This window comes from Phyllobates terribilis, unplaced genomic scaffold (assembly GCF_046119375.1).
Source record: "Phyllobates terribilis strain yellow unplaced genomic scaffold, ASM4611937v1 Scaffold_321__1_contigs__length_2177432, whole genome shotgun sequence".
In the NCBI taxonomy this organism is placed as follows: domain Eukaryota; kingdom Metazoa; phylum Chordata; class Amphibia; order Anura; family Dendrobatidae; genus Phyllobates; species Phyllobates terribilis.
Window position 1 is genome coordinate 1,969,303 of NW_027363081.1, and position 144,179 is coordinate 2,113,481.

The 144,179-nt window shown below is 47.8% G+C and overlaps 1 protein-coding gene across 2 annotated transcripts; it reads right to left on the reverse strand.

Moving 5' to 3' along the window:
• Positions 1–44,306: 44,306 nt before the first annotated feature.
• LOC141221135 (uncharacterized) lies at positions 44,307–94,314 on the reverse strand. 2 transcript variants are annotated; one of them, XM_073666484.1, is made up of 7 exons: positions 94,223–94,314; positions 51,501–51,640; positions 51,192–51,371; positions 50,988–51,108; positions 50,816–50,904; positions 50,529–50,619; positions 44,307–48,234 (listed from the first exon to the last, which is right to left on the reverse strand). In XM_073666484.1, exons 2-7 carry the CDS (start codon positions 51,567–51,569, stop codon positions 46,145–46,147), a joined length of 2,640 nt encoding a protein of 879 aa, XP_073522585.1. In that variant the 5' UTR covers positions 51,570–51,640; positions 94,223–94,314; the 3' UTR covers positions 44,307–46,144. The 2 variants fall into 2 exon arrangements, with proteins under 2 accessions (XP_073522585.1, XP_073522586.1); XM_073666485.1 differs by lacking the exon at positions 94,223–94,314 and adding an exon at positions 56,687–56,727.
• Positions 94,315–144,179: the final 49,865 nt, after the last annotated feature.

Sequence of the window (144,179 nt, forward strand, 5' to 3'; positions counted from 1 at the left end):
AAATGAGTCGAAGTTTTGGTAATCATGGTGTAACAGACTGGGCAGACTGACTGGGCAGGAGAGAATTTTATGTTCTTTTGATTATAGAATCATTCGGAGAATTCCTGCTCCTTAATATTTAAAGGGGTTGTCCGGGACTATTTTTTTTTTTTTACCGTGGACCTAAGAACTTACAGGCCGATTTTTGCCTGCTAACAGTGGTCACAGCCCGCTCCTGCTGGTGATTCTCCAGCTCCCGCTCTGCTCTGTTGATGGGGCATGACTGCTGGTGTCATGCTGACTGTCAGCTGGCTCCCCGCTGCCTAACAGCAGGGAGCCGGCTGCCAATCAGCATGAAGTTGGCAGTCATGCCTCCATGACAGAGCAGATAGGAAAAGGAAGAGCTGTCCTGTTGACGTGAAACACCAGAATTGCTGTTAGGAGCAGTTCAGGAGCGATCTGAGTCGCCACCGGCTAAAACAGGCAGGTAGTTAGCAATTACCTGCCTGTTAGTTCTTAGTAATAACTCATAGGAAATAGTAGCATGTTAAACCCAGTATAAAAAAATCAAAGGTTATATAATGGCATAATACACATGCAGGTATTGAAGGACTCAGGTGGACAACTCGTCATGAAATACATATATACGGAGACAAAAAATGACGAGCAATAGTCCAGGGTAATGTACAAAAGTAGGAAAAAACAAGGAGTGATCCAGCATCCAAAAGTCTTCTTTAAAATCAATAATCCTATATTGGAAAACTATTTTAAAAATCATATGCAGAAAAGTCACATCATACAATGATTAAGGACCATAAGGTCTGAAACTCGTCTGTACATCACCTCCTCCTGTGGGGGCTGTGACTTCCCTGCATATGATTTTTAAAACAGTTTTCTAATATAGGATTATTGATTTTAAAGAAGACTTTTGGATGCCGGATCACTCCTTGTTTTTTCCTGCTAATCTCCCGGGGCACTGCCGGCTGTTCCGTGCACCTGATGTCTGAGTAAGTTGAGCTGACTTTTTTTTCCTCTTTTGTTTCAATGTTCAAAAGTAGAAAATTTATTGATGGATAAAAATATACATGAACAGGGCAGGGGGGAATAGGACACACATCCACGTGTGAAGACAAACTGTGGAAAAAAGGGGCACGCAATATAGGAACATTAATAATAGTATATATCAAATATCATATACATTATCATATGTACTATCAGAACAGATATAAAGGAATACTATGTCATAAAAAAGAAATCCTGCCGTTATACCAATAAATAGCGTTATCAAGGTATATGTGACAAATTATCCCACTAGAACTATGCTAATGCACCAAACAAGAAGCATTATGAAATACTTTGGACACCAATGATGCAGGAGCTCTAACTATTAGTGCGTCCGCCCCTGACGCACATTTCGAACCAGCCTTATTCAGGTGGCACGGTCTCCACTTATTCCCTGACTTATACACTACGCCAGATGAAGAAAAAAGGCGATGTAGTGCAGCCCTGCACAGTAACAGGACCTCCCTTTTGTTTCCCCCGTGGAACACCAATACATTTCAATTGAATGTGTGTCCTCGGATGTACATTCAGTTGAAACCAGTGGGCCCACTCTATGTCCTGCTCGGAGACACGCCAAAGATCTGGGCCCACCGAAGAGTTGTCCGATGTCCCATTGCTCCAGTCCGGCCCTGGTTACAGTTCATGCTAGTCCAGACAACAGATATCACGTCCATCGCACATGTATCCAGTCAGCAACTACAGTCCTCACATACATAGTTCATCACATACAGACGATGGATACCATGACCGTAGAACATCTATCTAACTCCAGCAACATATAGTACAGTCTCAACTGGGGTTCTCCAAACTTATTTGTGGGTTCAGTGTTGGGCAGAGGAGCAGACCTGTATTCCACCAGATGGAGCCATGGTGTTTTGGACTGTTATTGAAGAGACCCTCTGGAGTGGGAGTCAGAGACTTTATACCCACAGTTCCCATTCAGGACATTCCTCCACAGGATTGGAGAAGTTGGGGGGAGGTGATACTTCACTGTTCAACTAACCAGCATATTTGTCCTAAATTGTGTAATTAGTAAACTGCAGTGGGCTGATGCAATATATACTCAGCAGGCATTTACAAATGAACATACCTCAAGAGTGAACGTACAGTCTCATATGAAACAATGACTCAATTGAGGCCTCTGAGAGACTAACAAGAGTAATGGAATGATTGATTTACCTGATTACCAATTTTGTGTCTGGCCTTATGGATACATAAGATCCAGCTTGCATGTCTTTCTCTGCTTACTATTACTGAATGGAAACAGTGATTCCCGATGCTCAACGCTCTCCAGGAGAGACCCGTGCACCTCAATCTCATGAGCAAGCAAATCTCCAATAAAACACAACAATAAGACCGACATAACCAGTGCTCCGTGCTGGAAAAAGTCTGTATCCCTTAGAGACGTGCACTCTGCTCTACGTCCATTGGTCCAATAGTCTTTAGTCCGTGGCCAGCTCCTCACACTGATGAAACTGGTGTAACGCCTGTACAAGAGATAGCAGCCACAACACTTATTACTCACATCTTCATCTGTTTTACATAGAGGCAGAATCATTTTATATCCTGGTGGTGGTGCTTCACTTGTAAATGACTTTAAAGCAGTACAGTTGCTGGGCCTGAAAACTCCATTCCTTTTTTTCTGCCCTTCACTGACCACTGCTCTTCCAGTAATTCCCTTGCCCCAGCCTGGAAAGTCCAGTATTTACTCACTATGACTCCCAGGTGTAGCCTACACGTTACCTTCTCCTCAGTCGTACTGTCCATTGACAATATGGAAAGGAGTCTGCTGCTCACTGAGCAGCTGCTCACTGGGGTAGATGTGGGGGAGGGTGGTAGTAGGGAGCTGCAGGACAGTGAGGGGGGGTAGAGGGAAGAATACCAGGGAGGCTAGTCCTGATCTGGCACACCCCAATAAGTTTGCAAAGTTGGCATATGAGGGGGGTGACAGTACAGGGGTAGCACTGCTGCAGCAAGACATGTCCCCTGAAAGCCACAGGAGTGTCAGCTCCAGTAAGGAGGGAAATAGGAGAGCAGGGCAGGCCAGGCAGGTGCTGGTAGTGGGGGACTCAATTATTAGGGAAACAGATAGGGCAATCTGTCACAAAGACAGGGATCGTCGAACAGTGTGCTGCCTACCTGGCGCTCGAGTCCGGCACATCGCTGATCGGGTTGACAGATTACTGGGAGGGGCTGGTGAGGACCCAGCGGTCATGGTGCACATTGGAACAAATGACAAAGTTAGAGGTAGGTGGAAGGTCCTTGAAGATGATTTCAGGGAATTAGGCTGAAAGCTGAAAGCAAGGACCTCCAAGGTGGTATTCTCTGAAATACTACCGGTACCACGTGCCACGCCAGAGAGGCAACCGGAGATTAGGAAGATAAATAAGTGGCTCAAGAACTGGTGTAGGAAGAAGGGATTTGGGTTCCTGGAGAACTGGGCTGACTTCTCAGTTGGCTACAGACTCTACGCTAGGGACCGGCTGCACCTCAATGGGTGCTGGGGGAGAAAATGGCTAGAAGGTTGGAGGAGTGTTTAAACTAGGGATTGGGGGGAGGGTATTCATTTTATAGGTGGGGAAGATAGTGCAGATAGTGACCTGGGCACAAATAAAGAAATTAGGGGTGGGGTTAGAACAGTCAATAAAGTAAGAAGGAATAGAGGTACAGAGAGATACATAAAATGCATGTACACTAATGCCAGAAGCCTCACCAACAAAATGGAGGAATTATAATTAATTTTGTTGGAAAATAATTATGACATGGTGGGGATATCTGAGACGTGGCTGGACGAGAACCATGGCTGGGCAGTTAATTTACAGGGCTATAGTCTGTTCAGAAATAACCGTACAAACAAGCGAGGGTGTTTATATGTAAAATCATCCTTAAAACCCATCTTGCGGGAGGATATATGTGAATCTAATGGAAATGTAGAGTCCCTGTGGGTGGAGATAAGGGGAGGGGGAAAAATAATAAATTACTGATAGGGGTTTGTTATAAGTCTCCAAAAATAATGGAAGCAGCGGAGAATATCCTCGTAAAGCAAATAGATGAAGCAGCGACTCAAGGAGAAGTCATTATTATGGGGGACTTCAACTACCCTGAAATACATTGGGGGACAGAAAACTGTAGTTCAAGCAAAGGTAATAGGTTTTTGACAACTATGAGAGACAATTACCTTTCATAACTGGTTCAGGACCCAGCAAGAAGGGGGGCACTGCAAGACCTAATATTAACCAACAAGCCAGACCGCATATCAAATATACGAGTTGGGGGTCACTTGGGTAATAGTGATCACAAAATAATACATTTTCATGTAACCTTTAATAAGATGTGTAGTAGAGAGGTTTCAAGGACACTAAACTTCAGGAAGGCAAATTTCCAACGGTTGAGAGATGATCTTAGTGCAATAAACTGGGACGATATCCTGAGACATAAAGCTACACAAAGCAAATGGGAGACATTTATTAGAATCCTGAATAGGACCTGTGCACAATATATACCCTATGGGAATAAACATGCTAGAAATAGGAGGAAACTACTATGGCTAAATAGAGCTGTAAGGGGCGCAATAATTGACAAAAAGAAAGCATTTAGAGAACTAAAGCAAGTAGGTAGTGATGAGGCATTAAATAAATATAGAAAATTAAATAAATTCTGTAAAAACCAAATCAAGGCAGCAAAGATTGAGGCAGAGAGAATCATTGCCAGAGAAATTAAAAATAACCCCAAAATATTCTTTAGCTACATAAATAGTAAAAAACTAAAAAATGATAGTGTTGGCCCCCTTAAAAATAGTCTGGGGGAAATGGTAGATGAGGATGAGGAAAAAGCCAATATGCTAAATGATTTTTTTTCAACCGTATTTACACAAGAAAATCGCATGACAGAAAACATGATCAGTGATAACAAAAATTCTCCATTAAATGTCACTTGCTTAACCCAGCAGGAAGTACGGCGGCGTCTAAAAATCACTAAAGTTGACAAATCCCCGGGCCCCAATGGGATACACCCGCGAGTACTGCAGGAATTAAGTAACGTCATAGATAGACCATTATTTTTAATCTTTAAAGATTCCATAATAACAGGGTCTGTACCATAGGACTGGCGTATAGCAAATGTGGTGCCAATATTCAAAAAGGGGACAAAAACTGAACTTGGAAATTATAGGCCAGTAAGCTTAACCTCTACTGTGGGTAAAATCCTGGAGGGTTTCCTAAGAGATGCTACACTAGAGTATCTGAAGAAGAATAACCTCATGACCCAATATCAACATGGGTTTACGAGGGACCGTTTCTGTCAAACTAATCTGATCAGCTTTTATGAGGAGGCAAGTTCCGGACTGGACCGAGGAAATGTAGTGGATGTTGTGTATATGGACTTTTCAAAAGCTTTTGATACGGTTCCACACAAAAGGTTGATACATAAAATGAGAACAATGGGGATAGGGGAAAATATATGTATGTGGGTTAAGAATTGGCTCAGTGATAGGAAACAAAGGATGGTTATTAATGGAAAACACTCAGACTGGGTCTCAGTTAACAGTGGGGTACCACAGGGGTCAGTATTGGGCCCCCTTCTTTTTAACATATTTATTAATGACCTTGTAGGGGGCATACAGAGTAATATTTCAATATTTGCAGATGACACTAAACTCTGCAGGGTAATCAATACAGAGGAGGACAATTTTATATTACAGGAGGATCTATGTAAACTAGAAGCTTGGGCTGATAAATGGCAAATGAACTTTAATGGCGATAAATGTAAGGTAATGCACTTGGGCAGAGGAAATAAAATGTATAATTATATGCTTAATTGTAAAACACTGGGCAAAACTGTAACTGAAAAAGACCTGGGTGTATTGGTGGATGACAAGCTCACGTTTAGTGGCCAGTGTCAGGCAGCTGCTGCAAAGGCAAATAAAATAATGGGATGCATTAACCACTTCGCACCAGAGCCTGTTTTTGCCTTCGTGACCAGGCCAATTTTTTCAATTCTGACCACTGTCAATTTATGAAGTAATTACTCTGGAACGCTTCAACGGATCCCCCTGATTCTGAGATTGTTTTTTCGTGACATATTGTACTTCATGATAGTGGTAAAATTTCTTCGATATAACTTGCGTTTATTTGTGAAAAAATCAGAAATTTGGCGAAAATTTTGAAAATTTAGCAATTTTCAAACTTTGAATTTTCATGACCTTAAATCAGAGAGATATGTCACACAAAATAGTTAATAAATAACATTTCCCACATGTCTACTTTACATCAGCACAATTTTGGAACCAAAATTTTTTTTTTTAGGAAGCTATAAGGGTTAAAAGTTGACCAGCGATTTCTCATTTTTCCAACAAAATTTACAAAAACATTTTTTTAGGGACCACATCATATTTGAAGTCACTTTGAGGGGTCTTTATGAAAGAAAATACCCAAAAGTGACACCATTCTAAAAACTGCACCCCTCAAGGTGCTCAAAACCACATTCAAGAACTTTATTAACCCTTCAGGTGCTTCACAGGAATTTTTGGAATGTGGAAGAAAAAAATTAACATTTAACTTTTTTCACAAAAATGTTACTTTAGACCCAATTTTTTTATTTTCACAGGGGTAACAGGAAAAAATGGACCCCAAATTTTTTTGTGCAATTTCTCTTGAGCGTGCTGATACCCCATATGTGAGGGAAAACCACTGTTTGGGCGCACTGCAGGGTTCGGAAGGGAAGGAGCGCCATTAGACTTTTTGAATGTAAAATTTGTCAGAATAATTAGCAGACGCCATGTTGCGTTTGGAGAGCTCCTGATGTGCCTAAACAGTGGAAACCCCCCACAAGTGACACCATTTTGGAAACTAGACCCCTTAGGGAACTTATCTAGATGTGTGGTGAGCACCTTGAACCCCAAGGTGCTTCATAGAAGTTTATAATATTGAGCTGTAAAAATAAAATTTTCACATTTTTCCCACAAAAATGTTTTTCATCCCTTAATTTTCCATTATCATAAGGGTAATAGGAAAAATTGCACCATGAAGTTTGTTGTGCAATGTCTCCTGAACACGCTGATACCCCATATGTGGAGGCAAACCACTGTTTGGGCGCACGGCAGCGTTTGAAAGGGAAGGAGCGCCATTTGACTTTTTGAATGTAAAATTTGTTTTAATAATTAGCGGACGCCATGTTGCATTTGGGGAGCTCCTGATGTGCCTAAACAGTGGAAACCCCCCACAAGTGACACCATTTTGGAAACTAGACCCCTTAGGGAACTTATCTAGATGTGTGGTGAGCACCTTGAACCCCAAGGTGCTTCACAGAAGATTATAATATTGAGCTGTAAAAATAAAATTTTCACATTTTTCCCACAAAACTGTTTTTCATCCCTTAATTTTGCATTATCATAAGGGTAATAGGATAAATTGCACCATGAAATTTGTTGTGCAATTTCTCCTGAACACGCCGATACCCCATATGTGGAGGCAAATTACTGTTTGGGCGCATGGCAGGGTTAGAAAGGAAAGGAGCGCCATTTGACTTTTTGAATGTAAAATTTGTTTGAATAATTAGCAGACGCCATGTTTCATTTGGGGACCCCTAATGTGCCTAAACAGTGGAAACCCCCCACAAGTGCCACCATTTTGGAAACTAGACCCCTTAGGGAACTTATCTAGATGTGTGGTGAGCACCTTGCACCCCCAGCTGCTTCACAGAAGTTTATAATATTGAGCCGTAAAAATAACATTTTCACATTTTTCCCACAAAAAATGTTTTTCATTCCCTAATTTTGTATTATCATAAGGGTAACAGGATAAATTGCACCATGAAATTTGTTGTGCAATTTCTCCTGAGTACGCCGATACCCCATAGGTGGGGGAAAACCACTGCTTTTGTGTACGGCAGGGTTCAGAAGAGAAAGGAGCGCTATGTTGTCTGGGATAGGTTGCAGACACCATGTCACATTTGAAGAGTCGCTGACATGCCGAAACAGCAGAAACCCCCACAAGTGACCCCATTTTGTAAACTACACCTCTCAAGGAATTCATCTAGGGAAGTAGTGAGTATTTTTTTATTTTTAAATTTATACCATTGGGCAGTGAAAAAAGCATAATTATATTTTTACCACAAAAAAAATGTTTTACCCTCAGATTTTACATTTTCACACAGGGCAATGGGTAAAAATGGTGCCGAAATGTGTCACACAATTTCTTCTAAAAGTGGCAATACCCCATATGTGGCTGTATCGTACCGCTCAGCCATAAGGCGAGATCTGGGAGGGACGGAGTGCTATTTGACAATTGGAGAACAAATTATTGTAGAATAGGCATTTGGATTTGGGAGCACAAAATTTTCTGAATTTCTTTTGGGGGGCAAGGGCCATTTCGCTTTTCCAGAGCCTTTCTGCTACCAGTAACTTGGAAGTCCCTTATATTTTTAACAGATGACGGACCTGAGTGGGGTCTAGCTTTTTTTGAGGACTGAGTTGAAGCTTTTATTGGGAACATTTTACGTAAAATTTATCCGCCGCTCTAGGCTGAGCACTTACATCGGGGTTTCCATCTAAATTTCCAAGTGATGTAATTCAGATGAAACACCTGCGGGATCCATTCACTGTAATGAGGCAGCAGAGTTACTCTGGACTCCGTCTGGCCTCTGTTTAGCGGTGTCCTTTTTTTTCAGAAGTGCACAAAACTGTGGCCAACCGCACTTTTATGCACGCCTAAAACAAATGACACCGTGGGATCCCAGGCTAGACGGCATCCACAGTGCTTATATCTGCCTCATTACAGGGAATCTTCCGTCATGGGTTCCGTCTGAATCAAGTATTTCAGAGATTTACACGGAAACTCTGGTGTAAGTGCTCAGCGCAGAGCGCAGGATAAATGTGAGCAGAGCCTTACTGCCATCTTTGGGAGACATAATAAACAAATCAGTAGCAGGTGAAGAATTGGTTTTATTTATTTTTTACGCCATTCCTTGTGCAGTATAAGTGATGAGATTACTTTATTCTTCGGGTCGGAGCGATTACAGAGATACCAGATTTATATCGGGTTTTTATGACTGACAGCTGTCACACACTAAGAGACGCTTTTTTTTGCAAAATCTAGTTTTTGCATCGCCATATTTTGAGAGCTATAATTTTTCCATATTTCGGCCGACAGAGTCATGTGACGGCTTGTTTTTTGTGGGACGAGTTGACATTTTTATTGGTACCATTTTTGGGTACGTGACATTTTTTGATCGCTTTCTATTCCGCTTTTTGGGAGGTAAAATTAACAAAAACCAACAATTCAGGAATTGTTTTTTGAGGGTTTTTTTTATGCCGTTCTGCGTGTGGTAAAAGTGATCAGGCAGCGTTATTCTTCGGGTCAGTACGTTTACAGCGATACTAAATTTACTGTATATTTTTTTTATGTTTTGGCGCTTTTACACAATAAAACAATTTTATAGAAAAAATATTTTTTTTGCATTGCTTTATTCTGAGCGCTATAACTTTTTTATTTTTCGGCTGATGGAGCTGTATGGCGACTTTTTTTTGCGGAACAAGATGACGTTTTCAGCCGTACCATTTTTGTTTCAATTTTGCTTTTTGATCGCATTTTTTTCCACTTTTTGTTTGGCGATATGATGAAAAAACATATTTTTTTGCTCCGTTTTTTATTTATTTTTATTACGATGTGCATAGAAGGAGTTAATTAGTGTGACAGTTTTATAGGTCGGGTTGTTTCGGACGCGGCGATACCAAATATGAGTACTTTTTTTGTTTTTGCATAAATATACGGATTTATTGGTTTAATATTTTATTTATTTATTTTTATTTATTTTGAGATCTTTTTAACAGTTTATAAACATTTTTTTTTACTTTTTTTTTCCATTTTTATTTAGTCCCTGTATGGGACATTAATTTTTATTTTTCTGATCACTGATCTCATGTAATGTAATAGACATGTATTACATTACATGAGATCTTCGCAGACTGTTTCACAGTCAGAGTTTCCTTCCTGGCTTCAGCTGCAGGCTGAGCCAGGAAGGACACCATATATGGCAGATCTGGAGGCGGTCATGTGACCTCCAGCTGCCATAGCAACGCCAGGTCCTGGAAGGTATCAGGGTTCGTCGAAGAGGTAAGTAAGACGACCCCCTCTCCTCTGTCTATCTTCTATATGCCGCGATCACTATAGATCGCGGCATATAGAACATAGCAAAGGGTTAACATCATTGGGACCTGATCCAATCAGGTCCCGATGATGTCCCCTGTCAGAGCTATCGCTCTGCACCACAAACGCAGCGCTTGCAGTACCCTGGGGGTCCTGAGCGCTGCGAGACCACCCACCGTTTTTAAACGTCAGCGCTGCACAGAGCTCAGCAAGCGCCGACGTTTATCTACAGTGGACCGTCGCGAAGCGGTTAAGAAATGAAGGTCAGTCAATGCAAAAAATTGGGCAAACTTTGAAAGTGTCCCCAAGTGCAGTTGCAAACCATCAAGCGCTACAAATAAACTGGCTCACATGAGGACTAGTGTTGAGCCACCCCCGTAGTGTTCGAGTTCGGTTCGGTTCGTCGAACACCCGTGTGTTCGCCGAACTGTTCGTCGAACTGTTCGTCGAACACCTTCGAACACCGTTAAAACCAATGGCAGGCAAACAAAAACACATAGAAACACATAGAAAACACCTTCAAAGGTGTCCAAAAGCTGACAAACTGCTCAGAAGACACAACTAACACATGGAAAAGTGACAAGTACATATAGTCATGCGAAAAGAAAAGAGGTGGAGGAGTAAAAGGAGGGGGAGACACAGATATAGGCATGTCATGCCCTTCTAAAATCCAAAAAGTGAGAAGCCGACACGGCCAGTTCGTTCCTGCCCGTGCCACCTCCGTGTCGCCGGGTTTGTGCCAGAGCCGCGGTGGACCCTGACGGCCAGCCCCCCTCTCCCAATACTGGTACCTGTCCGCTGGTGGTTCGAGCCCCCCCGCAGTGGGGAGGGGGGTAACATCTGCAGAAGAAAGACCATCTTCCAGCCAAGCTAAGATGTCGACTTCTTTTCGTGGACAATGTGATACGATCCCTTTCTTACGGACACGCCCATCGCTACAAATTCCAGATGAGGCACAAAAACAGCAGGTGCTTCAGCGGATATCAAGTGCTCCTTCAAGTGGGCTCTCCTCCACCTCAATTTCAACATCACAAATATTCCAGTCCTCAGAGGTGTCACCCCAATCGCACTTGCTTCTTCACAGCTCCCAAGTCTCCAGCTGCCCGTCTGAGTATGGGGTAACACAGATGGTTGAGTCTGCAGAGCTGCTTACTCATACTATAGCCTGGGAAACGTAAGTCTGCTCCAGAGCTTCTGTTAATCCAGACGAGGAAATGATCTGCACTGATGCCCAGAATCTTTATAAGTCGGATCCAGGACCAGATGAAGAAGGTTCTGAGCATAATGTAGACCCTCGTTCCCAAACTGTCACTCCTGTTGGTGGAGACAATGATGAAGACGATGATGAGACTCAAATACCTGATTGGAGCGACAACTTGACTTTTCGGTCAGGGCAGGAAGAGGTTGGCTTTGAGGACGACGGGTGTGATAACACACAGGGTGATGATGACGAGGTTGGAGATCCCACTTACTGTCAACCCACAGTCAGCCAGTCGATGAGGTCAACGGAGGAGGTGGAGGAGGATGTGACTAGCCCAGGGGATGGGGATGACTCGGTACCCGGGCCTTTGCCTGGCCTTGGGGATGTCGCGGTGGTCGGCTCCCTGGCCCGTACCCTGGGGTCACTCTTTAAAAGAGTAGATAATTGTTAATTTTATAAGAGTTTGTGACGCCACCTGTGGTATCTGGTGAGAAGCACCAGCGCTGCAGCAGTCCACTGAGACCCGTGATAAGGCTGCTCGATGGTATAGCTCCCCACAGGTGGAGCTAGGTCTCAGGGCAGCGTATGCAGGGGGAATGCAGGACAGGCGAGACCCAGCTGGGTCAGAGCAAGAACGGGAACGGACACGGTAGTCACTTCAGTACCTTTTACTGGAGGAAATTCAGGCACATCCCGGAGCACTGTAGGGTGAAGGGTGAATATCAGGATCCTCCCCAATGAGCGGGTGTAGGGCCTCCTGTTTCTTGCCTCTGCGTAGTAAGTTTCTGACCTGCCTGGAGCTAGGCCTAACTTTGTCTCTGTCCTGCGCTGGCTGACCTTGTGGTAGGGCCTTCTCTTGGAGTTCACGCTCCCACTATGCAGGGCCTAAGCGTCTCCTGGCTCTGTTACGTATCAGCACCTTAGCCATCCTGGGACTTGTAGTTCTCCAGGGATTCCGGTTATGCCTTACTGAATCTAGTTAGCAGGAGCCTCGTGCTCCACTGCTGAACTATTAACTGAGTTCTCTAGACTAGACTGAGCTCCACTGCAGACTGACCTTTCTTAGGCTTCTCTACTGCAGGAACTCTTCAGAGGAACTGAACTGCCTAGCTCCACCTTCCCTATTTATATCCCTAACGGGCTCCCTCTGCTGGTCTGAGGTGGAAGGTGGAGATGTGTGAATGTTTATGGGGGCCTCTTGTGGAGGATTCCATCAATACACTCTTCTAGGATATGTGATACCAAGCACAGCGTGGCGTCACAGATGCTATTGACGACGAGGTTAGGTTGCGCCTTCCTGGACACAGATGGAGTACTGGAAGCACGTCAACAATTGCATCCTCAACCACAACTCTGCCTCTGACCACAAGTCGTAGTGGCTCTTCAGGTCGCATGGGCTCTAAGCCTTGCATAGCCTGGGCATTTATTCAGAATGATAAGGATGACCCAACTCGTGTTATCTGTAATATTTGTAACCAAAACATAAGTAGAGGCCAAAAAATCCATAGTTTGAGTACTTCATGCATGAATCGGCACATGGATATGAAGCATAAGTTGCAGTGGGAAGCTCACTGTGCTACAATGCGGCCTAGCAGGCTGGGCCAACCACCATCTGCCCCATCTTGTGCATCCGCGGCCTCTTCATCCTCTGTGACTGGGGGGACAGCAGTCACACATGTTTTTGGACGCAGACCTGCCACCTCTTTACCTGCAACAGCCAGTGTGATTGGCAGGTCATCAGTTCATTGGGAAGTGGAAACACCTGCTGGTGTTGAGCGCTCTCTGACATCGAGAGCACCAGCTTTGGATCAAGGCAATCTAACATGTCCGCCTGCATCTTCCTCACAGACCGGCAGTTTGCCGGGGACATCCTACTCAACCCCGTCTAAGCACAACAGCCAGCCCTCGGTCCCTCAGATGTGGAAAAGTAAAAGACCATTTCCTCCTAGCCATGAGAAAGCTAAGAGGTTGAATTTCACCATCTGCAAGCTCTTGGCTACAGAAATGCTGCCTTTCCACCTGGAGGACACAGTGGATTTTCGAGACCTTATGTCCGTCTCAGTACCCCAGTACCAGATGCTCAGTCGGCACTACTTCTCAAAGAAAGGTGTGCCTGCGCTCCACCAGCATGTCGCACACAACATCACCGCTTCTTTGAGAAACTCTGTGTGTGACAGGGTGCATTTCACCACAGACACTTGGACGAGTAGGCATGGACAGGGGCGTTACATGTCGCTGACTGGGCACTGGGTAACTATGGTGACAGCAGGACAAGGGGCTGCTGTCCAAGTCTTACCGTCCCCACGAGTTGTGCGTCAATCCTCTTTATCTCGAAGTTCCTCCACTGCTTCTGCCTCCTCAACCTCCTCTCGGTCCTCCACCTGCACCCAAAGCCTGTCTGGTAATGCCACCTGCATTCTAACTGCGCAGAAGGAATCCTGCACACCTCCTTACTATGCTGGCAGCAGGGCTCAAGGCATCAGTGTTTACTTTGAAATGTCTGGGAAATGTGAGTCACACAGCTGAGGAGTTGTGGTCAGCTCTGGAGACCCAGTTTCATGAATGGTTGTCTCCACTGGACCTGCAACCAGGGAAGGCCGTGTGCGACAATGCTGCATCGCCGGGGCAATGTCACACACGTGCCTTGTATGGCTCACGTGTTGAACCTGGTTGTCCATAAATTGTTAGCCCACTATCCCGGACTAGATGGCCTTCTGCAGGGGGCACGGTCGCTGTGTGCTCACTTCCGCCGTTCGCATCCCGCAGCTCAATGACTTACATCTCTACAGAAGTCGTTGGGCCTGCCAGTTCACCGGCTGAAATGCGATGTGCCGACACGGTGGAATTCAACTCTGACCATGTTGCAGCGACTGTGGCAGCACCGACAAGCCCTGGTGCAATACGTTCTGACGTATAGCCTGGGCCAACGAGATCCAGAGGTGGGGCAAATCACGCTGCAGGAGTGGTCTCAGATCAGGGACCTATGAAGTTGACGCGCCCCCTGGGCCGTGGGGTACCCTGAGCCGGGCCGGTAGACGCTGGGGGTTGTAGTCACTGTGGCGGTGACCCGGTCCGTGATCCAGGGCGGTCAATCCAAGGGTAATTTGTATATATGGGTTTTATAATGTCCGACTACGCCACCTCTGGAGTGGGACAAAAGGGGCCGCCGCTGCGGAACAGTCCTCTGAAGCTGGTGGTTTTGCAGCAATGGTATTATTACTCACCACAGGAAGAGTGTAGCTTGAGGGCAGTGTGGGTGGATGATGGTGGTTGTAGTGCAGGGAGTCAGTAATGAACACAGAGTCCGTGTGATGCAGTCCCAAGATCTTTACTCACAGTTGTTGCAGTCCAGATTACAGGTACCAGAGCAATCTCACCCGTAGTGCTGTGCGTACTCAGTGAGGGGCTCAGTCCACCCCCAGATAGCTCCGGAGTACTTAGCAGGACCCCCTTCTGTGTGTCCTTTCTCTGGCCTTCTACCTGCACCTCACACCCAGTGACACTTCTATCCGGTATCCTCGGGCCTTGGCGGGCGACTTGTGTTCCGTCCCCTGGGTCCTATGTGGCTACCTTCTTAGTGAGACTGGTGTGGACTTTTACCTGCAGTACATGAAATGCTGCAGCCTCCGGTTTCTAGTTGAGCCTTGCTGTTTCTCCGCTAGTTGAGGGACCGGTTCCCCTTATCTGGTCTGACCCCTCTACCTCCTGGTAGCAGCAGGAGTACGGGTGGCCTTCTGCACGGCCCATAGTCCTAGGGTCCCTTCGGTTCCTGGAGCCTTCCTGCTCCCACTCCTCTCTTCTCTCCTTCAGTCCTGGGCCTCCCAGGCTAGGCCCGCCTCTGGAGCAGAGCTCATGCCGAGCCTCTTCTCCTGTCACTTTTCCTCCTCTGACTGGCTTGCTCTTTCTAAGATAGCTTCCTATTTATACTCTCCCTGTCATGTGCTCCGCTAAGCTGCTCCCCTAAGCACCCACTACATAGGACCCTTCCACCAGCTAGGGACCTGGGACTGTGCTCTCCCTTAGGAGCAATCTTGCCCTACCCCCACTGCGGGTATGTGTTGGATGCAGGTGTTAGGGTCCCGAGCCATATGCCTTCCTTACCTGAGGGTGAGATACCACACCTCTGGGTGAGATGCAGTAACTCTGTGGCGACTGAACCCTCAGGGACGCCACACACCCTTCTGCACAGTTTTGAAATGGCGACGAAGATGTTTAGTGCTGACGACGATGCCATTATCAGCATGACTATTCCGGTGATTTACATGCTGGAGCACACACTAAACAGAATTCAGAGTCAGGTGGTGGGACAAGAGGAGGTGGAGGAAGTAGAGGAGGAGTCGTATGCGGAAGGGATAACATCTCCAAGGTCCAGACGGTTGGCAGCACCAAGGCGGCAGGCATGGGAGGGTGGGGGAGAGGGATTAACCAGGGCGCATGGTAGCAGCCAAACTGTTGAGGAAGGTGCAGGAGCCGAGGAAGAAGTGGAGGACGAACTGGCGATGGGCATGGAAGACTCATCAGATGAGGGAGACCTTGATCACATTTCTGTTGTGCGAGGTTGAGGGGAGAGGGCAGAGGAAGGAAGCATGATTCTTACCTCGCTACCAACACAACAAGGACTTGGTCCTCCTGGATGCGCAAGACTCATGAGTGCCTTCTTGCTGCACTACCTGCAACATGACCCTCAGATTGTCAGAATTCGAAGTAATCCCGACTACTGGGTTGCCACACTCTTAGATCCCCGGTACAAAAGTAAATTTGCCAAAATAATTCCTGCCATAAAAAGGGATTGACGCATGCAGGAGTATCTGCAGACGCTGTTGCAGAATCTTACATGTGCTTTTCCACAAAACACCAGTGGTGCACGTAGTGAATCTCACAGTTCTAACTTGCCAACCGTGGGACTGTCGAGTCTTCATCACTCAAACCGTAACAGTAACACAGTATCTGCTGGTAACAGCAATTTTGTGGAATCGTTTCACCACTTTTTTAGACCATCCTTTGCAAGGCCACAGGAGACAAGAAGTCTGACACATAGTCAACGCCTAGAGAGGATGGTGCAGGAGTATCTCCAAGTGAACATCGAAGCCATGACTGTGTCACTGGACCCTTGCTCATTTTGGTATTCCAATCTGGAAAAATGGCCGGAGCTCGCCACTCACGCCTTGGAGATCTTGTCATGCCCTGCAGCCAGTGTTCTCTCTGAATGTGTGTTCAGCGCTGCTGGTGGTGTGCTGACAGATAAGCGCACGCGTCTGTCCACTGAGAATGTAGACAGACTCACGTTCATAAAGATGAACAAATCATGGATTCGCAAGGACTTTTCTACCCCTGTGTTATCCTTGGGAGACTAAAACCTTGAGGATTTGGTAAAATCACCTCACCAACCGTTTTAAGCAACTGTGGGGCAATTGATGCCACTTAACCCTAGAACTCATGACCATAAAAATCTACACTTTCATATACCTGGGGCCTTTTAGGCTCGTGTGCAAATAACATGGAATAACTCAAACTCAAATGACAAACAACTATATACATGAAGAATACCTAGAGTTTCAAAATTCTAACTAAAGTAATCTTGCAGAAAATAGAAAACAATTAACAGGGCGGGCCTGCGAGGCCCCAGGTATGCGTTCTAGGGTTAAGTGGTGTCTGTGCCACAATTTTGGGAAAAAATGGAGACTCTTTTTGGAGTCCCCTTGCTGTGTCTTACGTGACATTGGCATCGTCAATTCCAGGTGGGTTGGGTCGCTCCCCCCCCTTTTTAACTGTAAGAAACTAGATACACTATGGCTTGGGGTAACACAGATGGTTGAGTCTGAAGAGCTCAGAGGTCTGCTCCAAATCTTCAGTGTCTGCTAGTCAGCGTAGAATTTTTAACTGCATCTAGCCTAGGCAATACTTTGGGCGTAGTAGCCCAGCTGCGAAGCAAGCTGCACCCCCTGTGTATCTAATAAGAATTTTTAAATGCATCTAGCCTAGGCAGACTGTGGGGACCCCCAACCAAACCCAGACGCTCAGCCCCCCTACCGCCCCCCTTTCATGGACAATACAATAATGTAACTCTTACAACTGGATGGGTGAGGATCGGTCACAGCTTTATTAACTCTTTATACTCATTCCATTAGAAAGGCATTTTATTTCTAAAATAATTCAGCTTGTTGCAGCATGCCCTGAGTCTCCACTCCGGCAAGTTGGCCAACAAGTGTAACTCTCCAACATGTCCTTTCTATTTCCAGGCCACGGAGGATCCTGCGTACTCGTATGCAGGACTCTGACCCCCACCCATCACTCCTAACGCTTGTTCCACTCCGTCCTGGAGTCCTGACAGGAATATGTCCAGTTCAATATTCATTAAGTGAACAACGTCAGGCCATATGAGGCCTGCTTTATCTCCTTCCAGTTGTCGGTGTCGTACCACTACACCGCCTCTGTCTCTTCTAAATTTTGCCATCCGAATATTTATTACCCGCCTTGTCCGTTCGATGGCCGTGATGTCTCGCGCACCTTGCCATACCGCTATCGGCACAATCTCTGACCATACTATCGCTAGTTTTGTGAAAAATTCTCTGAAGCGCTCAGTGTCTAGTTTCATTATTGCCATTAGTTATGCGCTGTTATGATGACCTAGGTTGTTTCCCCCGGCCTGTATAACTAAGATGACCGGACATCTTGCCTCTCTCCCTACCTTGATTACCTCCATTAGTACCTGTGGCCATAGCAGGCCTCTAATACCTCTCTAGTTGAAATATGTGTTATGAAACTCTAATTTCCTCCCGCCTGGGCAGACTTTCGCCCTTTTTTCTGCCCAATACATATACGAGTGGCCTATCACCCACACCGTTGGCTTAGCGTCACCTGTAAAAGAAACAAACCACGTTAGGATAATAAGTCCGGTCTTATGTATCTTGCCAAACACGTGGATCGCCATCTCCCTATCCTCTGAACTTCCGTTTCTGACAGTCCTGCTCTTGCTGCTTCCGTGGCCGCGCCTATGCGGAATGAGTGTGTCCCGTAATCTTTGGGGTGGTTCCCTGCCGATGTTATGCATTTATTAAATATAGCTTGGAACTGGTATCTTGATAATGGCATTCCATCAATGTGTGATAGGAAGAAATTACTTTGTGATCTGATGGTTAGATATGTTTTTACTATTGTTACCCAACTCAGTGTACCGTTTGTGGGTTGTAGAAGTACCCAAGTGCCCCTGCCCGCTGGAACCGTTCTCGATTTGTGTATGCGTAGACGTATTGCATTATTGGCTATGACTACGTCCTGGTGTAATAAGCCTCCACTGGTGGTAATTTTGGATTGAGGGACTAATTCGCTTATGCATAGCGCCCCGAAGAAGGCGATCACAAATGCAGTAGACAGTAGTGTTGCTTCAAATTGTGAGTGTCATGTTAATGGTGTTAGGGATATGATGTGAGAAATCAGTTTTAGTGACACGGGACGGGACGTCTACACTCCTGACTTGGCTGACCCCTTTTCCACCCTTTTATGGATTGTCTGATGATGAACCTTTGTCACATCTCCCCAATTCAGTAGTTGGAAGTGAAATGCTACTCCGGTCAGACACCGCTGCGCTGACGCCCCTGATATGCCCCTCATAATTAGCTGGTGGAGAAATTCTATGGTGACTTGTGATCTGGCTTGTTCACATTGGTCAACCCGTCTGCCTGCTACTAGTCGTGTCCACTCTTCCCATGCCTTACCGTATGCATGCCACGTCGACAGGGCAACTGACGCTCTGATTAATGGCATCAACTATTCGCCACTAGATCCCATAGGGAAGGTGGGCAACTGTTGCCCGATGGGTGGGCGTTGTGGAAGAGCTCTGTGAAAATCTGCCAATTGAATTGTTATAAAGCGTTAGCAGCAGCTTTAGACCCCTCAGCATAGTGGCTAGCGCAGACCCATACATTGTGTTTTAGGCACAGGAATGCTAGCCTGGGTAGTAGGCCTAGCACTGGGGGAGACGATGATGCCATCTTATTAATGCAGTGCGCTAGGCTGGTGTTTTTTGTTATGAAGCGTATATTTTTGTAAGCCAGGCGCGCACCCCATATTTCTATTGCTACTACTATTGGGAAGAAAAATTATTTTCAGGGCTAGATGCAGCTAAAAATTATTATTAATTTAAAAGCTGGTGGAGCTTGGTATAGATGGACTAATACAATGAGTCCCACACACTGCTAGAAGGCCAAATATTTTTTCAGAGCTAGATGCAGATAAAAATTATTTTTCATTTGCAACCTGATGGAGGTCAGTATAGATGGACTAATAGACCAAGTCCCACACACAGCTAGAAGTCCAAATATTTTTTCAGAGCTAGATGCAGATAAAAATTATTTTTAATTTGCAACCTGATGGAGGTCAGTATAGATGGAGTAATAGAGAAAGTCCCACACACTGCTAGAAGGCCAAATATTTTTTCAGAGCTAGATGCAGAAAAAAATTATTTTTAATTTGCAACCTGATGGAGGTCAGCATAGATGGACTAATAGAGAAAGTCCCACACACTGCTAGAAGGCCAAATATTTTTTCAGAGCTGGATGCAGATAAAAATTATTTTTAATTTGCAACCTGATGGAGGTCAGTATAGATGGATTAATAGAACAAGTCCCACACACTGCTAGAAGGCCAAATATTTTTTCAGAGCTAGATGCAGAAAAAAATTATATTCAGTTTGCAACCTGATGGAGGTCAGTATAGATGGAGCAATAGAGAAAGTCCCACACACTGCTAGAAGCCCAAATATTTTTTCAGAGGTAGATGCAGAAAAAAATTATATTCAGTTTGCAACCTGATGGAGGTCTGTATAGATGGATTAATAGAACAAGTCCCACACACTGCTAGAAGGCCACATATTTTTTCAGAGCTAGATGCAGAAAAAATTATATTCAGTTTGCAACCTGATGGAGGTCAGTATAGATGGACTAATAGAACAAGTCCCACACACTGCTAGAAGGCCAAATATTTTTTCAGAGCTAGATGCAGATAAAAATTATTTTTAATTTGCAACCTGATGGAGGTCAGTATAGATGGAGCAATAGAGAAAGTCCCACACACTGCTAGAAGGCCAAATATTTTTTCAGAGCTAGATGCAGACAAAAAATTATTTTGAATTTGCAACCTGATGGAGGTCAGTATAGATGGACTAATAGAGAAAGTCCCACACACTGCTAGAAGGCCAAATATTTTTTCAGAGCTGGATGCAGATAAAAATTATTTTTAATTTGCAACCTGATGGAGGTCAGTATAGATGGACTAATAGAGAAAGTCCCACACACTGCTAGAAGGCCAAATATTTTTTCAGAGCTGGATGCAGATAAAAATTATTTTTAATTTGCAACCTGATGGAGGTCAGTATAGATGGACTCATAGAGAAAGTCCCACACACTGCTAGAAAGCCAAATATTTTTTCAGAGCTAGATGCAGAAAAAAATTATATTCAGTTTGCAACCTGATGGAGGTCAGTATAGATGGACTAATAGAACAAGTCCCACACACAGCTAGAAGCCCAAATATTTTTTCAGAGGTAGATGCAGATAAAAATTATTTTTAATTTGCAACCTGATGGAGGTCAGTATAGATGGACTAATAGAGAAAGTCCCACACACTGCTAGAAGGCCAAATATTTTTTCAGAGCTAGATGCAGACAAAAAATTATTTTCAGTTTGCAACCTGATGGAGGTCAGTACAGATGGACTAATAGAACAAGTCCCACACACAGCTAGAAGCCCAAATATTTTTTCAGAGGTAGATGCAGAAAAAAATTATATTCAGTTTGCAACCTGATGGAGGTCAGTATAGATGGATTAATAGAACAAGTCCCACACACAGCTAGAAGCCCAATATTTTTTCAGAGGTAGATGCAGAAAAAAAATATATTAAGTTTGCAACCTGATGGAGGTCAGTATAGATGGGCTAATAGAGAAAGTCCCACACACTGCTAGAATGCCAAATATTTTTTCAGAGCTAGATGCAGACAAAAAATTATTTTTAATTTGCAACCTGATGGAGGTCAGTATAGATGGACTAATAGAGAAAGTCCCACAGACAGGTAGAAGCCCAAATATTTTTTCAGAGGTAGATGCAGAAAAAAATTATTTTCAGTTTGCAACCTGATGGAGGTCTGTATAGATGGATTAATAGAATAAGTCCCACACACTGCTAGAAGGCCAAATATTTTTTCAGAGCTAGATGCAGAAAAAAATTATATTCAGTTTGCAACCTGATGGAGGTCAGTATAGATGGACTAATAGAACAAGTCCCACACACAGCTAGAAGCCCAAATATTTTTTCAGAGGTAGATGCAGAAAAAAATTATATTCAGTTTGCAACCTGATGGAGGTCAGTATAGATGGATTAATAGAACAAGTCCCACACACAGCTAGAAGCCCAATATTTTTTCAGAGGTAGATGCAGAAAAAAAATATATTAAGTTTGCAACCTGATGGAGGTCAGTATAGATGGGCTAATAGAGAAAGTCCCACACACTGCTAGAATGCCAAATATTTTTTCAGAGCTAGATGCAGACAAAAAATTATTTTTAATTTGCAACCTGATGGAGGTCAGTATAGATGGACTAATAGAGAAAGTCCCACAGACAGGTAGAAGCCCAAATATTTTTTCAGAGGTAGATGCAGAAAAAAATTATTTTCAGTTTGCAACCTGATGGAGGTCTGTATAGATGGATTAATAGAATAAGTCCCACACACTGCTAGAAGGCCAAATATTTTTTCAGAGCTAGATGCAGAAAAAAATTATATTCAGTTTGCAACCTGATGGAGGTCAGTATAGATGGACTAATAGAACAAGTCCCACACACAGCTAGAAGCCCAAATATTTTTTCAGAGGTAGATGCAGAAAAAAATTATATTCAGTTTGCAACCTGATGGAGGTCTGTATAGATGGATTAATAGAACAAGTCCCACACACTGCTAGAAGGCCAAATATTTTTTCAGAGCTAGATGCAGAAAAAAATTATATTCAGTTTGCAACCTGATGGAGGTCAGTATAGATAGACTAATAGAACAAGTCCCACACACAGCTAGAAGCCCAAATATTTTTTCAGAGGTAGATGCAGATAAAAATTATTTTTAATTTGCAACCTGATGGAGGTCAGTATAGATGGACTAATAGAACAAGTCCCACACACAGCTAGAAGCCCAAATATTTTTTCAGAGGTAGATGCAGAAAAAAATTATATTCAGTTTGCAACCTGATGGAGGTCTGTATAGATGGATTAATAGAACAAGTCCCACACACTGCTAGAAGGCCACATATTTTTTCAGAGCTAGATGCAGACAAAAAATTATATTCAGTTTGCAACCTGATGGAGGTCAGTATAGATGGACTAATAGAACAAGTCCCACACACTGCTAGAAGGCCAAATATTTTTTCAGAGCTAGATGCAGATAAAAATTATTTTTAATTTGCAACCTGATGGAGATCAGTATAGATGGAGCAATAGAGAAAGTCCCACACACTGCTAGAAGGCCAAATATTTTTTCAGAGCTAGATGCAGACAAAAAATTATTTTGAATTTGCAACCTGATGGAGGTCAGTATAGATGGACTAATAGAGAAAGTCCCACACACTGCTAGAAGGCCAAATATTTTTTCAGAGCTGGATGCAGATAAAAATTATTTTTAATTTGCAACGTGATGGAGGTCAGTATAGATGGACTAATAGAGAAAGTCCCACACACTGCTAGAAGGCCAAATATTTTTTCAGAGCTGGATGCAGATAAAAATTATTTTTAATTTGCAACCTGATGGAGGTCAGTATAGATGGACTAATAGAGAAAGTCCCACACACTGCTAGAAGGCCAAATATTTTTTCAGAGGTAGATGCAGAAAAAAATTATTTTTAATTTGCAACCTGATGGAGGTCAGTATAGATGGACTAATTGAGAAAGTCCCACACACTGCTAGAAGGCCAAATATTTTTTCAGTGCTAGATGCAGACAAAAAATTATTTTCAGTTTGCAACCTGATGGAGGTCAGTACAGATGGACTAATAGAACAAGTCCCACACACAGCTAGAAGCCCAAATATTTTTTCAGAGGTAGATGCAGAAAAAAATTATATTCAGTTTGCAACCTGATGGAGGTCTGTATAGATGGATTAATAGAACAAGTCCCACACACAGCTAGAAGCCCAATATTTTTTCAGAGGTAGATGCAGAAAAAAAATATATTAAGTTTGCAACCTGATGGAGGTCAGTATAGATGGGCTAATAGAGAAAGTCCCACACACTGCTAGAATGCCAAATATTTTTTCAGAGCTAGATGCAGACAAAAAATTATTTTTAATTTGCAACCTGATGGAGGTCAGTATAGATGGACTAATAGAGAAAGTTCCACACACTGCTAGAAGGCCAAATATTTTTTCAGAGCTGGATGCAGATAAAAATAATTTTTAATTTGCAACCTGATGGAGGTCAGTATAGATGGACTAATAGAGAAAGTCCCACACACTGCTAGAAGGCCAAATATTTTTTCAGAGCTAGATGCAGAAAAAAATTATATTCAGTTTGCAACCTGATGGAGGTCTGTATAGATGGATTAATAGAACAAGTCCCACACACTGCTAGAAGGCCACATATTTTTTCAGAGCTAGATGCAGAAAAAAATTATATTCAGTTTGCAACCTGATGGAGGTCAGTATAGATGGACTAATAGAACAAGTCCCACACACTGCTAGAAGGCCAAATATTTTTTCAGAGCTAGATGCAGATAAAAATTATTTTTAATTTGCAACCTGATGGAGGTCAGTATAGATGGAGCAATAGAGAAAGTCCCACACACTGCTAGAAGGCCAAATATTTTTTCAGAGCTAGATGCAGACAAAAAATTATTTTGAATTTGCAACCTGATGGAGGTCAGTATAGATGGACTAATAGAGAAAGTCCCACACACAGCTAGAAGCCCAAATATTTTTTCAGAGGTAGATGCAGATAAAAATTATTTTTAATTTGCAACCTGATGGAGGTCAGTATAGATGGACTAAAAGAGAAAGTCCCACACACTGCTAGAAGGCCAAATATTTTTTCAGAGCTAGATGCAGAAAAAAATTATTTTCAGTTTGCAAACTGATGGAGGTCAGTATAGATGGACTAATAGAACAAGTCCCACACACAGCTAGAAGCCCAAATATTTTTTCAGAGGTAGATGCAGAAAAAAATTATATTCAGTTTGCAACCTGATGGAGGTCTGTATAGATGGATTAATAGAACAAGACCCACACACAGCTAGAAGCCCAATATTTTTTCAGAGGTAGATGCAGAAAAAAAATATATTAAGTTTGCAACCTGATGGAGGTCAGTATAGATGGGCTAATAGAGAAAGTCCCACACACTGCTAGAATGCCAAATATTTTTTCAGAGCTAGATGCAGACAAAAAATTATTTTTAATTTGCAACCTGATGGAGGTCAGTATAGATGGACTAATAGAGAAAGTCCCACACACTGCTAGAAGCCCAAATATTTTTTCAGAGGTAGATGCAGAAAAAAATTATTTTCAGTTTGCAACCTGATGGAGGTCTGTATAGATGGATTAATAGAATAAGTCCCACACACTGCTAGAAGGCCAAATATTTTTTCAGAGCTAGATGCAGAAAAAAATTATATTCAGTTTGCAACCTGATGGAGGTCAGTATAGATGGACTAATAGAACAAGTCCCACACACAGCTAGAAGCCCAAATATTTTTTCAGAGGTAGATGCAGATAAAAATTATTTTTAATTTGCAACCTGATGGAGGTCAGTATAGATGGACTAATAGAACAAGTCCCACACACAGCTAGAAGCCCAAATATTTTTTCAGAGGTAGATGCAGAAAAAAATTATATTCAGTTTGCAACCTGATGGAGGTCTGTATAGATGGATTAATAGAACAAGTCCCACACACAGCTAGAAGCCCAATATTTTTTCAGAGGTAGATGCAGAAAAAAAATATATTCAGTTTGCAACCTGATGGAGGTCAGTATAGATGGACTAATAGAAAAAGTCCCACACACTGCTAGAAGGCCAAATATTTTTTCAGAGCTAGATGCAGAAAAAAATTATATTCAGTTTGCAACCTGATGGAGGTCAGTATAGATGGACTAATAGAACCAGTCCCACACACTGCTAGAAGCCCAAATATTTTTTCAGAGCTAGATGCAGAAAAAAATTATATTCAATTTGCAACCTGATGGAGGTCAGTATAGATGGACTAATAGAATGATGCTATGCCCAAAAGATTTTACTTCACTACGTGCAGTAAAAAAATTGGTATTCTATACACAGGTGGTATATCTTGCAACACAGATAGGCTACTCCACTGACTAACACACTCTGCAATAGGCCAAAAAGGATTAGCTTTGCTAGATTCAGCCAAATGCTGTGAAAAAAACTTGCACAGCACTGGCACAGACCTGCCTGGCAAAAACTGATAGGAACTGATGTAACCTAGTCCTGAAAAGGACTGCAATTACAATTAGTCTTTACTCCCACAATCTATCTATTTAAGAGCACAGACCTGCCTGATAAAAGTCGTAGGAAATGCTGTAACCTAGTCCTTAAAAGGACTGCAATCACAACTATTCCCTACTCCCAAGCTATCTGTAGATTTGTGCGAAAATTGGCTTGAAATTAACAAGGTATAGCTCACACAGCAACAGCGGTGCCGTCTAACACGCAGCTGTAGGAGTGAAAAAATGGTGGCGACGGGGAAAATGGCTTGGTCTTATAGGGCAAGGACATGTGACATACACTGCCAATGACACATGCCCTTGCTTGTGTGGAAAAAGCACTTCGCTCCGTGTGTGCGCTGCTGATAGGCTGACAGATTGCACCTCCCCACTGTAAATGCGGGAAAGAGAAAAAAAAATGGAGATCTTCATTATTCCTGCAGAGATCCATCCCCTGCCCCTCCCCCCACCCCGCTGTACACTCAAACTGCATATTAACATTAATTTTCATCATTACTGAGAAAAAATCCAGTTATGATTTTGGTGCACGAACAGTTATCGAACATAACCTCGAACAGCCGAATTTTTCTCAAATCGTTCGTGTTCGCCGAACGGCTCGAACACCGCCCAAAACAGCTCGAATTTGAGATTGGCGAACAGTTCGAGTAGAACAACGCTCATCTCTAATGAGGACCGCCCCAGGAAAGGAAGACCAAGAGTCACCTCTGCTTCTGAGGATAAGTTTATCCGAGTCACCAGCCTCAGAAATCGCAGGTTAACAGCAGCTCAGATTAGAGACCAGGTCAATGCCACACAGAGTTCTAGCAGCAGACACATCTCTTCAACAACTGTTAAGAGGAGACTTTGTGCAGCAGGCCTTCATGGTAATATAGCTGCTAGTAAACCACTGCTAAGGACAGGCAACAAGCAGAAGAGACTTGTTTGGGCTAAAGAACACAAGGAATGGACATTAGACCAGTGGAAATCTGTGCTTTGGTCTGATGAGTCCAAATTTGAGATCTTTGGTTCCAACCACATTGTTTTTGTGCGACGCAGAAAAGGTGAACGGATGGACTCTACATGCCTGGTTCCCACCGTGAAGCATGGAGGAGAAGGTGTGATGGTGTGGGGGTGCTTTGCTGGTGATACTATTGGGGATTTATTCAAAATTGAAGGCATACTGAACCAGCATGGCTACCACAGCATCTTGTAGCGGCATGCTATTCCATCCGGTTTGCGTTTAGTTGGACCATCATTTATTTTTCAACAGGGCAATGACCCCAAACACAACTCCAGGCTGTGTAAGGACTATTTGACCAAGAAGGAGAGTGATGGGGTGCTACGCCAGATGACCTGCCTCCACAGTCACCAGACCTGAACCCAATCGAGATGATTTGGGGTGAGCTGGACCGCAGAGTGAAGGCAAAAGGGCCAACAAGTGCTAAGCGTCTCTGGGAACTCCTTCCAGATTGTTGGAAGACCATTTCCGGTGACTACCTCTTGAAGCTCATCAAGAGAATGCCAAGAGTGTGCTAATCAGTCATCAAAGCAAAAGGTGGCTACTTTGAAGAGCCTAGAGTATAAGACATATTTTCAGTTGTTTCACACTTTTTTGTTAAGTATGTAAGTCCACATGTGTTAATTCATAGTTTTGATGCCTTCAGTGTGAATGTACAATTTTAAAAGTCATGAAAATACAGAAAAATATTTAAATGAGAAGGTGTGTCCAAACTTTTGGTCTGTTCTGTGTATACAGTTGAAACCAGAAGTTTACATACACTATATAAAAAAAACTCATATGTATGTTTTTCTCAATATCTGAAATTAAATCAGAATAAACCTTTCCCGTTTTAGGTTAATTAGGATTACAATAATTTTCAATATTTGCCAAATGCCAGAATAATGAGAGAGAGAGAATGTTTAAGGAATTTTTATTACTTACTGCAAAGTCAAAAGTTTCCATACATTTCATTAGTATTTGGTACCACTGCCCTTAAACTGAATGACTTGGGTCAAACGTTTGGGATATCCTTCCACAAGCTTCTCACAATAGTTGGTTGGAATTTGGGCCTATTCCTCCGGACAAAACTGGAGTAACTGATCCAAGTTTATAGGTCACCTTGCTCTCACCTGCCTTTTCAGCTTTGCCCATAAATTTTCAATAGGATTGAGATCAGGACTTTTGTGATGGCCACTCCAAAACATTGAGTTTGTTACCCTTAAGCCACTTTTTTACCATTTTGACAGTATGCTTCGGGTCATTGTCCATGTGAAAGACCCATCTCCGCCCAAATTTTAACTTCCTTGCTGATGTCTTAAGATATTGCTTCAGTATTGCCACATAATCTTTTTTTCTCATGATGTCATTGTGACAACACAGCTTTTCTTCTTAATTATGCCAGACATACTTTCTGATGGCAAGAGCAATATACCTTTATTTTTATGCTGACTTTTTAACCTGTGATCTTCTGCGGTTGATTAACACAGATTATTGTTTGAATAATCCTGAGTACAACTTGAGTTAAGATGTACTACAACTTATTGTCAGCAAATTTTGCAACATAGGGTGAGCAATACTGTTTGATAATATGCTGATTACATATTATACCAGCTAAAGGGAGTTGTTGATTTGCCGAGCAATAGAGGACAAACTATTCAAGTTGATTAAATGCTCAAACATGAGCTCTTTCCACCTTCATCCCTGACCTTTGACTTGTGAGTGATGGCTGCAAGGACAATTGTGATCTATAAAAAGGGGGTCTCTATCTCTATTCGGTGTCATTCTACAGCATGTCAGCTTAGGGGACTTCGGCGCCAGCTGGAGGAATACAGATCGGCTCCATTGACCATTGCTGAACCCTCAGAGATGTCTTAAAGAATCCAGATTAGGACAAACAGGTCACCTGGCCCCAGACCTCACTGCCCTCGGCTAGTTTCCTAAGCTTGTCATTACCTCCTCTCTTTGGGGGCCCGCAAAAAGTGGTGTGCCACTGGTGGGGGTAGTCAGCCCTGGAAGCCCCAAAATCGCGACTGTTCTATCCCAGATGGGCCAGCGGAAGGGTGAAGACTCTGTAATTTGTACCATCTTGGGTACTTGCTGGGACTGTTCTATGTGTTTATTGTCCTATTTTGTGGTTCAATAAAGTATTGCCACACTGTTTAACCCTCACCCTGTGTTGTCTGAGTAGTGTTACGCCCACTGAAGACACCGGGTCTTCACGACCATCTATTTTGTGAAGTGCACCAGTCCCTCCTGCAGTAAAACAGCCCCACAACATGATGCTTCCACCCCCGTGTTTCACAGTTAGGATGTTGTTTTTAGGCTTACAAGCTTCTCCCTTTCTCCTCCAAACGTACCTATAGTTATTATGCCCAAAAAGTTTAATTTTAGTTTCAGCTGACAACAGGACATGTCTCCAAAAATTAAGGTCTATGTTCTTGTGTGCATTTGCAAACATTAATCTGGCTTTTTTATGTTTCTTTTAGAGTAATGACTTCTTCCTGGTCGAGTGGCCTTTCAGCCCATGTTGATACACTACTCATTTCACTGTGGATATTGACACAATCTTAACAGATTCCGCCATCATTTTCACAATGTCTTTTGCTTTTGTCCTTATGTTGATATGCAAATATCGGAAAAAAGCATGTTCATATCTGGGACACAGAACCCATCTTCTTCCTCAGCGGTATAATGGCTGGACATTCCCATCTTTTTTGTACTTGCGTATAATTGTTTGTACAGATGAACGAGGCACCTTCAGGTATCTTGAAATTGTACCCAAGGATGTGCCAGACTTGTGAAAGTCCACAATTCTCTTCCTGATATCTTGGCTGATTTCTTTAGACTTTCCCATGATGTTACACAAAGAAGCAGTGTGTTTCAGGTGTGCATTTAAAAACATCAATAGGTGTGTCTCTAATTAACTCAGATGTTGCCAAAAAAAAAAGAAGCTTCCAAACCCATGACATCATCATATGGGCAGTCCAGAATTGTTTAAAGGCATAATAATCTTTGTGTATATAAACTTTTGACTTTGCAGTAAGTAATAAAAATGCCTTAAAACATTCTCTCTCTCTCATTATTCTGGCATTTGGCAAATATTAAAAATGATGGTAATCCTAATTAACCTAAAACGGGAAAGGTTTATTCTGATTTCATGTCACATATTGAGTAAAACATGCAGATGTGTCTTTTTATATAGTGTATGTAAACTTTTGGTTTCAAATGTATATATCCAGGGGTGGGTTACGGATAGCCAGGCCCCGGGCAGTTCAGACTGTGTGGACCCCCGACAGGTCAGGTGACGGGTCATCATATACCTGAAACAGATTATTTCTGAAAAAAATAGCTGCTGAGTGAAACTATAACCAAAAAAACCATCAATTAATATAAAATTTACCTACAGTTAAAGGATTGTTTAAGCCATAGTATTGAACAGACCAATTGTAATATGTAACAAGTCTCTTTCCAATTGTCACAAGCTTTTCATATCGATAGTGCAGCACAAACACAGAATACTGTAGAAAACATTTACAGTATCACATTTCCATTACAATAGAAACATCAGTCATTTTATCAATAATAAAGTGTCAAATGTATAATGTAAAATAAATCTATATATATTTCATAAAGCTGCCAGGACCATAAACTGTAGAAAGTGTCCTCTCACTAAGCCTAAGCTCAAGCACACAGATAGTTTGGGGTTTGTTACTTGTTACATTTTATAGGTTAATTTGACCTTCAACGAAGGGGACTTAGTAGAGATTTGTCTCTGGAAGCGTTACCCTTTTCCCCTGTATGATGCTGACCAATCATAAACTGGAGGCAACATGGAGGGAAAAAGAAAACACCCCCAGATTAGGTAAGACCTGACCTTTTCTGTGTAATAGAAGACTCGTGTTTGAAGCACCACTCCAGGAACTTCGTTTAGTTGCACCATTCCAGCACTGAAATAAAAAACAAAAAACACTAGACCGTAGCTTTAACCAGGTCACAAAACTCTCACTAGCGGTGATTACTGTGCAGGGGAGGAGAGCAGAGGTGTGTGATTCCATGTACTGCTCTGTATCTATCCCAGGCTGTGTGGAGTAATGTCCTGGGACCTGGGGTAAACGCTGAGCGCTGTATGTGACACGTGCTGATCGGACACTGCAGCTCTCATCTCAGTCCTGTCCTGCTGCTGTGAGACTAGAGCTGTAGTGTGCGATCAGCATTTATCCCAGGTACCGGGAAGTTATTCCCCAAAGCCTGGGACGGATGCAGAGCAGTATATGGAATCACACATCTCTGCATAGTAATCACTGGAAGTGAGATTTTTTTTAACTAGTTAGACATGTATTATATCAGATACAGAGAAAGCCAGTTCTGATATTCTCTGGGGGTGTGCTCTTTATCCTCTGCATGACACCTCTTGCATATTATTGGACAATGTCATACAGGGGAAAAGTAAACGCCCCCTTAGTTGAAGGGCAAATTGGCATAAAGTTTATAAGTTAATATCTCTGCAATGGAGATGAGAAATAAAAGAAACCATGTTTTATTCATATCTTCAGTCACTTGAATGTAAAGTAACTAGTTCCTCTTTAAAGGGAATCGTTTAATAATATGAACCTGGCCAAAACCACATATATAGGCATGCAGGTCACTGAAACCTAAATCCAATGACACCTTTATATATTTTATCTGTTGCTGCATACCCAAGAAATCAGTTTTGTAACTGGACTTAAAATATGATAACTAATGGGTGACTGGTCTGGTGGGCGTTGTTTTCCTTAGACTAATTGTTCCACAGTCCCACTAATCATGTTATCATGCCCTGTGGGTTTAAGTGACATTATTTGCAAGAACGGTGCCACTAACAGCTCTTTGTAAATTTCAGCATCTCTAATAATGCACAGTAAGCCAGGTGTGCACCTTGGCTTCATTGGAACACTGAGCATGCTGGGTATGCAGCACGGACGCAGGACACAGCCAGCTGCGGAATTTGCAGAGAACCGTCTGTGAAGGCGGGCTGTGTCCTGTCATCATTGCCTGCAGTTAATACACAGTGCCCTGATAAAGTTGGGGTGCATACGCCTGGCTGACTGCGCAATGTCAAAAGAGCCAGTGGTAACAACGCTCTTGTAAATAATGTGACTCATGCTCACAGGGGTATAACGCGATTAGTGGGACAATTAGTTTGAGAAAACAACACCCCCACAACTAGTCCCCCACTACTTAGCAAATTGCAAGCCCTGTTATAAAACTGATTTTATGCATAGGCAGCAATTAATAAGCTCCAAAAAGCCTTGTAAGAAGGGTATAAAGGGATCAATAAATACGTGGTTACAGATTGGAGATCCTGACCGGTTCCCTTTAAAATTTCTTGGAAATTAATAGACATGAATATTAGTGATGGGCGAGCATTAAAATTCTCGGGTGCTCGTTGCTCGGGTCGAGCACATTGGAATACTCGGGTGCTCGACCCGAGCAACGAGCCCAATGTAAGTCTATGGGTAACTTGAGCATTTTTTAGGCGGCTCCCCCCAGCGGTCTGCAGAGGGCCTAAAAATTGCCCAAATCGATAGGAACAGTGCTCAAATGGCATGGGAACAGCATGGGGAAGACCCCCGGAAGCATTTCTGACTCCCAGGTCACTGCTGTCAACAATGTTGTCAGAGGTATTACGCCACTTTTACGGACTCACAATAAAACATACAAAAACTAAACCAAAATGGATTTTCCTGGGAAATATGTTAAGGAACATCCTTTCCTGGGTAATGACTTGTATATAAGGCAAAATAAATAACCATAAACAAAAATACTCCGCCACCATAGGCTATGTTCACACGTAGCGTTTTTGATGCGTTTTTGCACTTTTGTATTGCTTTCAACCTTGACATATGCATTCACCAGTAAATGTCATTTTAACATTTTACAACATTATCTGGCCATGTGGTGTGTGAGACATGATCAGACATATCCTGTTTCATTTATGAAGGAGGAGCTCTGAAAGTCACAAAGCCTATTTTTATAGGGCCATCAGGCGGCCTTTACTATTCTTAAAGGGCCAGCAGTCGGCCCTCACTATTCTTAGAGAGCCATCAGCCGGGTATGCTTTGTTGTTCCCATTACTAAAGAGTGGGTCTCCTATACTGTTATTGCGTATGCAGTGAGTGGCAGGGCTGCTCAAAATTTGGACGCACCCCAATACCCCTTTGAAAATTTGGACACACTCCAATACCCCTTTGAAGCGACATAGAGGAGGGCCTCCTGAAAACAATGTTCCCATTATTAGGAAGTGTGTCTCCCATACTGTTTACCTATGCAGTGAATGCAAGAGCTGTCAAAAATTTGGAGGCACTCCAATGCCCCTTGGAAGAGACGCGGAGGTCAGAGGGCCTACTGAAAACAATGTTCCCATTATTAGGAAGTGGGTTTCCCATTGTGTTTGCCTATGCAGTGAATGCAAGGGCTGCCAAAAATTGGGAGGCACTCCAATGCCTCTTGGAAGAGACGTGGAGGAGGGCCTCATAAAAAAATGTCCCCATTAGAATGGAGCGGGTCTTCAATACTTGTAATGCCCATGCACTAAGTGTATGAGTGTATGGGCTGACAAACCTTTACCCCTGGGGGGTATACATGAACATACTGTATAAAAATTTTTTTTACGGGCATCATAAACACCCTATAAAAAATTGGGTGGGTGCATCACGGACCATGGTCACCCTGGTGATATGTGGTGGGGGATGAGGAGAAGGAGGAGGACAAGAGCAAATAGCCAAAATCAGGAAGCGTGTACCCATGTGTGGGTGTGAAAAGGTGCATTGGAATACACCTCCCAAAAAAAGACACTGGATTTGAGTTTATGTTACACTGCTATCATTCAGTGGTGTTGAGAAGTCTGGCCCAATCCAGCCCTTGTTCATTTTTATAAGAGTCAGCCTGTCAGCATTTTCAGTTGACAGGCGGATGCGCTTATCAGTTATAATTCCACCACAGGCACTAAAAACCCGCTTTGATAAAATGCTAGCGGCAGGGCAGGCCAGGACCTCCAAGGCATAGAGAGCCAGTTCATTCCACGTATCCAGCTTGGATACCCAATAATTATAAGGCACAGAGGAATCACAGAGGACGTTGGTACAGTCGGCAAGGTACTTCCTCAGCATCTTCCCAAACTTTGCACTCCTTCTGAGAGTAACCAGCGCCTCAGGGCCTGTGCGATGGGAGGGGCTGAGAAAACTCTCCCAGAACTTTGACAGTGTTCCCCTGCCTCTGTTGGAGTTGTGTCTCTCTCAACTGTACTCCTTGGTTGTCCAACGAACAGTGACTTCTGCCGCCAGCGTTTTCAGATGGGAATTTTTTTAATAGTTCCTCAACAAGGGCCTTCTGGTACTGCCCCATTTTTGTAGACCTGTCCGCCTCAGGAATAAGAGATATAAAGTTCTCCTTGTAGCGTGGGTCTAGAAGTGTCACCAACCAGTAATGACTGTCACCCAAAATTTTGAGAACGCGAGGGTCACGGGAAAGGCAGCATAACATAAACTCAGCCATGCATGCCAGATTGCTAACAGGCAAGACTTCCATGTCCTCAGCAAGAGGACGACTGACCATGCTCTCCTCCTCCTCCACCCTGTCCTCAGGCCATCCATGCTGAACAGACGGTATGACAGTTGTACAGGTAGTACCGTCTATAGCACATGAAACTAGCTCCCGTTCTTCCTCTTCCTCATTGTCACCCAATCCACGTTGGGACGAGATGAGGCTGGGCTGTGTGTAATCACCCTGTATGGTTCCTTGCTCCATCTTATCGTGCTCCGCCTGCAATGCATCCTCTTTGATTGTGAGCAGAGAGCATTTCAGAAGACAGAGAAGCGGGATGGTGAAGCTAATTATGGTGTCATTGTGCTCACCATCTTGGTGGAGTCCTCAAAGTTTGGAGGATGGTACAGATGTCTGACATCCATGTCCACTCCTGAGGTCTCATGTGTGGAGTCTGAACTGAATACCGACGGCCTTGTTGATGCAGGTAGTCAACAATTGCCCTCTTCTCCTCACAAATCCTTCCCAACATCTGCAGTGTAGAGTTCCAACATGTTGGGGCATCACACACCAATCAGTGAGCCGGAAGCTGCAAACGCTGCTGAAGCACGGCAAGGGCGGCGGAACCTGTAGCTGACTTTCTAAAATGGGCACACAGGCGGCGTACTTTGACAAGCAGATCCAGCAGCTCCGGGTAGCTTTTGAGAAACCGCTGAAACACGAGGTTAAGTACATGACCCAGGCATGGTACATGTGTGAGCTCGCCTCGCCTCAGAGCCGCCACCAGGTTCGGGCCATTGTCACAGACGACCATGCCTGGCTGTAGGTTCAGCGGTGTCAGCCAGAGATCTGCCTGCTCTTTCAGAGCTGTCCACAACTCTTCAGCATTGTGCGGTTTTTCACCTAAGCATATTAGCTTCAGCACAGCCTGTTGCCGCTTGGCCAAGGCAGTGCTTCCAGTTTGTGACTGATGTGGTCATTTCGGAGATGGAGACTGAAGAGTAGGAGGAGGCTGAGGAGGATGAGGTGCAGGAGCTGTAGACTGTGGAGGCAACCCTGATTGCCCTAGGGCCCACAATCCTTGGCGTCAGGAGGATTTGTTTCTTCCCAAGGTCTAACTGGGTCCCGGCTTCCACTATGTTAACCCGGTGTGCCGTCAGCGACATTTACTGTCCCTGCCCACAAGCACTATTCCACGTGTCCATGGTTAGGTGGACTTTCCCTGTATCTGCATTGTTGAGGGCACTGCTAATGTTGTGGGACACGTGCTTGTGTGATGCGGGGACGGCAGACCGGGAAAAATAGTGGTGGCTGGGGACCGAGTACCGAGGGACGGCCACTGCAATAAGGTTGCGGAAAGCTTCCGTCTCCATGAGCCTAAATGGCAACATTTCGAAGGCGCAAGCAGTCGTGAAATGTGGGAATTTAGTAGTGTGGCCTGTGGGACGTCGGCTGCGTATTTGCGCTTGCATTCCAAGGACTGGGGTATGGACAACTGAACGCTGCGCTGGAACAAGGACATGCTTGCTGATGGTGCTATTTGAGAGTGTGCAACGACAGGTGCAGGGCAGGAGGCATCTTCTCATGGCATGCGCCATGGGCAGGGGATTGGCTTGCACGCACAACAGCAGAAGAAGCAGTGGTGTCACCCGCAGACACTGTTCCTGGACCCTGGGATTCGGTCCACAAAGTCGGGTGCTTTTGCTGCCATGTGTCTGATCATGCTGGTGGTGGTCAGGCTGGTAGTTTTGCTAACCCTGCTGATGCTGACCAGGCAGGTGGTGCAAATGGCCTTTTTGGGGTTATCGGCAGAGTATTTAAAAAACAACCAGACTCGGGAAGACAACAGTTGTACGGGCAACTTCAGTCGTGTTGGTGTTACGGGGAACGGTTGCCCGGCTTCTGTCTGTTGTCACCACACTGCTTCTTCCTGCCTGTTGGAGAGCTCTGCCTCCCTCCTCCTGTGTGCTGCTGTCCTTGCTCTGCATGTCCTCCTGCCAGGTTAGGTCAGTTACTATATCATTCACCACCTTGTCTTCCACTTCCGCACCTCGGTCTTCCTTCTGACTTTCTGGCAATTGTGCCTCATCATCGTCCACCTCTTGTGACACTTTCCCACCGTCACCTTCGTATGACCGTGGGTGCTCAAATATTTGGGCACCGCTACATGCGATCTCCTCTTGCCCCGCTTCAAGTGGACCAGGCAAGACGTACGAATCTATAAATGGAAAAGTGAACAGCTCTTCGGCGTGTCCAAGTGTGGGATCAGTTGTCTCTGGGCACTCGGCATGGGGGGAGGAAGGTTGTTCAGGGTGAGGAATATGCGGTCCAGACTCACAGCTACTGAGACTTGACCATGTGGAAGACAGGGTGGTGGTGGTGGCTAAGTGACGGAAGCATTATCTGCTATCCAACCAATAGCCTTTTCACACTGCTCAGTGCTCAATAGTGGTGTATTACGGTCCCCTATTAATTGGGACAGGAAGGTCGAGCGAGAAGATGTGGGTGTTTGTTGTGGCACAATTTCAGCTTGCCCACGGCCTTGGCATGCATCATCACGTCCAGTTCCCCATCCCTTGTCACGTGCCTTGCCCATTTTAAATGGAGGACAATATCTTCCCCGCTCACTACAAATGGCTGAATTTGGAGCAAACTTATATGTGATCCATGTGACGGACAAACCACAGTTTTAAATAGCTGGCCTGTAGGTAACTATTTTTAACAGCGTCGACCTCGTGTCAATAAGTTCACTGACACACTGCAACAAAATTTCAATGGAGGCCAGAAATGGCAGTAATTATATGTGATCCGTGTGACGGACAAACCACAGTTTTAAATAGCTGGATTTTTAGCACTTTAATATGGAAAGGACCTGGCTGTATTCTGCAGTGCCAACAAGCAAATGGCACAGATAAACAGTGTTCTCTGGATTGCTTTTTAAGCAAATAATCAGGATTAAGATAAAAAATAAATTATTCCTGGCCCCTGATACCTGGGCCTATTTCTACAAATATCTGTAAAAGCACCAGCAGACAGAACTGGAATGGATCCTTTTGCCATGTGCACTGCAGTCTGCTATATACCCTGCCTGCCTGCTTAGCATGGCGGTGCCAGGTCTGATATAGACCTGATGACGCTGTGCGGCCAGCCAATCACTGTAATGCAACAACCAACATGGCTGCGGCATTACAGTGTGTGGCAGAAAATCCCTGCATGTTGATTGGCGATCTAAAGTGCGCCACACATGCAGGGTGGGGACCCGAGCTCCCGCCGAGCAACCCTGGAAAGTGTCACAAGAGCAGTGAGATGCTCAGGCATGCACCGAGCAGTAGCGAGCATGCTCGCTCATCACTAGTTACGGTTCATTACAACATTCCACGCTAAAGCGACAGAATTACGTGACTGTCTTATCAAATCATGGCCCATCTTAATGGCTGACCCTATATTGGCAAAATATCTACCAGAGAGACAACAAATCACCTTCAGAAAGGCAAAAAATCTCTGTGATCACCTTATGAGAAGCCACTATTATCCTACCACTCCCCCTAATTTTTTGAAGACCACCTCCAGTAAATGTATGTGTACCATGTGGTAGATGTGTGGCGTGTCCTAATGTCGAACATGCTAACTCTTTCACAGATTCCCAGGGCTCTAGGACCTATTACATCACCAAACCGATAACTTGTACCTCTAAAGCGGTGGACTATTACGCGATATGCCTGTGTCCTAAAATCTATGTAAGGTTCACAACTAGACAACTTAGGACAACAATACGTGAACACGTCCTAGGTATTGAAGCGGCGGTAAAGGAAACTGATATTTCTACGTTAAAAACTATTCCCAAGCATTTTAGAATACACCATAAGTGTGACGCATCTAAACTTAAAGTTCGGGGTATTGACATGATCACCACTAATATTAGGGATGGTAGAGTGAGCCAACTATTAGCCCAGAAAGAGAGCAGATGGATTTGGACTTTAAAAACACTCCATCCATTGGGCTAGAACGAAAATATTAGTTATGCCCCATTTCTCTGATCACCTACAGTACAGACCAAAAGTTTGGACACACCTTCTCATTTAAAGATTTTTCTGTATTTTCATGACTATGAAAATTGTACATTCACACTGAAGGCATCAAAACTATGAATTAACACATGTGGAATTATATACTTAACAAAAAAGTGTGAAACAACTGAAAATATGTCTTATATTCTAGGTTCTTCAAAGTAGCCACCTTTTGCTTTGATGACTGCTTTGCACACTCTTGGCATTCTGTTGATGAGCTTCAAGAGGTAGTCACTGGAAATGGTCTTCCAACAATCTTGAAGGAGTTCCCAGAGATGCTTAGCACTTGTTGGCCCTTTTGTCTTCACTCTGCGGTCCAGCTCACCCCAAACCATCTCAATTGGGATCAGGTCTGGTGACTGTGGAGGCCAGGTCATCTGGCGTAGCACCCCATCACTCTCCTTCTTGGTCAAATAGCCCTTACACAGTCGGGAGGTGTGTTTGGGGCCATTGTCCTGTTGAAAAATAAATGATGGTCCAACTAAACGCAAACCGGATGGAATAGCATGCCATTGCAAGATGCTGTGGTAGCCATGCTGGTTCAGTATGCCTTCAATTTTGAATAAATCCCCAACAGTGTCCCCAGCAAAGCACCCCCACACCATCACACCTCCTCCTCCATGCTTCACGGTGGGAACCAGGCATGTAGAGTTCATCCGTTCACCTTTTCTGCGTCGCACAAAGACACGGTGGTTGGAACCAAAGATCTCAAATTTGGACTCATCAGACCAAAGCACAGATTTCCATTGGTCTAATGTCCATTCCTTGTGTTCTTTAGCCCAAGCAAGTCTCTTCTGCTTGTTGCCTGTCCTGTCCAGGCCAGACAGAATAACTGAGGTGCAGGTTGGGGGGCACCTGGGAAATAGTGACCACAACATTATACAATTCCACATGTGCTTCAGTAGGGTGCCCAGCAAGGGAGTCACAAAAACACTGAACTTCAGGAGGGCAAAGTTTGATCAGCTAAGAGATGCCCTTCACCTTATAGACTGGGATAGTATCTTCAGTAATAGGAGCACGGATAGAAAATGGGAAATTTTCAAAACAGTCCTACATAGTCACTGTAGAAGGTACATACCTTATGGGAATAAAAGGGCTAGGAATAGGAGGAAGCCAATGTGGCTAAATAAGGAAGTCAAGAGGGCAATGAAAAACAAAAAAAGGGCTTTCGGTAAACTTAAACAAGAAGGCAGCGAGGAAGCGCTAATATCTTATAGGGAAAAAAACAAAATCTGTAAGAAACAAATAAGAATAGCAAAAGAGGAGACAGAGAGACTAATTGCCAAGGAAAGTAAAACGAATCCCAAACTGTTCTTTAACTATATAAACAGTAAAAGGATTAAAACTGATGGAGTTGGCCCATTGAAAAATAACCTGGGTAAAATCATAGAGGGCGATGAGGGTAAAGCAAACCTACTCAATAGCTTCTTCTCCACTGTTTTCACAAAAGAAAACAATTTATCGGAGGAAATGCAAAGTGATAAAGTAAACCCTCCGCTAAATATCACCCACCTAACCCAGGAGGAAGTTCAGAAACGCCTACATAATATCAAAATAGACAAGTCACCAGGCCCAGATGACATACACCCCCGGGTACTAAAAGAATTAAGTAATGTGATAGACAGACCGCTGTATCTTATATTCAAGCACTCTTTATGGACAGGGTCTGTCCCACTAGACTGGCGCCAAGCAAATGTGGTACCAATATTCAAAAAGGGGTCTAAAAGTGACCCTGGGAACTATAGACCAGTCAGCTTAACGTCTGTTGTGGGTAAATTGTTTGAAGGATTTCTTAGAGATGTCATTGTAGAATATCTTAATGATAATAACTGTCTAACTCAATATCAACATGGATTCATGAGGGATCGCTCCTGCCAAACAAACCTGATCGCCTTCTACGAGGAGGTGAGCTCACAGCTGGACCGGGGAGAGTCAGTGGATGTTGTATACCTTGACTTCTCCAAAGCGTTTGATACCGTGCCACACAAAAGGTTGGTATATAAAATGAGAATGCTTGGTCTGGGGGATAATGTGTGTAAGTGGGTAAATAGTTGGCTGAGTGATAGAAAGCAGAGGGTGGTTATCAATGGAGTAAGCTCAGGGTGTGTCAGGGTTACTAGCGGGGTGCCTCAAGGGTCTGTCTTGGGCCCTATATTATTTAATATATTTATTAATGATCTAGTGGAAGGGTTGCATAGTAAAATAGCAATATTTGCAGATGATACTAAACTTTGTAAAGTAGTTAACACAGATGAGGATAGGGCACAGCTACAGGAGGATTTAGATAAATTGGGGAGTTGGGCCAAAAAATGGCAAATGGGGTTCAATGCCGATAAATGTAAGGTCATGCACATGGGAAAGAAAAACAGCAGTCACCCATACATATTAAATGGGAAACCGTTGGAGAAATCTGACATGGAGAAGGACCTGGGCGTCTTGGTTAATAGCAAATTAAATTGGAGTGCCCAGTGTCAGGCAGCAGCTGCGAAGGCAAATAGAGTCATGGCATGCATCAGAAGAGGAATAGGGGCATATGATGAGAACATTGTTCTTCCTCTGTATAAAGCGCTGGTAAGGCCGCACTTAGAATATTGTGCACAGTTCTGGGCTCCGGTGCTCAGGAAAGACATATTGGAGCTAGAGAGGGTACAAAGGAGGGCGACTAAGGTAATAAAGGGAATGGAGGGACTAGAATACCCAGAGAGGTTGTCAAAATTAGGCCTATTTACGTTGGAAAAGAGAAGGCTTAGGGGAGACCTCATAAACATGTATAAATACATCAGGGGGCAGTACAGAGATCTCTCCCATGACCTGTTTATACCAAGGATGGTGACAAAGACGAGGGGGCACACTATGCGTCTGGAGGAAAGGAGGTTCCTGCACCAGCATAGAAGGGGATTCTTTACGGTCAGAGCCGTGAGACTCTGGAACTCTCTGGGAGAGGAAGTGGTGATGTCCAACTCACTTAATGAGTTCAAGAGAGGCCTGGATGCTTTTCTTGAGAAAAATAAAATTCCATCTTATGCTTAGTGATAGTTAATTAATCCAGATTGGTGTCGGGAAGTGAATTTTTTCCTCAATGATGTCAATTGGCCTATACCGCATGTTTTTTTTTTTTTGTTTTGTTTTTTTTTTTTTTTTTGCGTTCCCCTGGATCAACGCTGCGGAATAGCTGCAGTGCACAAGAAATAGGCTGAACTGGATGGACGCTTGTCTTTTTTCGGCCTGATAAACTATGTAACTATATGTAACTATGTAACTATGTCCTTAGCAGTGGTTTCCTAGCAGCTATTTTACCATGAAGGCCAGCTGCACAAAGTCTCCTCTTAACAGTTGTTGAAGAGATGTGTCTGCTGCTAGAACTCTGTCTGGCAACTCGGGTCTCTAATCTGAGCTGCTGTTAACCTGTGATTTCTGAGGCTGGTGACTCGGATAAACTTATCCACAGAAGCAGAGGTGACTCTTGGTCTTCCTTTTCTGGGGCGGTCCTCATGTGAGCCAGTTTCTTTGTAGCGCTTGATGGTTTTTGCAACTGCACTTGGGGACACTTTCAAAGCTTTCCCAATTTTTCGCACTGACTGACCTTCATTTCTTAAAGTAATGATGACCACTCGTTTTTCTTTACTTAGCTGCTTTTTTCCTGCCATAATACAAATTCTAACAGTCTATTCAGTAGGACTATCAGCTGTGTATCCCCCAGACTTCTGCACAACACAACTGATGGTCCCAACCCCATTTATAAGGCAAGAAATTCCACTTATTAAACCTGACAGGGCACACCTGTGAAGTGAAAACCATTTCCGGTGACTACCTCTTGAAGCTCATCAAGAAAATGCCAAGAGTGTGCAAAGCAGTCATCAAAGCAAAAGGTGGCTACTTTGAAGAACCTAGAATATAAGACATATTTTCAGTTGTTTCACACTTTTCTGTTAAGTATATAATTCCACATGTGTTAATTCATAGTTTTGATGCCTTCAGTGTGAATGTACAATTTTCATAGTCATGAAAATACAGAAAAATCTTTAAATGAGAAGGTGTGTCCAAACTTTTGGTCTGTACTGTATATCCACATTGTTTTAACTTTTTCCTATTTCTTTAGTGTTCCTCCATGAGAGTTTGTCGTCTTTTTCTACCAAATATTCATAAAGGCATTACATGGTGATTGGCATGTTTGTATACATGATCTCTCCATTTCTATGTCAATGACGTTCATGACTTCCATTCTGCTATTGGATAACATGGACATAATTGCTGGCACTGTATTGTCTCTCAAGATCTGTAACTTTTTTTCTGTGTGCGCATTTTTTGTCTATACAGTTATTATTGGATATCTTTCGCATTTATAGATCGATATTTTGAGAGATATTTTCTTATATCTTATTATGCATTTACAGTATACTATGATCTCATATAATCATGTTATACTTCATGCGTTTCTTAAAGATATACTTTATTTGTTTCGTCATGTCCAATTAACTTCTCTGACTTATATATAATTGGCTATCGCCTATACCCCTTAGATATATATATATACATTTGGGCTATGCTATTATTGACAGTTTACCCCATTATGCTAGTTTCTTTTTCTCTCTGGTTGTATTTGACTATATATGTCTGTGGACTGGGCGGTACGCATGTCTTCACTGTTCTCTGTGGTGTCCTCGCTGGTCGTATCAATATTTGCTCCATGACGAGCGGTCACGTGGTTCCCCATGTGCTTGCGGCATCATGGATCATATGATGCGGTAGCCGTGGATGCCGCGGTGATTGCCATGTGTCATGCCACGCCCTCCCTACACCCATTGGCGGAGAGACTACACCCCCCCTTTTCCATTGGCTCAAGGGTTTCTAAACCCTACCCACCTTCATTGACGCCACCCCCTGACGAAGGCAGCCGTGCTGAAACGCGCATCAGGGTGAGCGCCATTGAGGAGCGTGTTCACATCCACTGTGGCTGTAAGTATTCTATAGGATTCATGATACACTCTTTTTGCTGCTGTTCTTTAATCTTTTTTCCTACTTAGGTGCATTTTCTAGGCTTTAATATGTATTAGGATATACTTTTACCCTGTAGCCTAAGAGGTCACTTATAAAGATCTGCTGTCCCCGGTATGAGCTATCTAGATTAGTACCTATATATAGACAGCGGTATGACTAACCTCTTATATAGCAACTACTTCTGACCTACCTCATAAGCACCTGCACTTTTATGGAATGCTTCACTGCATTTTAACAATATATTCTTATTTTTTTGGCAGCCCAATTATGTATTTACATCAGAAAATAATCATGTTAATTTGTCTCATGCTCCTCATTAGTGCTCCTCCATTGTTTTACTATTAACTGTCTCTGATTCATATTTTTTTCCTGTATAAATTATAATTAATACAATTTTGTAATTTTTTCACTATTATATGGGACTCTGACTTGAAGTTTTTTCCTCTTGTTTATTATGTATGGAGAACTATGTGGGGCCCATTATTCTGTATGGAGGACTATGTGGGGCCCATTATTCTGTATGGAGGACTATGTGGGGCCCATTATACTGTATGGAGGACTATGTGGGGCCCATTATACTGTACACTGGTTGGCCCACGACTTTGTCAAAGTTTTTCATTTTGGCCCTCTGCATGTTTTGAGCTTTACATCCCTGATGTAGTCAGTCTGGGTAAATGTACATGGAAATGGCAATAATGCAAAGCTGCTAATTGGACTTTGCTACAAGCCTCCTAATATAGCTGAACACGTAGAGGATGATATGCTGCAACAAATTAAAAAGGCAACAAAAACAAGTCATGGTCATAGTGTTGGCTCCCTTGAAATTGTTCCAGAAAATGAAGTAATTCTCCCAGAAAATTATTGAAATTACACTTTTTGTTATACACGTTTATTTCCTTTGTATGTATTGGAACAACACAAGAAAACAGAGAAAAAAAGGCAAATTGAACATAATTTCACACAAAATAGGTAGGACAAAATAGGTGACACCTTGCCAAAATTGTGGGTAAACAACTTTGTTTCAAGCATGTGAAGCTTGTTCAAACGCAATTTTGGCAAGTAACAGGTGTGGGCAATATGAAAATCACAACTAAAACCAGATAAAGGAAGAAGTTGATTCAATCTTTGCATTGTGTGCATATGAGTGGCACACTAAGCATGGAGAAAACAGAAAAAGGAGAAGAGAACTGTCTGAGGACTTGAGAACCAAAATTGTTGAAAAATATCAACAATTTCAAGGTTATAAGTCCATCTTTAGAGATCGGCATGTTCCTTTGTCCAAGGTGTACAGCATAATCAATAAATTTACAACCCATACAGTCAAATATGGGGGAGGTTCAAAGGTGTTTTGGGGTTGCTTTGCTGCCTCCGACTGTGTGCAAGGCATCATGAAATCTGAAGATTAGCAAAGGATTTTGGGTCACAATATAGTGCCTAGTGTCAGAAAGCTGGGTTTGCGTCCTAGGTAGTGTTGAGCGAGCATGTTCTATTAACCCTTTCGCCGAGTATGCTCGGGCCGAGCTCCGAGTATTTACAGCTGCTCAGTGATATGTTTGAATCACTCCCATGTGCATGATTTGCAACTGTTTGACAGCTTTATTACATGTGAGGAATGTCCATTTCTTACACATTCCTCACATGTAATAAAGCTGCCAAACAGTCGCAAATCATGGACACTGGAGCGATTCAAACATAACACTGAGCAGCTGTAAATACTCGGAGCTCACCCGAGCATACTCGGAACAGAACATACTCGCTCAACACTAGTCCTAGGTCATGGATCTTACAGCATGACAATGAGCCCAAACATACTTCAAGAAGCACCCAGAAAATGGATGGAAACAAAGTGCTGGAGAGTTCAAACCAGCAATGAGTCTAGATCTAAATCCCATTGAACACCTGTGGAGAGATCTTAAAATTGCTGTATGGAGAAAAATATTAAAATTTGAGAGTCCTCAGTGGTTGATACCATTTTTTCAGTTAGCCATTAGTCAGTAAGCTTTCGAGACTACTCAGATCTCTTCAGCAGACATAGTATAACACAAAATCTGAAGAGTCACATATTTATACACAACAGGGCGCAGGAATAATGTAATAGATAAGACAAGTGAAGTGAAGCAGAACTATCAGTATGGGAGAGGGATAAGCAGTTGTGGCCGTAAAAATGTGTGGACACAAGTAGATCTATTCTTTTTTTCGTTTTTTTGTGTGGCGATGAGAATTCATCCTTGTTTTAAATTTTTGCCCTGTCTTCCCTACATACAGACCCCCAGTTGGACAATTGGTACATATAATTAAGTTCATTGTGATGCAGCTGAAAGTACCTGGGATCTTGTGGTCCTGATGTGAGTTGGGAATCTTTATCTTGTCCGTGGTCTTTATAAATGGACGGGTTTTACATTTACAGTTGGTGAGGATGAATTTTATAAGTTTCACCACAAAGGTGAAACTATCCTCCCGGTCAGTTTGCTTTCCCTCCCAGTACCTTTTAATTCTAACAATGTTAGGTTTCTGGGAGATTATACTTGTTCCTTTTATTTTTGGTTCTCCTTAGCTTGCCTTCTTTGCCCTATATGAATGTGTTTTTCTTTCTCATTCAGGGTTTTCATATTTTACTTCATACTTTCCTTTCCCCTTGTTGACAGTGTGTTGCAGCCTCCCCTCTGGTTCCTCAGGAGGTATGAGAAACTCATCAACGACTTATTAGGGAGTTAGGTCTGTGGTGACGTTTTTAGTTGTACAGCTAGGGCATTTCTTGTCTGTACAGAGACTAGTTGGGTGTAGTTGCGGCATTCTCCCGTGTGGGTTCTCCGATGGTTATCAAGATGCGCTTTCTGTTTAAAACATTTCCCACATTTTGAACATGAAAAAGGCTTCTTCCCTGTGTGAGTTCTCTGATGTTTATTAAGATGTGAATTCTGTCCAAAACATTTCCCACAATCTGAACATGAAAAAGGCTTCTCCTCTGTGTGGGTTCTCTGGTGTTTACGAAAACTAGATTTCTGGTTAAAACATTTTCCACATTCTGAACATGGAAAAGGCTTCTCCCCTGTGTGCGTTCTCTGATGTGTGATAAGAGTTGATTTCTCTGTAAAATATTTCCCACATTCTGAACATGAAAATGGCTTCTCTCCTGTGTGAGTTCTCTGATGGTTGATAAGAGTTGATTTCTCAGAAAAACATTTTCCACATTCTGAACATGGAAAAGGCTTCTCCCCTGTGTGAGTTCTCTGATGTGTGAAAAGATTTGATTTCTTTGCAAAACATTTCCCACATTCTGAACATGAAAATGGCTTCTCCCCTGTGTGAGTTCTCTGATGCATATTAAGATATGATTTCTGGTTAAAACATTTTCCACATTCTGAACATGGAAAAGGCTTCTCCCCTGTGTGAGTTCTCACATGTTTGATAAGAGTAGATTTCTTTGCAAAATATTTCCCACATTCTGAACATGAAAATGGCTTCTCTCCTGTGTGAGTTCTCTGATGGTTGATAAGAGTTGATTTCTCTAAAAAACATTTTCCACATTCTGAACATGAAAATGGCTTCTCCCCTGTGTGAGTTCTCTGATGTATATTAAGATTTGATTTCTGTACAAAACTTTTCCCACAATCAGAAAATGTAAAAGGCTTCTCCTCTGTGTGGGCTCTCTGGTGTTTAAGAAAACTAGATTTATGGTTAAAACATTTTCCACATTCTGAACATGGAAAAGGCTTCTCCCCTGTGTGAGTTCTCTGATGTTTGATAAGATTTGATTTCTCTGTAAAAAAATTCCCACATTCTGAACAGGAAAATGGCTTCTCTCCTGTGTGAGTTCTCTGATGGTTGATAAGAGTTGATTTCTCAGAAAAACATTTTCCACATTCTGAACATGGAAAAGGCTTCTCCCCTGTGTGAGTTCTCTGATGTCTGAAAAGATTTGATTTCTCTGCAAAACATTTCCCACATTCTGAACATGAAAATGGCTTCTCCCCTGTGTGAGTTCTCTGATGTATATTAAGATATGATTTCTGTACAAAACATTTTCCACATTCTGAACATGGAAAAGGCTTCTCCCCTGTGTGAGTGCTCACATGTTTGATAAGAGTAGATTTCTTTGCAAAATATTTCCCACATTCTGAACATGAAAATGGCTTCTCCCCTGTGTGAGTTCTCTGATGTATATTAAGATTTGATTTCTGTACAAAACTTTTCCCACAATCTGAACATGTAAAAGGCTTCTCCTCTGTGTGGGTTCTCTGGTGTTTAAGAAAACTAGATTTATGGTTAAAACATTTTCCACATTCTGAACATGGAAAAGGCTTCTCCCCTGTGTGAGTTCTCTGATGTTTGATAAGATTTGATTTCTCTGTAAAAAAATTCCCACATTCTGAACAGGAAAATGGCTTCTCTCCTGTGTGAGTTATCTGGTGCCTAACAAGACTTGATTTCTGATTAAAACATTTCCCACACTTGGAGCAAGAAAATCTATTCTTCGCTGTGTGAATTTTTTGATGTTTAAAAAAAGACTTTTTGAGAAGAAAACTATATCCATATTCTGAATGTGAAAATGGCTTCTTTGCATTAGGAGCAGTTTGGTTTTTAATGCTTATTTTGTGACTTTGATTTTCCTTAGTAGTCGGTAATGAATCAGAAGACGAGACCTGTTTCAAAGGATCAGATGACAGATCTTTGCTGTGAAGGGATGATGGTAAATCTGGAGTAATGTCATTCATTTCAATTGTATCCTGTGGAATCTGAAAATTATCTGATTTGAAAATTGAAGATGTCAGCTGTCCCTCTGATCTCCTGGTACAGTCATCTGCCAAGAATAAAAACAATCATCATTTTTTTAATAAAGAATCCTTGAATTTTATATTTTTGAACATTTCTACTTAAACGGTCCATTAAAAAAGGCAAGTTATATAAAAAAATTCACTTATTCACCAAGACAATGACCATCTAATAGAAAACCTCATAGGATGAAGCAGTGGAGCGTGGTGTTCAACTGTTTGTTCATTCTGGCTCCCAAATATGGAGTAAAAGGCGCAGGCTCTGTCCAGCCACTAAGATTAGGGTGCCTGGGACCTGTAGTACCATCCAGTCTGGCAGTATGGGTGTGTGTGCTGTCCAGCTGGAATAATCTGCTCCCTGCTTCAGCCATTTGGAGAGCACTGCACCCTACTAAAGGTGGAAGCATATTGCTGGAAGCTGCCAGATACAGCCTTGTTCTCCTCTGGTTTAGTCCTCTGTGCTCAGCTCCCGGCTTGTGGATTTGTTTCCTGTTGTGACCTCGGCCCGTTTACTGACTACTCGTGTCTTCTGATTTTGTATTTTCTCTGCCCTCCTGGTTCTGACCCGGCTACCTGACTATTCTTCTTTCCATCTCACTCCAAAGAAGAGCAGTTAACACCGTGGCCCAAGCCTAGGGGTCTCTGTGTAGGTTCAGATCCATGTAGAGGGGTTAAAGGGTGATGATCAAAGTAATTTGTGAAATCTGTAAACAGGGTAGATAGTGACAAGCCTGTTCGTGGTAGCCATCTTTTGAGCATTCCTAATATCTAAATGGCGCTCCTTCCCTTCTTAACCTGCCATGTGCCCAGACAGTAGTGTACAACCGTATATAGGGGATTGTCAGATTCAAAAGAAGTTGGAAAATAATTTGTAAGGTCCATTTGTTTCCTATTATCCTTTGTGAAGAATTCCAAAGTTATCACCACATAAAGTGACACACGTCAGATTTGAAAAATGGGGCCTGATTAGAAACATAAAACTGCGGGAAGGGGTTAAATCAGAGGATTACAGAAGTTAAAAACTGTGACTATAGACAATAAAACATCGACTGAAATGATCAAACTGAACAGTCTTCATCAGAGAAAAATGAGTAACTAGTGGTGAAACCTCTCTGGGGTAATTGGAGTATGGGGCTCGGTGGCTCTTGGCAATCTAAACTATCATAAGAACCAATATTTTCTGTCAGATGAGTGTCAAGAAGAAATATTAGACATTTAAAGTGAACTTTTTTATAATACTGCAGAGCTGAGGTGTCTTAAATGTAGATCTCGGGCATTTGGAAGAGGTAATGGAGATCTTTTTGAAAAACTACCAGGGAGTTATAGAGTCACATAAGTGAGGCCGGCTGATCCAACCACAATGAAACTATCATAGAGAGGGAATTTGTAAAAAAAAGAAAGAATATAAAAACATGTAACATCCCCAACAACAACATATGTATGAAGGGAGAAATCCAACACTAAACTGGAGTTGCACTCATTTATGGTGGACCATTTGGCTTGAACAAGCCGGAACCCCGAACACGAACCTGAATTTGAAATGCCGAACAAATTTGCTCAATACTATTTATGATGTGGAGTGAATCCATGAAACCAGGGCTGGAGCCAACACATCTCCTGCAGGCGTGAATAAATGTATATTACAGCCATCAGCCACGCACAGCTTAGAGATGTATCATGGCACAGTGTAATGTTTTCTGTATAGTTTATCACAATCCAGTTTGAAGTTAGTTGGTTTTAAAATAAATTGAACAGTCAGGATAAAGGGAAACTCTGCTGTTATTGTACAGAAATTCACACTTGGCCTCACTGCACATTTAATGTTGTCGATCATAAAAGTGAAGTTTGGCCAAAAAGACTGGACCTGGTCTTGTAGGGACCATATGAGCACATTCAGCAGCACAGAAGGTAGATTCATCCAATAAGATATCAGGGATCTAGGAAGCCAACACCATCATTACCCTCCGCTTTCTCTTACAGGCCCATCATTATATTTTTCTTCAAGGGATTTTCTCACTAGTCAGCACATTCTACGTACGCTGTCATTTGGCTTTGTAGTTTACAGATCTGGGCAGGTAACGGTCAGCGTCTCCTAATCCCAGGGGGTAGGTGGATCCTCCAGGTTGTAAGTGCTACAGAAAAGGGCTTTCACAATTACACAAAGTAATCTGAATATTTTCGGACGGAGGAGAATGTTGTGGTCTAGAGGCAAAATGGTGATCACACGATTGTGATATGGCTGGACTACATCACCGATAAAGCAGCCACAGCCAGTGACTGAGAAGAATCTGTGACTTCTCTGCATTTAGTGGTTACTACTCACCTGGGTAGTCATATGTAGGAATCTTCTCTTTACACCGCTCATCACCCCTCACATATGTCTCTGTAGTATTAATATGGGTCAGATCTTCACCCTGAAACAAATATTATAAAAGTCAAAGACAGATGAAGAAGTCACATCTATGATCAGCTCTAATCCTGTTATCTCCACCGTTCTCATAACACAAATTTAAAACATAATAATGGTGGATAAAACAAGACTGAAGACAGGACCTTTACAGCCGTCTACACATCATAGGGGAAATCTCATGACATCTTCTCTCCATCTACCTGAAGAACATTGGTATCTTCTTGTTTACAGTCCTGTGGAAGAAGAGGATGGGGACATCTCTCTGGTGTTGTCCTCTTACTGGATAGATCTGGAGGAAACACATACAAGGACTGAATACATTTTTTACATACAGATAATTATAGGCCGTGTGTATTTAGTCCTGTCTATTACCTGGTGATGTGAAGGGCTGGGGAACCTCCATCATGACGTCCTTGTACAGATCTTTGTGTCCTAAATACTCCCACTCCTCCATGGAGAAATAGACAGCGACATCCTGACATCTTATAGGAACCTGACACATACAATGATACCGTCATCCCCCAGATCCCTTCATAGCATTACTGTATAATATCCCAGCATTCCCAGCAGTGTCACCTCTCCAGTCAGCAGCTCAATCATCTTGTAGGTGAGTTCTAGGATCTTCTGGTCATTGATGTCCTCATGTATCAGAGGGTGAGGTGGAGGCCCTGTGATTGGGCTCAGGGGTATTCCCCATTCCTCAGACACAGGGTCCTGACAGCGCTCACTAGAGGTCTTCTTCACTACTGTGTAATCCTGGTTATGGAGAGACACATTAATAAATCTCACTACAGACATTTCCAGAGTCCTCACCTCTCCAGTTCTGTCCATCTGTTATTCCCATAGATAAGAATGATGTAATGTGACGTCATCAGAATCTCTCACCTCTCCAGTAAGACGGAAGAGGATCTCTAGGGCGAGGTGTAATATCCTCTCCGCCATCTTGTCCATCATTTTCCTGGATAAATCAGGAAAATTTTCTTATATAGATGATCTTCACTGAGAGGATCCGGTATTTTAGAGTTCTGAATGAGAAAAAGATAAGCTGATGGATAAGACCATTTTTCACAGCTTACTAATTCTCCTACACATAAAGATGTAAATATTCTTTGACCTGATCTTCGCCCGGCTCTGTTCAATACATGATTTTACTAACTCTCCACTTCCACTCTCTGATCACAACCTTCTTTCATTCTCTGTCAAGAACTGTCACCCTGCTCAAGACACCCCCACTTTCCACACTTATAGAAATATACATGCCATTAACACCCAGAAATTTATGAAAATGTTGCAATCATCATTGGCCCCAATCTCCTTCCTCTCATGCCCTGACTTTGCACTGAAGCATTATAACGAAACATTGCAATGCGCCCTGGATGAAGCCGCACCTCCTACACAGAGAACAACTCGGCACAGACGGCGACAACCCTGGAACACACTGCAAATACACTTTCTCCAGTGGTGCTCCAGGTGTGCCGAACGGCTGTGGACAAAATCTAATCTGGCCGAAGATTTCCTCCATTATAAATTTATGCTTAAAACCTATAACTCCGCCCTTCACCTCTCCAAACAAACCTACTTTAACAACCTCGTCATCTCATGGTCCAATAATCCTAAACACCTGTTTGACACTTTTCACTCTCTCCTTAATCAAACAGCACAGGCCTCAAACATCAACCTCAGCACTGACGATCAGGCCAATTATTTAAAAGAAAAAATTGACCATATCCGATAGGAAATTTTCTCTCAATCCCCAAATGTTATGCATACTCCTCCCTCCCACACTGCATCTTGCTAATTTTCTGACTTCAAACCAGTCACGAAAGAAGAAGTGAAAAGGCTCCTTTCTTCATCTCGCTCTACCACCTGCACCAGTGACCCTATTCCCTCACATCTCCTTCAGTCCCTTTCTCCAGCTGTCACTACTCACCTAACTAAAATATTAAACCTCTACCTTTCATCTATTATTTTTCCCTCCTTTTTTAAACACGCCAGCATACATCCATTACTTAAAAAAACATCCCTCGACGAGAACTGTGCTGCTAACTACAGACCTGTTTCCAATCTTCCCTTTATCTCTAAACTACTCGAACAAGTGGTCCACTCCTGTCTAATCCGCTATCTCTCAGATAACTAACATTCTACTGAAACTGCACTCACTAAAGTTTCTAATGATCAACTAACAGTAAAATCTAATGGTCACTACTCCCTGCTGATTCTCCTGGATCTCTCTGCAGCATTCGACACTGTCGATCTACCTCTCTGACTGCTCCTTCACTGTGTCTTTTGTTGGCTTCTCTTCTTCTCCCCTTCCCCTTATTCTCGGGGTTCCTCAAGGATCAGTCCTAGACGCCCTTCTTTTCTACTTATACACCGCTTCTATTGGACAAACAATCAGCAAATTCGGTTTTCAGTACCATCTCTATGCTGATGACACCTAATTAGACACCTCTTCTCTGGACATCACTCCTGCATTATTACAAAATACCAGTGATTGTCTTTCCGCTGTCTCTAACACTATGCCCTCCCTCTATCTAAAATTGAATCTGTCAAAAACTGGACTCCTCTTATTTCCTCCCTCCACTAACCTACCTGTGCCCGATATTGCCATTTCTGTTTGTGGCTCCATCATTACTCGCCAGCAACATGCCCGCTGTCTTGGGGTCATACTTGATTCAGATCTTTCCTTCACTCCTCACATCAAATCACTTGCTCGCTCGTGTCTTCTATACCTCAAAAACATCTCTAGAATTAGAAATTTTCTTTCCTTTGACTCTTACTGTAGCTCTTACTCATTCTCGTCTGGACTATTGCAACTCTTTACTTATCGGTCTCACCTACCGATACAACGATGTCTCTTCCCTGTGCCAGTCATTGCACTGATTGCTCATCCAATACAGAGTTCAATATAAACTTATTGCTCTTACCCACAAAGCTATCCACGATTCAGCACCACTCTACATCTCCTCCCTCGTCTCAGTCTACCACCCTACCAGTGCCCTTCGTTCTGCTAATGACTTAAAGCTGAAATCCTCAGTAAGCCGCACCTAACACTCCCGTCTCCAAGATTTCTCACATGCTGCACCAATTCTTTGGAATGTACTACCCAGGACAATTTGATTAATTCCCAATACCCACAGTTTTAAGCGTGCCGTAAAAACCCATTTATTTAGACTGGCCTATCACCTCAACATACTTATCTAACTGTCCCAGTTTTGGCCCATATTAAAATTTTCTTCAAAATCATGCTCATACCATCCATGCACTGCATAGCCTCTGTCTGTACTGTACACATACTGGCTGGCGATCAGTTCATGTAGTGTTATGTACTTACCCTATTTAGTATATTAAGGCTGTATTATACAATATATGTACATTTTACCTTTTGTGTCTCCCCTATTTCCTTATAGACTGTAAGCTTGTGAGCAGGGCCCTCACTCCTTTTAATATCAGAGTTATGCTTATTCTGTAAAGTCTGTATTGTCTGTGTAAGTCCCCCCTAAAATTGTAAAGTGCTGTGGAATATGTTGGCGCTATAAAAATTATTATTATAATTAAATTTAGATGTAAATCTCAGGCCCACTCTATTGATGTTGAGTTCCCTGACAAATTCAAAAGATTGTTCACTCGTCCCCGACCAGATGATAAAAATGTCATCAATATATTTGTACCATACCCCAATATATGGATGCCATCACTTATGACCATCCCTGAATATTGTGGATTCCTCCCACCAGTCCAGGGATAAGTTAGCATATGAGGGGGCACAGAGGCTCCCCATCGCAGTACCCCTGAGCTGGTGGAAGTACTTCCCGTCAAAAAGAAAGAAGTTATGAGTAAGAGTGAATTTTAGAAGATCCTCCATGAAGTCATTATGTCTGCTACACTCTACTGATCTCGATTTCAGGAAATATCTTACTCCTCTGATACCATCCTCATGCGGTATATTACTGTACAAAGCCTCGATATCTAGTAAGGCCTGCTCCCCTACATGCATGTATACATGCTCGAGGGTCTACATGTAGGGGAGCAGGCAAAGGGAAAACCAACTCTAGAGGGGTTATTCCAACTTCAGGACCTCAGGCACTACTGGGGGAACATTATACTGTGTGGGGGCATCATACATACTGCATAAGGGGGATAATGGGGACATTACACTGTGTGGGGGCATCATACATCCTGCATAAGGAGCATAATGGGGGCATTACACTGTGAGGGCATCATACATCCTGCATAAGGGGCATAATGGGAGCATTACACTGTGGGGGCATCATACATCCTGCATAAGGGGCATAATGGGGGCATTACACTGTGGGGGCATCATACATCCTGCATAAGGGGCATAATGGGGGCATTACACTGTGGGGGCATCATACATCCTGCATAAGGGGCATAATGGGGGCATTACACTGTGTGGGGGCATCATACATCCTCCATAAGGGGCATAATGGGGGCATTACACTGTGGGGGCATCATACATCCTACATAAGGGGCATAATGGGGGAACATTACACTGTGTGGGGGCATCATACATCCTGCATAAGGGGCATAATGGGGGCAGTACACTGTGTGGGGGGCATCATACATACTGCATAAGGGGCATAATGGGGGCATTACACTGTGTGGGGGCATCATACATACTGCATAAGGGGCAAAATGGGGGCATTACACTGTGGGGGGCATCATACATACTGCATAAGGGGCATTACACTGTGGGGGGCATCGTACATACTGCATAAGGGGCATAATGGGGACATTACACTGTGTGGGGGCATCATACATCCTGCATAAGGGGCATAATGGGGGCATTACACTGTGTGGGGCATCATACATCCTGTATAAGGGGCATAATGGGGGCATTACACTGGGGCATCATACATCCTGCATAAGGAGCATAATGGGGGCATTACACTGTGTGGGGGCATCATACATCCTGCATAAGGGGCATAATGGGGGCATTACACTGTGGGGGCATCATACATCCTGCATAAGGGGCATAATGGGGGCATTACACTGTGTGGGGGCATCATATATCCTCCATAAGGGGCATAATGGGGGCATTACACTGTGGGGGCATCATACATCCTACATAAGGGGCATAATGGGGGAACATTACACTGTGTGGGGGCATCATACATCCTGCATAAGGGGCATAATGGGGGCAGTACACTGTGTGGGGGGCATCATACATACTGCATAAGGGGCATAATGGGGGCATTACACTGTGTGGGGGCATCATACATACTGCATAAGGGGCAAAATGGGGGCATTACACTGTGGGGGGCATCATACATACTGCATAAGGGGCATAATGGGGGCATTACACTGTGGGGGGCATCGTACATACTGCATAAGGGGCATAATGGGGACATTACACTGTGTGGGGGCATCATACATCCTGCATAAGGGGCATAATGGGGGCATTACACTGTGTGGGGCATCATACATCCTGTATAAGGGGCATAATGGGGGCATTACACTGGGGCATCATACATCCTGCATAAGGGGCATAATGGGGGCATTACACTGGGGCATCATACATCCTGCATAAGGGGCATAATGGGGGCATTACACTGTGGGGGCATCTTACATACCGCATAAGGGGCATAATGGGGGCATTACACTGTGGGGGCATCTTACATACTGCATAAGGGGCATAATGGGGGCATTACACTGTGGGGGCATCATACATACTGCATAAGGGGCATTACACTGTGTGGGGGCATCATACATCCTGCATAAGGGGCATAATGGGGGCATTACACTGTGGGGGCATCTTACATACTGCATAAGGGGCATAATGGGGGCATTACACTGTGTGGGGGCATCATACATGCTGCATAAGGGGCATAATGGGGGCATTACACTGTGGGGCCAGTAAAGGGGTCCTGTACTATGAGAACAATACGTTTCCCCCCTTCCTGTCTCCATAGTTGGGTCGTATGTATCTATTATAGGAAACAGAACAAAAACCTTATGATTCTTATAAAGGGGCAACACAAGACCCCAAAAGAGTCTCGGTGCTGAAGTGGTTAATGCCCCCTGCGCCCAGTAATGGGGTCTCCACATACCTCCACCTGCAGAGCCGCCACCACATATATGGCTGCTCTGTGCGCACAGGAGCTGTGATGAGGTCACAGGAGGGGAGGAGTCAGGGGTCACATGATCAGGGGCCTCAGTGGATGCAGGACTCTGCTGTGCTGGTTGTCATGGTGCTGGATGAGCTGAAGTTTATGTGTGGGGTCAGGAGGGGTTTACAGTGTGGATGTAGCAGAGCCGCGTGTGTACGAGGTGTACGGAGCGGAGCCGCGTGTGTACGAGGTGTACGGAGCAGAGCCGCGTGTGTACGAGGTGTACGGAGTGGAGCCGCGTGTGTACGAGGTGTACGGAGCAGAGCCGTGTGTGTACGAGGTGTACGGAGCGGAGCCACGTGTGTACGAGGTGTAAGGAGCAGAGCCGCGTGTGTACGAGGTGTACGGAGCAGAGCCGCGTGTGTACGAGGTGTACGGAGCAGAGCCGCGCGTGTACGAGGTGTACGGAGCGGAGCCGCGCGTGTACGAGGTGTACGGAGCGGAGCCGCGCGTGTACGAGGTGTACGGAGCGGAGCCGCGCGTGTACGAGGTGTACGGAGCGGAGCCGCGCGTGTACGAGGTGTACGGAGTGGAGCCGCGCGTGTACGAGGTGTACGGAGCGGAGCCGCGCGTGTACGAGGTGTACGGAGCGGAGCCGCACGTGTACGAGGTGTACGGAGCGGAGCCGCGCGTGTACGAGGTGTACGGAGCGGAGCCGCGCGTGTACGAGGTGTACGGAGCGGAGCCGCGCGTGTACGAGGCGTTCGGAGCGGAGCCGCGCGTGTACGAGGTGTACAGAGCGGAGCCGCGCGTGTACGAGGTGTACGGAGCGGAGCGGCGTGTACGAGATGTACGGAGCAGAGCCGCGTGTGTTCGAGGTGTACGGATCGGAGCCGCGTGTACGAGGTGTACGGAGCGGAGCCTTGTTTGTACGAGGTGTACGGAGCGGAGCCGCGTGTACGAGGTGTACGGAGCGGAGCCGCGTGTGTACGAGGTGTACGGAGCGGAGTCGCGTGTACGAGGTGTACTGAGCGGAGCCGCGTGTGTACGAGGTATACTGAGCGGAGCCGCGTGTGTACGAGGTGTACTGAGCGGAGCCGCGTGTGTACAAGGTGTACTAAGCGGAGCCGCGTGTGTACGGAGCGGAGACGCGTGTGTACGAGGTGTACGGAGCAGAGCCGCGTGTGTACGAGGTGTACGGAGCAGAGCCGCGCGTGTACGAGGTGTACGGAGCGGAGCCGCGCGTGTACGAGGTGTACGGAGCGGAGCCGCGCGTGTACGAGGTGTACGGAGCGGAGCCGCGCGTGTACGAGGTGTACGGAGCGGAGCCGCGCATGTACGAGGTGTACGGAGCGGAGCCACGTGTGTACGAGGTGTACGGAGCGGAGCCGCGTGTACGAGGTGTACGGAGAAGGAGCCGCGCGTGTACGAGGTGTACGGAGCAGAGCCGAGCGTGTACGAGGCGTACGGAGCGGAGCCGCGCGTGTACGAGGTGTACTGAGTGGAGCCGCGTGTGTACGGAGTGGAGCCGCGTGTGTACGAGGTGTACTGAGCGGAGGCGCGTGTGTACGAGGTGTACTGAGCGGAGCCGCGTGTGTACGAGGTGTACTGAGCGGAGCCGCGTGTGTACGAGGTGTACTGAGTGGAGCCGCGTGTGTACGAGGTGTACGGAGCAAAGCCGCGTGTGTACGAGGTGTACGGAGCAAAGCCGCGTGTGTACGAGGTGTACGGAGCAGAGCCGTGTATGTACGAGGTATATGGAGCGGAGCCGCGCGTGTATGAGGCGTACGGAGCGGAGCCGCGCGTGTACGAGGGTACGGAGCGGAACCGCGCGTGTACGAGGCGTATGGAGCGGAGCCGCATGTGTACGAGGCGTACGGAGCGGAGCCGTGTGTACGAGGTGTACGGAGCGGAGCCGCATCTGTACGAGGTGTACGGAGCGGAGCCGCGTGTGTACGAGGTGTACTGAGCGGAGCCGCGTGTGTACGAGGTGTACTGAGCGGAGCCGCGTGTGTACGGAGCGGAGCCGCGTGTTTACGAGGTTTATGGAGCAGAGCCGCGTGTGTACGAGGTGTACGGAGCAGAGCCGCGTGTGTACGAGGTGTACGGAGCAGAGCCGCGCGTGTACTAGGTGTACTGAGCGGAGCCGCGCGTGTACGAGGTGTACGGAGCGGAGCCGCATGTGTACGAGGTGTACGGAGCGGAGCCGTGTGTACGAGGTGTACGGAGCGGAGCCGCATGTGTACGAGGTGTACGGAGAGGAGCCGCGTGTGTACGAGGTGTACGGAGCGGAGCCGCGTGTGTACGAGGTGTACTGAGTGGAGCCGCGTGTGTACAAGGTGTACTGAGCGGAGCCGCGTGTGTACGGAGCAGAGCCGCGTGTGTACGAGGTGTACGGAGCAGAGCCGCGTGTGTACGGAGCAGAGCCGCGTGTGTACGAGGTGTACGGAGCAGAGCCGCGTGTGTATGAGGTGTACAGAGCGGAGCCGCATGTGTACGAGGTGTACGGAGCGGAGCCGCGCATGTACGAGGTGTACGGAGCAGAGCCGCGTGTACGAGATGTACGGAGCAGAGCCGCGTGTGTACGAGGTGTACGGAGCGGAGCATTGTTTGTACGAGGTGTACGGAGCGGAGCCGCGTGTACGAGGTGTACGGAGCGGAGCCACGTGTGTACGAGGTGTACGGAGCAGAGCCGCGTGTGTATGAGGTGTACGGAGCGGAGCCGCGTTTGTACGAGGTGTACTGAGTGGAGCCGCGTGTGTACGGAGCGGAGACGCGTGTGTACGAGGTGTACGGAGCAGAGCCGCGTGTGTACGAGGTGTACGGAGCAGAGCCGTGTGTGTACGAAGTATACGGAGCGGAGCCGCGCGTGTATGAGGCGTACGGAGCGGAGCCGCGTGTGTACGAGGTGTACTGAGTGGAGCCGCGTGTGTACGAGGTGTACTGAGCGGAGCCGCGTGTGTACGATGTGTACTGAGCGGAGCCGCGTGTGTACGAGGTGTACGGAGCGGAGCCGCGTGTGTACGAGGTGTACGGAGCGGAGCCGCGTGTGTACGAGGTGTACGGAGCAGAGCCGCATGTGTACGAGGTGTACGGAGCAGAGCCGCATGTGTACGAGGTGTACGGAGCAGAGCCGCGCGTGTACGAGGTGTACGGAGCAGAGCCGCATGTGTACGAGGTGTACGGAGCGGAGCCGTGTGTACGAGGTGTACGGAGCGGAGCCGCATGTGTACGAGGTGTACGGAGCGGAGCCGCGTGTGTACGAGGTGTACTGAGTGGAGCCGCGTGTGTACGAGGTGTACTGAGTGGAGCCGCGTGTGTACGAGGTGTACTGAGCGGAGCCGCGTGTGTACGGAGCAGAGCCGCGTGTGTACGAGGTGTACGGAGCAGAGCCGCGTGTGTACGAGGTGTACGGAGCAGAGCCGCGTGTGTACGAGGTGTACGGAGCAGAGCCGCGTGTGTGCGAGGTGTACGGAGCAGAGCCGCGTGTGTGCGAGGTGTACGGAGCAGAGCCGCGTGTGTATGAGGTGTACGGAGCGGAGCCTATGTGTACGAGGTGTACGGAGCGGAGCCGCGTGTGTACGAGGTGTACGGAGCAGAGCCGTGTGTGTACGTGGTGTACGGAGCAGAGCCGCGTGTGTACGAGGTGTACGGAGCAGAGCCGCGTGTGTACGTGGTGTACGGAGCAGAGCCGCGTGTGTACGAGGTGTACGGAGTAGAGCCGCGTGTGTACGAGGTGTACGGAGCAGAGCCGCGTGTGTACGGAGCGGAGCCGCGTGTGTCCGAGGTGTACGGAGCAGAGCCGCGTGTGTACGAGGTGTACGGAGCAGAGCCGCGTGTGTACGAGGTGTATGGAGCAGAGCCGCGTGTGTACGAGGTGTACGGAGCAGAGCCGTGTGTGTACGAGGTGTACGGAGCAGAGCCGCGTGTGTACGAGGTGTATGGAGCAGAGCCGCGTGTGTACGAGGTGTACGGAGCAGAGCCGCGTGTGTACGAGGTGTACGGAGCAGAGCCGCGTGTGTACGAGGTGTACGGAGCAGAGCCGCGTGTGTACGAGGTGTACGGAGCAGAGCCGCGTGTGTGCGAGGTGTACGGAGCAGAGCCGCGTGTGTACGAGGTGTACGGAGCAGAGCCGTGTGTGTACGAGGTGTACGGAGCAGAGCCGCGCGTGTACGAGGTATACGGAGCAGAGCCGCGCGTGTACGAGGTATACGGAGCAGAGCCGCGCGTGTACGAGGTGTACGGAGCGGAGTCGTGTGTACAAGGTGTACGGAGCGGAGCCGCATGTGTACGAGGTGTACGGAGCGGAGCCGCGTGTGTACAAGGTGTACTGAGCGGAGCCGCGTGTGTACGGAGCGGAGCCGCGTGTGTCCGAGGTGTACGGAGCAGAGCCGCGTGTGTACGAGGTGTACGGAGCAGAGCCGCGTGTGTACGAGGTGTACGGAGCAGAGCCGCGTGTGTACGAGGTGTACGGAGCAGAGCCGCGTGTGTACGAGGTGTACGGAGCAGAGCCGCGTGTGTACGAGGTGTACGGAGCAGAGCCGCGTGTGTACGAGGTGTACGGAGCAGAGCCGCGTGTGTACGAGGTGTACGGAGCAGAGCCGCATGTGTACGAGGTGTACGGAGCAGAGCCGCATGTGTACGAGGTGTACGGAGCAGAGCCGCGCGTGTACGAGGTGTACGGAGCAGAGCCGCATGTGTACGAGGTGTACGGAGCGGAGCCGTGTGTACGAGGTGTACGGAGCGGAGCCGCATGTGTACGAGGTGTACGGAGCGGAGCCGCGTGTGTACGAGGTGTACTGAGTGGAGCCGCGTGTGTACGAGGTGTACTGAGTGGAGCCGCGTGTGTACGAGGTGTACTGAGCGGAGCCGCGTGTGTACGGAGCAGAGCCGCGTGTGTACGAGGTGTACGGAGCAGAGCCGCGTGTGTACGAGGTGTACGGAGCAGAGCCGCGTGTGTACGAGGTGTACGGAGCAGAGCCGCGTGTGTGCGAGGTGTACGGAGCAGAGCCGCGTGTGTGCGAGGTGTACGGAGCAGAGCCGCGTGTGTATGAGGTGTACGGAGCGGAGCCTATGTGTACGAGGTGTACGGAGCGGAGCCGCGTGTGTACGAGGTGTACGGAGCAGAGCCGTGTGTGTACGTGGTGTACGGAGCAGAGCCGCGTGTGTACGAGGTGTACGGAGCAGAGCCGTGTGTGTACGTGGTGTACGGAGCAGAGCCGCGTGTGTACGAGGTGTACGGAGTAGAGCCGCGTGTGTACGAGGTGTACGGAGCAGAGCCGCGTGTGTACAGAGCGGAGCCGCGTGTGTACGGAGCGGAGCCGCGTGTGTCCGAGGTGTACGGAGCAGAGCCGCGTGTGTACGAGGTGTACGGAGCAGAGCCGCGTGTGTACGAGGTGTATGGAGCAGAGCCGCGTGTGTACGAGGTGTACGGAGCAGAGCCGCGTGTGTACGAGGTGTACGGAGCAGAGCCGCGTGTGTACGAGGTGTATGGAGCAGAGCCGCGTGTGTACGAGGTGTACGGAGCAGAGCCGCGTGTGTACGAGGTGTACGGAGCAGAGCCGCGTGTGTACGAGGTGTACGGAGCAGAGCCGCGTGTGTACGAGGTGTACGGAGCAGAGCCGCGTGTGTGCGAGGTGTACGGAGCAGAGCCGCGTGTGTACGAGGTGTACGGAGCAGAGCCGTGTGTGTACGAGGTGTACGGAGCAGAGCCGCGCGTGTACGAGGTATACGGAGCAGAGCCGCGCGTGTACGAGGTGTACGGAGCGGAGTCGTGTGTACAAGGTGTACGGAGCGGAGCCGCATGTGTACGAGGTGTACGGAGCGGAGCCGCGTGTGTACAAGGTGTACTGAGCGGAGCCGCGTGTGTACGGAGCGGAGCCGCGTGTGTCCGAGGTGTACGGAGCAGAGCCGCGTGTGTACGAGGTGTACGGAGCAGAGCCGCGTGTGTACGAGGTGTACGGAGCAGAGCCGCGTGTGTACGAGGTGTACGGAGCAGAGCCGCGTGTGTACGAGGTGTACGGAGCAGAGCCGCGTGTGTACGAGGTGTACGGAGCAGAGCCGCGTGTGTGCGAGGTGTACGGAGCGGAGCCGCATGTGTACGAGGTGTACGGAGCGGAGCCGCGCGTGTACGAGGTGTACGGAGCGGAGCCGCATGTGTACGAGGTGTACGGAGAGGAGCCGCATGTGTACGAGGTGTACGGAGAGGAGCCGCATGTGTACGAGGTGTACGGAGCGGAGCCGTGTGTACGAGGTGTACGGGGCGGAGCCGCATGTGTACGAGGTGTACTGAGTGGAGCCGCGCGTGTACGGAGCGGAGCCGCGCGTGTACGAGGTGTACGGAGCAGAGCCGCGTGTGTAGGTGGTGTACGGAGCAGAGCCGCGTGTGTACGAGGTGTACAGAGCAGAGCCGCGTGTGTACGAGGTGTACGGAGCAGAGCCGCGTGTGTACGAGGTGTATGGAGCAGAGCCGCGGGTGTACGAGGTGTACGGAGCAGAGCCGCGCGTGTACGAGGTGTACGGAGCAGAGCCGCGCGTGTACGAGGTGTACGGAGCAGAGCCGCGCGTGTACGAGGTGTACGGAGCAGAGCCGCGCGTGTACGAGGTGTACGGAGCAGAGCCGCGCGTGTACGAGGTGTACGGAGCAGAGCCGCGCGTGTACGAGGTGTACGGAGCAGAGCCGCGTCTGTATGAGGTGTACGGAGCGGAGCCGCTTGTGTACGAGGTGTACGGAGCAGAGCCGCATGTGTACGAGGTGTACGGAGCGGAGCCGCGCGTGTACAAGGTGTACGGAGCGGAGCCGCATGTGTACGAGGTGTACGGAGCGGAGCCGCGTGTGTACAAGGTGTACTGAGCGGAGCCGCGTGTGTACGGAGCGGAGCCGCGTGTGTCCGAGGTGTACGGAGCAGAGCCGCGTGTGTACGAGGTGTACGGAGCAGAGCCGCGTGTGTATGAGGTGTACGGAGCAGAGCCGCGTGTGTGCGAGGTGTACGGAGCAGAGCCGCGTGTGTGCGAGGTGTACGGAGCGGAGCCGCGTGTGTGCGAGGTGTACGGAGCGGAGCCGCGTGTGTACGAGGTGTACGGAGCGGAGCGGCGCGTGTACGAGGTGTACGGAGCGGAGCCGCATGTGTACGAGGTGTACGGAGAGGAGCCGCATGTGTACGAGGTGTACGGAGCAGAGCCGCGTGTGTACGAGGTGTACGGAGCAGAGCCGCGCGTGTACGAGGTATACGGAGCAGAGCCGCGCGTGTACGAGGTATACGGAGCAGAGCCGCGCGTGTACGAGGTGTACGCGGAGCGGAGCCGCGCGTGTACGAGGCGTACGGAGTGGAGCCGCGTGTGTACGAGGCGTACGGAGCGTAGCCGTGTGTGTACGAGGTGTACAGAGCGGAGCCGTGTGTGTACGAGGTGTACGGAGCAGAGCCGCGTGTACGAGGTGTACGGAGCAGAGCTGCATATGTACGAGGTGTACGGATCGGAGCTGCGTGTACGAGGTGTACTGAGCGGAGCCTTGTTTGTACGAGGTGTACGGAGCCGCGTGTGTACAAGGTGTACTGAGCGGAGCCGCGCGTGTACGAGGTGTACGGAGCGGAGCCGGGCGTGTACGAGGTGTATGGAGCGGAGCCGGGCGTGTACGAGGTGTACGGAGCGGAGCCGTGTGTGTACGAGGTGTACGGAGCAGAACCGCATATGTACGAGGTGTACGGAGCGGAGCCGGGGCTACGGAGCGGAGCCGCATGTGTACGAGGTGTACGGAGCGGAGCCGCGTGTGTACGAGGTGTACTGAGTGGAGCCGCGTGTATACGGAGCGGAACCGCGTGTGTACGAGGTGTACGGAGCAGAGCCGCGTGTGTACGAGGTATACGGAGCAGAGCCGCGCGTGTACGAGGTGTACGCGGAGCGGAGCCGCGCGTGTACGTGGCGTACGAAGTGGAGCCGCGTGTGTACGAGGCGTACGGAGCGTAGCCGTGTGTGTACGAGGTGTACAGAGCGGAGCCGTGTGTGTACGAGGTGTACGGAGCAGAGCCGCGTGTACGAGGTGTACGGAGCAGAGCTGCATATGTACGAGGTGTACGGATCGGAGCTGCGTGTACGAGGTGTACTGAGCGGAGCCTTGTTTGTACGAGGTGTACGGAGCCGCGTGTGTACAAGGTGTACTGAGCGGAGCCGCGCGTGTACGAGGTGTACGGAGCGGAGCCGGGCGTGTACGAGGTGTATGGAGCGGAGCCGGGCGTGTACGAGGTGTACGGAGCGGAGCCGTGTGTGTACGAGGTGTACGGAGCAGAACCGCATATGTACGAGGTGTACGGAGCGGAGCCGGGGCTACGGAGCGGAGCCGCATGTGTACGAGGTGTACGGAGCGGAGCCGCGTGTGTACGAGGTGTACTGAGTGGAGCCGCGTGTATACGGAGCGGAACCGCGTGTGTACGAGGTGTACGGAGCAGAGCCGCGTGTGTACGAGGTGTACGGAGCAGAGCCGCGTGTGTACGGGGTGTACGGAGCAGAGCCGCGTGTGTACGAGGTGTACGGAGCGGAGCCGTGTGTGTACGAGGTGTACGGAGCAGAGCCGCATGTACGAGGTGTACGGAGCAGAGCCGCATATGTACGAGGTGTACGGATCGGAGCTGCGTGTACGAGGTGTACTGAGCGGAGCCTTGTTTGTACGAGGTGTACGGAGCCGCGTGTGTACAAGGTGTACTGAGCGGAGCCGCGCGTGTACGAGGTGTACGGAGCGGAGCCGGGCGTGTACGAGGTGTATGGAGCGGAGCCGGGCGTGTACGAGGTGTACGGAGCGGAGCCGTGTGTGTACGAGGTGTACGGAGCAGAACCGCATATGTACGAGGTGTACGGAGCGGAGCCGGGGCTACGGAGCGGAGCCGCATGTGTACGAGGTGTACGGAGCGGAGCCGCGTGTGTACGAGATGTACTGAGTGGAGCCGCGTGTATACGGAGCGGAACCGCGTGTGTACGAGGTGTACGGAGCAGAGCCGCGTGTGTACGAGGTGTACGGAGCGGAGCCGCGTGTGTACGAGGTGTACGGAGCAGAACCGCGTGTACGAGGTGTACGGAGCAGAGCCGCGTATGTACGAGGTGTACGGATCGGAGCAGCGTGTACGAGGTGTACGGAGCGGAGCCGTGTTTGTACGAGGTGTACGGAGCGGAGCCGCGTGTACGAGGTGTACGGAGCGGAGCCGCGTGTGTACGAGGTGTACGGAGCAGAGCCGCGTGTGTACGAGGTGTACGGAGCAGAGCCGCGTGTGTACGAGGTGTACGGAGCAGAGCTGCGTGTGTACGAGGTGTACGGAGCAGAGCTGCGTGTGTACGAGGTGTACTGAGTGGAGCCGCGTGTGTACGAAGCAGAGCCGCGCGTGTACGAGGTGTACGGAGCGGAGCCGCGTGTGTGCGAGGTGTACGGAGCAGAGCCGCGTCTGTATGAGGTGTACGGAGCGGAGCCGCATGTGTACGAGGTGTACGGTGCGGAGCCGCGTGTGTACGAGGTGTACGGGGCGGAGCAGTGAGTGTACGCGATGTACGGAGTGGAGCCGCGTGTGTACGAAATATACGGAGCGGAGCCTCGCGTGTACGGAGCGGAGCCGGGCATGTACGAGGTGTATGGAGTGGAGCCACGTGTGTCCGAAGTGTACGGAACGGAGCCGCATGTGTACGAGGTGTACGGAGCAGAGGCGTGTGTGTACGAGGTGTACGGAGCAGAGCCGCGTGTGTACAAGGTCTACGGAGCAGAGCCGCGCGTGTACGAGGTGTACGGAGCGGAGCCGCGCGTGTACGAGGTGTACGGAGCGGAGCCGCGTCTGTATGAGGTGTACGGAGCGGAGCCGCATGTGTACGAGGTGTACGGTGCGGAGCCGCGTGTGTACGAGGTGTACGGGGCGGAGCAGTGAGTGTACGCGATGTACGGAGTGGAGCCGCGTGTGTACGAAATATACGGAGCGGAGCCTCGCGTGTACGGAGCCGGGCATGTACGAGGTGTATGGAGCGGAGCCACGTGTGTCCGAGGTGTACGGAACGGAGCCGCATGTGTACGAGGTGTACGGAGCAGAGGCGTGTGTGTACGAGGTGTACGGAGCAGAGCCGCGTGTGTACAAGGTCTACGGAGCAGAGCCGCGCGTGTACGAGGTGTACGGAGCGGAGCCGCGCGTGTACGAGGTGTACGGAGCGGAGCCGCGCGTGTACGAGGTGTACGGAGCGGAGCCGCGTGTGTACGAGGTGTACGGAGCGGAGCCGCGTGTGTACGAGGTGTACTGAGTGGAGCCGCGTGTGTACGAGGTGTACTGAGTGGAGCCGCGTGTGTACGGAGCGGAGCCGCGCGTGTACGAGGTGTACGGAGCGGAGCCGTGTGTACGAGGTGTACGGAGCGGAGCCGCGCGTTTACGAGGTGTACGGAGCGGAGCCGGGCGTGTACGAGGTGTATGGAGCGGAGCCGGGCGTGCACGAGGTGTACGGAGCGGAGTCGCGCGTGTACGAGGTGTACGGAGCGGAGCCGTGTGTGTTCGAGGTGTACGGAGCAGAACCGCATATGTACGAGGTGTACGGAGCGGAGCCGGGGCTACGGAGCGGAGCCGCATGTGTACGAGGTGTACGGAGCGGAGCCGCGTGTGTACGAGGTGTACTGAGTGGAGCCGCGTGTATACGGAGCGGAACCGCGTGTGTACGAGGTGTACGGAGCAGAGCCGCGTGTGTACGAGGTGTACGGAGCAGAGCCGCGTGTGTACGGGGTGTACGGAGCAGAGCCGCGTGTGTACGAGGTGTACGGAGCGGAGCCGCGTGTGTACGAGGTGTACGGAGCAGAACCGCGTGTACGAGGTGTACGGAGCAAAGCCGCGTGTGTACGAGGTGTACGGATCGGAGCAGCGTGTACGAGGTGTACGGAGCGGAGCCGTGTTTGTACGAGGTGTACGGAGCGGAGCCGCGTGTACGAGGTGTACGGAGCGGAGCCGCGTGTGTACGAGGTGTACGGAGCAGAACCACGTGTGTACGAGGTGTACGGAGCAGAGCTGCGTGTGTACGAGGTGTACGTAGCGGAGCTGCGTGTGTACGAGGTGTACTGAGCGGAGCCGCGTGTGTACGAGGTGTACTGAGTGGAGCCGCGTGTGTACGAAGCGGAGCCGCGCGTGTACGAGGTGTACGGAGCGGAGCCGCGTGTGTACGAAGTGTACGGAGCAGAGCCGCGTCTGTATGAGGTGTACGGAGCGGAGCCGCATGTGTACGAGGTGTACGGAGCGGAGCCGCGTGTGTACGAGGTGTACGGAGCGGAGCAGTGTGTGTACGAGATGTACGGAGTGGAGCCGCGTGTGTACGAAATATACGGAGCGGAGCCGCGCGTGTACGGAGCGGAGCCGGGCATGTACGAGGTGTATAGAGCGGAGCCGCGTGTGTCCGAGGTGTACGGAACGGAGCCGCATGTGTACGAGGTGTACGGAGCAGAGGCGTGTGTGTACGAGGTGTACGGAGCAGAGCCGCGTGTGTACAAGGTGTACGGAGCAGAGCCGCGCGTGTACAAGGTGTACGGAGCAGAGCCGCGCGTGTACGAGGTGTACGGAGCGGAGCCGCGCGTGTACGAGGTGTTCGGAGCGGAGCCGCATGTGTACGAGGTGTACGGAGCAGAGCCGCGTGTGTACGAAGTGTACGGAGCAGAGCCGCGTGTGTGCGAGGTGTACGGAGCAGAGCCGCGTGTGTGCGAGGTGTACGGAGCAGAGCCGCGTGTGTGCGAGGTGTACGGAGCAGAGCCGCGTCTGTATGAGGTGTACGGAGCGGAGCCGCATGTGTACGAGGTGTACGGAGCAGAGCCGCGTGTGTACGAAGTGTACGGAGCAGAGCCGCGTGTGTGCGAGGTGTACGGAGCAGAGCCGCGTGTGTGCGAGGTGTACGGAGCAGAGCCGCGTCTGTATGAGGTGTACGGAGCGGAGCCGCATGTGTACGAGGTGTACGGAGCGGAGCCGCGCGTGTACGAGGTGTACGGAGCGGAGCCGCGCGTGTACGAGGTGTACGGAGCAGAGCCGCGTGTGTACGAGGTGTACGGAGCAGAGCCGCGTGTGTACGAGGTGTACGGAGCGGAGCCGCGTCTGTACGAGGTGTACGGAGCGGAGCCGCATGTGTACGAGGTGTACGGAGCGGAGCCGCGTCTGTATGAGGTGTACGGAGCGGAGCCGCATGTGTACGAGGTGTACGGAGCGGAGCCGCGCGTGTACGAGGTGTACGGAGCGGAGCCGCGCGTGTACGAGGTGTACGGAGCGGAGCCGCGCGTGTACGAGGTGTACGGAGCGGAGCCGCGCGTGTACGAGGTGTACGGAGCGGAGCCGCGTGTGTACGAGGTGTACGGAGCGGAGCCGCGTGTGTACGAGGTGTACGGAGCGGAGCCGCGTGTGTACGAGGTGTACGGAGCGGAGCCGCTTGTGTACGAGGTGTACGGAGCGGAGCCGCGTGTGTACAAGGTGTACGGAGCAGAGCCGCGCGTGTACGAGGTATACGGAGCGGAGCCGCGCGTGTACGAGGCGTATGGAGCGGAGCCGCGCGTGTACGAGGCGTACGGAGCGGAGCCGCGCGTGTACGAGGCGTACGGAGCGGAGCCGTGTGTGTACGAGGTGTACGGAGCAGAACCGCATATGTACGAGGTGTACGGAGCGGAGCCGGGGCTACGGAGCGGAGCCGCATGTGTACGAGGTGTACGGAGCGGAGCCGCGTGTGTACGAGGTGTACTGAGTGGAGCCGCGTGTATACGGAGCGGAACCGCGTGTGTACGAGGTGTACGGAGCAGAGCCGCGTGTGTACGAGGTGTACGGAGCAGAGCCGCGTGTGTACGGGGTGTACGGAGCAGAGCCGCGTGTGTACGAGGTGTACGGAGCGGAGCCGTGTGTGTACGAGGTGTACGGAGCAGAGCCGCGTGTACGAGGTGTACGGAGCAGAGCCGCATATGTACGAGGTGTACGGATCGGAGCTGCGTGTACGAGGTGTACTGAGCGGAGCCTTGTTTGTACGAGGTGTACGGAGCCGCGTGTGTACAAGGTGTACTGAGCGGAGCCGCGCGTGTACGAGGTGTACGGAGCAGAGCCGGGCGTGTACGAGGTGTATGGAGCGGAGCCGGGCGTGTACGAGGTGTACGGAGCGGAGCCGTGTGTGTACGAGGTGTACGGAGCAGAACCGCATATGTACGAGGTGTACGGAGCGGAGCCGGGGCTACGGAGCGGAGCCGCATGTGTACGAGGTGTACGGAGCGGAGCCGCGTGTGTACGAGATGTACTGAGTGGAGCCGCGTGTATACGGAGCGGAACCGCGTGTGTACGAGGTGTACGGAGCAGAGCCGCGTGTGTACGAGGTGTACGGAGCGGAGCCGCGTGTGTACGAGGTGTACGGAGCAGAACCGCGTGTACGAGGTGTACGGAGCAGAGCCGCGTATGTACGAGGTGTACGGATCGGAGCAGCGTGTACGAGGTGTACGGAGCGGAGCCGTGTTTGTACGAGGTGTACGGAGCGGAGCCGCGTGTACGAGGTGTACGGAGCGGAGCCGCGTGTGTACGAGGTGTACGGAGCAGAGCCGCGTGTGTACGAGGTGTACGGAGCAGAGCTGCGTGTGTACGAGGTGTACGGAGCAGAGCTGCGTGTGTACGAGTTGTACTGAGTGGAGCCGCGTGTGTACGAAGCAGAGCCGCGCGTGTACGAGGTGTACGGAGCGGAGCCGCGTGTGTGCGAGGTGTACGGAGCAGAGCCGCGTCTGTATGAGGTGTACGGAGCGGAGCCGCATGTGTACGAGGTGTACGGTGCGGAGCCGCGTGTGTACGAGGTGTACGGGGCGGAGCAGTGAGTGTACGCGATGTACGGAGTGGAGCCGCGTGTGTACGAAATATACGGAGCGGAGCCTCGCGTGTACGGAGCGGAGCCGGGCATGTACGAGGTGTATGGAGCGGAGCCACGTGTGTCCGAGGTGTACGGAACGGAGCCGCATGTGTACGAGGTGTACGGAGCAGAGGCGTGTGTGTACGAGGTGTACGGAGCAGAGCCGCGTGTGTACAAGGTCTACGGAGCAGAGCCGCGCGTGTACGAGGTGTACGGAGCGGAGCCGCGCGTGTACGAGGTGTACGGAGCGGAGCCGCGTCTGTATGAGGTGTACGGAGCGGAGCCGCATGTGTACGAGGTGTACGGTGCGGAGCCGCGTGTGTACGAGGTGTACGGGGCGGAGCAGTGAGTGTACGCGATGTACGGAGTGGAGCCGCGTGTGTACGAAATATACGGAGCGGAGCCTCGCGTGTACGGAGCGGAGCCGGGCATGTACGAGGTGTATGGAGCGGAGCCACGTGTGTCCGAGGTGTACGGAACGGAGCCGCATGTGTACGAGGTGTACGGAGCAGAGGCGTGTGTGTACGAGGTGTACGGAGCAGAGCCGCGTGTGTACAAGGTCTACGGAGCAGAGCCGCGCGTGTACGAGGTGTACGGAGCGGAGCCGCGCGTGTACGAGGTGTACGGAGCGGAGCCGCGCGTGTACGAGGTGTACGGAGCGGAGCCGCGCGTGTACGAGGTGTACGGAGCGGAGCCGCGTGTGTACGAGGTGTACTGAGTGGAGCCGCGTGTGTACGGAGCGGAGCCGCGCGTGTACGAGGTGTACGGAGCGGAGCCGTGTGTACGAGGTGTACGGAGCGGAGCCGTGTGTACGAGGTGTACGGAGCGGAGCCGCGCGTGTACGAGGTGTACGGAGTGGAGCCGTGTGTACGAGGTGTACGGAGCGGAGCCGTGTGTACGAGGTGTACGGAGCGGAGCCGCGCGTGTACGAGGTGTACGGAGCGGAGTCGGGCGTGTACGAGGTGTATGGAGCGGAGCCGGGCGTGCACGAGGTGTACGGAGCGGAGTCGCGCGTGTACGAGGTGTACGGAGCGGAGCCGTGTGTGTTCGAGGTGTACGGAGCAGAACCGCATATGTACGAGGTGTACGGAGCGGAGCCGGGGCTACGGAGCGGAGCCGCATGTGTACGAGGTGTACGGAGCGGAGCCGCGTGTGTACGAGGTGTACTGAGTGGAGCCGCGTGTATACGGAGCGGAACCGCGTGTGTACGAGGTGTACGGAGCAGAGCCGCGTGTGTACGAGGTGTACGGAGCAGAGCCGCGTGTGTACGGGGTGTACGGAGCAGAGCCGCGTGTGTACGAGGTGTACGGAGCGGAGCCGCGTGTGTACGAGGTGTACGGAGCAGAACCGCGTGTACGAGGTGTACGGAGCAAAGCCGCGTGTGTACGAGGTGTACGGATCGGAGCAGCGTGTACGAGGTGTACGGAGCGGAGCCGCGTGTACGAGGTGTACGGAGCGGAGCCGCGTGTGTACGAGGTGTACGGAGCAGAACCACGTGTGTACGAGGTGTACGGAGCAGAGCCGCGTGTGTACGAGGTGTACGTAGCGGAGCTGCGTGTGTACGAGGTGTACTGAGCGGAGCCGCGTGTGTACGAGGTGTACTGAGTGGAGCCGCGTGTGTACGAAGCGGAGCCGCGCGTGTACGAGGTGTACGGAGCGGAGCCGCGTGTGTACGAAGTGTACGGAGCAGAGCCGCGTCTGTATGAGGTGTACGGAGCGGAGCCGCATGTGTACGAGGTGTACGGAGCGGAGCCGCGTGTGTACGAGGTGTACGGAGCGGAGCAGTGTGTGTACGAGATGTACGGAGTGGAGCCGCGTGTGTACGAAATATACGGAGCGGAGCCGGGCATGTACGAGGTGTATGGAGCGGAGCCGCGTGTGTCCGAGGTGTACGGAACGGAGCCGCATGTGTACGAGGTGTACGGAGCAGAGGCGTGTGTGTACGAGGTGTACGGAGCAGAGCCGCGTGTGTACGAGGTGTACGGAGCAGAGCCGCGCGTGTACAAGGTGTACGGAGCAGAGCCGCGCGTGTACGAGGTGTACGGAGCAGAGCCGCGTGTGTGCGAGGTGTACGGAGCAGAGCCGCGTGTGTGCGAGGTGTACGGAGCGGAGCCGCGTCTGTATGAGGTGTACGGAGCGGAGCCGCATGTGTACGAGGTGTACGGAGCGGAGCCGCGTGTGTACGAGGTGTACGGAGCGGAGCCGCGTGTGTACGAGGTGTACGGAGCGGAGCCGCGTCTGTATGAGGTGTACGGAGCGGAGCCGCATGTGTACGAGGTGTACGGAGCGGAGCCGCGCGTGTACGAGGTGTACGGAGCGGAGCCGCGTGTGTACGAGGTGTACGGAGCGGAGCCGCGCGTGTACGAGGTGTACGGAGCGGAGCCGCGCGTGTACGAGGTGTACGGAGCGGAGCCGCGCGTGTACGAGGTGTACGGAGCGGAGCCGCGCGTGTACGAGGTGTACGGAGCGGAGCCGCGTGTGTACGAGGTGTACGGAGCGGAGCCGCTTGTGTACGAGGTGTACAGAGCGGAGCCGCGTGTGTACAAGGTGTACGGAGCAGAGCCGCGCGTGTACGAGGTATACGGAGCGGAGCCGCGCGTGTGCGAGGCGTACGGAGCGGAGCCGCGCGTGTACGAGGCGTACGGAGCGGAGCCGCGCGTGTACGAGGCGTACGGAGCGGAGCCGTGTGTGTACGAGGCGTACGGAGTGGAGCCGCGTGTGTACGAGGCGTACGGAGCGTAGCCGTGTGTGTACGAGGTGTACAGAGCGGAGCCGTGTGTGTACGAGGTGTACGGAGCAGAGCCGCGTGTACGAGGTGTACGGAGCAGAGCCGCATATGTACGAGGTGTACGGATCGGAGCTGCGTGTACGAGGTGTACTGAGCGGAGCCTTGTTTGTACGAGGTGTACGGAGCCGCGTGTGTACAAGGTGTACTGAGCGGAGCCGCGTGTGTACGGAGCGGAGCCGCGTGTGTACGAGGTGTACGGAGCAGAGCCGTTTGTGTACGAGGTGTACGGAGCAGAGCCGCGTGTGTACGACGTGTACGGAGCAGAGCCGCGTGTGTACGACGTGTACGGAGCAGAGCCGCGTGTGTACGAGGTGTACGGAGCAGAGCCGCGTGTGTACGAGGTGTACGGAGCAGAGCCGCGCGTGTACGAGGTGTACGGAGCAGAGCCGCGCGTGTACGAGGTGTACGGAGCAGAGCCGCGCGTGTACGAGGTGTACGGAGCGGAGCCGCGCGTATACGAGGTGTACGGAGCGGAGCCGCATGTGTACGAGGTGTACGGAGCAGAGCCGCATGTGTACGAGGTGTACGGAGCGGAGCCGCATGTGTACGAGGTGTACGGAGCGGAGCCGCGTGTGTACGAGGTGTACTGAGTGGAGCCGCGTGTGTACAAGGTGTACTGAGCGGAGCCGCGTATGTACGGAGCGGAGCCGCGTGTGTACGAGGTGTACGGAGCAGAGCCGTGTGTGTACGAGATGTACGGAGCAGAGCCGCGTGTGTACGAGGTGTACGGAGCCTAGCCGCGTGTGTACGAGGTGTACGGAGCAGAGCCGCGTGTGTACGAGGTGTACGGAGCAGAGCCGCGTGTGTACGAGGTGTACGGAGCAGAGCTGCGTGTGTGCGAGGTGTACGGAGCAGAGCCGCGTGTGTGCGAGGTGTACGGAGCGGAGCCGCGTCTGTATGAGGTGTACGGAGCGGAGCCGCATGTGTACGAGGTGTACGGAGCCGCGCGTGTACGAGGTGTACGGAGCGGAGCCGCATGTGTACGAGGTGTACGGAGCGGAGCCGTGTGTACGAGGTGTACGGAGCGGAGCCGCATGTGTACGAGGTGTACGGAGCGGAGCCGCATGTGTACGAGGTGTACGGAGCGGAGCCGCGTGTGTACGAGGTGTACTGAGTGGAGCCGCGCGTATACGGAGCGGAGCCGCGTGTGTACGAGGTGTATGGAGCAGAGCCGTGTGTGTATGAGGTGTACGGAGTGGAGCCGCGTGTGTATGGAGCGGAGCCGCTCGTGTACGAGGTGTACGGAGCATAGCTGCGTGTGTACGAGGTGTACGGAGCGGAGCCGCGTGTGTACGAGGTGTACGGGGCGGAGCAGCGTGTGTACGAGATGTACGGAGCGGAGCCGCGCGTGTACGAGGTGTGCGGAGCCGAGCCGCGTGTGTACGAGGTGTACGGAGCGGAACCGCGTGTGTCTATGACGTGTACGGAGCAGAGCCGAGTGTGTACGAGGTGTACGGAGCAGAGCCGCGTGTGTACGAGGTGTACGGAGCAGAGCCGCGTCTGTATGAGGTGTATGGAGCGGATCCGCATGTGTACGAGGTGTACGGAGCGGAGCCGCGTGTGCGAGGTGTACGGGGCGGAGCAGTGTGTGTACAAGATGTACGGAGCGGAGCCGCGTGTGTACGAAATATACAGAGCGGAGCCGCACGTGTACAGAGCGGAGTCGGGCATGTACGAGGTGTACGGAGCGGAGCCGCGTGTGTCCGAGGTGTATGGAACGGAGCCGCATGTGTACGAGGTGTACGGAGCAGAGCCGTGTGTGTACGAGGTGTACGGAGCGGAGCCGCACGTGTACAGTGCGGAGCCGGGCATGTACGAGGTGTACGGAGCGGAGCCGCGTGTGTCCGAGGTGTATGGAACGGAGCCGCATGTGTACGAGGTGTACGGAGCAGAGCCGTGTGTGTACGAGGTGTACGGAGCGGAGCCGCGCGTGTACGAGGTGTACGGAGCGGAGCCGCATGTGTACGAGGTGTACGGAGCAGAGGCGTGTGTGTACGAGGTGTACGGAGCAGAGCCGCGTCTGTATGAGGTGTACGGAGCGGAGCCGCATGTGTACGAGGTGTACGGTGCGGAGCCGCGTGTGTACGAGGTGTACGGGGCGGAGCAGTGAGTGTACGCGATGTACGGAGTGGAGCCGCGTGTGTACGAAATATACGGAGCGGAGCCTCGCGTGTACGGAGCGGAGCCGGGCATGTACGAGGTGTATGGAGCGGAGCCACGTGTGTCCGAGGTGTACGGAACGGAGCCGCATGTGTACGAGGTGTACGGAGCAGAGGCGTGTGTGTACGAGGTGTACGGAGCAGAGCCGCGTGTGTACAAGGTCTACGGAGCAGAGCCGCGCGTGTACGAGGTGTACGGAGCGGAGCCGCGCGTGTACGAGGTGTACGGAGCGGAGCCGCGCGTGTACGAGGTGTACGGAGCGGAGCCGCGTGTGTACGAGGTGTACTGAGTGGAGCCGCGTGTGTACGGAGCGGAGCCGCGCGTGTACGAGGTGTACGGAGCGGAGCCGTGTGTACGAGGTGTACGGAGCGGAGCCGTGTGTACGAGGTGTACGGAGCGGAGCCGCGCGTGTACGAGGTGTACGGAGTGGAGCCGTGTGTACGAGGTGTACGGAGCGGAGCCGTGTGTACGAGGTGTACGGAGCGGAGCCGCGCGTGTACGAGGTGTACGGAGCGGAGTCGGGCGTGTACGAGGTGTATGGAGCGGAGCCGGGCGTGCACGAGGTGTACGGAGCGGAGTCGCGCGTGTACGAGGTGTACGGAGCGGAGCCGTGTGTGTTCGAGGTGTACGGAGCAGAACCGCATATGTACGAGGTGTACGGAGCGGAGCCGGGGCTACGGAGCGGAGCCGCATGTGTACGAGGTGTACGGAGCGGAGCCGCGTGTGTACGAGGTGTACTGAGTGGAGCCGCGTGTATACGGAGCGGAACCGCGTGTGTACGAGGTGTACGGAGCAGAGCCGCGTGTGTACGAGGTGTACGGAGCAGAGCCGCGTGTGTACGGGGTGTACGGAGCAGAGCCGCGTGTGTACGAGGTGTACGGAGCGGAGCCGCGTGTGTACGAGGTGTACGGAGCAGAACCGCGTGTACGAGGTGTACGGAGCAAAGCCGCGTGTGTACGAGGTGTACGGATCGGAGCAGCGTGTACGAGGTGTACGGAGCGGAGCCGTGTTTGTACGAGGTGTACGGAGCGGAGCCGCGTGTACGAGGTGTACGGAGCGGAGCCGCGTGTGTACGAGGTGTACGGAGCAGAACCACGTGTGTACGAGGTGTACGGAGCAGAGCCGCGTGTGTACGAGGTGTACGTAGCGGAACTGCGTGTGTACGAGGTGTACTGAGCGGAGCCGCGTGTGTACGAGGTGTACTGAGTGGAGCCGCGTGTGTACGAAGCGGAGCCGCGCGTGTACGAGGTGTACGGAGCGGAGCCGCGTGTGTACGAAGTGTACGGAGCAGAGCCGCGTCTGTATGAGGTGTACGGAGCGGAGCCGCATGTGTACGAGGTGTACGGAGCGGAGCCGCGTGTGTACGAGGTGTACGGAGCGGAGCAGTGTGTGTACGAGATGTACGGAGTGGAGCCGCGTGTGTACGAAATATACGGAGCGGAGCCGGGCATGTACGAGGTGTATGGAGCGGAGCCGCGTGTGTCCGAGGTGTACGGAACGGAGCCGCATGTGTACGAGGTGTACGGAGCAGAGGCGTGTGTGTACGAGGTGTACGGAGCAGAGCCGCGTGTGTACAAGGTGTACGGAGCAGAGCCGCGCGTGTACAAGGTGTACGGAGCAGAGCCGCGCGTGTACGAGGTGTACGGAGCAGAGCCGCGTGTGTGCGAGGTGTACGGAGCAGAGCCGCGTGTGTGCGAGGTGTACGGAGCGGAGCCGCGTCTGTATGAGGTGTACGGAGCGGAGCCGCGTGTGTACGAGGTGTACGGAGCGGAGCAGTGTGTGTACGAGATGTACGGAGTGGAGCCGCGTGTGTACGAAATATACGGAGCGGAGCCGGGCATGTACGAGGTGTATGGAGCGGAGCCGCGTGTGTCCGAGGTGTACGGAACGGAGCCGCATGTGTACGAGGTGTACGGAGCAGAGGCGTGTGTGTACGAGGTGTACGGAGCAGAGCCGCGTGTGTACAAGGTGTACGGAGCAGAGCCGCGCGTGTACAAGGTGTACGGAGCAGAGCCGCGCGTGTACGAGGTGTACGGAGCAGAGCCGCGTGTGTGCGAGGTGTACGGAGCAGAGCCGCGTGTGTGCGAGGTGTACGGAGCGGAGCCGCGTCTGTATGAGGTGTACGGAGCGGAGCCGCATGTGTACGAGGTGTACGGAGCAGAGCCGCGTGTGTACGAGGTGTACGGAGCGGAGCCGCGTGTGTACGAGGTGTACGGAGCGGAGCCGCGTCTGTATGAGGTGTACGGAGCGGAGCCGCATGTGTACGAGGTGTACGGAGCGGAGCCGCGCGTGTACGAGGTGTACGGAGCGGAGCCGCGTGTGTACGAGGTGTACGGAGCGGAGCCGCGCGTGTACGAGGTGTACGGAGCGGAGCCGCGCGTGTACGAGGTGTACGGAGCGGAGCCGCGTGTGTACGAGGTGTACGGAGCGGAGCCGCGTGTGTACGAGGTGTACGGAGCGGAGCCGCTTGTGTACGAGGTGTACAGAGCGGAGCCGCGTGTGTACAAGGTGTACGGAGCAGAGCCGCGCGTGTACGAGGTATACGGAGCGGAGCCGCGCGTGTGCGAGGCGTACGGAGCGGAGCCGCGCGTGTACGAGGCGTACGGAGCGGAGCCGCGCGTGTACGAGGCGTACGGAGCGGAGCCGTGTGTGTACGAGGCGTACGGAGTGGAGCCGCGTGTGTACGAGGCGTACGGAGCGTAGCCGTGTGTGTACGAGGTGTACAGAGCGGAGCCGTGTGTGTACGAGGTGTACGGAGCAGAGCCGCGTGTACGAGGTGTACGGAGCAGAGCCGCATATGTACGAGGTGTACGGATCGGAGCTGCGTGTACGAGGTGTACTGAGCGGAGCCTTGTTTGTACGAGGTGTACGGAGCCGCGTGTGTACAAGGTGTACTGAGCGGAGCCGCGTGTGTACGGAGCGGAGCCGCGTGTGTACGAGGTGTACGGAGCAGAGCCGTTTGTGTACGAGGTGTACGGAGCAGAGCCGCGTGTGTACGACGTGTACGGAGCAGAGCCGCGTGTGTACGACGTGTACGGAGCAGAGCCGCGTGTGTACGAGGTGTACGGAGCAGAGCCGCGTGTGTACGAGGTGTACGGAGCAGAGCCGCGCGTGTACGAGGTGTACGGAGCAGAGCCGCGCGTGTACGAGGTGTACGGAGCAGAGCCGCGCGTGTACGAGGTGTACGGAGCGGAGCCGCGCGTATACGAGGTGTACGGAGCGGAGCCGCATGTGTACGAGGTGTACGGAGCAGAGCCGCATGTGTACGAGGTGTACGGAGCGGAGCCGCATGTGTACGAGGTGTACGGAGCGGAGCCGCGTGTGTACGAGGTGTACTGAGTGGAGCCGCGTGTGTACAAGGTGTACTGAGCGGAGCCGCGTATGTACGGAGCGGAGCCGCGTGTGTACGAGGTGTACGGAGCAGAGCCGTGTGTGTACGAGATGTACGGAGCAGAGCCGCGTGTGTACGAGGTGTACGGAGCCTAGCCGCGTGTGTACGAGGTGTACGGAGCAGAGCCGCGTGTGTACGAGGTGTACGGAGCAGAGCCGCGTGTGTACGAGGTGTACGGAGCAGAGCTGCGTGTGTGCGAGGTGTACGGAGCAGAGCCGCGTGTGTGCGAGGTGTACGGAGCAGAGCCGTGTGTGTATGAGGTGTACGGAGTGGAGCCGCGTGTGTATGGAGCGGAGCCGCTCGTGTACGAGGTGTACGGAGCATAGCTGCGTGTGTACGAGGTGTACGGAGCGGAGCCGCGTGTGTACGAGGTGTACGGGGCGGAGCAGCGTGTGTACGAGATGTACGGAGCGGAGCCGCGCGTGTACGAGGTGTGCGGAGCCGAGCCGCGTGTGTACGAGGTGTACGGAGCGGAACCGCGTGTGTCTATGACGTGTACGGAGCAGAGCCGAGTGTGTACGAGGTGTACGGAGCAGAGCCGCGTGTGTACGAGGTGTACGGAGCAGAGCCGCGTCTGTATGAGGTGTATGGAGCGGATCCGCATGTGTACGAGGTGTACGGAGCGGAGCCGCGTGTGCGAGGTGTACGGGGCGGAGCAGTGTGTGTACAAGATGTACGGAGCGGAGCCGCGTGTGTACGAAATATACAGAGCGGAGCCGCACGTGTACAGAGCGGAGTCGGGCATGTACGAGGTGTACGGAGCGGAGCCGCGTGTGTCCGAGGTGTATGGAACGGAGCCGCATGTGTACGAGGTGTACGGAGCAGAGCCGTGTGTGTACGAGGTGTACGGAGCGGAGCCGCACGTGTACAGTGCGGAGCCGGGCATGTACGAGGTGTACGGAGCGGAGCCGCGTGTGTCCGAGGTGTATGGAACGGAGCCGCATGTGTACGAGGTGTACGGAGCAGAGCCGTGTGTGTACGAGGTGTACGGAGCGGAGCCGCGCGTGTACGAGGTGTACGGAGCGGAGCCGCATGTGTACGAGGTGTACGGAGCGGAGCCGTGTGTGTACAAGGTGTACGGAGCCACGCGTGTGTACGAGGTGTACGGAGAGGAGCCGCATGTGTACGAGGTGTACGGAGCAGAGCCGTGTATGTATGAGGTGTACGGAGCGGAGCCGCGCGTGTACGAGGTGTACGGAGCGGAGCCGCGCGTGTACGAGGTTTACGGAGCGGAGCCGCATGTGTACGAGGTGTACGGAGCGGAGCCGCACGTGTACGAGGTGTACGGAGCGGAGCCGCATGTGTACGAGGTGTACGGAGCGGAGCCGCATGTGTACGAGGTGTACGGAGCGGAGCCGCATGTGTACGAGGTGTACGGAGCAGAGCCGCATGTGTACGAGGTGTACGGAGCAGAGCCGCATGTATACGAGGTGTACGGGGTGGAGCCGTGTGTGTACGAGATGTACGGAGCGGAGCCGTGTGTACGAGATGTACAGGGCGGAGCAGCGTGTGTACGAGATGTACGGAGCGGAGCCGCGTGTGTACGAGATGTACGGAGCGGAGCCGCGCGTGTACGAGGTGTGCGGAGCGGAGCCGCGCGTGTACGAGGTGTACGGAGCGGAACCGCGTGTGTCTGTGAGGTGTACGGAGCAGAGCCGCATGTGTACGAGGTGTACGGAGCAGAGCCGCGTGTGTACGAGGTGTACGGAGCAGAGCCGCGTCTGTATGAGGTGTACGGAGCGGAGCCGCATATGTACGAGGTGTACGGAGCGGAGCCGCGTGTGTACGAGGTGTACGGGGCGGAGCAGTGTGTGTACGAGATGTACGGAGCAGAGCCGTGTGTGTACGAAATATACGGAGCGGAGCCACGCGTGTACGGAGCGGAGCCGGGCATGTACGAGGTGCACGGAGCGGAGCCGCGTGTGTCCGAGGTGTACGGAACGGAGCCGCATGTGTACGAGGTGTACGGAGCAGAGCCGTGTGTGTACGAGGTGTACGGAGCGGAGCCGCACGTGTACGAGGTGTACGGAGCGGAGCTGCATGTGTACGAGGTGTACGGAGCGGAGCCGTGTGTGTACAAGGTGTACGGAGCCACGCGTGTGTACGGAGAGGAGCCGCGTGTGTACGAGGTGTACGGAGCAGAGCCGTGTGTGTACGAGGTGTACGGAGCATAGCTGCGTGTGTACGAGGTGTACGGAGCGGAGCCGCGTGTGTACGAGGTGTACGTGGCGGAGCAGCGTGTGTACGAGATGTACGGAGCGGAGCCGCGCGTGTACGAGATGTACGGAGCGGAGCCGCGCGTGTACGAGGTGTGCGGAGCGGAGCCGCGTGTGTACGAGGTGTACGGAGCGGAACCGCGTGTGTCTATGACGTGTACGGAGCAGAGCCGAGTGTGTACGAGGTGTACGGAGCAGAGCCGCGTGTGTACGAGGTGTACGGAGCAGAGCCGCGTGTGTACGAGGTGTACGGAGCAGAGCCGCGTGTGCGAGGTGTATGGGGCGGAGCAGTGTGTGTACGAGATGTACGGAGCGGAGCCGTGTGTGTACGAAATATACGGAGCGGAGCCGCGCGTGTACGGAGCGGAGCCGCATGTACGAGGTGTACGGAGCGGAGTCGCGTGTGTCCGAGGTGTACGGAACGGAGCCGTGTGTGTACGAGGTGTACGGAGCGGAGCCGCGCATGTACGAGGTGTACGGAGCGGAGCCGCATGTGTACGAGGTGTACGGAGCGGAGCCGTGTGTGTACAAGGTGTACGGAGCAGAGCCGTGTGTGTACGAGGTGTACGGAGCGGAGCCTCGTGTGTACGGAGCGGAGCCGCGCGTGTACGAGGTGTACGGAGCGGAGCCGCGCATGTACGAGGTGTACGGAGCGGAGCCGCATGTGTACGGGGTGGAGCAGTGTGTGTATAAGATGTACGGAGCGGAGCCGCGTGTGTACGAAATATACAGAGCGGAGCTGCGTGTGTACGAAGTGTACGGAGCAGAGCTGCGTGTGTACGAGGTGTACGGAGCGGAGTCGTGTGTGTACGAGGTGTACAGGGCGGAGCAGCGTGTGTACGAGATGTACGGAGTGGAGCCGCGCGTGTATGAGGTGTGCGGAGCAGAGCCGCGTGTGTACGAGGTGTACGGAGCGGAACCGCGTGTGTCTATGAGGTGTACGGAGCGGAGCCGCGTGTGTACGAGATGTACGGAGCGGAGCCTCGTGTGTACGAGGTGTGCGGAGCCGCGTGTGTACGAGGTGTACGGAGCGGAGCCGTGTGTGTATGGAGCGGAGCCGTGTGTGTACGAGGTGTACGGAGCAGAGCTGCGCATGTACGAGGCGTATGGAGCGGAGCCGCCTATGTACGAGGTGTACGGAGCAGAGATGTCTGTGTACGAGGTGTACGGAGCGGAGACGTCTGTGTACGAGGTGTACGGAAGGGAGCCGCGTGTGTACGAGGTGTATGGAGCGGAGCCGCACGTCTATGAGGTGTACGGAGCGGAGCCGCGTGTGTACGAGGTGTATGGAGCAGAGCCGTGTATGTATGGAGCGGAGCCGCGTGTGTACGAGGTGTACGGAGTGGAGCCGTGTGTGCACGAGGTTTTTCCCTCATATCTTTACCATTTGGCGGTGTGACAATAATATTACATTTGTTCACCCACCATGCCGGCAGGTCCTATATTAGGCCACTCCACCCACCGCTCTCTGCTGAATGTTGGTTCCTGGGCAGTTCACTCTGCTAGTGTCCAGTTTGTTGCTCCTGTTATACCTCGCACTCGTGTCTCTGACTCTTCCACCAGCTGCTGCGGTCCTGGGGACTACCATTCAGTAGTACCCGATGTCTACCAGCAGCCCATCCTATCCTCTCCACCAGAGGCTCTAGTGAAGACCTGGTAGACACCTAGTTATGCCCTCCAGGGTAAGCTCGGCCCGTGGCCCTGTGGGTCCACATCCACCAGCGTTACACCAAGTAACCGTGTGTACAATTACAGTGGCACAGCCTAATCATAGGTATAGGGGAACCTCCGCAGATGACCGCGCTGTTACTGAAAATCCCTATACAAAGATTAAGGCCACATTCACATGTTCAGTATTTGGTCAGTATTTTACAATAAAATTTGTAAGCCAAAACCTATGCTTTATAGTTCATCTGTCTTTGCAAATCCCTTCACTGGCTCCCAATTGCCCAGCGTATCCAGTTCAATCTACTAACACTGACCTACAAAGCCATCTATAACCTTTCTCCTCTGTTCATCTCTGAACTAATCTCCCAATATATTCCCTCATGTAATCTCCGGTCTTCCCAAGATCTCCTTTTCTCCTCCACACTTATTCGTTCCTCACCCAATCGCCTCTAAGACTTCTCCCGAATATCCCCCATCTTCTGGAATTCTGCGCCTCAACAAGTCCGATTATCTGCCACATTCGGATCCTTCAGACGGAACCTGAAAACCCATGTCTTCAAGAAAGCTTAGAACCTGCAATGACCACGCTGCCGCCTCACCACCACCAGAGCTGCAGCAACCCCCCAACCTACTGTCTCCTTCCCCACCATCCTATAAATGTAAGCCCGCGAGGGCAGGGTCCTCTTCCCTCTGTACCAGTCTATCATTGTTAGGTCATTTACTGTAAGTGATATCTGTATTTCGTGTGTAACCCTTTCTCATGCACCATGGAATCAATGGCGCTATATAAAATAATAATATTTCAGTCTTGTGATTTTCCTGGATATTTAAGACCATTTAAACGGACCCGTATAGACATTAATCTACGTATCCCTCTTATTCTATTGTTTTTTTTATGCATATAAGAATTGTTCATGGGTACACACTTAATATATGTTTGCATGTGTAACTTTAGGTACATATTCTATATATATGTGTACAGTTATTATATTTCACATTGCACTTTATTTTTCATGCACATAGACAACTAATTCTGTCATAATATGTGCTTTTGTGTATATACAGAACAGACCAAACGTTTGGACACACCTCATTTAAAGATTTTTCTGTATTTTCATGACTATGAAAATTGTACATTCACACTGAAGGCATCAAAACTATGAATTAACACATGTGGAATTATATACTTAACAAAAAAGTGTGAAACAACTGAAAATATGTCTTATATTCTAGGTTCTTCAAAGTAGCCACCTTTTGCTTTGATGACTGCTTTGCACACTCTTGGCATTCTCTTGATGAGCTTCAAGAGGTAGTCACCTGAAATGGTCTTCCAACAATCTTGAAGGAGTTCCCAGAGATACGTAGCACTTGTTGGCCCTTTTGCCTTCACTCTGTGGTCCAGCTCACCCCAAACCATCTCGATTGGGTTCAGGTCTGGTGACTGTGGAGGCCAGGTCATCTGGCGTAGCACCCCATCACTCTCCTTCTTGGTCAAATAGCCCTTACACAGCCTGGAGGGGTGTTTGGGGTCATTGTCCTGTTGAAAAATAAATGAGGGTCCAACTAAATGCAAATCGGATGGAATAGCAAGCGCTGCAAGATGCTGTGGTAGCCATGCTGGTTCAGTATGCCTTCAATTTTGAATAAATCCCCAACAGTGTCACCAGCAAAGCACCCCCACACCATCACACCTCCTCCTCCATGCTTCACGGTGGGAACCAGGCATGTAGAGTCCATCCGTTCACCTTTTCTGCGTCGCACAAAGACACGGTGGTTGGAACCAAAGATCTCAAATTTGGACTCATCAGACCAAAGGTCAGATTTCCACTGGTCTAATGTCCATTCCTTGTGTTCTTTAGCCCAAACAAGTCTCGTCTGCTTGTTGCCTGTCCTTAGCAGTGGTTTCCTAGCAGCTATTTTACCATGAAGGCCAGCTGCACAAAGTCTCCTCTTAACAGTTGTTGAAGAGATGTGTCTGCTGCTAGAACTCTGTGTGGCATTGACCTGGTCTCTAATCTGAGCTGCTGTTAACCTGCGATTTCTGAGGCTGGTGACTTGGATAAACTTATTCTCAGAAGCAGAGGTGACTCTTGCTCTTCCTTTCCTGGGGCGGTCCTCATGTGAGCCAGTTTCTTTGTAGCGCTTGATGGTTTTTGCAACTGCACTTGGGGACACTTTCAAAGTTTTCCCAATTTTTCGCACTGATTGACCTTCATTTCTTAAAGTAATGATGGACACTCGTTTTTCTTTACTTAGCTGCTTTTTTCTTGCCATAATACAAATTCTAACAGTCTATTCAGTAGGACTATCAGCTGTGTATCCACCAGACTTCTGCACAACACAACTGATGCTCCCAACCCCATTTATAAGGCAAGAAATCCCACTTATTAAACCTGACAGGGCACACCTGTGAAGTGAAAACCATTTCCGGTGACTACTTCTTGAAGCACATCAAGACAATGCCAAGAGTGTGCAAAGCAGTCATCAAAGCAAAAGGTGGCTACTTTGAAGAACCTAAAATGTAAGACATATTTTCAGTTGTTTCACCCTTTTTTGTTAAGTATATAATTCCACATGTGGTAATTCATATTTTTGATGCCTTCAGTGTGAATGTACAATTTTCATAGTCAAGAAAATACAGAAAAATCTTTAAATGAGAAGAAGGTGTGTCCAAACTTTTGGTCTGTACTGTATATATCTGTAATAAATATAATATATAATATAAAATATATAATATAAAAAATATAATAATAGAGAAGTCCACAATGACAATGTGCAAAATAATGTGCAAACAGTGCAAAAGTGCAGGTATAATACTACTTGATGTCACAAAGTGACAAGTGCTATGATTTCACACATAAACTTTTCATATTTATATTTATTTTTATATACATAATTTTTTTCATTCTCTTATTATTTCTTCATTACCAATTTGGGGTATGTGCAATTTTTATTGTCATTAATACACACAGCTGTGCACTTTCATTTTTTTTTCATTTTTAGCACGTGTCACTTTGTGGTAACAATTTTAAACTATCTATTCAACTCTTTCAATTAATTGTTTTTCTTTTTTGTATTTTTTATTATTTATTTTTTATTTTTATCGTTTATTTTTAGCTTTCTTTATCATAGCACTTGTCACTTTGTGACATCAAGTAGTATTATACCTGCACTTTTGCACTGTTTGCACATTGTCATTGTGGACTTCTCTATTATTATATTTTTTATATTATTATATATTTTTTTATTTTTTTCTTCTTAATCATATTGCATATCACTTTATGGCATTATATTTATTACAGATATACAAGTATACTTTTTGCACAAGTGACTGAACATGTACTGTGCCCATTGATCTATTTTCTCATCTATATACAAATTGCACATTATCACTTTAGGGGTGTATTACTGTTTATACATTCCTTTTTTCATTTTCATCTATTCCTTTGCCATTCATTTTTCACCATTTTCTTCACCTCCACTTACACCCACTCACACCACACTGTCTTTTCTCTTCTTTTATCTATATGCGTTCCAACTGTGGAGCGCACATTAACTCCGCCCACTTTAATGACGCTATATGCGTCTGTGGCTCCCTGCTACGCATTGGTGCCACAGATCCCAGAGGGGTGCATTGACGGATTTCTCCACAAGAGCCCCTCAGAGCATAAACACACCTCCATCCTACCACATCAGACCACCAGAGGGAGCCCGGATAGGGTTATATATATATACGGAGGGTGGAGTTAGGCAGGCAGTCTGCTAGAGTACAGAGCTAAGTACAGATCCTAGTCAGACTCAGTGAGTCGAGTTCATCTAGTGAAAGAGTCTAGAGTGTAGCTCAGTGAACTCAGTAAGCTCAGGATAGTGAGCTTAAGGTGTGCCGACGCCATAAGAGCGGTGAAGAAGCAGTTAGCCTGCTGCTGTGTGTAGCCTAGTGAGGGCCCTGAGTAGGCCGAAGGCTAGTGGAGTGAGCAACATAGGGGGCAGAGGAGCTGTACCAGCTCACCCCAAAAGCATCTACCGGACACCGGGTCCGCGTCTACAGGGCCCTATATCCCCTGTAAAGACAACTGGAACCCCTGGGAGACTTCAGGTCCCAGGATCACCCAAGAGCTGATACATACCAGAGCCAGAAGTCACGGAGGCCCCGCAAGCAGGGAGAGTGATCTCCAACCAAAGGCCCTACCACAAGATCAGCCAGTGCAGGACAGAAACCAAGTTAGGCCTAGCTCCAAGCAGGTCAGAGACTTACTAAACAAAGACAAGAAACAGGAGGCCCTACACCCGCTCACTGGGGAGAGTCCTGATTTGCACCCCTCACCCTACAGTGCTCCGGAACGTGCCTGAATTAACACCAGTAAAAGGTACTGAAGTGACTATCGTGTGTGTCCCTGTTCTTACTCTGACCCGGCTGGGTCCCCTCTGTCCTGCATCCCTGCACCCACGCTGCCCTGAGGCCCTGCTCCACCTGTGGGGAGCCATACCACCCAAGCTGCTTAACACCGGCCTCAGAGGACTGCTGCAGCGCTGGTGATCCTCACCAGGAACCACAGGTGGTGTCACGAACTTTCATTATCCCCTTTTGAAGAGTGACCCCAGGGTACAGGCCTGGGAAGCGACTACCGCGACATCCCCCAAGTCCATGCATTAAGGCCCGGGTGCCGAGTCATCCCCATCCCCTGGGCTCGTCACGTCATTTCCGCTTCTGCGTTCCAGGGTGACACGCACGCCGACACCGCCTTCTCCATATGCCCTGCGCTCTTTGGAGCCGCAGCTCACCATGGGGAGGCGGCGTTTGGCTTATTCAACATGGCGCCATACTCAAACACATGAGACTCATCAGGTATTTATTATGCACATTCATGATTGGCCCAATTCTTGTTAAATATCTCCTGTCTATTCTCTGACATCATATCATCGTTAAAGCCTCTGGCGAAACGCGCGTTGGATCTGGTCACTTAGGTCAGTATTGGCTATCTTACTTTCTCCATACATAGATTTGCTTTATATCACCTTTTCAATGACCGTGTAACTATGTTTTTGTCTCTTTAGACTTTACAATCAGCACTATGCACTTTAGCCTGTAATTTATTTAGGGACCCTGTTGCACATTTATGTCTTGTTCTGGTTTATGATTGATTGATTTCTGTATGAACATAATGTAATAGCTACTACCCCTTTGTGATTTTTCTGTTGTGTTACTTTTCCCATACACACATAAATATAAATATATATATATTGTGACAGTGTCACTGGTTTTATATGTGAGGGGAGGTATGTGTCACTCAGGATGCTCTCCTGTGTGAACTAAGACCTACTTTATTTTTCTGCCAGCATGTTATATGCTGGTAGATTTACTCTGTTAAAGGGTGTGCGGTTTTATGGGAATGGCAAAGAGGACGGGACGCCATTCCCCCTACCTCCCCTCAGGGTGTGGCTGAGCAATGTGTAAAAGCTCAGTCCTGTTTTTTTTTTCCTGTGAAGTGTGGTCTGGAGAGCTAAGTCTCCAGACAGTATTGTGGAAGCTGCAGAGCTTGTTACCTGTGCAGTTTATGCTACCGAGAGCGGGCGGAACCCGCTCAACTATGGACTGAGCTATACTTTGTTTTGTTTTTCCGTTTAACCCAGAGGGGTCTTGTTTATTTTTTCTGCGAAACCCTGCACGAGTTTATGCCAGACAATAAACCAGCAGAAAGGTAACCTTAGAACGTGTGTCCTGAGTCTGCCTCCTGGAGAGCCGAGCAAATCGTCTTACCACAGTTGGTGTGAGAGTGCGTGCAGGATTCCAGGAACACGTGTACCTGCCACAAAGACCGGTGGATGTCCTGGGTGAAGGCTGCCAGCCAGCCAGAGAAGTCCAGCAGCATGGAGGAGCTCGTTAAGCACCTGGTCCAGGCCCAGCAGAGCATGCAGCAGCAACACCTACAGGCCCAGCAGAGCATGTAGCAGCAGCACCAGGAGATGACCAAACTGTTGCTTCAGCAAATCCAGTTGCAGCAAAAGTCGCAGCAGCAGCACCAGCAGGAGGCGCAACAGCAGATACAGCTTTTGGCGGACGCCATCCAGAGCAGGGCGGCCGCCCCACCCCCAGGGCCGACTGATGATTCTCAGGTCAGGAAGGCGGTAAGGCGGGCCATGCAGAAGATGACCCCTGGGGATGATGTAGAAGCATTTCTGACTGTTTTTGAGAGGGTGGCTGATCGGGAGAGACTTCCACCAGCACAGTGGGCAGAGGTTCTGGCGCCATATTTATCGGGTGAACCCCAGAAGGTGTATTTTGACTTGGCGCTGCAAGATGCTAAGGAGTATCCCAAACTAAAGATAGAGATCTTAGCACGTCTGGGAGTAAATATGGCGGTGAGAGCCCAACGAGTTCATCACTGGGCGTATGCTAGCGACAAACCCCCTCGCTCGCAGATGTTTGACCTCCTGCACCTGGTTCAGAAGTGGCTACAACCGGAGTCCTCCACTCCGGCCCAGATGGTTGAGCGGGTGGTGATTGACAGATTCATGCATTCCCTTCCCAAGCCAGTACAGACCTGGGTTGCCCAGGGTGATCCCCAGAACGCAGATGACTTCATCAGCCTGGTAGTGAGGCACCAGGTAGTCGAGAGATCTCTTGGGAAACCGGATGCAGTCACTTCTCCCTACTGGGATACCGAAAGGGGGGCGGGTTCACCACGGAAGGAGTCTAGAGCCACCACTGGGGGGGCGTCCCACTCCCACTGAAGGTGCCGTTAGAACAGTTGGTAAAGATATAGTTTGCTGGTGGTGTCACAACCCTGGACATGTAGCCGCCAGGTGTCAAATATCCCCTGAGCCCATGGACTGCAGCCTAGGCAGGCGGGTCTCCTATTATGTCTATCCAGCCTGTAGCGTGGACTGTCGACCCGGTGAGGGGCCGCAGGCGTGTGCAGTGTCCATTAATGGAGTAAAAGTGCTTGGGCTGTTGGACTCCGGGAGTCTGGTGACCTTGATCAGAGCATCCCTTCCCCACCAGTTGATCCCTTCCAAAACCCTGGGCGTTCGGTGCATCCATGGTGACGCCAAAAACTATCCCGTGGCCACAGTAACAGTGGGGACAGACTGTGGTGCCCAGTCCCATGAAGTCGGGGTAGTAAAGGACCTGATACATCCCGTCATATTGGGCCGTGATTTTTCCTTATTCTGGGACTTGTGGGGGAAGGGAACTGGACTAAGTAGCATGGGGAAAAGCCAGGTCCTTGAAGAAGAACCCCGGACGAAGTCTCAGATGGAGGAGTTCCCACTGTGCGTCCTTGTCGGTGATGAGGGTGAGATGGTGACCGAGGAGGCCGACCTCCCTGCGTTAGATATGTCCAGAGAGATCTTTTGGACTGCTCAAGTTCGAGACCTGACCTTAAAAGGGGCGTTCCTACCAGGTTACTGTATGTAATGGCGTTGCCCAAGAGCCGGGGGCCGACACCAGATTCCCCCACTTTGCAGTGCAGGGGGAGTTGCTATATCGGGTGGCCAAACTGAGGGGCGGTGAGATAGTGGAACAGCTGTTAGTGCCGGGGCCATACAGACGGCGGGTGCTACATATGGCCCATTCACATGTTCTGCGGGGACACCTAGGGGTCGAGAAAACTCAGGAGAGGATATTGAGAAGGTTTTATTGGCCAGGGTGTTATCGAAAAGTTCAAAACTATTGTAGGTCCTGCCCCACCTGCCAAATAACCGCTCCCTCCTCCCACTTCCGTAGCCCCTTAGTCCCACTACCTGTGATAGAGGTTACCTTTGAGAGGATTGCCATGGACCTCGTGGGCCCCTTAGTTAAATCAGCTCGGGGCCACCAATATATCCTGGTCGTCATGGACTATGCGACTCGGTATCCGGAAGCGGTTCCCCTAAGGAACATGTCCAGTAAAAGTATAGCCCGAGAGCTGGTCCATATTTTTGCTCGGACAGGTCTACCAAAAGAGATTCTGACAGACCAAGGAACCCCCTTCATGAGCAAGGTGATGAAGGAGCTTTGCAGAGTCCTTCAGATAACTCAGCTTCGGACCTTGGTTTATCATCCACAGATGGCTGGCCTAGTAGAACGCTTCAACAAGACCTTAAAGGCGATGCTCAAGAAGGTTGTTGAAATGGATGGGCGAGACTGGGACTACCTGCTCCCATTTCTGCTTTTCTCGGTCAGAGAAGTTCCTCAAGCCTCCACTGGCTTCTCTCCATTTGAGCTCCTATATGGGCGGCATCCAAGAGGTCTCCTACACATCGCCAAGGAAACTTGGGAGGCTGAAGTCACACCACACCGGAGTATCATCGAACATGTCGCCCAGTTACAGGGGAGAATGTCAAAGGTGATGCCCATCGTGAAGGAACATCTCCTCCAGGCGCAGGAAGCCCAGGCGAGGGTCTATAACCGGTTGGCGAGACTAAGACAGTTCCAGCCCGGGGACCGTGTTTTGGTGCTGATCCCTACCGTCGAGAGCAAGTTCCTCGCCAAATGGCAAGGTCCATACGAGGTGGTGGAGAAAGTCAGCGAGGTTAATTATAAAGTCCACCAGCCTGGCCGAAGAAAGCCGCATCAAATATATCATGTAAATTTGCTCAAGCCGTGGCGGGACCGTGAACCTGTGGAAACTCCTTGCCTGGGAGCCGCACCAGAAGGCAAGGTGGAGGAGGTCACTATTGCAGAGACTCTATCACCGGCCCAGAAGCAACAGTGTCGAGAATTACTACAGCGGAATCGGGAGCTGTTCTCAGAGTTGCCGGGGCATACTCAAGTGGTAGAGCATGATGTGCTGACAGAGCCGCACGTACGAGTGAATCTGAAGCCGTATCGGATTCCAGAAGGACGCCGGGAGGTGATCTCGGCCGAGGTGAAGAGGATGTTAGACCTCGGAGTAATAGAGGAGTCAAAGAGTGGGTGGTTGAGCCCAATCGTCCTCGTGCCGAAACCCAATGGAGAGTGGAGGTTTTGTAATGACTACTGCCGACTGAATGAGGTATCCAAGTGTGACGCGTACCCGATGCCCCGTGTCGACAAACTCATCGAGAGGCTTGGACCGGCGAGGTACATCACCACTCTTGACCTGACGAAGGGCTACTGGCAGATCCCCATGTCCCAAATGGCTAAGGAGAAGACGGCTTTCTCAACACCTGATGGGTGTTTTCAATACACGCAGATGCCATTCGGACTACAGGGGGCCCCAGCCACTTTCCAGGGGGCTATGGATCGGATCCTAGCCCCACATAAGAAGTATGCCGCAGCCTACCTCGACGACATTGTGGTCTTTAGCCCAGACTGGGCTAGTCACCTACCTAAACTACAGGCCGTTCTGGACGCGCTAAGGAAGGCAGGATTTACCATAAATCCGAGAAAGTGTGCCATCGGAAAGGAGGAGGCCAAGTACCTGGGCTATGTTGTTGGGAGAGGCGAAATAAAGCCGCAAATCAAGAAAGTGGAGGCAATTCAAACCTGGCCGCAACCACTCTCGAAGAAGCAGGTGAGAGCATTCCTGGGAATGGTGGGATACTACCGGAGGTTTATCCCGAATTTCGCTATGATTGCCGCGCCACTAACGAATCTTCTAAAAGGCACCAAATCAATCATGGTGAAATGGACGGAAGAAACGGAGACCGCGTTTCAACAGTTGAAGCTAACACTGTGCAAGCAGCCGGTCCTGGTCTTCAAGAAAGAATTTGTAGTCCAGAGGGACGCTTCAGAGGTTGGTCTAGGGGCTGTACTCTCCCAAGAGATAAATGGGGAAGAACATCCCATTCTCTATCTAAGCCGAAAGCTGTCCTCCTGCGAGAAGAACTACGCCATAGTAGAGAAAGAGTGTTTAGCCATAAAATGGGCCGTGGATACACTGAAATATTACCTACTAGGCCGGAAGTTTAAATTAGTATCAGACCATGCCCCGTTGAGATGGTTGAGGGAGAAGAGGGGTAAAAATGCCAGGGTAACTAGATGGTTCCTAGGACTTCAAGAGTTTAACTTTCACGTGGAGCATAGGCCCGGGAAGTTACATGGGAATGCAGATGCCCTCTCTAGGATTCCCTGCCTTGTGTCAGAAGGTGCCCAAACCCCCGGCTTTGGGCAGAGGGGGGGAATATGTGACAGTGTCACTGGTTTTATATGTGAGGGGAGGTATGTGTCACTCAGGATGCTCTCCTGTGTGAACTAAGACCTACTTTATTTTTCTGCCAGCATGTTATATGCTGGTAGATTTACTCTGTTAAAGAGTGTGCGGTTTTATGGGAATGGCAAAGAGGGCGGGACACCATTCCCCCTACCTCCCCTCAGGGTGTGGCTAAGCAATGTGTAAAAGCTCAGTCCTGTTTTTTTTCCCTGTGAAGTGTGGTCTGGAGAGGGAAGTCTCCAGACAGTATTGTGGAAGCTGCAGAGCTTGTTACCTATGCAGTTTATGCTACCGAGATCGGGCGGAACCCGCTCAACTATGGATGGAGCTATACTTTGTTTTGTTTTTCCATTTAACCCAGAGGGGTCTTGTTTATTTTTTCTGCGAAACCCTGCACGAGTTTATGCCAGACAATAAACCAGCAGAAAGGTAACCTTAGAACGTGTGTCCTGAGTCTGCCTCCTGGAGAGCTGAGCGAGTCGTCTTGCCACAGTATATATATATTTTATTGTCTTTATCAATAAATGTTATATTTTATACTGCCCTAGTTCCTGTGTCACATATGTAGGTTATTATAGTTGCAGATACATGAACGTCTGATTATAGCACTATACTGACTTTGAGTAATTATCCAATAACTAGTGATCAGCTAATGATCTTTGGATAAGGGGTTAACCGAGCACGCTCAAGTATAACTGAGTATCTTTGGCGTGCTCGTATATCATGTTCGAGTCCCTGTGTCTGCATGATTTGCAGATGTTAGACAGCCTCAACACATGCAGGGATTCCCTGTTTATTGGGGAATCCTCACGTGTTGAAGCTGTTTAACAGCCGCAAATCATGCAGACACAGGGACTCGAACACAGTATACGAGCACTCCGATGATACTCAGTTATGCTCGAGTGCGCTCTGTTAACCCCTTATCCGAGCACGTTCCCTCATCACTACCGATAACAAGATGCGGCCGGACAATCGCAGTAATGCCAGTAGAAAACATGGCTACAGCACTAGTGTATGGCAGGCAATGCCCGAATGTATATTGGCCGTATAACAGACACAAGACATATGGGGCGCGGTCTAGAACTCCCCCGATACTCGTAATGGAGAGATAATCACCAGTATCTACATTACTGTGCTGGAGCTAGGAGATGAATAATGGCGTTGTGTGAGGACTTCTCTGGGCTTCTGTCCTTCATCCTGCAGTCGTCTGAATGGATCTAATGTGGACGGGAACCAGCTAAGCCGCATTCTGTCCACAGCTGTTACCTCACTGTTCACACCACACAGAGACCCCAAAAGAGTCTCCGTGCTGAAGGGGTTAATGCCCAGTAATGGGGAATCTCCACATACCTCCACCTGCAGAGCCGCCACCACACATATGACTGTTCTGTGCACACAGGACCTGTGATGAGGTCACAGGAGGGGAGGAGTCAGGGGTCACATGATCAGGGGCCTCAGTGGCTGCAGGACTCTGCTGTGCTGGTTGTCATGGTGCTGGATGAAGTTGTCTACTAGATAGATAAAGTGTCTCTCCATAACCAGGATTACACAGTAGTGAAGAAGACCTCTAGTGGGCGCTGTCAGGACCCTGTGTCTGAGGAATGGGGAATACCCCTGAGCCCAATCACAGGGCCTCCACCTCACCCCCTGATACATGAGGACATCAATGACCAGAAGATCCTAGAACTCACCTACAAGATGATTGAGCTGCTGACTGGAGAGGTGACACTGCTGGGAATGCTGGGACATTATACAGTAACGCTATGAAGGGATCGGGGGGGTGACGGTATCATTGTATGTGTCAGGTTCCTATAAGGTGTCAGGATGTCGCCGTCTATTTCTCCATGGAGGAGTGGGAGTATTTAGAAAGACACAAAGATCTGTACAAGGACGTCATGATGGAGGTTCCCCAGCCCCTCACATCACCAGGTAATAGACAGGACTAAATACACACGGCCTATAATTATCTGTATGTAAAAAATGAATTCAGTCTGTTATGCACACGCCCGGACTGACTGGCGTGTGCGTGATTAGTGATCCCACTGTACCATGAACCGAAGAGTGCCTGGAGGGGCATAACTAAGTATCAACCCGATCCGACCAAGGTCGCACGGCGGCTCAGTCGACTCCGTGCACCAGTGAGGAACCGAGCAGAGGGACCAGGTGCTACTCCAGGTCAGACCCCGGACACAGCTGTTGACCCACACTGGGGAATGCAGGAACAGGCAGGTTAGGCTGACATGCAGATAGGTGGGTATTGGCAGGCACGGCTGGTATGCAGACAGGTGGGTACTGGCAAGCACGGCTGGTATGCAGACAGGTGGGTACTGGCAAGCACGGCTGGTATCCAGACAGGTGGGTACTGGCAAGCACGGCTGGTATGCAGACAGGTGGTTACTGGCAAGCATGGCTGGTATGCAGACAGGTGGTTACTGGCAAGCACGGCTGGAGTGCAGACAGGGAGGTACTGGCAAGCACGGCTGGAGTGCAGACAGGGAGGTACTGGCAAGCTCGGCTGGCGTGCAGACAGGTGGATACTAGCAGGTTGGAGCGCAGGCTGGATAGGGTCCAGTACAGACTGGGATACAGGAACAGAGCCGCAGATGCGGTAGACAAGCAGAGTAAAGCGAAACCGCCGGAGCGGTGGACAAGGCAGAGCAGAGCGAAACCGCAGGTGCGGTGGACAAGGTAGCAGATCTGGTGAAGAAGAAGAAACTGCTGACTGTCCTGAAAATATGGGGACTGGACACCCCTTGTACCTTAGCAGTCCCCTAGGATACACCATGCAGGATCTCCAGACCTGAGCGGGCACTAGATCTCTTGGCTCTGGACGACCTGTGAGTAAACCAGTCAGCACCTGGAATGTGAACTTCTTCATGTGTAATGCTCCAATCTGGAGCTTAATTTGTACAGACATATTTTGACTGTTTCTGCGTAGGGCTCGTCCTTCCGCTGACAATGCCCAAACTGACTTCTGGAGTTTTCGGACTGGAATCAAACACTGACTCTTCAAGGCTTTAAGCCCGAAACTTCCGGTTAATCCGAGGCTTTCACTTGCCATGGAGACAGTCATGGTCATCTGTGGAGAGGAAACACTAACGCCAAGGGCAGCTTCTCCTACAGGCCTAATGTCTTGGGATTCCCCAACCTTCGCTGGACAAAGACCGTCAGGGGGTCCCAAACAACTGCAGAGGGACCGCAATCCAATTTTGTGACTGAGTTCCGGCCTCTGCTTAGCCTGACGAACATGGTCAACCTTCATGGATTCAGTGCGGATAGCTGCCTCTACGGGCTTGGGAACAGGAGGTCTTTGGGAGGACAGAACCTGGCGTGATGGTTTACCTCTATGCCTTGCACGTCTGGACTGCCTCTTGAGGTTGGGAAGAGAAGTATTCTGTGGAGCATAGTCATCCTGTGTGGATTCTGGGTGGGCAGCTGTCTCTTCGGACTGGAGAACTGGTAGGCTACCTACACACATTACTCATCGGGGCTGCTCCGGGATATTGGGAAGGGATGCTTTTGCAGAGGCTTCAGGATTAGGGTCATCGAAGACCATTAGAAAGGCCACCAGGAAGGCCTGCAGGTCAGAGATGATAGGATCCCATGCTTCCCATAGGGGGGCGATCTATTTCAAGGCATCACCCGCTAGGTAGGACATCATAAATGCTACTTTAACCCGATCGGTAGGAAAATAGTGAGAATAGAACTTGAAATGCAGCATGCATTGCTCCACAAACACACGGCTTCGTTTTGGATCCCCATAGTACCGTGGCAGATCCGCAGGAACGAGTGTTGATAGCTCCATTTGGGCTGGTGCGTAAATCGCCTGGACCTCAGCTTGTGGAAAAAATTTTTCTTGGTGCACGTATTCGCCAGACAAGGATTCAAATGTCTCTGAGAGCGAAGAGCCGTGGGGCTCAACGGGAACCATGGCATGAGAAAACTGTTATGCACACACCCGGACTGACTGGCGTGTGCGTGATTAGTGATCCCACTGTACCATGGGTACCATGAGTGCCTGGAGGGGCGTAACTAAGTATCAACCCGATCCGACCAAGGTCGCACGGCGGCTCAGTCGACTCCGTGCACCAGGGAGGAACCGAGCAGAGGGACCAGGTGCTACTCCAGGTCAGACCCCGGACATGGCTGTTGACCCACACCGGGGAATGCAGTACAGGCAGGTTAGGCTGGCATACAGACAGGTGGGTATTGGCAAACACGGCTGGTATGCAGACAGGTGGGTACTGGCAAGCACGGCTGGTATGCAGACAGGTGGGTACTGGCAAGCACAACTGGTATGCAGACAGGTGATTACTGGCAAGCATGGCTGGTATGCAGACAGGTGGTTACTGGCAAGCACGGCTGGTATGCAGACAGGTGGGTACTGGCAAGCTCGGCTGGAATTCAGACAGGGAGGTACTGGCAAGCACGGCTGGAGTGCAGGCAGGGAGGTACTGGCAGGCACGGCTGGTGGGCAGACAGGTGGACACTAGCAGGTTGGAGCGTAGGTTGGATAGGGTCCAGTACAGATTGGGATACAAGAACAGAGCCGCAGATGCGGTAGAGAAGCAGAGTAAAGCGAAACTGCCGGAGCGGTGGACAAGGCAGAGCAGAGCGAAACCGCCGGAGCGGTGGACAAGGCAGAGCAGAGCGAAGCCGCTGGTGCGGTGAGAAAGTAGAGCAGAGCAAAACCGCAGGTGCAGTGGACAAGGTAGAGCAGAGTGAAACCGCTGGAGCGGTGGACAAGGTAGAGCAGAGCGAAACCGCCGGAGCGGTGGACAAGGCAGAGCAGAGAGAAACCGCAGGTGCGGTGAGCAAACTGAGCATAGCGAAACCGCAGGTGCGGTGGACAAGGTAGAGCAGAGCGACACCGCCGGAGTGGTGGACAAGGTAGAGCAGAACAGGGCAGAAGGTGCAGGCAGAGAGGACAGGGCTCTGTTCACATGGAACAGACTGGAAAATACAGGAAGATGCTTAGAACACAGGAGGTAGATACGGAGGAAGGGAAAAGGGACAAGCAGAACCAGATACACACAAGGTACTTACAATGAAGTAGCTAGTGGACTCTAAACTCACAAACAGAAGTACAGAGACAACGAGTTGGAGTTAGGTGCAGGTTCAGACACTGCAGGAAAAGGGAAGGTACGGACATAGAGAGAAACAGGTAACAGGTTAGGAGACAGTTCAGACAAGAACTGACACTGGAACAAGATACAGGAACGAGCCTGGGTACTCAGCCCCCAGGAAGGCAGAAACAAACTAGAAGTCACAGGTAACAGTCCTGGGTATACAGCCCCCAGGGTGGCGGAAACAGACTAGCAGTCACAGATACAGGTAACAGAATCAGACAAGATGCAGAACAGGACCTGGCAACTCAGAGGCAAGGAGCACACTGATTGTTAGTGTTGCTCAGGCACCTCCTTCTGGGTGGGGGGGTTTAAATATCCAGTGACTCACAGCAATAGGCTGGGTACGCTTTAGGAGTGCGCCCACAGCAGCTATAAGAATCAGAAAGTAACTGGGCCACCGCCCTAAGCAATCAGACAAGACACATGCACACAGCATGTACTGGAGCAAGGTTTGCAGGCTGGACTGATCTGTAAGATTGCGGTCTTGTATGGTGAGAGGTGGTGCACTATGCAAGCACTGACGAGTGACTCTGACAAGTGATTCTGACGAGTGATTTTGACAAGTGATTTTGACAAGTGATTTTGACGAGTGATTCTGACAAGTGATTTTGATGAATGATTCTGACGAGTGATTCTGACGAATGATTCTAACGAGTGATTCTGAAGAGTGATTCTGACGAATGATTCTGAAGAGTGATTCTGAAGAGTGATTCTGAAGAGTGATTCTGACGAATGATTCTGACGAGTAATTCTGACAACTGATTCTGAGGAGTGATTCTGACAAGTGATTTTGACGAATGATTCTGACGAGTGATTTTGACGAGTGACTTTTACAACTGTAATAATAATAATAATAATATAAAAAAAAAAAGTACCTGTTCGCTGATGGGACTTGAACACAAAAGTCTATGTCCCAAAGCCAGCGCACTAACCACTAAGCTATTAACTTAGCTGTAAAAACCTATGAGTTCTATTTGGTTATATGATTTTCAGTGCAAACTTGTCTAAAACTCATTGGGACTTATGCACAGACTGCAAGCAAGCCAAATTCAAATCATGTTTGATTCTGATGTGTGAGTCTGATGTGTGACTTTCTTCAAACATCAGAATCATAATGACTTTTAGTCACCCTGAGTATTTTCATGGTTAATCTCATAAGACAAGAAAAGCTGCCAGCTACAATCACTTGACTGGATAGTTCAATGGTAAGGCAACAGTCTCTGAAACTACTTTGTCAGAGATCAAATCCTGACAGGCATAAGATTTTTTTTATTTTAATTATTCCTATTAAGCACACAAACTACAGGGGTGTTTTACTTTTAATATCTGACGTTCTGATTGTCATCCTGACGTGTTAAGAGTTTCGGACACGCTGTCTATTTGTATGGTAAATTACATAGCCAAACTAAATTGGGAGGCAAGAATTTACTACATATCTATTTCCAAGTGACTTTATATTTGCATAACTTCTTAAAGGGGTCTAATGATAAAATGTCTTTATTGTAAATTTTTATTTCCATCCACCCAAGTACTGGCTGCAAACTCCCAATTTACTTTTGCTATCTAATTTACCATGCAAATAGACAGCGTGCCGAAACTCTTAACACATCAGGATGACAATCAAAACGTCAGATATTAAAAGTAAAACACCCCTGTAGTTTGTGTGCTAAATAGGCATAATTAAAAAAAAAATAAAAATCTTATTCCTGTCAGGATTTCAACTCTGACAAAGTAGTTTCAGAGGCTGATGCCTTACCATTGCACTATCAAGTCAAGTGATAGTAGCTGCCAGCTTTTCTTGTCTTATAAGATTAACCATGAAAATACTCAGGGTGACTAAAAGTCATTATGATTCTGATGTTTGAAGAAAGTCACACATCAGACTCACACATCAGAATCAAACATCATTTGAATGTGGCTGGCTTGCAGTCTGTGCATAAGTCCTAATGAGTTTTAGACAAGTTTGCACTGAAAATCATATAACCAAATAGAACTCATAGGTTTTTACAGCTAAGTTAATAGCTTATTGGTTAGTGTGCTGGCTTTGGAACACAGACTTTTGGTTTCAAGTCCTATTAGCGAACAGGTACTGTTTTTTTTATTATTATTATTACAGTTGTAAAAGTCACTCGTCAGAATCACTCGCCAGAGTCACTCGTCAGAATCATTCGTCAAAATCACTTGTCAGAGTCACTCGTCAGAGTCACTCATCAGAATCACTCATCAGAGTCACTCGTCAGAATCATTCGTCAAAATCACTTGTCAGAGTCACTTGTCAGAGTCACTCATCAGAATCACTCATCAGAGTCACTCGTCAGAATCATTCGTCAAAATCACTTGTCAGAGTCACTTGTCAAAATCATTCGTCAAAATCACTCGTCAGAATCACTCGTTAGAATCACTTGTCAAAATCATTTGACAGAATCACTTGTCAGAATTACGTGTCAGAATCACTTGTCAGAATCACTTGTCAGACAGGGTATTTAGCCTCAAACTGACATCATTCTGATGTTTGATTTTGATATCTGATCATGTCCTAAAATGGACACTGTAACAGAGACATATGTGAGGGGTGATGAGCGGTGTAAAGAGGAGATTCCTACATATGACTACACAGGTGAGTAGTAACCACTAAATGCAAAGAAGTCACTGATTCTTCTCTTGGAAATATATATATGATGCGCCACATCAAAGGTAATTTGTATCTAATAAAATATAAGCTGGGTGACAGTTCTTTGTAAAACAACAACGATAAAGGATAAGACAAAATTACTTGGAGGGTGAGGGCTTTTTAGCTCCTTTACTTTAACCGGACAAAACCATCGGTCTGGAGGGATTTTTATACCATATAGATGTTTTTTTAGACTTAGATGCTTTTTAAAAACAAATAACATAAATAATGATGTAAATATGTAAGGCGCTTTCATGAATCTCCAGTAGATTGACAATTGAGATCAGAAGCAAATATTTAGCTCTTTTGGTCAGAATGGAACATGCATTATGGTTGTAGGTTTATTTTCTCCCATTCGATTAAAACTTGTGAACATTCGTCTTTTTTCATTCGTATTAACTATGTAAATATGTCAGATATTATTATTGTGCGATAACATGGAGATATATAGGCAAACAACAGAAGATTCCTAGGAGGATGGAAGGTCAGTGCTATGGGTGTCGAGAACGCTGCTCACCTTCCTTCTGCTGCAGATTTACTTCTGTTGAATCTGCTCAAAATATTCATCTGAAAGAGATTAAATGCTGGAAATATCTTCTGGTTTATCCAGCCTCAGAAAGCCTTTAATAATTAATAATAATAATAATTTTTATTTATATAGCGCCAGCATATTCCGCAGCACTGTACAATTAAGCGGGGACATGTACAGATACTAAATTCAATACAATTTAAGGACAGTTTAAACAGTTACATCAGGAGTGAGGTCCCTGCTCGCAAGCTTACATTCTACAAGGAAATGGTGGACACACTGTGTGAAAAGTGATTTGTTATTTCAGGTCATGCAATTATAATAAATAGGGATATTCATGTAAAGCTGTATGATCCGGTCATCAGTCCATATGTTTAAGTGCAATACTCAAGTATCGAGTGCAGTTATCTTGTGCATGGAGAGTGTGGAGACAGATGAAGAGAAGGGAACAGATTCTGAATGATATTTAGAAGGAGGGAACAGGGGAAAGTTAATTTACTGAGTAGTTAAGGTGTTAGGATTGTTTAAAGAGATGGGTTTTTAATGCGCGCTTGAAGATGTGGTGGCTAGGCATCAGTCGGTTCGTCTGGGGTAGATTCCAGAGAACTAGCGCAGCATGGTAGAAGTCTTGGAGACGGAGATGCGAGGTTCTGATTATGGGGGATGTTAGTCTTAGGTCATTTGTAGAACGGAGGGCACGTGTAGGGCGATAGATAGAGACGAGAGAGGAGATATAAGACGGTGCAGAACTGTGGAGAGCTTTGTGGGTGAGAGCGATGAGTTTATATTGGACCCTGTAGTCAATGGGCAACCAGTGTAATGACTGCCACAAGATGGAGGCATCGGTGAAATGACTGGACAGAAATACGACCCTGGCTGCCGCATTCAGGACGGATTAGAGAGGAGAAAGTTTGGTAAGAGGGAGACCGATCAGAAGAGAGTTGCAGTAGTCCAAACGAGAGTGAATCAGAGCGACTGTAAGACTTTTAGCAGTTTCCGAAGGGGTCGGATTCTGGAGATGTTTTTAAGATGCAGTTGACAAGAGCGAGTGAGTGATCGGATATAGGGAGAAAAGGAAAGGTTAGTGTCGAATATGACCCCAAGGCATCGGGCGTGCTGCTTGGGAGTTATGGTTGAACCCTCCAAGGTAATTTCGGTGTGAGGTAGAGTTGGGTTAGTAGAGGGGAGAAACACAAAAAGGTCAGTTTTGGTGAGATTCAGTTTAAAATAGAGAGAGGACATGATGTTAGAGACAGCAGACAGACAATCCTTGATATTTTGTATTAGGGTAGGGGTGATGTTAGGGGGAGAAGTGTATAATTGGGTGTCATCAGCATAGAGATGATAATGAAACCCAAATCTGCTGATAGTTTGTCCAATATGGGCAGTGTATAGAGTTAAGAGGAGGGGGCCTCTTCTCTCTGTACGTCTGTTTAAAGGGGGCTTTTAAACAGATGTATAGTGGGGAGAATAAGTATTTGATACACTACTAATTTTGCAAGTTTTCCCACCTACAAAGAATGGAGAGGTCTGTAATTTTTATCGTAGGTATACTTCACCTGTGAGAGACAGAATCTAAAAATAAAAACCAGAAAAGCACATTGTATGATTTTTAAACAATTAAATTGCATTTTGTTGCATAAAACAAGTATTTGATCACCTACCAATAAGCTAGAATTCTGGCTCTCACAGACCTGTTAGTTTTTCTTTATGAAACTGCGCTCATTACCTGTATTAACTGCAGCTGTTTGAACTCATTACCTGTATAAAAAACACCTATCCACACACTCAACCAATCACACTCCAACCTCACCACCATGGCCAAGAATAAAGAGCAGCCTAAGGACACCAGGGACAAAATTTTAGATCTGCACAAGGCTGGGATGGGCTACAGGACAATAGGCAAGCAGCTTGGTGAGAAGGCAACAACTGTGGGTACAATTATTAGAAAATGGAAGAAACACAAGATGCCTTTCAATATTCCTTGATCTGGGCCTCCATACAAGATCTCGCCTCATGGGGTAAGAATGAGTTTGAGAAAAGTCAGGAATCAGCTCAGAACTACAAGGGAGGACGTGATCAATGACCTGAAGAGAGCTGGGACCACAGTCTGAAACATTACCGTTAATAACACACTACGCCATCATGGATTAAAATCCTGCAGGCCACGCAAGATCCCCCTGCACATGCCAGCACATGTCTGGGAAACATCATTCTTTGGGGTTGCTTTTCTGCAGAGGGGACAGGACAACTGCACCGTATTGAAGGGAGGATGGATGGGGTTATGTATCGTGAGATTTTAGCCGACAACCTCCTTTCCTCAGTAAAAGCATTGAAGATGGGACGTGGTTGGGTCTGCCAGCATGACTTGATCTGAAACACACAGCCAGGGCAACTATGGAGTGGCTCCGTAAGAAACATTTCAATGTCCTGGAGTGTCCTAGCCAGTCTCCAGACCTGAACTCAATATAAAATCTTTGGAGGGAGCTGAAACTCATGTTGCCCAGCGACAGCCCCGAAACCAGAAAGATCTGGAGAAAATCTGAATGGAGGAGGGGGCCACAATCCCCGCTGCAGTGTGTGCAAACCTGGCCAAGAATTACAGGAAACGTCTGACCTCTGTAATTGCAGACAAAGGTTTCTGTACCAAATATTAAGTTCTGTTTTTCTATTGTATCAAATACTTATTTCATGTAATAAAATGCTAATTAATTATGTAAAAATCATACAATGTGATTTTCTGGATTTTTTTTTATATTCTGTCTCTCACAGGTGAAGTGTACCTGGGAAATACAAGGAGGCCTTGTGTAGTAAGGTTGTAAGTCCATACTCTCAGTTTTGCACCGATTACCGCTGACCAATTCTTATTATTCTCTCTTTTCATGTTGTGTACATTATAATATTTAAGCCATATGACAAGAGCCTTGGGGCAGGGCCTTCATAACCCTTATCCCTTTTGCTGTATGAGGAGAAATTACTGGAAACCTCCGAGTATAGACCACTACTTTCAGAATGAGTTCCATCATTTAGACTGAATATAATTAGTTTGTCTCCTCTCTTTGTGTTATCCAGCAAACAAATGCAGGACAATTGTGACCTCTCTGCACACAGGAGCGGCAGTTCAGTTTATTCAATAGTTCCATTAGGAAAGAAAATCCTCAGCTCTCACCGAATGTTGCAAATTATCCATTATTTTTTTAGTTAAAAGCCAGGAGTCGATTATAAGGGAAGGAAATATATGAAAAGTCCCCTTTTTATCCACTCCTAACTTTTTCTACATTCCCTTTTACAATTTTCCACTGAGGATTTAACTAGAAAAGACTGACGACGGCCAGCACTGATATATGAACCTACGAAAATAGTTTTGATTCATGAAAAATAAACTGCAGGAAAGTAGCATGGGGCCTAGTGTCATCTTCTGTTTTTGTTTTAAAGCCTACTGTTAGATTGTGGTCAGCGTTGCATCACTGTTTTTGTTAAAAAGCTAATTTTTCTGTATGCTTTGTAGTTTGGATGAAAACTTTTACATATTAAGGTTCTAAAATATCAGTAGCAGAGGCGTAGCTAGGGGTTTTGGTTCAGGGGGGGCGAAACTTCTGAGTAGGCCCCTAACCAGGTAATCCTGATTATAACTATGGTGGCGCACCCTAATAGTGGATGTAGGAGAACCTCAGCAGATGACAGCGCTGTTACTAAAAATAATCTCTGCACTGATATTACCACCATATGGTGACATATATTGATAGATGCCAGTCCTGCAGAACATATAAGAGATCACAGTACAGTTATATATGGTGACTTACAGCTGACGTTCTTTCTGATTAAATTGTTCACTTTTCTCGTCTTTTCCATCTGGTCCAGACTGACACGACGACTTCTTCATCCAGGACTCAGAGTCTCAGGTCTGCAGAGATCACAACAAAGATACATTTGACTCCTTACATTTCAGGCACCGTCCCCCATCTATTCCGAACCTGCACAAACACCTCTTCCTGCTGATACCCCAATACTGAACCGCTGCTGCTGTTTGTGTCCCTATAACTGCACCTACTGTGTGCTCTCTAGATGGTAAAACAAACCTCTAAAATATAGTAATGCCGTATGCAAGTGCCCTAGAAAACATTGCCAACATTTTGCCCCTAGAATGTTATAGTGCCCTTTGTGTGCCCCTCTCACTGTTATAATAACCTGAGTTCCCCTATAACGATAAGTGCCCACTTAAGATTTAATAATGTCCTGAGTCTCCCCCCATATACAGCTCCCTCTACACAGTATGATGCTCTCTTATACACAGTATAATTCCCCCTTACTGTATAGTACCCCCCACAGTATACTGACATCTTAGTAGCCTCCAAACTGATGTCTCCAACACTGTATGATGGCCCCCACACTGTGCAAAGACCCAACATTATCTCCCACACTGTATGATGGCCCCCACACTGTGCAAATACCCTACATGTACGACCCAAATGTAATCCCCACACTGTATAAATAGCCCTCACATAGTATAATGCCCCTCCCATAGGCAGAGTCTGTAGTATAATGTTCCCCCTCATAGGCAGAGTCTGTAGTATAATGTTCCCCCTCATAGGCAGAGTCTGTAGTATAGTGTTTCCCCCCCATAGGCAGAGTCTGTAGTATAATGTCCCCCCCCCCATAGGCAGAGTCTGTAGTATAATGTTTCCCCCCCATAGGCAGAGTCTGTAGTATAATGTTTCCCCCCCATAGGCAGAGTCTGTAGTATAATGTCCCACCCCCATAGGCAGAGTCTGTAGTATAATTCCCCCCCCCCTCATAAGCTGAGTCTGTGGAATAATGTTTCTCCCCCCACCCCATAGGCAGAGTCTGTAGTATAGTGTTTCCCCCCCATAGGCAGAGTCTGTAGTATAATGTCCCCCCCCCCATAGGCAGAGTCTGTAGTATAATGTTTCCCCCCCATAGGCAGAGTCTGTAGTATAATGTTTCCCCCCCATAGGCAGAGTCTGTAGTATAATGTCCCACCCCCATAGGCAGAGTCTGTAGTATAATTCCCCCCCCTCATAAGCTGAGTCTGTGGAATAATGTTTCTCCCCCCACCCCATAGGCAGAGTCTGTAGTATAATGTTCCCCCTCATAGGCAGAGTCTGTAGTATAATGTCCCCCCCCCATAGGCAGAGTCTGTGGTATAATGTTTCTCCCCCCACCCCATAGGCAGAGTCTGTAGTATAATGTTCCCCCTCATAGGCAGAGTCTGTAGTATAATGTCCCCCCCCCCATAGGCAGAGTCTGTAGTATAATGTTCCCCCTCATAGGCAGAGTCTGTAGTATAATGTCGTCCCCCCCCATAGGCAGAGTCTGTGGTATAATGTTTCTCCCCCCACCCCATAGGCAGAGTCTGTAGAATAATGTTGCCCCCCTCTCACCCCCCGGCAAAAAATGACTAAGCAAATACTCACCTCTCCTCCTCGTTCCTTCACTGCTCCGAGTGCCGCTCCTGGCACGCACATCTTCAGAACAGCGGCCGGACGCCAAGTGATGAAGTCACTGATGTCAGACGCAGAGGGGACTGATGAGAGAGGGAGCATCGTGAGAGGGAGCCATATACATGTTTGGAATGGGGAAAATGTTTTGACTGGAAATCAAAATTTATTCAACATAAGAGAAGTCACACAGGGGAGAAGACAATTTGTTGTGAAGATTGTGGGAAATGCTTTAGCGAAAGATCTTTTCTTTTTAGAGAAGCAACACAGGAGCAAAAACGTTTTCATTCTCACAATGTGGAAAATGCTTTAAATAGAAATGAGGCCTTGTAAAACATAAGAGAAGTCACACAGGGGAGAAGCCGTATTCATGTTCAGAATGTGATACATGCTATAGTGATAAATCGTTTGCATGGATTTATATAGTGTGACCTAGTTGTCAAGTACTTTCCAAGTGATGCTAAAATGCTTGGAAAAGCGCTTGATAACCCGCATGCAGAAATGCATGCAAAGACGCTGCAAAGACGCCTCATAAACGCTTCTACCTGGTGGGAAAAACACATGTAAAATCCGCATGCGTTTTTCCTGACAGGGAGAAGCGTAAAAAATATGCAGCATTCAACAGAACAGAATATTCACCTAGATTTGTTGACCCCACTGTAACCCCGTGGGAGTTTAATGGTTTTGCCTTTCAGTAAGTTTCAGTAATGTTTTTCATAGTCGGTTGGTTAGTCTTTTTTCCTGCAACGCAATTCTCAAAAGGAGTGTTAGTGTTCACGATGCTTAGCTGTCACTTTCCCCCTGAAGGGACACCGCCAGGCGATCGGGTACCCCCATACGCTTGGTTCTACTTAAAATGGTTACTTATACCCCGAACAGTAGTTCTTTACTTACTGTTTCTTTTGTTATGTTTGTTTCACCCTGTTGTCTTTTTCCCACAGTTGCTTCAAATGTCCATCGATGCTTGCAATCATTTCACTCTGAGGGGAGCGGACCGCCAAGAGATTCAACCCAATGGCGACACTTAAGTATGCCTCCTTCAATGTGAAGGGGTTTAACATCCCGGAAAAAAGGGCCCAAATTCTTAGACTACTTCACAAAAAAAAGGTACAGATTGCGTGCTTACAGGAAACACACTTTAAAGAACATCATACCCCTACCCCTAAAAACAAATATTATACCCACTGGCACCTGTGTAATAACACCCAATCTAAGAGTAAGGGAATTGCTATCCTCATTCACAAAAGCCTGACACACGAGTTTGTCGAATGCATTAAAGATCCAAATGCAAGGTATATGCTCCTAATTTTAAAAATTGAAGGCAGACTTTTCACAATCATCAATGCTTATACCCCTAACCAGGGTCAAACTCAGTTCATTCTCGACCTAATAGACAAAGCCATTCCCATTGTCCAGGGTACCGTCATTCTGTGTGGAGACCTCAATTTAACACTAGATCCTACATTATATAATTCAACAGGAAAAGCATCTCTATCTTATTCAGCTATCAAAAAAGTAAAGAGGGCATTTCTCCAACTACAGCTCTGTGACGTTTGACGCCTCACACACCCGACTGTCAAAGATTATACCTTTTATTCCTCCCCTCATGATTCTTACAGCAGAATTGACTTTATCCTGGTGCAACACCGAGCCCTATCTTGGCAGCTGGAGACGGAGATAGGGGCTATGCTTTGGTCTGATCATGCTCCCATATTTTGTTCTCTCGTTATTCCCAGTCTACCCAAGCTTTCAGGGTCGTGGAAACTAAACGAATCCTTGTTACTGGACCCGGTGTGCACCCAGGATGTAACCAACACAATATCAAACTTTAAGGAAGACCACAAATTTGACGTATCTCCCCCCACAATCAAATGGGAGGCACTGAAATGCGTTCTTAGGGGTCTATTTATTAAACATGGCTCCCGATTGAAGCGAGAGAAGGCACATAACCTCAATCTTGCTCTGCGTAAAGTAGAAACCCTTGAGGTAGCCCACAAACATGCCCTCTCCACAGCAACACTCCGAGACCTATTAGCAGCCAGACAGGAAGCCAAAAAACTATTAGACTTGGGATATAGACGCTATCTCCAGGTCTGTAGCAGTAAGTTCTATGAATATAGTAATAAATGTGGACGCATGCTAGCGAGAGCTCTAAAATCCCAACAAGCCCAAAATCACATCCCAAAAATAAAAGACAACTCGGGTCAAATGCTAAACAAAACGGAAGATATTACAACTGAATTCCATAAATATTATACTCAACTATACAATCTCGATGGTATACCAAACAACACATCCCCTGTTAATACTTCCTTGATTGGGACCGACACGCCTGAAACACAAGCACAGAACCCTTTAAAAATGTCTCCCGCCACATCTCTAGATGAACCCTTAACAGAGTCCGAATTGCAGTTAGCTACCCAGTCGTTAGCGAGTGGAAAAAGTCCAGGCCCAGATGGATATACAGTCAAATTCTATAAAACATTCCTTCCGCTCCTTTCACCTCTCCTGCTGGGAGGATTTAATCACGCATCCTGCACAAACCACTTCCCTCCCCAAACTACAGAGGCACATATCACTGTTCTCCCAAAAAAGGGTGGGGACCCACACTTATGTTCTAGCTATAGACCAATCTCTCTGCTGAACGTGGATCTGAAGATCTACGCGAAAATATTGGCGTATAGGCTGCAACCTTTCTTAACCGCACACATACACTTGGATCAGGTGGGATTCCTCCCTGGGCGGGAAGCTCGGGACAACACTTTAAAGACAATTGACATTATTCATCATGCCCAATCAAGAGGTATCCCTCTACTGATACTCTCTTTGGATGCTGAGAAAGCATTCGATAGAGTCTCCTGGCACAACATATATTACTCTCTTAAAAAGCTTAGGGTAGGGGACCCTTTTATAGCCAAAATCATGGCCCTGTATCGCAATCCGTCAGCTAGGCTGAAGATAAATGGAACATTATCATCACCTTTCATAATAACCAATGGGACAAGACAGGGATGTCCTCTGTCCCCTCTGTTATACATCCTAGTGATGGAGCACCTGCTCTCATCAATCCGCGATAATCCCAATATTAGGGGGATTGGGGTGGGAGGCACCGAATACAAGTGCTCTGCATTTGCTGATGATGTCCTGCTATATATCACTCAACCACATATATCCATCCCTGCTGTTATGGCTGAAATAGATCACTTTGGTACATGGTCAAATTTTAAAATCAATGCAGCGAAGTCTGAGGCCCTCGGTGTCTCCCTCCCCAAATCCATATAGGATTCCATCCAGTCCAACTTTCCCTTTGCCTGGCCCTCACAGGGTATCAAATACTTAGGAATTCGTATTCATAGAGACCTCTCCCGTCTATTTTATCTTAATTTTGGGCCCTTTATTGAACAACTCCATAGAGATCTTACTTCTTGGACGGTGAAGGATTTTTCCTGGTTCGGCAGAATAAATATACTAAAAATGAACGTCCTACCTAAACTCTTATACCTCTTCCAAACCATTCCCGTGGTAATTCCCTCAAATTTTTGGAAAAGACTGCGCAGTAGCTTTTGAAGATTTATCTGGGCAAGTGGGCGTCCACGCATTCGGGGAGATGTTCTGATCAGACACAAACAAAAGGGGGGCCTTAGCCTTCCGGATTGTAGAAGGTATTACATGGCAGCAGTACACGCTAGAATCCTGGACTTCTTCCATCATTCGGAGGGGAAGTTATGGGTCAAAATAGCTCAATCCATTTGTCCTAAAGCTCTTACCACTCTCCCATGGTGCGCCCATTTAACTGTCCCCTCTCTTGGCCTTATGTCATATAGTACTTATGCCACTGCTCTGGCTTTGAGATCCCATAAAAAAAGCTTATCCTTAATCGACCCCCAGGGCCCCTTGCTCCCGATTTCAGATAATCCGGATTTCCCACCAGGACTATCTGCAAATAGATTTCTCGGTTCAAACAAATCCCATCCGATATTCTTTTCTCATGTCATCTCCAACACTTCGCTGCTCCCCCTCAATGACTTGTTACAGGGAAGAGCCACTTCCCCGAAGGCTAATTTTGAATATAGTCAATTACAACACTTCTATTCAACTGTGAAGAAGCGCACACATCTTCATAGAGATCTCACAAACTTTGAAAAATTGTGCCTATCATTGTCACCCCCTACACACTCCATCTCCCTACTATATAATCTCCTCATTGCCCAGGTAGCTGACAATAGGCCAGGATTCTGCGGTGCATGGGAAAGGGAACTGGGGAAGTCCTTCTCTGACTCACAATGGGATAAATGTTTCTTCCTAACACATAAAACCTCAATAGGGTCCAAAGCTCAGGGAACCTCCTTCAAAATTATCTCTAGATGGTACCGGGTACCAGCAGTCCTTCATAGATGGTACCCAGTGGTCTCAGACAGATGTTGGAGATGTGGGGAGGGGGAAGGGACAATGTCACACATATGGTGGGGATGCCCTATAATAAATGCATTTTGGGCAAAGGTAGTTCCCATGATTGAGAAAATAACTGGTTTGACTATCCCTAATACGCCAGAAGCCCTCCTTTTATCAATGTTACCAATAAGTAAACGTAGTTATAAAAGGTCATCAATAGGCTACCTAATACAGGCGGCTAAGAATGTCATTTCACGACACTGTAAAAGCAGAGACCCACCCACTGTGGAGGAATGGTTTGCGGAGATCTCCCTCCTTAATAGGATGGAGCATCTGATTGCCATCTCACCGGCTGATGTTGATAGACACTGTGTGACTTGGAGGGATTGGATGGATTTCCAAAACTCTGACGCCTACCATCTAGCCCCCAACTAAAGTTATCCGGGATGTCGTCACAACAATGATCATAATCACACTCTATTGATTGGTGGTCTGCCCTGGTCCGCTCCCTCTCTCTCTATCTTTCATATGGAAAAATACATGCTTGATCTGGTTATTGATGGAAAACCCTCCCTGTACCCCCCCAATGTACTGTAGTTATGCATAGATTTATAGTTACGTTACCCCTTTTACTATGTATATTGTATTTTCTTGTACTTTTTCAACACAAAAAATAAAAAAAACTTGAATTTGAAAAAAATGTATATAAAAAAGTATTTGCCTTTTTGTAGTTTCTTTCAGTTTTACTTTTTTTGTCACATGTAAATGTTTGTGATCATCCAACTATTTTTACCATAAAATAAAGTTTAAACAAGTAACTACAAAATGCAGCTTCTAATAGATCATTCCATTTACTGAAGTTCAAAGATTTATACAAACCCTAAAAATCCACCTTGTAAAAAAAGAATAATTGCTTTTCTAAACAAATAATTGATCGTGCTATCCATTACAGTAACAGATGCAAACCATTAACTTGCGATAACCTGTGATGAATTTTTTTACATCAATGTGGAGGAATTTCGGCCACTTGTCTTTGCAGAATTGTTTTTATTCGGATACATTGGAAGGTTCTCAAGCATAAACTGCCCGTTGAAAGTCTTACCACAGCATCTCAATGAAGTTCAAGTTAGGACTTTGACTAAGCCACTCCAACACCTTAGTTTTGTTTCTTTTTAGTCATTCAGAGAGAGACCAATTTCTGTGAATTTGTGATAGGGTTCAGAATACATATTTCCGTCAATTCTGGTAACTCGGCAACTTCTTGTAGAAGCAGCTGCACACCATCACAGTACCTCATTTGTCTCATTTTCTCCAGGTGTTCTCTGTTCTGGAGATTGCCCAGCTACTTAACTGAGCTGTCTGCCATTGATCCCTGCCAGATGTAGTTTGTGCTTCCTGGTGAGTGTTTGCCTGGTTCTGTTGTGCTGAGTTCTGATCTTCCGCTGCCTGACCCTTTGTTATGACTATCCCTTCGTTTTGTCCATTTGCCTTGATCCGCTCTCTCCTGGTATTTTGACCCCGGACCATGACCTGACTTATGTCTTTGTCTACTCCCTATGGTTTTCTATGTGCTCTCTTGGTACTGACCCCGCGACGTCTGACTTCTCTACCTCACGGTCTGTCCGTAAGTAGTGACTAGCGTCACAAAACCTTTATGTTCTTTTTGGTCAGCCACGGTTTGAAACTCACCCATGCAATTTCTGCCCATCATCTTTCTTATTGTGAAATTAAGGACATTTTACATTAACTGAGGAGAGAAACGAGGCCTTTAGTTCTTCAGATGCTCATCTTGGTTGTTTTGTGACATTCTGGATAAGTTCTCTGTGAAATTTTGGTAGGTTGGATCCTCCAAGGAAAATTCAACATGGTTCCAATTTTTTTTTCCATCTCACCATCACTTTAATTCACTAGAATCCCCAGGGGCAGGCTGGGCCAGGTGGCAGAGGGGCAATTGCCCCCCTGACCGGTCCTCCAGCAGCGGTTTTGGGCCGCCCGGCCGTCAGCCATCACCTCAGCCAGGCGACCCAACCTGTGCCACCTGACTGCAATACTGCTGCGGCAACTCTCCTCTGCACGCACCCTCCCGCGTGGCCTGACAGGAGCCGCGGCGCTAGTGAAAGGGGGATGGCTCGTCGGCCCACAGGTAAGTAGAGATCAGCGCTGGAATGGCAGAGGTGAGTATTTATTTATTTTTTTTAATCTGGGGCCAATATAAAAATACACTATGCAGGGCCATATATCCAATACCGAGCACTCTGCAGCGGCATATATACAGTATGGAGAACTATGCCGGGCCATATATACAGTACAGAGCACTATGCAGGGCCATATATACAATACCGAGCACTTTGCAGCGGCATATGTACAGTATGGAGCACTATGCAGGACCATATATACAATACGGAGCACTATGCCGGGCCATATATACAGTACAGAGCACTATGCGGGGCCCTGTATACAGTATGAAGCCCTATGCAGGGCCATATATACAATACGGAGCACTATGCAGGGCCATATATACAATACCGAGCACTCTGCAGCGGCATATATACAGTATGGAGCACTATGCCGGGCCATATATACAGTACGGAGCACTATGCAGGGCCATATATACAATACGGAGCACTATGCAGGGCCATATATATAGTACGGAGCACTATGCAGGGCCATATATACAGTACAGAGCACTATGCGGGGCCATATATACAATACAGAGCACTATGTAGGGCCATATATACAGTACAGAGCACTATGCAGGGCCATATATACAGTATGAAGCACTATGCAGGGCCATATATACAGTACGGAGCACTATGCAGGGGCATATATAAAATATGCCGCACAATGCAGGGCCATATATACAGTATGAAGCACTATGCGGGGCCATGTATACAGTAAGGAGCACTATGCAGGGCCATATATACAGTACGGAGCACTATGCGGGGCCCTATATACAGTATGAAGCACTATGCAGGGCCATATGTACAATACGGAGCACTAAACAGGGCCATATATACAGTACAGAGCACCATGTAGAGCCATATATACAGTACGGAGCACTATGCAGGGGCATATATAAAATATGCCGCACAATGCAGGGCCATATATACAGTATGAAGCACTATGCGGGGCCATGTATACAGTAAGGAGCACTATGCAGGGCCATATATACAGTACGGAGCACTATGCAGGGCCATATATACAGTATGAAGCACTATGCAGGGCCATATATACAATACGGAGCACTAAACAGGGCCATATATACAGTACAGAGCACCATGTAGAGCCATATATACAGTACAGAGCACTATGTGGGGCCCTGTATACAGTACGGAGTAAATTTACTCAGCCTCAGAGCCAACACCTCGGCCAATATTTTGATGTCTGTGGGTAGTAAAAATATTGGCCTATAAGAATCAGGTACAAGTGGATCCTTTTTCTGCTTCAGTAATGCTACAATAATGGCTTCATGCAATGAGCTTGGTAAGCTATTGGCATCAGCAGCTTCATGGAAAGTGTGTAATACAAGTAAAATTCACTCGAATGAGGCCCTGAATGTTCTGTCTTACTATGACAAAGCAATCTGATCTAAACAGATGCAATATGCACCTCAGTATATGGAGCTTCGAACAAGCCAGGATGCATTGAGGTAGAAGCTGTTGTAGCGTTTACCCTCCGTTTGCGACTTCCATCCATTGGTAAGGGACAAGGCAGAAATTGAGTCCTTTTTCGGCAACAGTGTAATTGGCAATCACGGTTTCTGGATCTAACACCACCAGACTTCTTCCTTTTGGGGGATGCTCAAAGGAAGTTTATCAGAACAAGCCTTGCACTTCGGAAGATTTGGAGGAAAATATCCAACGATAACTTACTGCTATACCCCCGATATTCTTGCCGATGCCTTCAGGAACATGAAACACATCTTTGAAATGTGTCTGGCGAAAAACGAGTATCACTTCCAGCATGGCAAGTGACGCAATCAATTATACATACGTCATGGCATGTAGCATATTTTTTTTGATTCAGATTACTTCATCCTAATGGGAATTACAACAGAATACATTGTTCTACATATTTTCAAAAGTTGTCAGGTTCATTTATGAAATGAGCCATTTGTTAATGATTTTGACCTCCTGAATTCAATTCTCACAATGAGAATTTTTAGTTGGCTTTTGTTTCTCTGAAATCAAAGAGTTTTCCTTTTATGGCTACATATAATGAAAGCATAAAAGTTTCAGTACTTTGAAACATTATTATTTTTGCAAATATAAAAATGCAGAATATTTTGCTATGCCAATCTTCTGATATTTATGTAGAGGAAACTTAGTAACAATTCAAATAACTAAAACCTGTCTAAACACTATTGCGAATTATTGACAGATACAGGAATTGCACTACAACATTTGCTCCTCAGTCAGTGACCACTCTTTCTTGCTTGTCTCTTGTACTCCTACACTGGATCATCTTTTACAATTGTATTACAGTAATGTTCAAGCATTGATGGCTTCCATTTTTCTTGATATCTTTTCTCCATAGCCGTAATATCTTGGTGAAATCTCTCACCGTGCTCTTCAGTCACTGCTCCACAGTTTGGTGGAAAAAAATCTAGATGCGAATGTAAGAAATTAATCTTTAAGGGCATGTTATAGCCAAGATCATTATATGTTTTGAGGAGAATTTCTCCCAATTTTTCATAGTTATCTACTCTGGAGTTTCCCAAAAAATTAGTTACCACTAATGTGAATGCTACCCATGCAGTCTTTTCATTGTCCTGCAATGGACAAACTGCTCATCTTGAAGCTTACGAATCTGAGGTCCAATAAAGAGTCCTTCCTTTATCTTTGCTTCTCTCAACCTTAGAAATGTATCAATGAGATACTTTTATGCTTTTGCATTTTTATCTATTGCCTTTACAAAGTTCTTCATTAGGCCCAACGTAATATGCAATGGTGGCAACAAAATCTTATCTAGGTCAAGAAGTGCTGGATGCAGGACATTTTTACTCCCTGGCTGAAGTGACTGTTGGAAAGGCAAGTCTTTTATTGTAGTGATATTCTCTTGCACGACTATTTCACTCAGAAAGAAGCAGTACTTTGTGTATCCAACCTGGAGACCAAGTTAGAGGGCAACCACCTTTAAGTCACCACAGAGGGGCTGCAAATGTTGGTCATAGTTCAGGCACCTCAACAGCTGTTTCATGTTGTTATAGGTTTCTTTCATGTGGACTGCATAACCTAATGGAATTGAAGGTAGCGGATGTTTTGGACGTTCGATGAAGAGCCTCCACTCCTCTGAATTATGACTTATCTTCAGAGCTTCCATTAAACTGTTCATGTTGTTACATAGACTGAAAAAAGATAATTAGCTCATATCACCTGATACTCACAGGAATCCCAGGCTCACGGATTAGTGTCCAGCATACACTTGCAAGGATATATAAGGAAGGTAAAATCCGGTGCCACATGCGATAAATCCTTTTATTCCAAAATTAAAAATCACAACATGTCACTAGGAGGGGAACAACTGGACGCGTTTCGACGACACAGCCCCTTATTCATCAGTATCTTTTTATTTGCTAGTGTTTGTCTGAGAACGACGCTTACCACATATATGGCAGCCTCAGGCCACAGGAGATTGCGGAAGGCGTCCGATCTCATCTCCTATGCTGTGGCTGCCATAGCAGTAGGGGAGCAAGGCACCATTTAATTGTATTATCACTGTATGTTATAAAATGATACATAGCACTTCAATAACACTTGAAAGTTCATCAGTCTGTGACATAAAATGTCAAAGACAAAGAAAAGCTATATGATTATAATACAATTTTAATTTTATTAAATTACATAATAAAAATTATAAAAGTGCAGACCATTAGATTGTGACTTTATCAGATTAGTAATATGCAGAAGTATATGTAAAATAAGAAAGAATTAATAAATTCTTAAATGCTAGTGCAATATATTATCCCTATATCTTAATAATTACCCGCAGTTTATATATCATTATTGAACCACTATTCCTATTTCATCACAGTTAAGCACCGCATAGGATCCTTATCAGGTAAACTTATTTCACTTGAATGAACATAGGGAATAGTAAATTTGTATACAAGTCAGTCCCCTTTTCCCCCCGACGCGCGTTTCAGCGCTCTGGCTTCTTCCTTGCGGGCGTGTCTTAAGTGGGGGGCATGGCCTGGTTAAATATGTCACAGGACCAATCAGCTACAGATATGTTTTTACTCAATCAGCCAATAGAAAATGGCATCTGACGTCATGAAGTGGGTGGTGTCGTTGGTGCATAACACTCCTGTGCCGCCCTATAAGGAAGTGATCTCCTTCATGTGCGATGTGAACCACAAGCAGGATATGCTAGTGGTTACTATGATAAGCACTGAGTTTGGTCTATGAGGTCCACAGGAGACGCATGCGCACTACCGCCCATTATGACTTAGATGGTTCTCTGCGCTGTTTTTATATATGTTGGGATATTGAAGGGAGTAGGAGGGGGAAATAAAATAATTATAAGTAGGAAAATGTTTGAATTATCAAAATAATCCAGACTATTTAGTATTTTTTGAATACTATATATGTGCTCAGATTACTATAAATTTTATACGTTGTTATAGCCTATACCTATCACTAGGAAAACTGTACAACAAAAAGAGCCCATGGGAGAAGAATATTATTATACTTATTGTTTGGATAAGTGAAATTAGTGTAGGAAAAATAATTTGCCCAAATGTGTGAAAAGAAATTGTGACTAAGGATGTATGATGGAAATGTCACGTGTTAAGTAGCAAATATGGAGAGGTGATGCTGAGAAATTGTAAGGAAAGTGCAAAAATATACAGACATGTAGAAGTGATGAAACGGGAATAGTGGATCAATAGAGAAAAGACTTTATATGATTTATAAACTGCGGGTAATTATTAACATACAGGGAGAATATACAGTGCTGGCCAAAAGTATTGGCACCCCTGCAATTCTGTCAGATAATACTCAGTTTCTTCCTGAAAATGATTGCAATCACAAATTCTTTGGTATTATTATCTTCATTTACTTTGTCTTCAATGAAAAAAACACAAAAAGAATTGTCCTAAAGCCAAATTGGATATAATTCCAACCAAACCTAAAAAAGGGGGTGGACAAAAGTATTGGCACCCTTTGAAAAATCATGTGATGCTTCTCTAATTCGTGTAATTAACAGCACCTGTAACTTACCTGTGGCACCTAACAGGTGTTGGCAATAACTAAATCACACTTGCAACCAGTTAACATGGATTAAAGTTGACTCAACCTCTGTCCTGTGTCCTTGTGTATACCACATTGAGCATGGAGAAAAGAAAAAAGACCAAAGAACTGTCTGAGGACTTGAGAAACCAAATTGTGAGGAAGCATGAGCAATCTCAAGGCTACAAGTCCATCTCCAAAGACCTGAATGTTCCTGTGTCTTCCGTGCGCAGTGTCATCAAGAAGTTTAAAGCCCATGGCACTGTGGCTAACCTCCCTAGATGTGGACGGAAAAGAAAAATTGACGAGAGATTTCAACGCAACATTGTGCAGATGGTGGATAAAGAACCTCGACTAACATCCAAACAAGTTCAAGCTGCCATGCAGTCCGAGGGTACAACAGTGTCAACCCGTACTATCTGTCGGCGTCTGAATGAAAAGGGACTGTATGGTAGGATACCCAGGAAGACCCAACTTCTTACCCCGAGACATAAAAAAGCCAGGCTGGAGTTTGCCAAAACTTACCTGAGAAAGCCTAAAACATTTTGGAAGAATGTTCTCTGATCAGATGAGACAAAAGTAGAGCTTTTTGGGAAAAAGCATCAACATAGAGTGTACAGGAAAAAAAAAGAGGCATTCAAAGAAAAGAAGACGGTCCCTACAGTCAAACATGGCGCAGGTTCCCTGATGTTTTGGGGTTGCTTTGCTGCCTCTGGCACTGGACTGCTTGACTGTGCATGGCATTATGAAGTCTGAAGATTACCAACAAATTTTGCAGCATAATGTAGGGCCCAGTGTGAGAAAGCTGGGTCTCCCTCAGAGGTCATGGGTCTTCCAGCAGGACAATGACCCAAAACACACTTCCAAAAGCACTATTAAATGATTTTAGAGAAAGCACTGGAGACTTCTAAGGTGGCCAGCAATGAGTCCAGACCTAAATCCCATAGAACACCTGTGGAGAGATATCAAAATGGCAGTTTGGAGAAGGCACCCTTCAAATATCAGGGACCTGGAGCAGTTTGCCAAAGAAGAATGGTCTACAATTCCAGCAGAGCATTGTAAGAAACTCATTGATGGTTAGCGGAAGCGGTTGTTCGCAGTTATTTTGGCTAAAGGTTGTGCAACCAAGGATGAGGGTGTCAATACTTTTGTCCGTCCCTTTTTTGGAGTTTTGTGTGAAATGATCAATGATTTGATATTTGCTTCATTCTCTTTTGTGTTTTTTCCTTGCAAGCAAATTAAATGAAGAGAATAATACCAAAGAATTTGTGATGGCAATCATTTTCAGGAAGAAACTGAGTATTATCTGACAGAATTGCAGGGGTGCCAATACTTTTGGCCAGCACTGTATTACACTAGCACTTAATCAGTTATTAATTCTTTCCTATTTCACATATACTTCTGTATATTACTAATCTGATAGTCACAATCTAATGCTCTGCACTTTCCTGAGGTTTCCTTGTTTTTACATGATTTTTTGTAATTTTTTAAAAATATTTAAATTTGAGAGTCCTCAGTGGTTGATACCTTTTAATGACTAACTGAAAAGATAGTAACAGGTTGAAAGCTGGCTAACACAGTACAAAATATATATATATCGGGCCACCATCTACTGTGTGTATATATATATATATATATATATATATATATATACAGTGCCTACAAGTAGTATTCAACCCCCTGCAGATTTAGCTGGTTTGATAAGATGCAAATAAGTTAGAGCCTTCAAACTGCAAACGAGAGTAGGTTTTATGAACAGAAGCATAAATCTTACAAACCAAAAAGTTATGTTGCTCAGTTGAATTTTATTAAATTTTAAACATAAAAGTGTGGGTCAATTATTATTCAACCCCTATGTTTAATATTTTGTGGAATAACCCTTGTTTGCAATTACAGCTAATAATCGTCTTTTATAAGACCTGATCAGGCCGGCACAGGTCTGTGGAGTTATCTTGGCCCACTCCTCCATGCAGATCTTCTCCAAGTTATCTAGGTTCTTTGGGTGTCTCATGTGGACTTTATTCTTGAGCTCCTTGCACAAGTTTTCAATTGGGTTAAGGTCAGGAGACTGACTAGGCCACTCCAACACCTTGACTTTTTCCCTCTTGAACCAGGCCTTGGTTTTCTTGGCTGTGTGCTTTGGGTCGTTGTCTTGTTGGAAGATGAAATTACGACCCATCTTAAGATCCTTGATGGAGGAGCGGAGGTTCTTGGCCAAAATCTCCAGGTAGGCCGTGCTATCCATCTTCCCATGGATGCGGACCAGATGGCCAGGCCCCTTGGCAGAGAAACAGCCCCACAGCATGATGCTGCCACCACCATGCTTGACTGTAGGGATGGTATTCTTGGGGTCGTATGCAGTGCCATCCAGTCTCCAAACGTCACGTGTGTGGTTGGCACCAAAGATCTCGATCTTGGTCTCATCAGACCATAGAAGCTTGAACCAGTCTGTCTCAGAGTCCTCCAAGTGATCATGAGCAAACTGTAGACAAGCCTTGACATGACGCTTTGAAAGTAAAGGTACCTTACGGCCTCGTCTGGAACGGAGACCATTGCGGTGGAGTACGTTACTTATGGTATTGACTGAAACCAATGTCCCCACTGCCATGAGATCTTCCCGGAGTTCCTTCCTTGTTGTCCTTGGGTTAGCCTTGACTCTTCGGACAAGCCTGGCCTCGGCACGGGAGGACACTTTCAAAGGCTGTCCAGGCCGTGGAAGGCTAACAGTAGTTCCATAAGCCTTCCACTTACGGATGATGCTCCCAACAGTGGAGACAGGTAGGCCCAACTCCTTGGAAAGGGTTTTGTACCCCTTGCCAGCCTTGTGACCCTCCACGATCTTGTCTCTGATGGCCTTGGAATGCTCTTTTGTCTTTCCCATGTTGACCATGTCTGAGTGCTGTTCACAAGTTTGGGGAGGGTCTTAAATAGTCAGAAAAGGCTGGCAAAAGAGATCTTTAATCCACACATGTGAAGCTCATTATTCTTGGTGCCTGAACTACTTCTTAATACTTTAGGGGGACCAAACATAATTCTTGTGGTTTGAGGGGTTGAATAATAAATGACACTCTGAATTAACTTTTAACGTTTTAAAAAAAAACAACAAAAAAAAACAAAAACAATATTTGCTGCAGTGCATTTCCCACTTCCAGGCTGATCTACAGTACAAATGTCACAATGCCAAGTTAATTCCGCATGTGTCAACCAGCTAAATCTGCAGGGGGTTGAATACTACTTGTAGGCACTGTATATATCTATCTATATATCTATATATATATATATATATATATATATATATATATATATATATATATACACAGTATATAATATATATATACTAGATGGTGGCCGAATTCTAACGCATCGGGTATTCTAGAATATGTATGCGGCCGACCGGGCGCGACTAATCAGCGAAGCAGTATTTAAATGGGTTGTGCACTACTTTAAATTAACCTCACAATGTATCCCCTCGGGGCCCCTAATGAATTTTGTAATTACGTCATGTTGTCAATACTGCTTGTGACAACATCGCTGACTACGCACAGCCAGGACGCAATTCCCCCGGCTGCAGCCGGCTCTTGCTTCCGCTTACATCACTACAGATCACTACCCATTCCTGCTAATACATGTGGGGACAAATGACACCGCAAGAAAGGACCTGGAAACCATCTGCAGTGACTTTGAAGACTTAGGCAAGAAAGTGAAAGAATTGGGAGTGCAGGTGGTCTTCTCATCCATCCTCCCAGTGAATGGCCATGGAACAATGAGGTGGAATAAGATTCTACAGGTGAACAACTGGCTACGTCGATGGTGCCGTCAACAAGGATTTGGATTTCTGGATCACGGAATGAATTACCTATACGACGGACTACTTGCTAGAGATGGGGTGCACCTTACGAAGACTGGAAAACATGTATTTGGAAGTCGCCTTGCTACACTCATCAGGAGAGCTTTAAACTAGAACAATGTGGGAAGGGAAGCAAAAGGCCAGAAAAAGCCATACAGCTGACAAATACTATTGAGATCTCTGCTACTGGAAGTGGAAAGGAAGAACAAAGACAAAACAATTTAAATAATAAAAATATGGGAGGAAGAGAAACCAATCACAAACTAAAATGTTTTTATACAAATGCACAAAGCATGGGCAACAAACAAGGAGAATTGGAACTACTAATGCAGGAAAAGAAATATGATGTCATTGGAATCACTGAAACTTGGTGGGACGATACACATGATTGGCATAAAAGGCTAAAAGGATACAACTTATTTGCAAGAAACAGACTTGATAAACGAGGAGGAGGTGTCGCATTGTATGTTAGAAAAGCGTATATCTGCACAGAGATTGAAGCTTCAGAGACTGGGAGTTCTGTGGAAACTGTTTGGGTAAGAATACAAGGAGAGAACAACGGAAAGGACACCATTGTAGGCATTTACTACAGGCCACCTGGGCAAGCTGAAGATATGGATGAACTCTTTATGTATCAAATGACCAAGTTCTCAAAAAAATATGACGTAGTGGTCATGGGAGATTTCAACTATCCAGACATTTGTTGGGAATCTCTCTCAAGTAAAACTAACAGGTCAAGCAAATTCTTATCCTCTCTTGCTGACAACTTTATCTTCCAAAAGGTAGGGGAGAAAACAAGGGGATCTGCTACTTTGGATCTAATCCTTATAAACAGGGAGGAAATGGTTGAGGAGGTAAAGGTGGCTGGGACCCTAGGAGGTAGCGATCATGCTATTATAGAATTTTGGATAACTAGAGGAGGAAGACATGTGAAGACTCAAACTTCAAGGTTAGATTTTAGAAAGGCAGATTTTAAGAGACTCAGAAAGAGAATAGGAGGGATCCAATGGCTGGATGTCCTTAAGGACAAAAATGTCCAGGAAGGATGGGAAATTTTTAAAAATGAGATTCTCAAAGCACAATCGTTAACAATCCCGAAAAGTAGGAAGAATGGGAAGCATTTAAGGAAACCAGGATGGATGAACACAGAACTTAAACACATGCTAAAAAGAAAGAAAGCAATGTTTATTAAATGGAAAGAGGGAGGCATATCTAAAGAAGATTATAATGCAGTCTGCAGATCCTGCAGGGCACGTATCAGGTTAGCTAAAGCTGACAATGAATTAAGGCTTGCAAGAGATGTCAAAAGCAATAAAAAAGGATTTTGGGGGTATGTCAAAAGTAAAAGAAAAGTCAAAGATGCTATAGGATTTTTACAGGATGAAAATGGAGAAATGGTAAGAGAGGATGTTGAGAAGGCCGAACTTTTTAACTCCTATTTTGCATCTGTTTTCTCTCAGAAAGAAAATGTAACATCAACTGATCTTCACTGTCCTTTTAAAGGAATCCAAGTTATCTGTAAACAGAAAGATTGTGAGGGAATATTTAGCTAACATAAATGAGTTCAAGTCTCCAGGTCCAGATGAATTACACCCCAGAGTACTGAAGGAGATCGTAGAAGAAATTTTAGAACCACTCTCCATAATCTTTGAAAATTCTTGGAGAACAGGAGAAGTCCCAGAAGACTGGAGAAGAGCAAATGTTGTTCCTATCTTCAAAAAGGGGAAGAAGGTGGACCCAGGGAACTATAGGCCGGTGAGTCTGACTTCTATACCAGGAAAGATCTTTGAACAAATTATTCAACAACATGTATGTAAGTACATGGATAAGAATGAAGTGATTAACCAGAGTCAGCATGGGTTTGTAACTAACAAGTCATGTCAGACTAACTTAATTTCCTTCTATGACAGAATCACTGACTGGGTGGATCAGGGAAATGGTGTAGATATAGTATATCTTGACTTCAGCAAAGCATTTGACAAAGTATCTCACACCATCCTTATTGAAAAAATGACCAAGTATGCAATGGACCAGGCAACTGTTAGGTGGATTCATAACTGGCTTAGTGATCGGACTCAAAGGGTGGTTGTAAATGGCTTCACATCCAGCTGGATGAATGTCTCAAGTGGGGTACCACAGGGCTCCGTCCTGGGACCTGTATTGTTCAACATCTTTATCAATGATTTAGATGAAAGAATTGAGGGTAAACTGATTAAATTTGCTGATGACACAAAGCTAGGAGGGATAGCTAATACTAGAGAAGAGAGAGAGAGGATTCAAAAAGACCTAAATAAACTGGAGCAGTGGGCAGCAACCAACAGAATGGTTTTTAACAGGGAAAAATGCAAAGTACTACATCAGGGCAATAAAAATGAAAAAAGCATATACAGAATGGGAGGAATAGAGCTAAGCAACAGTACATGCGAAAAAGACTTAGGTATACTAATAGATCATAGACTGAACATGAGTCAACAGTGTGATGCAGCAGCAAAAAAGGCAAATACAATTCTGGGATGTATTAACAGAAGCATACAGTCTAGATCACGTGAAGTCATTATCGGTCTTTACTCCTCTTTGGTCAGACCTCATCTGGAATACTGTGTACAGTTTTGGGCACCACATTTTAAAAAAGACATAGACAAACTGGAGCAAGTTCAGAGAAGAGCGACCAGAATGGTGACTGGTCTGCAAACCATGTCCTATGAGGAACGGTTGCAGGATTTGGGAATGTTTAGCTTGCAAAAAAGAAGACTGAGAGGAGACTTAATAGCTGTCTACAAATATGTCACGGGCTGTCACATTGTAGAAGGATCATCTTTATTCTCATTTGCACAAGGAAAGACTAGAAGCAATGGGATGAAACTAAATGGGAGGAGACACAGATTAGATATTAGAAAAAACTTTTTGACAGTTAGGGTGATTAATGAGTGGAACAGGCTGCCACGAGAGGTGGTGAGTTCCCCTTCAATGGACGTCTTCAAACAGAGGCTGGACAGACATCTGTCTGAGATGATTTAGTGAATCCTGCTTTGAGCAGGGGGTTGGACCAGATGACCCAGGAGGTCCCTTCCAACTCTACCATTCTATGATTCTATGACTATTTGCGGCTGCAGCCAGGGGTCTCCTGTTCCACGTACCACGGTGAATGACGGGCTGTGGGCGGGGTTATCCCCCATCGTGTCACACCCAGCATCCACCGCGCGCTCTGTCAATGAATGCGCGTGCGGTGGATGCCGGGTGTGACGGGATGGGGGATAACCCCGCCCACACTCCATCACTCACCATGGAACGCGAAACAGGAGACCCCTTAGCTGCAGCCGCAAATAGTCGTGACATAAGCCGGCCGCGACCAATCAGCGAACTGTGTTAGTGAGGACCGGGGAGCTGCGCTGCCTGTGCGGGTACTTCTGCTGCGAGCAGCCGGGAGATGACCGGCTAAGCGCTGGTCATCTCCCGGCTGCATCGCCGCTGACCTCCATGCGGGTACCGTCGGGAGATCAGCGGCTAGGACTGCTGATTTCCCAACGGCAAGTGTGAAGGGAGGACCGGGGAGCAAGGCAGATGAGCCGCTAACTGCCGCTATCTTGTTCTGAAATCCCGCGTCACTGATTGGCCGCTGCCGGACCAATCAGCGACGCGGGATTTCCTGGACGGACAGACAGACGGGATAAGCCGATTATATAGTAGATATTTATTTTTTCCTGTATTGTAATTTAATAAAATTAGAATTTCATTGTAATCCTAGAGCTTTTCTTTGTGATATTTTATGTCCTAGACTTATGAACTTGTCATTTCATTGTAGCCCAGCGCTAATCAACACTGGGAAATCCTGACAGCGTCACCAACTGACCGGACAAACCCTTCACAGCAGAGACGAGCCGACTCCATCTAGAAACCACGGACGATTCTCATCCCTATTGTTCTTCAGTCCATGTGTCGTCATTATGTCCGGATTTATCAGCAATGTACAAAAGGTAATAGGGTAAAGAATGTATATAGGGTCAGTATGTATATATTCTGTACTGTATGTATATAGGGTCTGTATGTATACTGTACTGTATATGGTCAGTATGTATATATTCTGTACTGTATGTGTATAGGGTCAGTATGTATATATTCTGTACTGTATGGCTATGTGCCCACGATGCAGAAATGAAGCAGAAAATGTCTGCTTCATTTCTGCAAGTAAAAACGCATGCGGAATTCCGCACGCGTTTATCGCGCGTTTTCCACATGCGGAATTGCCTTGCGTTTTTTAATGCATTGCAAAAGGCAATTCCGCTTGCGGAAACGCAAAATTAATGAACATGCTGCGGATTTTTGAACGCAGCATAAACGCAGCGTGGGCATAGAACTTGCGGAATCCCCTTGGGGACCATGGGGTGCGGATTACCTAGCGTTTCACAAGCGTTTACGCTGCGGAAATTCCGCATCATAAACGCTTGAAAAACGCTACGTGGGCACGCAGCCTATGTGTATGGGGTCAGTATGTATATATTCTGTACTGTACGTGTATAGGGTCAGTATGTATATATTCCGTACTGTACGTGTATAGGGTCAGTATGTATATATTCTGTAGTGTACGTGTATAGGATCAGTATGTATATATTCTGTACTGTATGTATATAGGGTCAGTATGTATATATTCTGTACTGTATGTGTATAGGGTTAGTATGTATATATTCTGTACTGTATGTATATAGGGTCAGTATGTATATATTCTGCACTGTATGTGTATAGGGTCAGTGTGTATATATTCTGTACTGTATGTATATAGGGTCAGTATGTATATATTCTGTACTGTATGTGTATAGGGTCAGTGTGTATATATTCTGTACTGTATGTGTATAGGGTCAGTGTGTATGTATTCTGTACGGTATGTGTATAGGGTCAGTGTGTATATATTCTGTACTGTATGTGTATAGGGTCAGTGTGTATATATTCTGTAGTGTACGTGTATAGGGTCAGTATGTATATATTCTGTACTGTATGTATATAGGGTCAGTATGTATATATTCTGTACTGTATGTGTATAGGGTTAGTATGTATATATTCTGTACTGTATGTATATAGGGTCAGTATGTATATATTCTGCACTGTATGTGTCTAGGGTCAGTGTGTATATATTCTGTACTGTATGTATATAGGGTCAGTATGTATATATTCTGCACTGTATGTGTATAGGGTCAGTGTGTATGTATTCTGTACGGTATGTGTATAGGGTCAGTGTGTATGTATTCTGTACGGTATGTGTCTAGGGTCAGTGTGTATATATTCTGTACTGTATGTATATAGGGTCAGTATGTATATATTCTGTACTGTATGTGTATAGGGTCAGTGTGTATATATTCTGTACTGTATGTGTATAGGGTCAGTGTGTATGTATTCTGTACGGTATGTGTATAGGGTCAGTGTGTATGTATTCTGTACGGTATGTGTATAGGGTCAGTGTGTATATATTCTGTACTGTATGTGTATAGGGTCAGTGTGTATATATTCTGTACTGTATGTATATAGGGTCAGTGTGTATATATTCTGTACTGTATGTGTGTAGGGTCAGTATGTATATATTCTGTACTGTATGTGTATAGGGTCAGTATGTATATATTCTGTACTGTATGTATATAGGGTCAGTATGTGTATATTCTGTACTGTATGTACATTTATAGAGATAAGTGATATACTGACCGTACACCTCGTACACACACGGCTCTGCTCCGTACACCTCGTACACACGCGGCTCCGCTCCATACACCTCGTACACACGGCTCTGCTCCGTACACCTCGTACACACACGGCTCCGCTCCGTACACCTCGTACACACGCGGCTCCGCTCCGTACACCTCGTACACACGCGGCTCCACTCCGTACACCTCGTACACACGCGGCTCCGCTCCGTACACCTCGTACACACGGCTCTGCTCCGTACACCTCGTACACACGCGGCTCCGCTCCGTACACCTCGTACACACGCGGCTCCGCTCCGTACACCTCGTACACACGGCTCTGCTCCGTACACCTCGTACACACACGGCTCTGCTCCGTACACCTCGTACACACACGGCTCCGCTCCGTACACCTCGTACACACGGCTCTGCTCCGTACACCTCGTACACACGCGGCTCCGCTCCGTACACCTCGTACACACGCGGCTCCGCTCCGTACACCTCGTACACACGGCTCTGCTCCGTACACCTCGTACACACACGGCTCCGCTCCGTACACCTCGTACACACGCGGCTCCGCTCCGTACACCTCGTACACACGCGGCTCCGCTCCGTACACCTCGTACACACGCGGCTCCGCTCCGTACACCTCGTACACACACGGCTCCGCTCCGTACACCTCGCACACACACGGCTCCGCTCCGTACACCTCGCACACACACGGCTCTGCTCCGTACACCTCGCACACACACGGCTCTGCTCCGTACACCTCGCACACACGCGGCTCCGCTCCGTACACCTCGTACACACGCGGCTCTGCTCCGTACACCTCGTACACACGCGGCACCGCTCCATACACCTCGTACACACGCGGCACCGCTCCATACACCTCGTACACACGCGGCACCGCTCCATACACCTCGTACACACGCGGCACCGCTCCATACACCTCCTACACACGCGGCACCGCTCCATACACCTCCTACACACGCGGCACCGCTCCATACACCTCCTACACACACGGCTCTGCTCCGTACACCTCGTACACACACGGCTCTGCTCCGTACACCTCGTACACACACGGCTCTGCTCCGTACACCTCGTACACACGCGGCTCTGCTCCGTACACCTCGTACACACGCGGCTCCGCTCCGTACACCTCGCACACACGCGGCTCCGCTCCGTACACCTCGCACACACACGGCTCTGCTCCGTACACCTCGCACACACGCGGCACCGCTCCATACACCTCGTACACACACGGCTCTGCTCCGTACACCTCGTACACACGCGACTCCGCTCCATACACCTCGTACACACGCGGCTCCGCTCCGTACACCTCGCACACACGCGGCTCCGCTCCATACACCTCGTACACACACGGCTCTGCTCCGTACACCTCGTACACGCGCGGCTCTGCTCCGTACACCTCGTACACACACGGCTCTGCTCCGTACACCTCGTACACACGCGGCTCCGCTCCGTACACCTCGTACACACGTGGCTCTGCTCCGTACACCTCGTACACACGCGGCTCTGCTACATCCACACTGTAAACCCCTCCTGACCCCACACATAAACTTCAGCTCATCCAGCACCATGACAACCAGCACAGCAGAGTCCTGCATCCACTGAGGCCCCTGATCATGTGACCCCTGACTCCTCCCCTCCTGTGACCTCATCACAGCTCCTGTGCGCACAGAGCAGCCATATATGTGGTGGCGGCTCTGCAAGTGGAGGTATGTGGAGACCCCCATTACTGGGCGCAGGGGGCATTAACCCCTTCAGCACCGAGACTCTTTTGGGGTCTTGTGTTGCCCCTTTATAACAATCATAAGGTTTTTGTTCTGTTTCCTGTAATAGATACATTCGACCCAACTATGGAGACAGGAAGGGAGGAAACGTATTGTTCTCATAGTACAGGACCCCTTTACTGCCCCACAGTGTAATGCCCCCATTATGCCCCTTATACAGGATGTATGATGCACCCACACAGTGTAATGCCCCCATTATGCCCCTTATGCAGGATGTATGATGCCCCCACACAGTGTAATACCCCCATTATGCCCCTTATGCAGGATGTATGATGCCCCCACACAGTGTAATGCCCCCATTATGCCCCTTATGCAGGATGTATGATGCCCCCACACAGTGTAATGCCCCCATTATGCCCCTTATACCAGATGTATGATGCCCCCACACAGTGTAATGCCCCAATTATGCCCCTTATACAGGATGTATGATGCCCCCACACAGTGTAATGCCCCCATTATGCTCCTTATGTAGGATGTATGATGCCCCCACACAGTGTAATGCCCCCATTATGCCCCTTATGTCGGATGTATGATGCCCCCACACAGTGTAATGCCCCCATTATGCTCCTTATGCAGGATGTGTGATGCCCCCACACAGTGTAATGCCCCCATTATGCCCCTTATGCAGTATGTATGATGCCCCCACACAGTGTAATGCCCCCATTATGCTCCTTATGCAGGATGTATGATGCCCCCACACAGTGTAATGCCCCCATTATGCCCCTTATGCAGGATGTATGATGCCCACACAGTGTAATGCCCCCATTATGCCCCTTATGCAGGATGTATGATGCCCCCACACAGTGTAATGCCCCCATTATGCCCCTTATGCAGTATGTATGATGCCCCCACACAGTGTAATGCCCTCATTATGCCCCTTATGCAGGATGTATGATGCCCACACAGTGTAATGCCCCCATTATGCCCATTATGCAGTATGTATGATGCCCCCACACAGTGTAATGCCCCCATTATGACCCTTATGCAGTATGTATGATGCCCCCCACAGTGTAATGCCCCCATTATGCCCCTTATGCAGGATGTATGATGCCCCCACACAGTGTAATGCCCCCATTATGCCCCTTATGCAGTATGTGTAATGCCCCCATTATGCCCTTTATGCAGTATGATGCCCCCAAACAGTGTAATGCCCCCCATTATGCCCATAATGCAGTATGTATGATGCCCCCACACAGTGTAATGCCCCCATTATGCCCCTTATGCCATATGTATGATGCCCCCACACAGTGTAATGCCCCCATTATGCCCGTTATGTAGTATGACTGATGCCCCCAAGCAGTGTAATGCCCCCATTATGCCCCTTATGCAGTATGTATGATGCCCCCCACACAGTGTAATGCCCCCATTATGCCCCTTATGCAGGATGTATGATGCCCTCACACAGTGTAATGCCCCCATTATGCTCCTTGTGCTGTATGTATGATGCCCCCACACAGTGTAATGCCCCCATTATGCCCCTTATGCAGGATGTATGATGCCCCCATTATGCCCCTTATGCAGTATGTATGATGCCCTCACACAGTGCAATGCCTCCATTATGCCCCTTATGCAGTATGTATGATGCCCCCCACAGTGTAATGCCCCCATTATGCCCCTTATGCACTATGTATGATGCCCCCCACACAGTGTAATGCCCCTTATGCAGTATGTATGATGCCCCCCACACACAGCATAATGTTTCCACAGTTAGTATATAGATTTGGATATATAGACCCATTGTAGTTTTCAATATTTAATTATAGATAATGGGGGTACCCAATAGTGTCATATCTAAAAAGGTTGTTCACTACTATAGAGAATGCCCCCATGGATTTAAACGATGGAAGGAAAGACTTTTTGTAAATAACTTGCACTGTCAATCTTGCCTGTGAGGGGCGCTATTGCTGACTGCTCACCAGGCATCACGTGACCCCGACGGCATCCGGTTCTGGCATCCGCTGATGTCACGTCAAGTTCCGACTGCAGCCAGGCGTGACCCAGTGATGCTCTCCCCCCCCCCTGATTTATGGACTGTGGGTGGGCTTTCACCGCACGTCACAGCCCAGCATCCACCGCGCGCTTTCCCAATGAATGAGGAGAGGGACACGATGACGTCACATTAGCAGATGTCAGCCAGCTGCAGCCGGGGTCACGTGATGCCTGGTGAGCGATCAGCAATAGCGTCGCTCGCAGGCAAGAATGACTGTGCAAAGTATTTACAAAACATCTTAAATCCACCATTTACATCGATGGGGGCATGCTCGATAGTAGTGGAGAACCTCTTAAGTTATTACCACCAGTCTATATTAAGTAACTCCGTCAAAATTCAATTCATAGAGAAATAAACCTCATATGTTATTCTTTATTATCACACAATAACTGAAAACCATAAAAAAGCCCCTAAAAAAACATCTAAAAACCACAAGAGCAGTGTGGTTTATAATATAGAGGCACAGATATTATACAAGGGTTTATTGATAAATATCACAAATATATAACTTTTAAGTGGTTACTTAATTACATGCCTGATCAAAAAACAAATTAGCACAATCAAATATAATTCCATTAGTGCACACATATGTCAAAGCAGGTAGTGCAGCAATGCCTGTACAGTTAGACCAGCATCATGTTATAATAATACACCCTAGCAGCACTATTTTGGCCGAAATATAAATTATGGTATCCGAACCACACAGCTGTGTACACAGAAATCAGTTGCACATATAAGAGGCAGTCATAACCTTAACATGTTTCAATACACACCGTGTGCCATAGTAGCAGAAACCACACTGCCTAGTACCTCAATGCGTGTTTCGCGTATTGCTTCGTCAGGAGGTCATAATGTTCCCACAGTACCGCCTGAGGTCCTGCAGTTGGAATAAGTCTTGACTTTTTACAGTTGGAATAATTCCTCTGGAAAATGGTTTTACCTTTTTCTGCTCCCCTACATGTATACTCTTGGGGAGTAGGCCTTACTACATTTTGAGGCTTTGTACAGTAATATAACACCTGAGGATGTATCAGGGGTAAGACATTTCTTGAAATCGACATCAGTAGAGTGTAGCAGACATAATGACTTCATGGAGGATCTTCTAAAACTCACTCTTACTCATAATTTCTTTCTTTTTGATAGGAAGTACTTCCACCAACTCAGGGGTACTGCAATGGGGAGCCCCTGTGCCCCCTCATATACTAACCTATTTCTGGGCTGGTGGGAGGAAACCACAATATTCAGGGATGATTATAAGTGGTGGTATACATATATTGGAGTATTATATAGATATATTGAAGACATTTTTATCATCTGGTCAGGGATGAGTGAACAGTTTCCTGAATTTCAGGGAACTCGGCGTCAATAGAGTGGACCTTAGTTTTACATCGGAGTTTAATTATTACCAGTTGCCTTTCCTGGATGTACTAATCAAGAAAGAACGGGATGTGACCCAAAGTACACTCGTCTATCATAAACCTACAAGCGCTAATAAACTATTGAAGTGGTGTCACACAAGGTGTGAAGAAACTGCACCAGAGGGACAACGCAGAATTCCTCCGCTGCCATCAATGTGAAGGAACGGCACTAGAGGGACCCCGCAAAATCCCGCTGTCGTCGCTTCTTCCGGTGGATCCACACCTCGCCACCCTCCGGACGTCACACTATGCCAGACGGAGTACGTGATATGGATCTACCCCTTGCGCCAATGTGATGTTCCGCACCTCCGTCAAGGACGCGTAAGGTCAGATCGGCACAGTTCTACACCGTCACCTCCTGTCCATGCGGGTACAGAGAGGCACCAGGGAGTGGAACAAGGTGGTCCACTCAGATGCTGATGTGGCCCCACACTGTCCCACACTCTGGACAGTCTGAGAGGCTCTTTCACTACTCCAGTGAAGCAGAGCCTTGTCGGCCTGGATAGAGCTGCCACCAGTTTCTATTTGATATAACAGACTTATATCGGGCTAGAAACTAGCCCGGTAGTGCATCGTCAGACCGTACAACAGGCGTGAAGTTCATGGTTCGAGATAAAAGACCAGCCCAATATTAAATTATATATTTAATCGCCATAAGGGCTCACTATACAATCTACTATATACACAAGGTTATACATATACAGTGGTCAGAGTTACAAACACAAAAGCATGGCACATCAAGCATAACAGATCTCAATTACCGTCAATTACAAGTTAGATGGAAAGCATAGCTCGGGGGTTGGGTGACCACATGGGGAAGTATGTGTGCCCTGCTTGGTTGCTGGAATTGTTTCTCACATCTGCATGTCACAAGCTTACCCAGGAAAAAGACCATAGGCTTTTGCTACACAGACCTTCCAACTCTCTGGAAACGCCCACTGCCTACCCCCTGTTCAGCCCAAGTCTCCATCCCCTGTTCCTTTCTGGCTAAGAGACTCCCAGAACTAACGCTGCCTATACCTCCTTACTGGATGGTCCTAGGGAACCGGTTCTGGTGTTAACGGACCTGGCCTGGCCCCTGCTATGTGTGGGTACCAAGCCCAGCAGTTGTAGGAGGTTCCAAAAGCCTGGGATGCCTAGAGTGGGCTAGGATGCAGTCTGGTGTTCGCTATCTTTTCCTGAGCTAGAAATTCCATTTTGTGAAGAGCTGAGACATGCAGTTCTTCCACAGCTCGGTATTGAAGTATAGTACCTTCCCCAACATAGCACATGTTGAGAAAAAAGAGAGGATCTCAGCAGGGGGCCTGCCTGTCAGCTCATACTGCAGAGGTACACTCACACTGAAGCCCCCCTCCCTTATCTCTTACAGCTGTGAGTCAGATTACTCTGTGACTGGAGACCTGACAACCAGGGAACATGTGACTAGAATATCCTTCACACCAAGTGTAGGAAAGACTGAGGGCAACACAAGGGATGAGGGGAAGGAAGCCCAGACACTAGGGAAAGGGGGAGTGGAGACCTCCTAGGCTGATCTGATATCACCTGTGACAATACACCCTCCTCTACGAGTGTCCTCTTTTCTCAGGATTAGAGATGTGAAATGAACGAACCAACCTGGGAGCGTTCACCTCTGATGCTGAAACCCACATCCTCTCTTCTGGACTATAACCCTTCCAGTGCACCAAGTATTGTAGGGAACGACGGAGACGAGAATCTAAAATCCTTGAATTCTGAAACTCCAGATTACCATCAACCATTATTGGGGGCGGCGGTATGGGTGAGGGCTCAAGAGGTTCCACATATTTCTTGAGTAAGGACCTGTGGAAAACATTGTGGACCTGAAGAAGCTCAAGACGAAACGATGCTGGGTTAATGACGGCGGTTATTTTATAGTGACCAGTAAACCTAGATCCCAGCTTCCAAGAAGGGACTTTCAACCTAATATTCCTGTTAGACAACCACACAGTCATTCACATTCAGGTCTGGACTTGGCAAGCGTTCTCTGTCAGCCATGCGTTTATACCTGTCTCCCATGATCTTTAAATTACTCAGAACCTCCTGCCACACCGAGGAGAGCGACAAAGCAACACTTTCCTCCTCAGGAACTCCCAAAGCTCCTCCTCCACTAAAGGTACCAAACTGTGGATGGTAGCCTTATGCACCAAAGAACGGTGACCTGCTAGTGGATTCTTGGCGATGATCATTAATGGCAGATTCTGCCAGCGGTAAGTAGGATGCCCAATCCTCCTGATTTTCGGATACGAAACAACTGAGGTAGGTCTCCAAATTCTGATTGACGCACTCGGTCTGTCCATTTGACTGAGGGTGGAAGGCAGAGGAAAAGGACAGCTGCACCCCCAGTCGAGAAAAGAATGCTTTCCAGAACTTGGAAACAAACTGGGTCCCCCGATCTGACGCCACATCGAAGGGAACCCCGTGAAGCTTCACAATTTAATTTATAAACACCTGAGCAAGTGTCTTGGCATTGGGAAGTGCAGAAGTGCAGGTAATGCGACAAAGTGAACCATTTTACTGAACCTATCAACAACCACCAAAACCACCATGTTGCCTGCAGAAACCAGTACGTCAGTAATAAAATCCATGGACAAGTGTATCCATGGCCTGCTAGGGATAGGTAGCGGAAGAAGAGTACCAGACGGATGGGTATGCGAAACCTTAGAACACGCGCAAATACTACAAGCAGATACGTGTTCAATCACATCTTGATGCAACCCCGGCCACAAAAAACGACGAGAGAGGAGGTCCACGGTTGCCTTACCACCTGGATGTCCAGCAAGCACAGAGTTATGATGTTCCTTAAATACTTTGCGGTAGATTAGATGGTACAAATAACTTTTCGGAAGGGCAGGAGGCATGGACGTCCCTCTGAGCCTCCAACTCCTCACCCTTCAGTTCAGGATATAATGCCGAAATGACTACCCCCTTCTGTAATATCGGGGCAGGGTTCTCGTTTTCACCTCCCCCAGGGAAGCTGCGGACAAAGCATCGGCCTTGACACTTTTGACCCCTGGACAAAAAGTGACAACAAAATTGAACCTAGTAAAAAACAGGGACCATCTGGCTTGCCTATGGTTGAGACCTTTAGCTGACTGGAGATATGACAGGTTCTTATGGTCAGTAATAACAGTAATTGGGATGGACATTCCCCTGAAACCAATGTCGCCATTCTTCGAACACCAATTTGATGGCCAAAAGTTCCTTATTACTCACGTCATAATTTCTCTCAGCCGAAGACAATTTTTTAGAAAAGAAAACGCATGGACGCCATTTACCAGGAGACTGACCCTGAGACAACACAGCCCCAACCCCTACATCCAACGAATCAACTCCCACAATAAAGGGTTTGGAAACATCGGGTTGACTAAGTATAGGTGCAGTGGCAAAATAATTCTTTGAAGAAGAAAAAGCCTGGAGGGAGGCATCCGACCATTTGGAAAAATCAGACCCTTTCCTAGTTATGTCAGTAAAGGGTTTCACAATTACTGAGTAATTTTGGATGAAATTCCGGTAAAAATTAGTAAAGCCCAGAAAACAGAGCCTTCAGATTCTCTGGATGGTCCCAATCAAGGACTGCATTGATCTTCTCCGGATCCATCCGAAAGCCTCAAGATGACAACAAGTACCCCAAAAACTTCACCTCCTGAACGGCGAAAACACATTTTTCCTGTTTGGCATATAGTTTGTTATCCATTAATATCTGGAGCACTTGTTTAACATGCCCCCAATGTGTCTCAAAATCAGGTGAGTGAACCAAAATATTGTCCAGATAGACCCCCACAAACTTCTCCACCAAATGATGGAAAATATAATTTATGAAATGCTGGAACACCGCAGGTGCATTGGTCAAACTGAAAGGCATAACATAACCAGACTCTCGAAATGCCCTTCAGGGGAATTGAACTCTGTTTTCCATTCGTCCCCTTCTCTGATTCTAATCAGATTGTAGGCTTCCCTTAAATCCAACTTGGAGAATACAGGGTGGGCCATTTATATGGATACACCTAAATTAAATGGGAATGGTTGGTGATATCAACTTCCTGTTTATGGCACATTAGTATATGGGAGGAGGAAAACTTTTCCAGATGGGTGGTGACTAGTGTTGAGCGATACCTTCCGATATTGTGAAATATCGGATCCGATTGGATCGGACCGATACACAAAAAATATCGGATATCGCCGATTCCGATACCGGAAACCAATGCAAGTCAATGGGACACAAATATCGGAATGAAAATAAACCCTTTCTTTCCTTGTAGGTTAATTCTACATGAAGGAAAGCAACTAAGAATAATGTAGAATGTATTGGGGGAGGTGGGGGAGACATTAAAGGCATAGAGGTTTAGCCCAATCAAATGGAATAGCAGGAATTAATTTTATTTTTAAGACGTTCGGAGTTACAAAGACATTGACTATGTTAAGCTTTTTTATATTTTGTCAGATATTTATGTTTCACTACTTCAGTGCTCTTCACCTTCTTTTTTACTTCTCCCACACTTTCTCCTTCATCATCCTCAGCAGCAGCATCTTTTTCATCAACTTCTTCTTCACCTTATTCATCTTCTTCTTCTTCACCTTCTTCCTATTATTCTTTTTTTTTACATTCTTCATATTCTTCTTATTCAACTATTATTCTTCTTCATATTCTACTTCTTCATCTTCATCATATTCTTATTTGTGACAGTCATTCCTGTAGTTGTTATCCCTAAAAGTTTGAAGATTACACCTTCCGTTCTGCCTGTCACAAAAGATTTACAGCAGGATTTGTCCGCGTTCAGTTTGGCCTGCAGCAGCAGGTCTTTTCCAGGGGCACCACGAGGAGGAACGGACTCACCCCCATACACTGCTTAGTCTTCTTCTGCTTTTTTTCTGATTTTTAGTCTTATGCTTAATGTTCTTCTGCTTTTTGTTCTGCAGCTTCTTGTACTTCTGCTTCTTGGTTTTCTTGTTCTTCTGTATCTTGGTGGTTGTCTTCTTGTTCTTTGTCCTCTTGGTCATTTTCTTGGTCTTCTTTGGGGTGGTCTTCAGGCTCGTCGTCTTCGGGGTCCTCCGTCTTCTTCAGGGTGGCCTTCAGGGTCCTCGTCTTCTTCTGGGTGGTCTTCAGGGTCATCGTCAGGGAGATCCAGAGTGATTACCAAAAACCATTTCAAAAAGCTTGAACTTGGAAATGTAGCAGAAGGTACAAGAAGGCTGAGGAACTACCGAGGACCAGCTGACGGTATTGGAACCCGGTTACTAAGCAGGAGGTACCTGTGCCAGAAAGCACTACCAAGAACCAGCAGAAGTTGGTGGAACTCAGATACCGAGAAGGAGGCACCTAAGCCAAAGGCACTGCCGAGAACGAGCGGACGGTACTGGAACCTGGATGGGTAGCAGAAGGTACACATGAAAAAAAAAAGTAGCAAGGCTGCGAGCCGGCCGGAGTTACCGAAACCCACAGTCCTACAGTGGGTGCTTGTCTTATTGGCACTATGGAACCAGCCTTCATTACCAGATCCTGCAGCCCACATAGGAGTCACCTAAACTGCAGGCACCATAGAGTCAGCTAACCCGACCTCAACACGACAGGACAACATATTGGAGGCAAAGTGACATTGACACTACCCGGAAACAGCTGGCGTGCTGGAACCCAGGGTAAATACTAAAAATAAAGAGGAGCCAGAGGCCTAATTGTAGCAAGTTTTAAATTAGTAGTAGAGTGGATGTGGACAGAGCAGGAGAATTTGCCGGACACACAGCAGGGGATCAGCTGACGTTACTGAACCCCAATAACACTGAAGCAAGTGTTGACTGTGCTGACGGCACTTCTGAGCAGCAACTGGCGGTGTTGGAGCTCAGGGATAATTCTGAAAACAGAGGAGCCAGAGGCCTAATTGGAGCAAGTTTAAAATCTGTAGTAGAATGGATGTGGACAGAGCAGGAGATTGCCGGGCACACAGCAGGGGATCAGCTGACGTTACTGAACCCCAATAACACTGGACCAAGCGTTGACTGTGCAGACGGCACTTCTGAACAGCAACTGGCGGTGTTGGAGCTCAGGGATTACAGTTCAGGTCTTAGAAGCATGAACACAACAGGAGACCTGGATACTGTTGCCAACCAATTATTTATTCTGGAAGAGGACTAGCAAATTCATGCGAGATCCAGGCCTTGTTCATTTTCAGAAAAGTAAGCCGGTCAACATTATCGGAGGATAGGCGCATGCGACGGTCTGTTAGTACACCACCTGCGGCACTAAAGACGCGTTCCGATAATACACTAGCAGCAGGGCAAGCCAGCACCTCCAATGCATACTGGCTAAGCTCTGGCCATGTATCCAGCTTAGAGACCTAAAACTTGAAGGGGGAAGAGCCGTCTGGGAGTACACTGAGAGGGCAAGACATGTAGTCTGTCACCATCTGACGGAAACGTTGCCTCCTGCTGACTGGAGCCGTCTGTGATGGTGTAGACATTTGTGGCGGGGACACAAAACTTTGCCACATTTGGGCCATACTGGTCTTGCCTCGTGCTGAGGCGCTGCTTCTGCTCCCTCTTTGTGCAGAGCTTCCTCCACTGCCTCGACGCAATGAGCTGCTTTGTAAAGCACTAGCAGCACTGTTCTCGGGTGGAATGGAGAACATGATGGAATTCACCAGTGCGTCTTGGTACTCCCGCATTTTACGCTCCCGGTTCAACGGTGTTATGAGGCTTTGTAAGTTGTCCCCGTAGCGAGGATCTAGGAGGGTGGACACCCAATAATCAGCCGTGTTGAGAATGTGGGCGATGCGGCGGTCGTTTCTCAGGCACTGCAGCATGAAATCAACCATGTGCTGCAGACTGCCAACTGGCCAAGAAACGCTGTCCCCTGCTTAAGGCGTGATCTCTGCCTGCTCTGCATCACCCCACTCTCGCTCTAGATACTGACTACTAGAGCATTGTGTACCTCCCTCCTCTGGACAGATGTCTTCCTCCTCCATTGACTCCTCCTCATCCTCCTCACAAAGTGTCCCCTGCATAGGCCTTTGTGAGGAACTACGTTGCGCAGACTGTACAGAAGCAGATGGCATTTGTGACTCCTCATCCTCCACCTCTTCCAAAACCTCCTCCCTTAGTGCTTGCAGTGTTTTTTCAAGCAGGCAGATAAGGGGGATAGTCATGCTGACTAATGCATCATCTGCAATCGCCATCCGCGTGGGATAATCGAAGGCACGCAAAACGTGGCAAATGTCCTTCATAGAGGCCTACTCAGTGGTGGTGAAGTGTGAACGGCGCGCACTGCGACTTGTTTGCGCCTGCTGCAACCGGTACTCCATTACTGCTGCCTCCTGCTCACACAACCTCTCCAACATATGTAACGTTGAATTCCACTTTGTGGGTAGGTCACATATGATGCGATGTTCCAGAAGGCGTAATCGGCGCTGCAGAGCTGCAATGCGCGATCTCGCGTTGCTGGAACGCCGCAAGTGAGCGCACTCTATGCGGATCTTGTGCAGAAGTGCATCAAGATCCGGATAGTCCCTCAAAAAACTCTGCACGACCAAGTTGTGGCAGACATGGGATGTGAGTGAGGTTGCCTAGGCCCAGAGCTGCCACCAGATTTCGGTCATTGTCACACACTACCATGCCTGGCTGGAGATTCGCTGGCACAAACCACACGTCGCTCTGCTGCTTGATGGCATTCCAGAGCTCCTGCTCTGTGTGGCTTCGATTCCCCAAAGAAATTAATTTCAATACGGCCTGTTGACGTTTGGCCACGGCTGTGCTCATATCGGTCGTAACAGGTAACGTTCACGGGTCGATGTGAAGGTAGACTGTGATGGCTCCTGCAGCGCTGATTCAGAGGACCTGGAGTATGAGGAGGAGTCAATGTGTACATACTGGATTCCTGCAATCCTTGGAGTTGGCAGAACACGTACAGCGCCACTCTCAAGATCTGTATGCGGCTCCACAACATTTACCCAATGGGCAGTGAGGGAAAGGTATCGTCCCTGTCCATGCTTACTGGTCCACGCATCGGTGGTCAGGTGGACCTTGCTACTGACGGCGTTTTGTAGCGCATGTTTAATTTTTCCCTCCGCATGCTGTTGCAGGGCAGGGACGGCTTGCCTGCTGAAATAAAAGCGGCTGGGCACGTTGTATTGTGGGACTGCCAATGCCATCAAGTTACAGAAGGTGTCAGTCTCCACCAGCCTGAATGATAGTATTTCAAGGGCCAGTAGTTTTGCAATGCCAGCATTCAGAGCCTGTGCTCGGGGGTGGTTTGGCGAGTATGGGCTCCTTTTCTCCCATGTCTGTGCTAAGGATGGCTGTAGACTGGCCTGGGAGTGTGAGGATGACAGGGAACATGGTGCTGTGGGTAGAATTTCACTGTTTCTCTGTACAACAGTGCCAGAGGTTCTTCCATGGCGATCCTTTGAGGAAGTCGAACCAGCTGTGTGTGAGCTGGAGGAAGAGGCTACAACATGAGCTGAAGAGGTGGTAGGTGGCGCTGTAGGTTGGCCTAGGTCTTCAGTGTGTCTTTGTAACTCCACCACGTGCTTGGTCCACACATGTTTCCACATATTTGTGGTATTGAGGTTGCTGACACTTTTCCCTCTTTTCACCTTCTGATTACACAGCTTTCATTTGACAAAGCCAATGTCATCTGCAGCTGTGTCAAAAAAGAACCAGGCACTGCAAGTCTTGGGAGCGCCTGTTTTGAGTTTTGGCAGAAGCATGCTCCTAATGGGTGCAGAAGTGGAGGCTACAGGCAACCCTCCCTCTCCCTCCTTTTTGGGCCGTTCGGGGAATCTCTTCCTCAGAGCTGCTCCTACCACCTTCCTGTCCCTCACGCCATGATGGGTCAAGGACCTCATCATCTACACCACCCTCTTCAAACAACTGCTTCTCCTGGTTAGTCTCGACAGCACAGTACGCACCAGAAAGTGGCACCTGAGTCTCATCATCAGATGCGTACTGAGGTGTGCTGCTGACCATAGGCACTGGCCCACCCACCTCTTCAGATTCAGAGAGACAAAATTGTTGCGCATCACTGCATACTACCTCTTCTTCAAATTCTAGAATTCTGTTTGGCTGGCCCCCTCTTTCCAAGCCAAGAGATTCAGAGAACAGAAGTAGAGATGGCTCCTGTCCAGGGCTCTCTGACTACCTGGGCAATTTGGCAGGTGGTGAAGAGACAGATGGGTGCTCAGGACGTGAGAGGATGTGGAACTAATTGAAGTCGATGCTTTAGCTGCCATCCATCCGCCAACGGCTTCAATTTGGTCCTCCCGCAACAGTGGGATATGGCAAGCTCCTACAAAGCTGCGCATAAAGGACTGTTCCCTGGTAAAACTGGGGGATGCTGAGTCACTGGTGCCCGCAGAAGGCACAGAATCCCCACGTCCTCTCCCTGCAGGCACAGAATCTTCACGTCCTCTCCCTGCAGAAACTCCACGACCACATGCCTTACTCCCTGCCTTCTTCATCTTGGTAGACTGATAAATATAGGCAGAAAAGTAGTAAGGGCTTAGTGTGCTTATTCCTGAACAGCTGCTAACAGGTATAAGAAACACTAATTTTATAAAGTGTGGACTAGACTTTAATATGAGCTAATGTGGCCTACACAACTGTAAAGTGGAGTGTTTGGTGAACTTTATTTAGTTTTTTTTTGTCACAAAAAGACACTGGATGTGCCCAAAGATGTAATACCGATAGTATCACAAACTTTTTGTAGCTATTACAATGCAGGAAGGTAACCTACAATGCAATAGATGAGGCTACAAAAAGTAGGTATTAGTATTAGCTAATCTGGTTGGGGCTACAGGGCACAAGGCTGCAGAAAGGCTCCTCTATCTACTCCTATATATTGTGTTTGGAACCAATCTAGCTGAATATGGATGGAACCACCACACTAATAGGAGAAATCAGGAAAAATTAGCAATTTGCAAAAAAGGACAATGTGTGAGGCAGTGACGCACGCTGAGCGCACTACAACCAGACGTGGCTGAAGCACACACTACAGCGTGAGCTGCACTCACACACACAGACCTTGCAGACAGCGGTGAACAGTGCAGATGCAGAGCACTGTGCACTAGCGCTGCAAGACAAAAAAAAAATTCTTCTTGTTAAGTAAAGAAAAGTTTATTTTAGGACTTTGGCATCCCCTATTCATCTCCATACCGTCTGGTCCGGGCCTGCCAAGTACAACGACAGCATGCGATCTGCAGAGTCAGGAGATATGACACTGCCAAATACATATATACACTGCTCAAAAAAATAAAGGGAACACTCAAATAACACATCCTAGATCTGAATGAATGAAATATTCTCATTGAATACTTTGTTCTGTACAAAGTTGAATGTGCTGACAACAAAATCACACAAAAATCATCAATTTAAATCAAATTTATTAACCAATGGAGGCCTGGATTTGGAGTCACCCCCAAAATTAAAGTGGAAAAACACACTACAGGCTGATCCAACTTTGATGTAATGTCCTTAAAACAAGTCAAAATGAGGCTCAGTATTGTGTGTGGCCTCCACGTGCCTGTATGACCTCCCTACAACGCCTGGGCATGCTCCTGATGAGGTTGCGGATGGTCTCTTGTGGGATCTCCTCCCAGACCTGGACTAAAGCATCCACCAACTCCTGGACAATCTGTGGTGCAACGTGACGTTGGTGGATGGAGCGAGACATGATGTACCAGATGTGCTCAATCGGATTCAGGTCTGGGGAACGGGCGGGCCAGTCCATAGCTTCAATGCCTTCATCTTGCAGGAACTGCTGACACACTCCAGCCACATGAGGTCTGGCATTGTCCTGCATTAGAAGGAACCCAGGGCCAACCGCACCATCATATGGTCTCACAAGGGGTCTGAGCATCTCATCTCGGTACCTAATGGCAGTCAGGCTACCTCTGGCGAGCACATGGAGGGCTGTGCGGCCCTCCAAAGAAATGCTGCCCCACACCATTACTGACCCACTGCCAAACCGGTCATGCTGAAGGATGTTGCAGGTAGCAGATTGCTCTCCACGGCGTCTCCAGACTCTGTCACGTCTGTCACATGTGCTCAGTGTGAACCTGCTTTCATCTGTGAAGAGCACAGGGTGCCAGTGGCGACTTTGCCAATCCTTGTGTTCTGTGGTAAATGCCAAGCGTCCTGCATGGTGTTGGGCTGTGAACA

Coding starts and splice junctions, on each gene's coding strand:
- LOC141221135 (XM_073666484.1), bottom strand. CDS start 51,569: ATGATGGACAAGATGGCGGAGAGGATATTACACCTCGCCCTAGAGATC. Junction 51,109..51,191: donor TTGAGCTGCTGACTGGAGAG/GTGACACTGCTG, acceptor TGTATGTGTCAG/GTTCCTATAAGATGTCAGGA. Junction 50,620..50,815: donor AAGATACCAATGTTCTTCAG/GTAGATGGAGAG, acceptor TATTTGTTTCAG/GGTGAAGATCTGACCCATAT.